General features: G+C 46.4%; 8 protein-coding genes across 25 annotated transcripts in view; 6 read left to right on the top strand and 2 right to left on the bottom strand.

The window, feature by feature from the left end:
• phf21ab (PHD finger protein 21Ab) overlaps positions 1-38289 on the top strand; it is a 53715-nt gene extending 15426 nt beyond the window's left edge. For 6 of the 14 annotated variants that reach the window (XM_054733313.2, XM_054733315.2, XM_054733316.2 and 3 more), the window contains 15 exons: positions 504-536; positions 620-685; positions 1374-1526; positions 1944-2177; positions 2679-2777; positions 12715-13062; positions 13170-13280; positions 13400-13451; positions 13518-13597; positions 13921-13981; positions 24219-24454; positions 26024-26179; positions 26487-26562; positions 26632-26735; positions 33291-38289. In XM_054733313.2, coding sequence (XP_054589288.2) covers positions 504-536; positions 620-685; positions 1374-1526; positions 1944-2177; positions 2679-2777; positions 12715-13062; positions 13170-13280; positions 13400-13451; positions 13518-13597; positions 13921-13981; positions 24219-24454; positions 26024-26179; positions 26487-26562; positions 26632-26735; positions 33291-33956 — 2475 coding nt within the window. In that variant the 3' untranslated portion in view covers positions 33957-38289. Of the gene's footprint in view, positions 1-503; positions 537-619; positions 686-1373; positions 1527-1943; positions 2178-2678; positions 2778-12711; positions 13063-13169; positions 13281-13399; positions 13452-13517; positions 13598-13920; positions 13982-24218; positions 24455-26023; positions 26180-26486; positions 26563-26631; positions 26736-33290 lie in introns of all 14 variants that reach the window. The other 8 variants (XR_011520371.1, XM_054733312.2, XM_054733308.2 and 5 more) reach the window with 8 other exon arrangements.
• A 9752-nt stretch (positions 38290-48041) lies between these two features.
• On the top strand, positions 48042-49308 carry cd59b (CD59 molecule (CD59 blood group) b). Its single transcript, XM_015965065.3, has 3 exons — positions 48042-48360; positions 48706-48807; positions 48993-49308. The coding sequence occupies exons 1-3, from the start codon at positions 48057-48059 to the stop codon at positions 49190-49192; spliced, it is 606 nt and encodes a 201-aa protein (XP_015820551.3). The 5' UTR covers positions 48042-48056; the 3' UTR covers positions 49193-49308.
• A 270-nt stretch (positions 49309-49578) lies between these two features.
• kcnj11l (potassium inwardly rectifying channel subfamily J member 11, like) lies at positions 49579-59351 on the bottom strand. Its single transcript, XM_015965064.3, has 6 exons — positions 59213-59351; positions 55059-55221; positions 51451-51690; positions 51110-51379; positions 50821-51028; positions 49579-50603 (listed from the first exon to the last, which is right to left on the bottom strand). Exons 2-6 carry the CDS (start codon positions 55215-55217, stop codon positions 50182-50184), a joined length of 1299 nt encoding a protein of 432 aa, XP_015820550.1. The 5' UTR covers positions 55218-55221; positions 59213-59351; the 3' UTR covers positions 49579-50181.
• LOC107389112 (uncharacterized) lies at positions 59204-74959 on the top strand. 4 transcript variants are annotated; one of them, XM_015965060.3, is made up of 14 exons: positions 59204-59322; positions 60824-60957; positions 61029-61122; positions 61539-61626; positions 61699-62032; positions 65187-65280; positions 67128-67215; positions 68064-68364; positions 68474-68567; positions 68644-68731; positions 69932-70247; positions 72681-72774; positions 72847-72934; positions 73585-74673. In XM_015965060.3, the coding sequence occupies exons 2-14, from the start codon at positions 60912-60914 to the stop codon at positions 74122-74124; spliced, it is 2265 nt and encodes a 754-aa protein (XP_015820546.3). In that variant the 5' UTR covers positions 59204-59322; positions 60824-60911; the 3' UTR covers positions 74125-74673. The 4 variants fall into 4 exon arrangements, with proteins under 4 accessions (XP_015820546.3, XP_054589294.2, XP_070406575.1 ...); XM_054733319.2 differs by lacking the exon at positions 59204-59322 and adding an exon at positions 59768-59837; XM_070550474.1 differs by lacking the exons at positions 59204-59322; positions 73585-74673 and adding an exon at positions 74717-74959 and having other exon boundaries at positions 60284-60957.
• LOC107389113 (protein FAM3C) lies at positions 74725-86080 on the top strand. Of its 2 annotated transcripts, none has more exons than XM_015965062.3 (11): positions 74725-74810; positions 75138-75265; positions 75438-75476; positions 80290-80373; positions 80531-80581; positions 80649-80757; positions 80876-80934; positions 83462-83512; positions 83584-83668; positions 83749-83875; positions 83949-86080. In XM_015965062.3, the coding sequence occupies exons 2-11, from the start codon at positions 75181-75183 to the stop codon at positions 84036-84038; spliced, it is 780 nt and encodes a 259-aa protein (XP_015820548.3). In that variant the 5' UTR covers positions 74725-74810; positions 75138-75180; the 3' UTR covers positions 84039-86080. The 2 variants fall into 2 exon arrangements, with proteins under 2 accessions (XP_015820548.3, XP_054589297.2); XM_054733322.2 differs by having other exon boundaries at positions 74736-74810; positions 75141-75265.
• Positions 86081-86656: 576 nt separating this feature from the next.
• On the bottom strand, positions 86657-100973 carry LOC107389110 (transcription initiation factor TFIID subunit 4). Its single transcript, XM_015965059.3, has 15 exons — positions 99154-100973; positions 98358-98512; positions 98177-98260; positions 96149-96325; positions 95953-96075; positions 95773-95862; positions 95525-95698; positions 95321-95396; positions 94855-94960; positions 93261-93430; positions 91702-91832; positions 89512-89637; positions 88271-88327; positions 88017-88139; positions 86657-87679 (listed from the first exon to the last, which is right to left on the bottom strand). The coding sequence occupies exons 1-15, from the start codon at positions 100166-100168 to the stop codon at positions 87524-87526; spliced, it is 2763 nt and encodes a 920-aa protein (XP_015820545.3). The 5' UTR covers positions 100169-100973; the 3' UTR covers positions 86657-87523.
• Positions 100974-101691: 718 nt separating this feature from the next.
• Positions 101692-114473, top strand: lsm14aa (LSM14A mRNA processing body assembly factor a). The gene is made up of 10 exons (XM_015965058.3): positions 101692-102059; positions 103274-103437; positions 103536-103692; positions 107872-108057; positions 108158-108238; positions 108426-108596; positions 112403-112559; positions 113364-113402; positions 113516-113753; positions 113855-114473. The coding sequence occupies exons 1-10, from the start codon at positions 101939-101941 to the stop codon at positions 113876-113878; spliced, it is 1338 nt and encodes a 445-aa protein (XP_015820544.3). The 5' UTR covers positions 101692-101938; the 3' UTR covers positions 113879-114473.
• Positions 114474-115586: 1113 nt separating this feature from the next.
• gpia (glucose-6-phosphate isomerase a) lies at positions 115587-129519 on the top strand. The gene is made up of 18 exons (XM_015965057.3): positions 115587-115810; positions 116990-117080; positions 117606-117674; positions 118437-118556; positions 119751-119834; positions 122740-122886; positions 123390-123461; positions 123535-123579; positions 123660-123713; positions 124565-124625; positions 124706-124749; positions 124940-125092; positions 125175-125304; positions 125380-125456; positions 127347-127475; positions 127557-127632; positions 127857-127923; positions 129262-129519. The coding sequence occupies exons 1-18, from the start codon at positions 115692-115694 to the stop codon at positions 129383-129385; spliced, it is 1662 nt and encodes a 553-aa protein (XP_015820543.1). The 5' UTR covers positions 115587-115691; the 3' UTR covers positions 129386-129519.
• The last annotated feature ends 4085 nt before the right edge of the window (positions 129520-133604 follow it).

Raw genomic sequence — 133604 nt, 5'->3', positions numbered from 1 at the left:
GGTAGGTAATCGGAATGACCCGGTGAAGTACCTGAGCAGAACTTTTGGTTGACCCACACTGATTGGTTGTAACTTGGTAGGAAATGACACCAACAGACATCGTCCAAAACAACCGGCGTTCGAAGAGTTGCTGGTAAACCAAAAGAAGACAAGCACAGATTGTGCTGATTTAAAATCTCCGTTGCTAAACTCCCAACGCTGAAAAACATCACGTAATTCCCCCTCGGCGACGTCATTCACAGGGCTTTGTTGTCTCCCTGAGCGCCGTAAAATACAGAGCTTCTTCTGTGATTAACCGCCACATTTTACATCATGCAACTGCTCTAGTCCTCCAAATGGATTCAATCATGCCATGCTTGAACAGAATAAAACTTTTAGTGTTACTGTGGATGCTTTTTGGCGCTGATCGGTACCGTCGCTTACTACTGAAGCAGTCGTAATATACTGACATCTGTGTAAAGTCCTGAAAAGGCTGGATCTGACTCGGTTCTGTTCTTCTGCAGAAACTGGTGGCTCAGATGAAGCAGGATCCTCAGGTAAAGGCAGCAGATAGACCTCACATGGCAGGGTCTCAGTTCTGACCCAGTTCTGCTCACACTAACTGGTTCTATTGTTTTAGAATGCAGATCTGAAGAAGCAGCTCCATGAGCTTCAAGCCAAGATCACAGCGCTCAGCGAGAAGCAGGTATGTCCTGGTTATGCAGCAGCCTAACAAGGAGTGTGGATCCAGAACCACACTTGTTCTGATGCTCTTCAGCTCAAAGCAGCTAGAATCCCATAACCTGGTGAGGTGATTAGTCCATATCAGACCGCATCTGATTCACCTGATCAGCCTGCTGGAGCAGAAACACCTAAAATATGCTGGATGGGGAGCTTGGGCCACTCCCATCTACCTCTGGACCATGGGTCCCATGTACTGCCAAGTACATGAATGGGTTTGTCTTGGAGGATAAAAGATGTTTTCTGTCATGAATTTTAACGACACTAAGAAATCGCTGATTTTCAAACAAAGACAAAAGTTTTTTTAGGTTTTGTGTGAAAACAAGTAATGGACTACAAATGTGCATCACCAAAGTGACATCAAGCCAGACACAGAAGAGGAAAATGTCTTGAGTTTAGCGAGCTTCACATCCTTCTTCCAGGATGACGGAGCGAATGTTAAACGTGGACAAAGACGGCATAAATCTGGTCATCTGATATGTAGCAGCTACTCTGCTGCTTCCTGCTTCACCCTTAAAACTCTACAGTGTTCATAATGTTATGATGCTGCTCAGTGACGTCTGATCTGTCTGCTATCTCATTTTTTTTGCTGCTTTGCAGCACTCCCCAGGTGATGGAGAAGCATAAATCAGGCTTGTTTGTTGTTTCTACAGAAAAAGGTGGTGGAGCAGCTGAGAAAGGAGCTACTAGTGAAGCAGGAGCCAGAGGCCAAACTGCAGCTGCAGGTCCAAACTCCTCCACCAGGGAGCGACATGAAGCCAGTCAACCTATTGCAGAGCCAGCAGATACCTGGAGGACTACAACAGGTGAGTCGGGTCACAGGTCTGCTCCAGAGGGAGTCCAACCTAAGTTCTGAGGTCCGCAGACCAGGTCTAGATCTGGGCGAGGGGGTCTGGACTCCTTCAAAAAATGTCTGGAATCTTCTGATCATTAAAATGATTTTAAAATAAAGCTTTTATCTGTTTGATCATGTTTATGTGCTTGGCAGATGCTTACAAGTGAAACTGGCTAACGACAAACACTAATCAGTCAATCCTAGCTGGGAGTGAGGCAGCATAACGAGTCATAAAGGGTGGACAGCAGGGTGGGGGGGCGGGTGCAGGGAGGCTCCTAGTTTAGAAGATGCTCGTCATGTTTAACTGAGACTGATTAATGAGTTCTGTGTGGGGTGAGGAGCTCCAGATGTTCTCCTCTCAGACTGCCTCCCGTCTCTCCCTGAACAGACGCTGACCGTCACACCAGTCCTCACCACCAAGACCCTACCTCTGGTGTTCAAAGCTGCCACGCCCACCCTGCCCAGCTCCGTCCTGTCACAGCGCCCGGCCGCCGTCACTATGGTAACCACCGCTATCACCAAACCCGACTTGCAGAACATCCCCATCAATCTGCAGGTGGCCAGCAAGCTTACCAATCAGAGCTCGGACCCCGTGCGCTTGGTTTCCAAGAACGCCGTGGTGGTAAGCTCCGCCCCCTGATGGCAGCTGTTTGTGTTGTGATGTGTAGACCTGAGAGAGGAGGAGGAGCCTTGTTTTGTTCTCAGGAAACAGCAGGTGGTCGGTGTTGCTCTGGCTACACCTGGGACCGCTCAGAGTGACTGACTTGTGACCTTTGCCCTCCCCTGAGGTCAGCGTCTGTGCTGTTGGTCCGATCTGAAGAACCAGCAGAACCCTGGAGGTTCCAGGTTCTGTTTTTCTGAGCGGCGCATTGATTCTTATGTTTTATGTTGAGATGTGTTCTGATCAACCCGATGCAGTAGAACCAGAACCAACAGGTCAGACGTGACTCTGCATGCGGACCTTTACAGAACCAGGACCGTCTGTTACCCGACTGACGGATCTGTTGGTGTGAACAAACCGTCCTATAGAAAGTCCAGCTGTAGGCGTGTGGCGTCGGGTTCATCAACACGCAGGTGTGTGCCCACATCCACAGACCCACCATCTGCTGTGGTTTTGTCTCAGGTGCAGGCCACCTCCACCTCTGCCTCCGCCCAGCCAATCAAAGTTCCTCAGTTTGTCCCTCCTCCTAGACTGACGCCTCGGCCCACCTTTCAGCCACAGGTGCGTCCCTGAAGCCCCGCCTCCTCATCTTGACCCTCCTCCCCTCAGATCAGTGTGTATATGAGGGGATGTGCTCACTCTCCAGCAGAGGGCAGCAAAGCAACCAGTCCTGCCTTGCTCCGTGGCACTAAAGCAGTGTTGTCTGTGTACCGCCGCATCTCTGCTCCTCTTGTGCTTCTTTTGAGTTCCTGACTGATCCCAGAACAGGTCATCCTCAGGTCTTCCTGCCGTGTGTGTGTGTGTGTGTGTTCACATTCTTGTGGTGGAGTCTTGTTTTCCTGCAGCTTGGTTGTATTTTTGGTTTCTGGCTGTTGGTGTTTGAACCCTAGAGATGCAGATGTTGATGCTGAGTAACGCCTCTATGAGCCGCCTCCAGAGCTCTGACCTGGAGTCTGGAACGTTGTCCCCAGTCGTCCAGACCAGGGGCCTCATTTATAGAACTAAAACTCTGTTTAAGCTCAACACAACGTATATTCTCACCTATAAAACACTGCGTGTACACATTCCTGCTTTATATATAAATAAGCCGGCTGATCGTTGGCTTTTCACTGGTAACCACGGCAACAAATAGATCTAGAGACTGAAATTGTGGTGTTTGTGGGTGACATAAAGGCACAAAGTAATGCCTTAGAGCAGCGGTGTGTTGCAGCAGTGAGCTGTGGAGCCATCACAGCGGGCATAAACAAAAACATAAAAAAAGTTTACAGGTGGGGGCAAAGAGGAAGATGGCAATAATCATTTTAATGATGCATCCAAAATGGCTGCATGATGGTGCTCAGGGTCTGAGATATTCTAGATCTAAACATCTGTGCCGGTGGCTAATAAGGCTAGCAGTTAGCTTTTTCAGTTCGCTGACTTGTCACTAAAAAAAACAAGAAGAAGAAAAAAGAAGGTTTGCTGTTTTGTTGGCATCATGGCGGAAGTAAAAGTCAGAGAGTAATGTCTGGAGGTGAAGCAGAGCACTAAAGCCAGAGTGAACATCGGCGCAGCCTATGCTACTTCAATCAATCAATCAATCAATCAATCAATCAATCAATCAAACTTTATTAATCCCAGAGGGAAATTAGAGTTTCAGTACACACAATTCAGAGATCAGGCATACATGGGCAAGACACATGACAAGAATTGGTGACTGTGGTCATTCGCAACCCCGAGTCGCGCTACCTTAATAGAGATAAGAGGGTAACATGAGGAATTGATTCGGGAAGAGGGAAAAAAAGGCACTTCATAGCTACTCTCCCACCAGGAGGGCAGCTTTGCTCTGCAAATAAACACCTCAAACAGATAAGCAACGGATAACACAGCACAACATCACACAATAAGGAGGCAGGGGGGGGCTGGGATCCTGTTTCCCCAGCGAGAGCAGCCATCTACGGCACTCAGCCACTAGCCACAGGTGGGAGGGAGATCTTGGAAGGAGCGCAGAGCACACTGACTCCTGCAGGTTGATGACCTCGCCAGGCTGAAGTCCACCAATCCGAAGGCGGCGGTGGGGGGGTGGGGGTGTAGGTCGGGTTTTCACAGCATCTGTCTGCATTCCTTCGTGGGGGTTTGTTGTTGGCATCTCAAGGCTGCCATGGCGTCAGATTCGGATAACACTATACTTATATAGTATATAGATACTTTGCGGAAGCTGAAGGAGGGTATGACATCATAGACTGATGGTGACCTGGCTTTGTTGCTACTGGACTTATAAGTAGTAAATGTTTTTGTTCAACAGTGTGGATCTTTTGGCTTTGTGGTTTATTTAGTATTAGTTGGCTCGTGTTAGTCTTAGCTCATTGTTGGCCGGAACTTGTGAAGACTTCCTTCACTACTTTGTGGACAAGATAGCTATGATTCGGGCTGCTATTTTAGACCATGCTACGGTTCTCGTAGAACCTATACCACCGAGGGTCAACCTGCCAGCCTTTCAGTTTATATCTATAACAGAGTTGGAGGAGCTCGTTACAAAGCAAAAACCTTCCGGTTCCCCCTGTGATCCTCTTCCCCCAGGATGTCTAAGCAGGCTTTTTTCTGTCCTGACCCCATACTTACTGGTTATTTTAAATGCCAGTCTGGGCTCCTGTGTGGTCCCCCTTACCTTTAAGAGGGCTGTTGTGGGACATCTGTTGAAATAGAAGGGGATGGAGGAAAATGTGTTAGCCAGTTACAGACCTATTCCACATCCACCCTTCATATCTACATTGCTTGAGAGGGTTGTATATTCACAGTTGGTTGCATTTTTAGACACTCCTAAACTTTGGGAGATCTTTCAGAGTTTAGAGCAGGTCACAGTACCAAGATTGCGCTTTTAGTGAGAGGGTGCTCGCTGCAGAACTACAAAGGCGGAGCTGCACCAGAGTCAGCCCCGCCCATTCACGCAAACTCAGCCTAGCCCACTGACTTCTTCCGTTTTTGTTTTTCAACTTTATCGCAAACTAACCTGACCCGCATGAATTACTGCTGTTACTAGTTTACAATTGTTAATGCTATGTTCTATGCTCCAATTAAACAAGATAAATATAACTTGCTACATGACAATGCCTGAATATATCCCGAAATGAAAAGGTTTCTTTTAGTAAATATCTGCCCACAGCCGCTCTCACAAAAGCGTCCTATATAGCAGTTAAGGCTTGATGTTGTGTGGGCTCTGGTAGTCCAGTGGCAAGATCGTCTGCCTTAAGCTTTGCTTTCCGCTCAGCTGATGCTGGATCGACTCTCTGTGGGGTCGGCAGCAATCTATTTAGCCAGCTGAAACATTTCATTTGTTTATATTTTAGTTGTAGTGGTTATTTTCAGCAAAATATTTATGTCTCTAAAAGTTCTTTGAATTTGGTCGTTCCTAAACAGCATTTTAGTTGAAACTCTGCTCACAAATGGACTCACACTGGCTAAATAAACAATAAATAAAAAAACAAACACATTAGTCATTATATTGTAAACGGTATACCAATAAATTGTTGAAAACATAGTACTGGCAAGTGTAGCTAGAAAAGATGAAAAAGGGTTATAAACTACCTTTATACTGCCGATGCTGGGAGGTGAACCTGCGCAAAACTGCATGTCAATCTGACTCCATAACCACTTCACCACTACATCTGATAAAAAGCAAGTGGCGTTACATGTAATTGTGCCATCCAGAGTGTCTTTGTAGATGGGATGTATGGTTTTTCCGCCGGTGTCTCAGTAGAAGTCATTTCAGAAATAATTTGTCCAAAAATTCACAGAATACCCAGATTTGAGAACCAAGACCAGACCCGCTTCAGGGGAGGAGACCAAACTGAAGCTGAGATGGGATGAAAATGCATGAATGAGGCCAAAAATGGCTTTGGCGTGTTTCTTATGAGGAAATGACAATATAACATGGTAAAAAGTTCCAAACGTTAGATTTTTTATTATGGAACCTTTACAAAAACTGTTCAATTAACCTCTCAACTCTGTCCTCAATCTTGCATTTTAGATGATATTAGCTATAACACCCTCTTTGGTTCCAGAATGCTATCAAGTCTGACAACTGGAAGGAATTGGACTGACTCTGATGGAATGAGCAGGGGCTGACTCTGGTGCAGCTCCACCTTGTGGTGCAGCTCCACCTTGTGGTGCAGCTCCACCTTGTGGTGCAGCTCCACCTTCTGGTGCAGCTCCGCCTTTGTGGTTCTGCAGCGAGCACCACTTGCTTTTAGTGGTTCTTAACGATGCTTTTTTATCTTGTGTCGGGGAGATGCCGTCATTCTTTTGATGTTGGAGCTGTCAGCAGCCTTTGATACAGTCGATCAGGACATTCTTCTGGATCGTCTACAACTCTGGGTGGGAATTACCGGTGCAGCCCTACAATGGCTACGCTCCTACTTATGTGACAGGAGTTTTTGTGTCACTGTAGGTGAAACCTCCTCAACCTGGGTGGGATACAAGTGTGGTGTGCCTCAGGGGTCTGTACTGGGTCCTCTTCTATTTGCCATCTACCTAATACTGTTGGGGAATCTTCTTCGGTGGTATGGCATGCGTTTTCATTTTTATGCTGACAATTGTCAGATCTACGTCCTCTTTCAGCGCGGGGTCGATGGATCAATATCTTATATTGATCTTATAGATGCCTTAAGCCTGGATCACACTGCGATTTTTGGCCGTCTTTGCCAAATCCCTCGCCCTCAGCATAATTGCGAAAAAAACACCCGTCAACGTCAGGATGATTTGCATATGTGTGCACCATGCTGTGGTCGTCCATTGTGACCAGCTCTGCGACAGCTTTTTAGCCGTCTCACAACCAAATCGGCCTCAAAAATCCTATGACTCTTGTCTGCAACGGACCAATGAAAATGCACCTTTCTGGCACCGCAGCAGCTGGACTCCGCCTCTCTGAGCTTCGGTTTCTTTTTATGTTTAAAATGCAGATTATAAACTAAACAACAGTTTTTATTTCTGTTAACAGCCCAAGTTAAACCAGAGTTATACTAAAATATTTAAACTACCTTTTTCAGACCATCAGATAGTGAAAACTGTGATTCTGTGATCTGTGAGAGCTAAGAGGAGATGAGCTCACGAACATAAAAAATAAACACAAAAACATGAGATCCCTTTGCTGTTGGCAGAAATATCACATATTCAACTGAAAAGGATGGTTCAGTAGCGTTTAGCTGCAGAGGGACAGAGGAAGCTGCGCTCACGCAGTTGCAGAGCAGTGAGACAGAATTCACGGCAAAGGTTTAGATATTGCAGCGATCTGTGACTGATTGTTACTGCTCTGTAGTTTAGTTCTTGTGTATGAAGGAGGAGAAGGATGAACGACCAGCTGACAGATCAGCTGTTTAGCTGGAAGACGGAAAAAGGAGACCCGCAGCCGGAGTGTGACGCCAAAACAAAGCTTCCTCTTTGAGGAAGATGAGTTGGGTCATGAAACTAACAGCTTTATCTTTCCAGCTTTGTTTTGGTTAGCGGTCTGCTTGGTGACGTATGCCTTAGGAGGTGCGCTCATGATGCAGCGTGTCCTGCTGGAGAGAGACGTCGTGCAGTCTGCCTCACCAAAATCATGTGGCGTACATTGTGCCAGCTTTCTGGAGTTCTCAGTGTGACATGAACAATCCTGTACAACGGCCAAAGATCACACAGTGGGATCCGGGCATTAGAGGATGTCTACTCCTAAGTGGCTACAAACTTTTTAACAGTTGAAAGACACTAAGACTGAGTCATTGTACTTAGCCCTGGCATGTCTGCACGCACCAGTGATGCTGTGGACCTAGGCCCTTTAGCGCCTAATGTGAAGACCACCATCTGAAATTTGGGAGTACAATTGGACTCAGCCCTTAGCTCTTTGATGCATAAATTATGAAATCTTCAACCTGGATTTTTATTTTTTTGAATTTTTCATTCATTTTTAGGTGTGAATGAAAGTGTTTTTTTTAACATTTAATAAATTACAAATAATTTATTACATGTCCACCTCAGTGGACAGCGTGCATTCTGAACATGAAATATGTTGGTTTGGCTTACTGAAGTCCAAATGGAGGGGCTCAAATGCAATAGTCTTCAACAGCTGTGCTTAATAGCAAAAAAAAAAAATAAAAAAATTTTTTTGAGTACCTGCCCACTGTAGTTACCATTATGCATCAAAGGGTTAAGTTTGATGCACAAATCAACCAAGTTGTGCGATCGTGCTTTTTTAACTTGTGCCGACCGACCATAATTAAGCCCCAGGGGCCTCATTTATCAAAACGTTCGTACGAACGTTCCTATATTCCTTCCTACAAATGATTTATGAAATGTGCGGTGGCCTCTCGTATGCACGTTCCTCTGCAATCATCTGATGATAAATCCCACCTGTGCTACCCAGGCGCTCATGTTCGTTCTCCCTTGTTTACATACAGAAACGCCCTCATTTAACCATATTTGGTCACGCTACATCCTCAGCACATGAGGGGAATCCCCGTTTCTCCCCCCCCCCCCCCCAAAAAAAAATAAAAATAAACTTTATTGACAGTGAAATGGAAGCACTGGCTGCCGAAGCACAAAAGAAAGTTGTAGAGGTTATAAACGCGGTCGGGACAGAGGAGAGGTTCCCGTTGGGAATAAACAAAAGAATGAATCTGATAAATCGTAGAGTAACGGGTTGTCATAATTACATTTAAGGAGTCATTCTGTTTTCAGACAGTTTTATTGGGAAATGTTGTCCGAGAGTGCAGCATCCCCTGAGCTGTCATTCAGTCTGGTTACCTTGGCAACGTGGTGTGTATGATGGTGGAGCAGAGGAGGTTCTGGAGGGTTCTCTAGTTGTAAAATATGAAGTGGAATCAGATTCTTGAGGTTTGGGTTAGGGTTAGGGTTCAAAACCACGGCAAAGCAGAAGGATTTCCTTTGAGATCAGAGCACTCACGGAGAACTTGCTCCCTTCATAGAGCACGCTCTGTTGAATACTCCAATAACAGATCAGCCATGTTATAATGTCAGATTCCCATCAGGCGCGGGTGTCTTTTATAGGTTTTAGCTCCACTAATGAGACTTAAATCATTATTTATTGGGTAAATATAATATATGGACGAGGAACATGCGTGGATGACTGAGACTTTCAGAGCTGCGGTTCCCCGTTCTACCACTAGAGGCACGTACGCACAGATTCAGATCTTCTTACATTTAGGAACATTCCTACGCGCAGGTACAAATAGGTGAATACCACACTGTGTAAACTCATGCCTACGCACAGATCTGTACGTAAGTACGGTTGATAAATGAGGCCCCTGCTGTCCAGGGTCACATCTAGAGTCCGTCACCCATGCTTTTATTCTATCAAGACTTGATTACTGCAATGGGAGTAATGTATGCCGGCCTGAGTCAGGGCATGGTAGCATGCAGCTAGTACAAAACTCAGCTGCTAGGTTTGTGACAGGGACACGGCACAGGGACCCGATCACCCCTGTGGTGGCATCCCTTTACTGGCTGCCAATGCAATACAGGGCACAATTTAGGGTCTTGGTACTGGCATACAAGCCTTACATTAATGGCTCCAGCATTTCTTGTCAGTCTTTTGCATAGACACGCCCCTTCGCGGGTCCTTCGCTCGGCCGACAGGAGCTGTTGATGGTTCTACGCACCAAGTGCAGGTCACAGGGGGACCAGTTGCCTTTAGTGGTGCGTCAGTCGTCTTCACTGATGGTTTTTAAGACTTGCCTGAAGACCCACTTTTATCTCGAGGCGTTCCAGGATTAGCCTTTTTTTTTACTTGGTTTCGTTGCCCTGGCCTCTTATTGTTTTGCTGTATTTTATTGTCTGTTGTTACTTCTTTCTTTTAATTTTTCCCTGCTGGTTTTTACGATTGTTATGCTTTATTTGATGGTTTTATGTTTTATTTGTGTTGTGTTCAGCACCTTGGACGTCCGCGTAGGTGGCAGAAGGACCTTTATAACAAAAAATTAATTAAATTAATTGTTAGCGCTAGCTACAGCAGGGGTGTTTACGACTGTTGTAATTCCACCTTCAGCCAGTAGGGCGGAGGAGCAGGACTGTTTAGTGTGTCTTTAGTCAGGAGGATGGACATTTTCATCATGTCAAACAAACCTTTAGTTATTATTATTATTATTATTATATTTCATGTACTATAGAGTCTTTTTGATTTCAGCATCAAAAGCTTTCAGACTCTTTCTCAGGTCCTCTGAAGTTAGCACAGCTTAACTCAGGCTCTTTGGACCTTCTACAGGAGCTCTGAGTTACTTCAGCTGCAAGCAGGGTATCCGCGGGTCCTTAAAAAGTCTTAAATTTGCTTTTCCAAATTTAAGGCCTTAAAAATCCTTTAAAATGACATAATCCTTAAATACAGTTTCCAAAGGTCTTAAATGACCAAAGACCCAATAAACAAGATATTTTTATTTCTATAAAATTTTCGTGAATTTCTAGTTAGTGTTCAGCATTTTATGTGTATCATATTTTCATAAGCGGAACTGTACCTACACATTCAGTTGGTTGTGAAAGGGGGCTATTTTTAGATGAGCACATGAGCTGGTTAAGCTAGTGGGAGCTTGCACTATGGGGAAGTGCAAGTTTAATGGTAACTGGATGGCTAATCCCACGTTCGCGACATGGTTACCACCGGTTTCAGGCAACAGCTGGAAATAATAGCTTAAATTAAATTTTAAAAAATAGCTTAAATTTGGTCAAAGTGGCCTTAAAAAAGGTCTTAAAAGTCTTAAATTTGGCTCCCGTAAACCTGCAGATACCCTGTGCAAGGATTTTAATCCATCAACTCATTTTAAAAACGTAGACAGACCCACAAGAACAAGTTTTCATTCAATCTTTGCATGCTTTCTGTAACACAATGATGGTGGAAGTACCAGTAATGATTTTAGATCTACTTGTGTTTATTTGAATTAATTTTCCACTAATATCAACATCCTATTAAAAATAAGTTTCTTCTTCATTTCAGATCTCTTATAGTGGAACTGTAGAGGAGACTGGTTTTAATCTGTGCCTTCTGCCATCAAAACTCTGCGAATAAGTAATTGTGGTTTTTTGTACTTGATCCGGTCCGCGGCTGGCTGCAGCACAGTCAGAACCAGTCCAGTCCAAAACCTTCCTGGCTCTTTCCTCACAGGGGAGACACTCAGAGGTTTTGAACTACTTGAACTGAGGCAGCCCACTGTAGCTTTACCACGGCAATACATCAATAAGAGCCATGATGTTGTCTTGTATTATATATAAAAGCAGAGGAAAAGGTACGAGCACAAAAACAGGAATTCCCAGAGTCCCTCCACATGGGTGACATCCTGTGGGGCTGTTCCTGATTGGGTTAGAAACCAAAAGGCATCACACTGATGCTAAGTGGTGTGGTGTAGGTTATGTGCCTCTCACAGGTCAGTTAATACACAACCTTTCTCAGTGGCCTAGTGGTAGAGTGTCCGCCCTGAGACTGGGAGGTCAGGGGTTCGATTCCTGGTCGGGTCATACCAAAGACTTTGAAAAAATGGGGCCCAATGCCTCCCTGCTTGACACTCAGCATTAAGGGGTTGGATTGGGGGGTTAAACCACCAAATAGTTCCCGAGTGCGGCTTTGTCTGTGGCTCACCGCTGCCCCAGGGGATGGGTCAAATGCGGAGAACAAATTTCGCACACACACCTGTGTGTGTGACACCTAATGGGACTTTAACTTTTTAACTTTAAATAATCAACATAATAAGCTTCCGTTTCATTTAAAAGGGTTTAGGTGGCCTGTGTCTGAAACAGTTGGGTTTTAGCACGAGCCTGTCTAATTACTGGGTAACCGGTTTTGTGTGTCATATCGGACTCGTCGCCGTGACGCATAAAAATGACTCGGTCAGTCTCCCTGAGCAACTTAAACCCACGAGTTGGCGTTCTCTCCACCGCACTCATGTCTCTGTACTCACCCTGTCATTTCCTTTTGTCTTGGTGGTTTGTGTTCCCGCCACGCACTCCGGACCTGCGTTAAAGCCCCGCCTCCTAGTTTGACTGCAATGGACAGCTTTCTGCACAGGTTATGCAACATTTAAACTCAAAACGGGAGACTGTCTGTTACGCGGGACGTGTGAAAAGTTATGAAACTACGGGACGTCTGGTCACCCTAGTCAGCGTTAGGGTGCCACATGTTCCCTTCAACTTATTCTTCACAAATCACAAAGTTTGGGTTGGCAGGCTTGATAACTGAGGCCCCTGCTCCATGGACCAGAGGGGTCACCAGAACCACAGCCTGATGTCACCTGGACGAAGCAGCCAGGTGGCGCTGATGAGCCGGACAGAGTGTAGTAGGAGAAGAAAGTTCTGACTAGTCACTGCACTAGTACCAGTATTAATACTAGTGCTAATGTTGGTACTAGTGTAGTTAGTGGTAGTACTAGTTTTAGTAGCATTAGTGTTGTTTTACCATCAGTCACAGAGGCAGACCTTAGAGGGGGCGTTACCCAGCTGTGTTTGATCTTTTTGAGTTATGTGATCTTGATTGGTCATTTATCGTCAGCAGGTGAGACCAAGGTTGGCCACACCCACAAATGTCCCTATTGCCCCAGCTCCTCCCCCACCCATGATGGCAGCCCCCCAGCTCCTGCAGAGGCCGGTCATGTTGGCCACCAAGCTGTCCACCTCGCTGCCTTCGGCGGCTCCTATCCACCAGGTGCGCATCGTCAACGGGCAGCCATGCAGCAAGACAGGCTCCGCCCCTCTGACCGGCATCGTCATCACAACACCCGTCTCTGCCACCCCCACCCGTCTCGCCAGCCCCGCTCAGGTGCTCAGCAGCCCTTCTCCACTTCCTGCTTTACCTTCTTCTGCCCCACCAATCCAGATCAGCAGCCTGACCCCTGAGCCCAAGGTGAGAGTACCACTTGAGTAGTATTACTGAAGTAATTGAACTGTCGTAGTACTGCATTAGCGTATTTACCCCTCCCTCCTCACCCTGACTCCTCTCTGCCCTTTCAGCAGACTGTTAAACCCGAAGCAGCAGAGCCGAAGGTGGCGATCAGCCTGCCATCCTCCTCCACCCCTCCATTGCCCACCCCCACCCGGCCTAAGAAGACGGAGAACCCAGAGGTGAGACATCTGGAGTGTTTTCATCTGCTTATGAAGATGGTTCTGGTCCAGCTGGACTTCCTGGTTTATTCTACTATGAGAAGAACTTCCATCTGATGATCCAACTCTTGGTTTTTCAGAAACTGGCCTTCATGGTGTCTTTAGGTCTGGTAACCCATGATCACCTGGAAGGTGAGTCATCATCAGGCTGCAGGTCCACCCCACAGTTCTGTCCCTAAACTCTCATTCCCCTCCCAGAGATTCAGAGCAAACGGCAGGAGAGGAAGAGGAGGACAACAGCGAATCCAGTGTACAGCGGTGCCGTGTTTGAGCCTGAGGTACACACACACACACGCACACACACACACACACACACACACCTGTTCCTCCAAACCCTAACCCATCCTGACCCAGGTGAGGGAGCAGCAGGCTCCTCCTCTTGGTAGGAGGCTCTGAACCTGAGTGTCTGAGCTGGTTGTGAACCTGCAACCCTCTAGTTACGGGCGTAAACCAAACTTCTTGGCTGCTGTCGTATGACTGGAGTTCTGAAGGCATTAGCAGGTCCACGAGGATCGTGTCAGTTTACTGAATTGGTTCTGATCCACTTTCAGGTGGTTCTTCCAGGGTTGAATAAAGGAGTTTTCTCTGTTTTTCTGTCCAGAGGAAGAAGAGTGCCGTGAGTTACTTGAACAGCCCTCTGCACCAGGGGACTAGAAAGAGAGGTCTGTATGAAGCTCAGGTCTGGTTCTGCTAGACCCAAACCCAATTAACTGCCTCCTGCTTTCTGTTGCTTCTGTCTCGTTTCAAACTTTTTTCATGTCTTTAACTTATTCTGGGGGGTTGGACCTTAAAGGTGTAATATGTAAGAATGAATCAAGAATGACATCCTGTGGTCAAATGTGGGTACTGCAGGCCAGTTTTCTAAACAAAAAGTCACTTTCTCACTCGTTTTGTGGCGGTTAGGGGTCAGCACCAGAAGATTGTAGATGACAAGTGAAGACGAGTATTACACAGCAAGTTTATTTATTTAAAGAGGAATAGTCTCATGAGATGTACCATCTCGTTTTCATGAAGGTCCTCATATACAGAGCAAAAAAGCAGCAGAATGCAACCAAAAGCATATACAATTAATGAAAAAGAAAAAATATTTTTAAATAATCATAATAATAAACAATCACAAAAAAACTATTACAAACCACCAAACACACACATACACACTCGGACCAGCTCACAATGTTCACCCCACCCCATAAATGTCCAGTAGCACAATACGTTAAAGCAGAAAGTCCCATGTAGGTACTCGGCGTACAGTGAACACCAACAAATGTTCAGTACACGGTTAGCAAACCATAACATTTATTTTGTGTGACAGTAACGAGCACAAAAAATAATAATAAAGATTAAAAGCGTTTACAGAAGCTGATACTCTGAAGGCAAGTTAAAATTACCCTCCGAAAAATGTGAGACCGAACATCTGCATGAAGGCTGTTCCACAAGCCGTTACATTAAAAGCATATTTCCCTACTTCTCTGCTAACTCTAGGAACTGAAAAAAAACAAACAGAAAATCATTATGATGAAGGCTGTAAGATGAACTAAAAGGTACAGAATACAATGGAAAATTATAACGTGTGTGTTTAAAGACTAGCTAGCTGAAAGTGTGAGCCAAGACAGCTGTTCATACATCACATGGTGGTGTGGTGTGTCCTAAATGTGGTAAGTAGATACATGCATTTCACTCTAATATCCAGTTTCCAGAGATTTTTTTTTTAGAACCGACTGTTTACTTCTAATTCAACATTAGCCTCTAGCCTGCTCCACCTTTTATTTCACAGTAAAACAAACCGATGCCGTGGCTTCTTGGAGGAATCAGACAGAACTTCTGGGTCGCTCCTGTTTACTGGCTTTGGTTCTTTAAACAGATCTGCATATTTTTGCCTGTTGGAATCAAATTAGATAGGCAGGCAATTTAACATTAGCTCGGCACAGACTTGGCAACCCTTCAGGTTCACAGATTGTAACTATCTGTAACTACGTCCCTCTTTGGCCTTCTTGAAAGGAGGATAACTGCCAAATCCCCAGCTGTTTCAGTATAATCTAAAGAGACAGACTGGTTAGTAAGTAAGTAACCTTTATTTATGTTTATGTATTTAGCAGACGCTTTTGTCCAAAGCGACTTACAAGTGATAATCGGCATGTTGCCCTTGAGGCTAATAACAACAACAACATTTGTATAGAGCTTCGGACCCCACGTGACTCTCAGTTAGTAGACGCCATATTGGCAGGTAAAAGAAGCTAAACAAACACGGATCTTAACCATGAACGTGAACGGGATCAGCTTGGATTTTACTTCGTCGGAGTTTACTTCACACTTTAAAACCGAAGAAATAGTTTTATATAGTCAGAAATTAAATAGACTAAACATCTCCGACCCTTACCGTGCCCCTGGGATACTTTTTAAAAACGCCAGAAGCTGTCGGAGCAGACTTCTTACCAGACCTAGCCGGGGAACCCCTTGGGATTCCCCCGGAGGAGCTGGCCCAAGTGGCTGGGGAGAGGGAAGTCTGGGCCTCTCGACGCTACTGCCCCCGTAACCCGACTCCGGATAAGCGGATGAAAATGGATGGGTGGATGGACAAATAACAGATTTACACGTAAGTAGTTTAAATAGAGTGCTGTGCTGTTTAAATGTATAAACTGAACACCAAGAGAAATCACTAGTTTGATTTTTTTTTCCGTGAAGAAAATAAATATGTCAGGCAGGAGCGTCTCAGGATCTGTCTGAGATCCCTCTCGGTGAGACAGATAATAGCAATCCAAAGTGCTTTTTATGTGTGATCTGACAATTGATCAACCATTGCTTAAAAATTAAATACAGCTTAGCCGGTTAATTGCTGTGATCATAAAACACGTAAACGGCAGCACGCAGAACTCACGAGGCAACGTTTTACGTGATGTTTACTTGTTGCTGTGAGTAATAAGACAGAAAAAGCCTCGCCAAAATAAGTTTAGGAAGCCCACTAAGAATCGTAATAAAAGCATTTAAAATAAACACCATACACAGTTGAGGAAACGTTGGTTTAAGTACCTGATATGAAGTGGTCGCTGCATAAGCGAAAACCTTTACTCTCTGGATCCCACAGTTTCATTTCAGCCCGGTCACTAGTGCGTTTTATTACAATGATCCAACGTTTGCGGCGCTCCGGATCTTGGGGAATCCTGTAGAAGGCTCATTCCTTATGTCGTCCGTGTCTGTTCTGCATCCTGGGGCACAACAGGAATCTACCATATTTCCTGTCTGATTGAGTTTTCTGACAATAACAAATAGTCCAGCTGCCGGCTTTTACCTGCCAATATGGCGCTGTTTCGATTTGAATTGTTGCATGTCAGGAGAAGTGACGTCAACTCCCGGAGCTCTATAGTGCCTTTCACAGACAAAAACCACAAAGTGCTTAACTTTAAAACAGAATAAAATACAAGAACAGCAGAATAAGATAAGCAATAAAAACCTTCTCAGTGGCCTAGTGATGCAAGTGCCCACCCTGAGACTGGGAGATCCTGGGTTCAAATCTATGGTCGGGTCATACCTCCTTGTGGGACACTCAGCTTTAAGGGGTTGGATGGGGGGTTAAACCAGCAAATAGTTCCCGAGCGCAGCAGCAGCAGCTCATTGCTCCCCACGGGGATGGGTCACATGTGGAGATGTAATGTCACCAGTGTGTGATGACTATGGGACTTAAAAGCAGGTTTAAAAGCTTTTTAACCACCAAAAGGAATCAACACATTGGGTGCTTGACCATGTAAGGCTTTAAAAGTTAAAGATATGATTTTAAAATGAACTCTAAAATTCACAGGAAGCCAGTGAAGTGAGACCAGGACAGGAGTTGTGGGAACGTCGTGCAGCAGAGTTTTGCTGTAGTTGTAAACGTTTTTGCTGCTTGAGGTTTACACCAGCTAAGAGACGGCTACAGTCCAGGCGCGATAACATAAAAGCATGAATGACCATTTTCAGATCGGACTTGGAAATCAAAGGTTTTAATTTAGAGATGTTCGGAGATGAAAGAAGCAGTTTTTAAAGAGTTGGTTACGATACTGTTCAAATGACAGAATCGCATGTGACACCTGGGTTTCGTACAAATGGTTGGACAAAAGAGGACAGCACACCTAAATGCTGCTTCATACCAGGGATTTACTATGAGAACCTCCGTTTTGTCTGCATTCAAACTAAGTGATTATCATTTAATCATTGCTTGATTTCAGACAAACGGGCGATTCGTGCAAATTATGTTTGGAGCTCACTTGAACCTACGGAACTATACAGCTGAATATCATCAGCATAGAAGTGGTAAGATAGATCACTGCACTTACTGAGAATCAGTCTTGAGGGATAGCAAATATGAAAGAAAAGGTATTGGTACCAGAACCAAACCCTGTGGTACCTCACAGGTGGCTGACTTTTGTTCAGACTGCAACTGGTTTAAGGAAACACTAAAACTTCTGCTAGAAAAATGAAAACCAATTTTAAACCACTCCAGAGAGGCTGACATCTTCCAGTAGTCTATCGGAAGGCCCTAATCCACCATATCAAAAGAAACAGAGAGACCCAACAGGCAGATAACCGTAACCTTAGAGTCGGCGGCCATCAGAATGTCCCTGGACACCCTCAGCAGAGCGGTTTCTGTCCACTGATTGTTACAGAATACTGACTAGGGTTGAGTGGCTCTCCAGAAAATCATTAACTGTTCAGCCACAAATTTATCAGAATCAACTTTACTGTCGGTGCTCCAACCTGTCCAAGGTTAGACACACAACCATGTAGAGCAATAACCGATATGGGCAGACACGAGAGCAGCCATCAAGGCGCTCCAAGAGTTCAGAAAAGGCAGCTTGGAGATGGGCTGTGAGGGGTTAAGGTTTAGCTTCTTAAGAATGGGCTCAACTACTTAATGAAGTAGCAACCACACCAGTTTCTGGCGAAGTGTTAAAAATGTTTGTAACACAGGGACCAATAAGGTGGAACTCTTCTTTCAACAAAGATGCAGGTAGAACATCATTTAGAGATTATGTCACTGTAGAATTCTTACATATTGCTCCTTTAAAGCTTCCGGTGATACTTGCTGAGATCCTTCCTTCTCATTGGTGGGTCAGCCTTCAGAAGAGACCAGAACCAAAGTGTTCTGGAGGTTGGAGCCATTTTTCTGGTAGTTTCAGGGAAATGTGCAGAACTTCTTTCATGTTCTGAAGGACCCCATTTGAACTCCAGCTGAAATGTATTGAGGGAGCGTCAGTTCTTCTGGTCCTCAGGTTTGGGTTTGATCTGGAGAATCATGCTGATGTGTACTAACTGTAACCAGACTAACAGGAAGCTGCTCATGTGACATCACACCTCAGAAGTTCAAAGGTCATCTTCTGTTTCTGGAATGTTTAATAACTTGGACTCAGAGTTCAGCACACCTTCAGCTGTCCACCCTGGTTCTGGTAGAACTGGTTTCTGTGGGTCTGTTCAGTATTTGGCAGCCACTGCTAGTGCAGGTCGTCCACCTTAAAAAGACAAGAGGTCTGTCATTTTCATCATGGGTACTCTTCAGCTGAGAGGCAGAAGGTGGAAAACATCACTTAGCCCCCTTCAGACAGGCCATGAAAAACGGAAATGTTCTGGAATCTGTCCGTAAGACCTTTCTGTCTGAATACAAACATCCGGATAACGTGTTCCGGAATTTATCCGGACAAAACCCCTAGTAACAGGTCCGGACTTGTTACAGACAGGGTGGCTGCTTCAGACTGGTGAGGTAAAGTTCCGGACAAGGGGGAGGGGGAGGAGGAGGGGACCGGGGGACGCTGTGCGCACTTATATAACCCGCTTTCTGTAGCATGCGGCGAACCACGGCAGCTCGCCTCCTACGGTACAGCCTAGACGCGCGACGGAGCGCTTCACACCACTTCAGTGATTCCTTTAACCATTGAGCTTCATCATCCAGGTCTCTTATGCGTCTTCATGTGCGCAGAATTATGCTTAAGCATATGATATTTTCTTCTTCTTAACATAAGTCCGATTCTCCCCCAGAGGGGAGAATCCTAGTCAGAGGGGTTACATGCAGAGAATGATGAAAAAATGGTTATCTGGCCAAAAGAAGTAATACAGACCACAGATGTTAAGACGAGGAAGCTCCTAAGCATGCGTCCTGAGAATGTACACTAGCTGTAAGGAAGGAGGCCAAGGACTTGTGAGTGTGAAAGCCACCGTCCAGGATGAAACATCCAAGATCCATAAGTACATCAAGGATAAGGCCCCAACAGATGATATGCTCAGTGAATGCCATGACAATGGCGAGCAGAGAAGGACACGCTGGAGATACCATTGTTGGACGACAAACCCCTACATGGGATGGGACAGACAGATAACTGAAGTGGCTGGTATCTAGAAATCCTACCAATGGTAGGATATCGGTGGTGCCAGTGGTCATCAGGGTACCTGGGCAGTAACCCCCAGACTGGAGGAGTGGCTAAAGCAGATCCCAGAAAAAACATACGATACTACAGAACCCTCAAGCTCCCAGACCTCTTGGAATTTGTGTGTGTGCGTGTGTGTGTGTGTGTGTGTCTCAAAACCCTTGTTTGTATGACAGGGTAAGCGTCCTGTCACTGTGACCCGATTGATCATGCGCCCTAGCTACCTGGCCATGGGGATGTCCCTTTGGCTGACTGGTTAGCGCTCGTGACTCTCGCCCGGGATTCTGGGGATCGGATCTCGCCCGGGCCCTCATTTCTCCACCTTGCCCCATTTGCAAGCACAGAGGTTTCTTGTTAATGTTGACCAAGTTTGCGCACATTTTAGGAGGTAATTTAGTCCACCCCTCTTTGCAGACCATCTCTATATCATTAAGGTTTCCAGGTTGTCTCTGTGCAACTCTGAGCTTCAGCTCCCACCATAGGTTTTCTATTGGAAAATGGTGTGGAGACTGACTTAGCCACTCCATGACCTTAATGTGCTGCTTCTTGAGCCACTTCTTTGTTGCCTTTCCTGTATGCTTTAGGTCATTGTCGTGCTGGAACACCGGTCCAGAACTCATTTTCAGTTTCCTGGCAGAGGGAAGGAGGTTGGACGATACACGGCCCCGTCCATTTTCCTGTTGTTCCAGTGAAGCTGTCCTGTGCCCTTAGCAGAAAAACACGCCCAAAGCAAAATGTTTCCACCTCCGTGCATGGTGGTGGATATGGTGTTTAGGAGGTCATAGGCAGCATTTTTCATCCTCCAAACACGGAGAGTTGCCAAACTTCAGACGGGCTTGCACATGTGCCTTGTTGAGCAGGGGCACCTTGTGAGCACTGCAAGATCCATTGTGGTGTAATGTGTTTCCAATGGTTTTCTTGGTGACTGTGGTCCCAGCTACTTTGAGGTCATTAACTAACTCCTCTCGTGCAGTTTTAGAATGATCTCTCACCTCTCTAGGAATCATTGACAACCCACGAGGGGATATCTTGCAAGGTGCCCCAGACCGAGGTTGATTGGTGGTCATTTTGTGCCCCTTCCATTTCCAAACAGTTGTATCAACAGTTGTCACCTTCTCTCCCAGAGTCTTGCTAATGGTTTTGTAACCCATTCCAGCCTCGTGCAGGTCTACAGTCTTGTCTCCGACATCCTTGGACAGCTCTTTGGTCTTCCCCATGTTGGAGAGTTTGGAGTTTGCTTGATTAAGTGGACAGGTGTCTTTTATACAGGTGACTAGTGAAGACAGGTGTCTTTTGTACAGGTGACTAGTGAAGACAGGTGTCTTTTATACAGGTGACTAGTGAAGACAGGTGTCTTTTGTACAGGTGACTAGTGAAGACAGGTGTCTTTTGTACAGGTGACTAGTGAAGACAGGTGTCTTTTATACAGGTGACTAGTGAAGACAGGTGTCTTATACAGGTGACTAGTGAAGACAGGTGTCTTTTATACAGGTGACTAGTGAAGACAGGTGTCTTTTATACAGGTGACTAGTGAAGACAGGTGTCTTTTATACAGGTGACTAGTGAAGACAGGTGTCTTTTATACAGGTGACTAGTGAAGACAGGTGTCTTTTATACAGGTGACTAGTGAAGACAGGTGTCTTTTGTACAGGTGACTAGTGAAGACAGGTGTCTTTTATACAGGTGACTAGTGAAGACAGGTGTCTTTTATACAGGTGACTAGTGAAGACAGGTGTCTTTTATACAGGTGACTAGTGAAGACAGGTGTCTTTTATACAGGTGACTAGTGAAGACAGGTGTCTTTTATACAGGTGACTAGTGAAGACAGGTGTCTTTTATACAGGTGACTAGTGAAGACAGGTGTCTTTTATACAGGTGACTAGTGAAGACAGGTGTCTTTTGTACAGGTGACTAGTGAAGACAGGTGTCTTTTATACAGGTGACTAGTGAAGACAGGTGTCTTTTATACAGGTGACTAGTGAAGACAGGTGTCTTTTGTACAGGTGACTAGTGAAGACAGGTGTCTTTTGTACAGGTGACTAGTGAAGACAGGTGTCTTTTATACAGGTGACTAGTGAAGACAGGTGTCTTATACAGGTGACTAGTGAAGACAGGTGTCTTTTATACAGGTGACTAGTGAAGACAGGTGTCTTTTATACAGGTGACTAGTGAAGACAGGTGTCTTTTATACAGGTGACTAGTGAAGACAGGTGTCTTTTATACAGGTGACTAGTGAAGACAGGTGTCTTTTATACAGGTGACTAGTGAAGACAGGTGTCTTTTGTACAGGTGACTAGTGAAGACAGGTGTCTTTTATACAGGTGACTAGTGAAGACAGGTGTCTTTTATACAGGTGACTAGTGAAGACAGGTGTCTTTTATACAGGTGACTAGTGAAGACAGGTGTCTTATACAGGTGACTAGTGAAGACAGGTGTCTTTTATACAGGTGACTAGTGAAGACAGGTGTCTTTTATACAGGTGACTAGTGAAGACAGGTGTCTTTTATACAGGTGACTAGTGAAGACAGGTGTCTTTTGTACAGGTGACTAGTGAAGACAGGTGTCTTTTATACAGGTGACTAGTGAAGACAGGTGTCTTTTATACAGGTGACTAGTGAAGACAGGTGTCTTTTGTACAGGTGACTAGTGAAGACAGGTGTCTTTTGTACAGGTGACTAGTGAAGACAGGTGTCTTTTATACAGGTGACTAGTGAAGACAGGTGTCTTATACAGGTGACTAGTGAAGACAGGTGTCTTTTATACAGGTGACTAGTGAAGACAGGTGTCTTTTATACAGGTGACTAGTGAAGACAGGTGTCTTTTATACAGGTGACTAGTGAAGACAGGTGTCTTTTATACAGGTGACTAGTGAAGACAGGTGTCTTTTATACAGGTGACTAGTGAAGACAGGTGTCTTTTGTACAGGTGACTAGTGAAGACAGGTGTCTTTTATACAGGTGACTAGTGAAGACAGGTGTCTTTTATACAGGTGACTAGTGAAGACAGGTGTCTTATACAGGTGACTAGTGAAGACAGGTGTCTTTTGTACAGGTGACTAGTGAAGACAGGTGTCTTTTGTACAGGTGACTAGTGAAGACAGGTGTCTTTTATACAGGTGACTAGTGAAGACAGGTGTCTTTTGTACAGGTGACTAGTGAAGACAGGTGTCTTTTATACAGGTGACTAGTGAAGACAGGTGTCTTTTATACAGGTGACTAGTGAAGACAGGTGTCTTTTATACAGGTGACTAGTGAAGACAGGTGTCTTTTATACAGGTGACTAGTGAAGACAGGTGTCTTATACAGGTGACTAGTGAAGACAGGTGTCTTTTATACAGGTGACTAGTGAAGACAGGTGTCTTTTATACAGGTGACTAGTGAAGACAGGTGTCTTATACAGGTGACTAGTGAAGACAGGTGTCTTTTATACAGGTGACTAGTGAAGACAGGTGTCTTTTATACAGGTGACTAGTGAAGACAGGTGTCTTTTATACAGGTGACTAGTGAAGACAGGTGTCTGGGGCAGCAGTAGCTCAGGAGGTAGAGCGGGTTGTCTCATGATTGGAGGGTCATGGGTTTGATTCCAGCTCCCACCAGGGTATTTTGCTGTTGTGTCCTTGGGCAAGACACGTCACCCAACTTGCCTGTGTTGGTGGTGGTCAGTGGGGCTGACGGCGCCAAATGGCAGCCTTGCCTCTGTGACCGCCCCAGGGTGGCTGTGGCTACAAAGTAGCTTACCATCACTAGCAGTGTGTGAAAGTGTCTTTGAGTGTCCTAAACAAGCGCCATATACAGTAAGTTTGATGTATTATTTTATACAGGTGACTAGTGAAGACGGCAGTCTTTAATGAGGGTAACTAGTGAAAACAGGCGTGTTTTATACAGGTAACAAATTGAGTAGGAGAGTCTAACCACTCTGGGAGCCAGAACTCTCATTGCTTGGTGAGGGTTCAAATGTATTTTTGATTTTTCCTTTTGATGTGCCATCCATCACAGGTAAACGCACCTACCATTAAAATGATAACGTTCTGAGACTTAAGTTCATGACAAACTTACTAAATCAGCGAGGGGTCAAATGGTGATTTCCTCTCCTGTCTCGTTCCTTTTCAAACTAAAGGTGTACGTAACACCTGTCCACACACCACACCCACTGAGGCACGGGATGGAAACATGCTTTGGGGCGACGGGAGAACTGATCCATAGTTCTTCACCATCACACAAATTCATCAGTTCCTGGAGTTATGCTACCTTCTGTCTCCTCTCATGGTGAAGTGATGGGATTTGCAGACCTCTCCTTTTACGTGGGATACCTGCACAGTAGGTGGCTGCCTAATATGGTTTTGCCCCACTGTATGTATAATATGCAGAAATAAAATGGGTCAGACTCAGAACCAGTACTCCAGTAGCATCAGCTGATCAGATACTTGGTGTGTTGACCTCTGACCTCCTGCAGCCTGAGGGTCACTAACGCTGATGTCTGTGCTTCTGACTCCCCCCTTGACTCACGCTAGCCAATGAAGACTCCCTCTCAAAGGTATGTCATACAGATGGTCTGTTCTTGTCTTCTCCCCCTCCATCTTTCTTTCTTTTCTTTTTTTTTTCTTTGTTTTTCCGTCTTTGTCGTCTCTCATTTCACCCAGGTCGCCCACCCAAATACAGCAGCGTGTCGGAGCTGGGCAGCCTCACCCCGACCTCCCCCTCCAGCCCCGCCCGTCCCCTCCCCCTGCCCAGCCCCAGCTCTGGGGATGTAAGTAACGATGGGGGAGACGGGTAGTCCTACTGGCCCTGCAGCGCTGTCACCCATCACACACACGACCATGTTGTGTCCATGTGTTTGTCCTGACCTTACAAAGTGAACAGTGTTCTGTAGAACCGAGCCTCATCAGTAACACACACTCTAACCCACACACACGCCAACACTCACTATGAAGCCTGATTTATACGCCTTCATCAGTAAGTTTGAACTCACACACATCGACAGAGACGTTTTCTCTCCAGACTTCTCCGTTACCTGGGGAATGTTGCATAGCAGTTCCCTGCCAGGACACCAGAGGGCGTAGCACTGTTCTGTGGTATCCTGTAGTGTTAATATTGTTTTAATGTATTTTAACACGGATAAATGTGTCCCCTATTCTCCACCTCTTCGTGCGGTCACCATGCGCTAAAGCCACGTTTTTCTCATTTCTGTCCATGAATAAGACACTTGCTGCATATCTTTGTACTCTTTCAGTCACGGGTGAATAAACGGTCATATTTTCAGACTTTTTCCATGTCTGCCATTGAAATATCTTTGGCGGTGCTGCTGACAACTTTAAAGGAAGCAGAACATGTCTGGCAACAGTCAGAGCAGACTGAGGAACATCTCGCAGTGAAAACCTTTATACACCTGTGACAGGAGGAGTTCAAAACTGCATATTTGCAGTGGCGGTTTGACTATTAGGCATAGGTCAGCGGCCCCCTGGGGCTCCCTTATGTTGGGGGGCCTCCTAGCCCTGACTGCTGGCACCCCTCTGTTAATGCCACAATGGACTATTCCTTTAAGATGCCGATGCACAAACAGGAAGTCATTGGTAGTCATTCCACTGCAATCCAGTTGGTGGCGGCAATGCACCAAATCGTTGTTTGCCAGGTGCCACAAGACCACAAATAAGAAGAAGAGAGGCGGGAGCGTTTGTAAAACTCGAAGCGGTAGTGAAAACATTAAGCATGAAATGGGGCTCCAATAAGAGAAAGAAGCAGCTTGCTTTAAAAAAGCTTTTATCTTCACTTCCAAAAATGGCGTCGTTTTTCTACGTAAACATCAAAAGGAAGCAGAAAGAGAAAGACAGAGAAAAAGAGGAGGACTAATACAAAGTGAAAATAACTCATGTCAGAAGAGGGAAGAGTTTCACAAATCCAGTTAAAGGTAAGATTGTTGAAAATTTAGTGTAAGGGGGCCCCATGTCTGTGTTCGCCTTGGGCCCCCAAATTGCTAAATCCGCCACTGCATATTTGTGTCAGTAGAGTTTAGAGGTGAGATACGTCGAGAGGTGACTGCAATAATAGCAGGACACCCCAGAAAAGTGCTACGCCCTCTGCTGTCCTGGTGCAGAATTGCAACACTGACACCAACGAAGAAGTAAAGAAACGTCTCCGTCAGCATAAGCTAGGCTTAACACTCACTCACTCTTAACACACACACACCTTAGCTTTCTAGACAAAGCCAGCTGTAACTAAACCTGATGACGGTCCTGCCCCGTCCACCTCCGCCCGCCTCATGCAGGGTGGGCGAGGCTCAGGTGGACAGGGAACTGATTGGTCCAATTCTTCCTCGCAGGGAGACATCCACGAGGACTTCTGCACAGTGTGCAGACGCAGTGGCCAGTTGCTCATGTGCGACACGTGTTCTCGTGTTTATCACCTGGACTGCCTGGACCCCCCCCTGAAAACCATTCCTAAAGGCATGTGGATCTGTCCAAAATGTCAAGATCAGGTAACACAGCCACTGAGACTGATCTGGAGTCAGGGGGAAGCTCTGGCTGTTAGTAACTGTAGAAAGTTCTGGTGGCCATGTGCCACTCTGACCCGACTGTTCGGTCTTTGTAAGAACACATCACGCAGGATTGATTTTGTTTTTGTGCTTCTGTCTCACTCATTGTGTCGGTTAAGACTCACATCTCACATCCATCCACCCATCACCTGTCCCCTAGCGGTCCCACCTCAGCGTGGAGACCGGACCAGTCTCTTTTGACCCTTTCTGGGTCTTGGCCCGTGTGACACCTCTGAGCTTCTCTCTTCAGATCCTGAAAAAAGAAGAAGCCATTCCCTGGCCCGGAACGCTGGCTATTGTCCATTCCTACATCGCCTACAAAGAAGGTGAGGCTGTTGTCCTGTCCTGGGTCTGGCACCCGAACCTGCTCACTTTGGTTCGGTTCTGTCTTTCAGCTAAAGAAGAGGAAAAGCAGAAGCTGATGAAGTGGAGCTCTGAGCTGAAGGTGGAGCGCGAGCAGCTGGAGCAAAGAGTCAAACAGCTCAGCAACTCCATCACGGTGAGAACCAGAACCACACACGAGTCAGAACCCAGCAGCGGTCTGCTGAGGCTGGATCACAGTCCCGTTTCAGACATCCTTACACTCTGAAGTAATTTCCCGTTTCAGACATCCTTACACTCTGAAGTAATTTCATTTAGTTTGAACCAAATCACTGCCGAACTGCTGCTCCTCCACGTCAAGAGGAGCCAGTTCAGGTGGCTCGGGCATCTGGTCAGAATGCCTCCTGGCCACTCCCTGGTGAAGTTTTCCGGGCACGTCCAACTGGGAGGAGACCTAAAGGAAGACCCAGGACACGCTGGAGGGACTATGTCTCTCGGCTGTCAAGGTAACGCCTTACGAATCCTCCAGAGGAGCTGGTCCAAGTAGCTGTGGAGAGGGAAGTCTGGGCATCCCGGCTTGGGCTGCTGCCCCCACTACCCGACTCCGGATAAGCGGCTGAAAATGGATGGAAGGACGTAACCAGACTGGGTCGTTTCCAGCTGTAACTTGGTAGATCTCCTTAAGCCTCATTTATACATCTGTGTCGGGATGCACGCAACGCCATTATCTGTCCTTTCGATGGATCTCCAGCAAGCTCACAAGGACGGACAGAGTTGAGCTCTTTTCTAAACATCTGTTCGTCGAGACAGAGAACGCAAGCCTGTGATTGGTCAGGACGCCGCTGTCGTCTACAGCGCTGTCTTTGCGCCTCAAAAACGTAAAGAGAGCTGAGCAGGTGCCACTTTTGTCATACGTTTCTTTTTAAAACATGTTTAGACTGTTCAGAATACAAATCCAGGCTCTGTCACGTTTGATTGTTGTAATTAAACTTTGTAGGTGAGGAAGGTCAGAAATGGATCCGATCATTTTGTTTTTCCCTCATTTACAGTGACGGAGACAACAGTGCAGTGCGCCTGGCTCTGGTGTTAATCAAGTTAAATTATATCTCTTTGCAACAATTTTCACAAGAAAACAGAACAGTTAAAAGCAGGGCTTGTGTTGTGTTGACCGGACAGTTTCCGTATTTGACCGTTTATTTTGACGGAGAAAGAATAGAAAGAATTACCCCGACGCATGCAGACGAACTGACATTTTATTCTACGCACATCGCAGATGTAGCTAAGTCACTCAATAAATGATTCCCATCTGAACATCTGAGCTGGACACTGCTCAGCGCAGCTCACTGTCAGCGTGTACTACATAAGGTCCACAGCGAGCTGAAGATGTGGAGAGAGGCTTGGAGCGCGTCGCAGAACCAGAGCGCATGCAGGAAGATTCCTCCGACTGAAGCGAGACTTGTCACTTAGAAAATGTTCCCTGATTATGAAACTTTGGCTGAATAGCGCTTGTTCCTATCTCCAATGTGGCGACACATCCAGGAGCCTGTCTGAGGAGAGTCCCAGAATCTGACATCCTCGTCAGCTCAGAAAGCGCTTATGATTACGCACAAGCGTGACCCATCAACCCGGTCTCACAGTAAGACCGGGTTGGACCTGTTCAGGTTTACGCAGACAATCTTCACATTTAGAATTGGCATACAGATGTAAAATTAATTCAGTAAAATATAAAGAGTTTTATTTAAATATCCATTCATTATTTTACAAGCACAGAGAGCCGCATCAGATGGATGGAAGAGCTGCATGCGGCTCCAGAGCCGCGGGTTGCCGACCCCCGACATAGACATAGGGAGAAAATCTCATTATATCACGTTGCTGCATTGATGCAGAATCATGCACGGCTGAATCGCGATGCATCTTAGAATCAATCATTTTTCCCACCTCTAAAGAATACCTCGTGGAAAAACTAAAAGTATGAACGTTTAATTCCCCCGTGACCGGAGGAGTGAGAAGATACGCAGCAAGCGTTTTATTCGTGGACAGAAATGACGGGAAGCATGGGTTTAGAGGTGGCGCGTCTTAAATACAAACACAATATGAACACACTATCCTGTACCTAACCCTGTCTCTCCCTGGTGGAGCTGACGGAGAAATTAGGCTTTAGATGTTGTGGTTCTTTTTCCTTATCAAAAACAAGAGAGAGACAGGATTTGTCCAAACTCAGCGCGGGGCATTTATTTACACAACTCTTCCATACATCACCAACACTTCATGGGGACAGCGTCCAGCTTCGATCTTAACACCTCGGCTGGAGATCCTTCTGCAAAGCCCACGTTCTCCTACACCACGCAGCATCATATACTCTTCAACCCCCACCTCTGAGAAATGATGGAGTGCTACTTCCACTTCCTAATATGGTCAAAAGTTGTTGAGACTTTACATAAGCTGGACAGATCAACATGTTTTTGGAGCATGTACTCAGCAGCTGGGCTGCCTGATAAACGGCTGGTCTTGATAAGCGACATGTCAACATGCACGTACACAAAACACTGCTTTTAGCTCCTACAATGTTCTGCTGATCACGGTTCTAACAACAATCTGAAGTGCCTCACTAGCCACGTTTACATGCGCCAAATTTCCTCAGTCCCATTCAAATCCTGATCAGAAATCCCGAACCTCTGTTTACGTGGACCCTAAGTGAAATGATTGATTATGCCGTGAGTTTTTATGCACCAAGTATTAAATCAGACTGAACAGGTTGAGCATGAGAGTTTTCTTTACCAAAAATAAACTTTTAAACAAACGTCATGAAACGAAATGAAAAATGTAAGAAGAGAAGAAATGATTCTTCCTGCTTTCCTGATTCATTTATTCAATTCGTCGTCGTCTTCCTCCGCTTATCCGGGTCCGGGTCGCGGGGGCAGCATCCCAACTAGGGAGCTCCAGACCGTCCTCTCCCCGGCCACCTCCACCAGCTCCTCCGGCAGGACCCCAAGGCGTTCTCGGACCAGATTGGAGATGTAACCTCTCCAACGTGTCCTGGGTCAACCCGGGGGCCTCCTGCCGGCAGGACATGCCCAAAACACCTCCCCAGGGAGGCGTCCAGGAGGCATCCTGACCAGATGCCCAAACCACCTCAACTGACTCCTTTCGATCCGGAGGAGCAGCGGTTCTACTCCGAGTCCCTCCCGAATGTCCGAGCTCCTCACCCTATCTCTAAGGCTGAGCCCGGCCACCCTACGGAGGAAACTCATTTCGGCCGCTTGTATCCGTGATCTCGTTCTTTCGGTCATTACCCAAAGCTCATGACCATAGGTGAGGATTGGGACGTAGATCGACCGGTAAATCGAGAGCCTGGCTTTCTGGCTCAGCTCCCTCTTCACCACGACAGATCGGCTTAGCGTCCACATCACTGCAGACGCCGAACCAATCCACCTGTCAATCTCCCGATCCCTCCTACCCTCACTCGTGAACAAGACCCCGAGATACTTAAACTCCTCCACTTGAGGTAGGACTTCTCCCCCGACCCGGAGTTGGCAAGCCACCCTTTTCCGGTCGAGAACCATGGTCTCAGATTTGGAGGTGCTGATCCTCATCCCAGCCGCTTCACACTCGGCCGCGAACCTACCCAGCAAGAGCTGAAGGTCAGAGCTGGATGAAGCTAGGAGGACCACGTCATCCGTAAACAGCAGAGACAAGATTCTCCTGCCACCAAACTCGACACACTCCACACCACGGCTGCGCCTAGAAATTCTGTCCATAAAGGTAATGAACAGAACCGGTGACAAAGGGCAGCCCTGGCCGAGTCCAATCCTCATCGGGAGCAGGTCCGACTTACTACCGGCTATGCGGACCAAACTCACACTCCTCTGGTAAAGGGCCTGAATGGCCCTTAACTCATTCACTGCCAGCCGTTTCATGATCGCTAACGGCCTTCGCTGCCAGCGTTTCTCACCGTTTTTACTGTTTTTTTAAGAGTCACAGAACGTTGCGCGCTAGCATGATGTCGATGCCAAAACAACCTAAACAAAGAGGAGACTCACCTCTTACATCAGGAAGAAGCCGTGTGTTTCGAGCGTTATCCGTTCTTTCATAATCCGTTGTCGAATTGTGATCGGCAGACACTTTTCTGGTTCGCGCCTCACTTTTTTTACAGGAACGGCCCAAAACGATCTCCAAACACATGGATGGTCTGCTTCCTGATCATGTGATCTGTGACGTATGCGGATGAAGATCGGCTTCAGGGCTGAGATGTTTGTTCTCTCAGCGCGGGGGCTCGTTCCAATGCTCAAACAGTAAAAAAAATGCAAATTGGCAGTGAACGGTTGGATCTAAAATGACGACTTTAGTCGTCAATGGCAGTGAAATAGTTAACAGAAAGCCACCCACCCCATACTCCTGGAGCGTCCCCCACAGGGTGCCCCTGGGGACACGGTCATAAGCCTTCTCCAAATCCACAAAACACATGTGGATTGGTTGGGCAAACTCCCATGCCCCCTCCATCACCCTTGCAAGGGTATAGAGCTGGTCCACAGTTCCACGGCCAGGACGAAAACCACATTGCTCCTCCTCAATCTGAGATTCAACTATCGATCGGACCCTCCTCTCCAGTACCTTGGAGTAGACCTTTCCAGGGAGACTGAGGAGTGTGATCCCCCTATAGTTGGAACACACCCTCAGGTCACCCTTCTTAAAGATGGGGACCACCACCCCGGTCTGCCACTCCACAGGAACTGCCCCCGATGACCATGCAATGTTACAGAGACGCGTCAACCACGACAGCCCTACAACATCCATAGCCTTGAGATACCCAGGACGAATCTCATCCGCCCCCTGGGCTCCGCCGCTGTGTAGTTGTTTGACTACCTCAGCAACTTCTGCCCCCAAGATTGGACAGTCCATCCTCAGGTCTCCCGTCTCTGGTTCCTCCTCGGAATGCGCATTGGTGGGATTGAGGAGCTCCTCAAAATATTCCTTCCACCGTCCGACTATAGCCCCAGTTGACGTCAGCAGCTCCCCATCCCCACTGTAAACAGTGTGAGCGAGTTGCTGCCTTCCTCTCCTGAGGCACTGGACAGTTTGCCAGAACCTCTTTGGAGCCGATCGATAGTCTTTCTCCATGGCCTCACCAAACTCCTCCCATGCCCGAGATTTTGCGTCGGCAGCTGCCACTGCTGCACCCCGCTTGGCTATCCAGTACCTGTCTGCTGCCTTCGGAGACCCACAGACCAGCCACGCCCTGTAGGCCTCCTTCTTCAGCCTGACAGCTCCCTGAACCTCTGGTGTCCACCAGCGGGTACGGGGGTTGCCACCGCAACTGGCAGCGGCCACCTTGCGACCACAGCTAGCAACAGCCACCTCAACAATCGCAGAGTGGAACAAGGCCCACTCGGAGTCAATGTCCCCCACTGCTCTCGGGACGCGGTCAAAGCTCTGCCGGAGGTGGGAGTTGAAGACCGTCTTGACAGGTTCTTCTGCCAGGCGTTGCCAGCAGACCCTCACTATGCGTTTGGGTCTGCCAGGTCTACGCGGCATCTTCCCCTGCCATCTGATCCAACTCACCACCATGTGGTGATCAGTTGACAGCTCCGCTCCTCTCTTCACTCAATTTATTGCAATTTAATGTTTTTATTTTGCTCACAGAAGTTATGTTTTCTTCAGCGAATAACTGCAGGTTTACGCTCCTCTGCTTTTATTGTTGACGATATTAAATTGGGGGGGGGTTCAGACTCGCTTTATCACTGAGCTCTGTTGTGGTTTATTATTAATAAATGTGACAATCAGCTGAAACTGTTGAGAAAACCTGGTTCAAACTAATTAACAGGAGATGTTCATGTGTTCATCATGTGTTCATAAACGAACCGCATCTCATCTGCGTTAACGTGTTTTACACAGATAGTCGCCCAGAATATTTAGCTGAGGATGTTTTTCTACTCATCAGCCTCCTTAAACTCAAACCAGGTGCGTTTAACCGATGTTGACCGTCTTCTTCACGTCTCCGTCCACCCGCTGCTGAAACGGATCTGTGCTGCAAACCCAGCATGAGCCTGCGTGTTTCCGGTACAGACGTGAACACGTTAGTAGAATGATTTGTGCAATAATCAGATTTTTATTTTAGATGGATTAGAAATGACAGAAACGGGGACGACTCGCCATCGTGTGTAAAAGCCGGCGCTCATTAGTCAGGCATCGTTTACAGTCGGGTAGTCTGAATGAGGCGGCGAGGCTCGCTGGCTGCTGCACACATGAGCGGTGGGCGTTGTTTTACTGCAACAATCAGATCGACTGTGTACGCGCACGTCTATCGGAATGATGATAGGACTAAGCCACCTCTCTCTGTCTGATTGAAATTTCATCCCGATCGGACCGACTCGGATCAGAACATTCCGACTGACGTGTTTACATGCAGAATGTTTTATCTGATTGGGCGTTCGATCAGATTAATTGTGTTCATGTAAACGTGACAAGTGTCGTATCTGCCAGAGAACAACAGTTAAACCAAAACCGTTAGCTGAACCCAGCTGAGATTCCTTTAATCTGGAACCGCTCCTGATTCTTGTAAGACCCGGATCCAGACCCGCCGGGTTCACACAGGACCAGTTTGATTCAGAACCAGATTTTTGGATTCACACGAGAGAAATTATGTACTGTTGGTTTGGTGCTGATTATCAAATGATGTAAAGTCTGACTTCAGCTGTTCTGGTTCTCATCTCACTTTGATGTCTTCTTGGATCAGAAATGCATGGAGACCAAGAACACCATCTTGGCTCATCAGAAGGAGATGCAGCTTTCCCTGGACAAAGTCAAACACCTGATTCGCCTCATCCAGGCCTTCAACTTCAACCAGGCTCTGTTAGAGACAGAAGCGAGGGATGTCCGGGTCCAGGACGCCACTCTGACTGCAGTCACCCCTGGATCTGCAGCTTCACCTGGATCCAACCCTGTGGAGAAGCAGAAGCTGGAGAACTCAGTCAGCAGTAAACAGGAGGAGCAGCAAACAGGAGGAGCAGCAGAAGGAGACGACAGTGTTCAGCCCAACAGTACAGTTCTGACAAAATGCCCTGGTGGGGGGGTGGGGGTCATGGGTCAGACAGAGACTGATCTCCATGCGGGGTCCAAGTCTGGGGCAACTCCATTGGTCGATGTTCCTGCTGCCGCCACCAACGGTACATCTGAGCCAGCGGGGCCACAGTTGGTGGGGCCCCAGGCTCCAGGGCTAGAGCGCAGTCCCACAGGAAGCTGTTCATCCAACTCGGAGAACAAAATGGCTGCTCTTAACCCTGCAGAGATGGCAGCAGAGAAGAACCAGAACCAGGAGGAGATCAGCAACAACAGCAAAACCTCAGAACCCTCTCAACATTGTTTGCCAGCTCTTGTCAGCAGTTTGGACCAAAAGAAGTGACGTTGTCATGATTATTAAACGGACTCCTGCTGGCGCCACCCGGCGCCCTCAAGTTGCCAATCTGTATAAATGTTGTTTGTTTGCATCGTATTGTCGGACTGTGTCAGTGGTTGGTGTACAACACGGGTCACCTGACTCTGGGGTGCAGAGACACTCCACCCCGCCCCCTCCATCCCACCCAATGGGCTTCAGGACAGAAAGTGGACCGGGCCAGCATGCCAATTAGTGATAAACACTGAAAGGGAGGTTTCTTCATTATCACACCGGTGTGTGCCTGTTACAGTGGGGGTGGGGGGGTTCTGATGGGTCAAAAATGAGCCCAGAACCAGACGTCTGTCAGGGGTAACTGATTCTAGAAGCAGTGTTGTAATGGTTTGTGTTCCGAAAAAAGAACCTGTTCATCTCCTCGACTCGTTAAACCCAATGGGAACAAGGTTCTGTGTCCCGGTGGTCTGGATCTTCTACACCAGAACTAGTCTTCTAGAGCTGAAGCATTTTCAGTTCAAACATATCAGAACATTTACCAGAGCCTATTCTTAGTCCAAAAATCCAACAGAACCGACTTCTTACAAAGGCTCCAGTTTGCTTCAAACCAGCTTCTGTGACTCAGAACCAAGTCAGACGGACCAGAAGTACAAGAGTGAACAGAATCTTCATGTCAGAACAATAAAAATATGCCTGTGAAGAGTGAAAACAGGAAGAAGTCATTCACACCTAGTAGCAGACCCGACACTTAATCCAACCTCACCTAACCTAACCTCACCCTGCCTAATTTCCCCGATACTCGATCCAACCTCACCTCACCTAGCCTCACCCAACCTCACCCTGCCCAATCTCCTCGATACTCGATCCAACCTCACCTAAACCTTACTCAACCTCACCCTGCCCAATCTCCCTGATACTCGATCCAACCTCACCTCACTCAACCTCACCCTCCCCGATAATCGATCCAATCTCAACTCACCTAGCCTTACCCAACCTCACCCTGCCCAATTTCCATGGTACTCAATCCAACCTCACCCTGCCCGATTTCCCCAATACTCAATCCAACCTCACCCTCCCCGATGATCGATCCAATCTCAACTCACCTAGCCTTACCCAAACTCACCTTGCCCAATTTCCCTGATACTCAATCCAACCTCACCCTACCCAATCTTCCCGATACCCGATCCAACCTCGCCATGCCAAATCTCCCCAATACTCGATCCAACCTCACCTCACCTAACCTTACCCAACCTCACCCTGCCCAATCTCCCCGATACTCGATCCAACCTCGCCTGACAAGATATGTTCGAAATCTGATCCAACCTCACCCAATCTGGCTTGACTTGACCCAAACTCACTAGACCTGGTCTGATCCACCCCAACTTGACTCAACTCATCTTATCTTGTTACTGATTCTTAGAGCTGACCTGAGGTCTTCTGGTTCCTTTCAACTAGAATAATTGTCGGACCCTATCGTGACAGATTTGTCATCTCTGGTCCCCGTTGACCTCTGACCTTGGACGTTGTTCCCAGCTGGTCGGAGGTGGAGGAGGAACAGGAGCCTAACAGATGTGTCCAGTGGTGTCTGTTGTGTTGTGATGGAGATTTCATTTGTCAAGTCACTTGTGAACACTTAAATGTGAAACTGCAATATCACACAGTCAACACACACACTGACACACTCTGACACACACACACACACACACACACACACACTCAGACAAAACACACACATTCTCTCTATCTGGGCTGTTTGTTTTTATTGGAAACGATATTCAGGTCTTCCTTGTTTCAGAATAAGTGCTTTCTGTTCCTGAACCTACTGGACTGGACTCAGACCAGTTCTGTAGAACCCTGAACTGCCAAAATCATGATGAAGTGTCCAAATTCAGCAGGGACTCCTTCATTTCCTGCGTCACAGATCAAACGGGTGGCGAGGAGACCTGTGTCGCGCACTCCTTTTGGAGAACAGTAAGTCCCCAGATTGAGACGATCAAACAGGAAGAGGAACTTTGATGGAGGGTTTGTTGTTGGGACCTTCAGATGGAGCTCCACAACACCACCCTGAGACTAAAGCACAAGCCTGCTGCATCACAAAGAAGTGCTGAAGAGCTTTTTGTATGTTCACTAGGAGTTAACCAGAGTATGCATCTCTCTGTTGTCATGTGACTTATCCCCACATTGCCATTGCTGTCCTCAGAGGGACACCAAGCTTCTGTGAGACTCTGAAGCTAAGGAGTTGGATGCCTTCCTCCTCTCACAGTTGGACCGGAGCAGAGCTGAAAGGTTCTGAGGGCGGTGGTTGGTCTGAGTTTGTAGAACTGAACAGGACTTGTGGCTACGTGTTGGTCCAGGACCAGTACAGACTCTGGTCTGCAGGTCAGTGCTGCCTCTGCTCCGAACTTTGTTTTATTTCTGCTGAAAGTGTTTGGTTTTCCAGCCCTCACCCCTGACCCTCCTCACTCGGCCTAAACTCGGTTTTTCAGGTGTCTCTTATTATTTTATTGTTTCAGGAGGATTCTTGTGAATCAGCATATCTGTCACCTGATCAGCTGTATAAACTGCCTTCATTCAGAAGAACCCAGATCCGTGTTTGTGTCCGGACGGGAGAAGGAAGTGTCTGTAGTGGCCCCGCCTTCTTTTGGGTCTCATTTATTGTGTTTTGTTCTCGGTCCGTCTCCTCTGTGGACGTTCTGTTTTGAGACTTTAGTTTTTCTGTTGGTTCTGATCAGAACTGGAGCCCATGTTCCTGTAGACCGGACCTTCCCCTCTCCACAGTAGGTACCTCGAGTGCCTTTCTTCTTACAGCAGATAATATTTGACTTGCACTGTGACTTGTAGAACCTACCGGACCCTCTGGATGACCTCGTGTCCCCCCCCGGCCCTTTGAATCCACCACATGGTGTTTTGTTGTTTGTTCTAGAAGTTGCCTTAATGTGTTTTTATGTTTAGTGGTGAAACTTTGATATTTTGGACTGAAGCTGGAGGCAGTTAGATGTAGAGGAGGAAATCTCGCTCTGAGCTGTTTGTGATGCACTTTTAGTTTGATCAGTATTATAATCAGAGCAGGAGTTGGTTTTATTTTGAAAGGCTATTTCCTGTCTGTGGTTGTGTGTTTCAGATGAGGGTGAGTTTGTATGTGCTGGAGCACATTACAAATGAACAAACATCAGTGCACTCACCTTCTTATGCAAGTTTTCTACCAGATTTGCTTCTGATTTGTTTTCACGTAAAACTCGAGTCACCTTTTTTCTTTGAACATTCTGGCATCCTGATGCCAAACGTGTGCCGTTTACACTCTGACGTAGCCATCTGAGAGGCCGTTGGGAGCGTTTCATCTGTAAAGTGTGCAGCTTCCGGGTTTGCTGCAGACCGATTTCTGAACAGAACCATTATGATCCAAAAGAACCTGAGGGTTGTGTCTGAGCTGCAGTACCACAGGCCATCACCAGGACAAGCTGGCAGCATTGCCTCCATCTTTAGTTTTTGGTTCCTTTTAGCTTTTAAGTTGACCTCTGCTGCGCTGCGTTTGGGGGGTTGGGGGGGTTGGGGGGGGTTTCGGTTGGTTGCGATCATCTTGTCAAGGTCTGAAAGCGAAGATATCCAAAGAACCCGGTGTTTTGGGAAGTCTTGGAGCTTCATTTTGCGTTTTCTGCATCATCAGCATCCTGGACAATGTGTCTGAGGACCCCCAACAGGCGTTGGAAATGGGGGTGGGGTGGGGTGGGGTGGGGGGTATTGGTGGGCCATCTGCTCTCTATTCTCCAGTTTTAAGCGAGTGAGTCATGATTGTGGCCTTCTAGTGTTCTGTCTACATGACACCGTTTGTTCCTGCTCAGCCTCTGTCCACTTGACCTGTTCGTTCCAACCAGATTCCCGCAGCTTCTTACCTCATCCACAGCTGATTCCACATGGGGGGCAAAATATCTGGAAAAAATAAAAATAAAAAAAAATCCAAAAGAGTAAAAGTCTTTTTCTATCTTCCATTTGGTGAGATGCATTGTAGCGAAACGAATAAAGAAAAAGTTCACCTGGTGTGCTGAATAATGTGTAATTGGTTACTACACAAACTGAATATTTGTATAATTGTTTGTATTTTTTCATAATGATTTTGGAAAGGAATGTGTTTATTTTTTTGACTTCTGTTCCAGATGTGTCTTCTGTTGGCCTGACATTGTGACTGGTCTGGTGGGATTCTTACCTCTGTATTGAGCCTCTTCTGTGATGAATTCTTTGTATGCAGTGTTTAGGAAATACTGTAGGGACATGGGGAGGAGTTATTAGGAGCATTTGATCAATTTGTATTTATTTATTTTATCATTTTGTTAATAAATTGTGAAAATCACAATGTGTTCAGATTTAATTATGACTCATTAGTGTTTAATGTGCTTCTCACCGGACGTACCCTTGAGTAGATCATCTATCAAAGCAGCAATAGTTTAGTTTCCTGCTCCAGATCAAACAGATGTGCGTTAACGCATGAAGGAAAGAAGAGAGCGGAAGCAACTGTTGATGCATGTCAACCAGGGAAGGGTCAAAGGTTGTTAAACTCTGGGCTTCATTCTACAGAGAAATGGAAGTGGGAGCTGAAGTCTGGACCCAGCAGGTTTGCTGACATCACAACTGGGTCCAATATAAATGTTGCGTACACAACACGTCAGTAATCTGCGTAATTTTCTTCGCAAACCTTGAGATTTATAAACACTTGATGGTCAAATGTGATAACTAAAAGCAAGCTGACCCTGGTGTAACCCTCAACAATGCACACACTGGTGCAACACTCAGAGGTTTGGGCAGCCTTGTTGGTCTTCATGATGTTCCTGTTTAAATCATTGGTTGTTGTGATAAATGTCATATAGGAGCCACAAACAAGATAACAAGCCTAAACGCTGCTCAAAATCTCCTTAGGCATTCACGAGGAAAACGAAGAATGTTCTGGAATGGCCACCTCAGTCCCCAGACCTGAATATCATTAAAAAAGTGGTGTGAGTTAGAGAGCTGTCCATGCTGAGAAGCCTTCACGCTGTTAATACAACTATTAACACTTAGTTTTTTCACGTTTTGTGATAATGCAAACAGCCTGGATGATGATGTCTTGGTTTGGAAGCAGTTTAACTGTATTTAGTTGGACTTTGAGCTCAGGTGAGCCCCAGCAAGAATGGTTATATAAAAGCATTTTTCAGAAGATCATCTGCCATAGTTCTGTAAAGCTTTTATAAAAATAAAAAAAAAGGTAAGGGAGACGATAATCAAATAAATCTGATTTGCAATGAAAAAAATATAATTTAACCTGTTCTCTCCTCATGCTGAAATCTTCCTCTCATCATCAACCATCTAAAAGCGCCACCTTCATGGCAGCACCTACCAATGGTTAAATTGAGTGAGATTACATCTCACGTGGTCAGGTTTAAAGTTCAGATATTTGGGATTCTTCAGACCTAATTTAGAGAAGCCACCTTCAAAAGCGTTGTATGATCCCTAACTATATCAGTTTTGCTTATGTGAAAAATATAACTATAGCAGAGGATGGTTTCGATCCATCGACCTCTGGGTTATGGGCCCAGCACGCTTCCGCTGCGCCACTCTGCTGCTGCGTCGACATAGCACAAACATCATATAGAAAAGGTAGACTGCCAACTTGTACGGGTTAGTTCCATTATAGAATTATATATGATAATAGACATGAATACAATATACCATACAGTAGCAGTTTTAGGCACGGGCAGACAGGGCAGTTGCCCGGGGCGGCATTTTTTCATGACACAAAAGGGGCGCACAAGCGCTGAGTAAAAAAAAAAAAAAAAAATGAAATCTGCGCCGCACCGAGGTTTTCTATTATCTGTCTTATGACAGTGTCTGGATTGGAAACAGCAAGTTGGCGCCCCCTGCAGCTGCAGGCGCTGCTGCTGACTGAGAACGTTCACGTGCACCGTGTGTCTATGAAGAACAGGAAGGGGAGGGGTGCGGCGGGGGAATTCACCTCTGCGTCTTTCCCAAATGAAATGAGCGTGCAGGGGCTGAATCAACTGTATTAACGTGGCTAAAGTCAATCACATCTTAACGTTCTTCCATTTTTCATTCATAATATCATAAACACAGGCCTATCATTCTTTCAGGTTTCTCTGAATTGTGTGAAATGGCCGAATAAAAAAAGGAAAAACAAAACGATTTTGTGGTCACCCCCCCATCAAGGTCAAATTGTTTAGTCCTGACTAAAGGAAACTTACTGAGTCAGGAGCCAAACAGAAGAGATGAACATAAAAAGGCTAAAACCACCAGTTGCCCCATTCAGGGGGAAAAAAAAGAAAAAAGAGGAGAAAGATAAAGGTATGTAGCTCTCATGATGCATGTTTTCAATTTTTTGAACCAGTTAACTGGGATTTTAACGGTTAAATGTGGTCAACTAATTGCTAACAGAGCTAATAGGGCTGAAATATTGAAACGAATATTCAAATGGTTCGAAAAAAGTCCTTGAATCGTTTTTTACTCATTCAAACTAGGATTTGTTAAATGCTCGCTGCAGCCTGTGGCCTGCTTGAACAACAACAAACACATGTTGATCATGTTCTCATAATAATAAATAAAACAACTCTACAAGCAGAAGAAAACTCCCCAGTCACATCCTGTTTGTTTATTGCAGATGGCTGCACTGATAATTTTTTACATGATTTGTTCTGTAAAAGTTGGCATTTTTGGTAGTCTACAGTTTTTTATGTCAGTTTAAATTACAATTTCAGAGGCAATTCTGAAATATTATGGATCATGATAAAGATCTATTGGAGATCTACCCCAACTTTTGGACTGCTCTGCCAGTCACTATGGCTCAAGTTGAGAGGAGCTTTTCAAAACTTGATCAAGTCATACCTGAGGTCACCTATGTTTCAGGGGCGGCTCACTAACCTGTCTCTGATTAGTATCAATCACTCAGTAGGGGAGCAGATTTCATATGATGACATTACTGATGACTTTGCATCAAGGTTAGGTTTTAATTTTAGTTTGTGTTTTCTGTTCTAAGTGCAATGCTGTAGTGATTATCTTTAGTTTGTTATGTGTGAAATATTTTTGCTATTTAGAATATTTATTATATATTATGTTCATATATTCTTAATATTTAGTTATTGTTTGTTTTTGTATATTTGATTCTATATATTTTGATAAAGTATATAATGTATATTGCTTTACATTCTGACAACTTCATAGTAATTAATGTAAATATGTGCAACTTAGAAAAATGAATGTTCAATAGTCGTTCTAATAAAACATGCCTGTTTGTAGAAAACATGCGTGTGTTCATGCAGGTGGGGTGGTGTGGTGGTGGTGGTGGGGGGGCGGTTGGGGGTGGGGGGCGCTCAAAGGGGGCCTCGCCCGGGGAGTAATTCGATGTAGAACCGCCACTGATACCATACCATATTTATTTACAAAGCACCATTTCAAAATAGCATGGCAGCTAACCAAAGTGCTGTACATAAAAAAGCCAAATGCTTGAACAAGAAACACAATAAGAACAGGCAAAATACATGAGAACAAAGCATAAATAGACGGAGATAAAAATTCCTACTAAAAACAATAAAATAGGAGAACCGTTAACAGCACTATAAAAAATAAGATAATGCGACGAATGATGAAAACATTTGGAATGGCACAAATAAAACGAAATAAGCTACCAGATGGTGCGAAGTGCCAAAAGTGTGCAACTGAACCATGAAAACGGAATTAAAAAAATTAAATCCGGTGCTACAGTAGGTGTCCCGGAGGGATGTGTTGAAAGTTGGACATCAACTACTCAGGATGATTTTTAATGAATTTTTGAAAATGACATAATTGTATTGACTGTATTGGACTGAATACAAGTTTGCTTTCATATCTGAGGAATTCTACAGTAAATCTGTCTGAAATCTGGCACAGAGGTACAGTAGGTGTCCCAAAGGAGGGATGTGTTGAAAGTTGGACATCAACTACTCAGGATGATTTTTAATGAATTTTTGAATTGGACATAATTGTATTGACTCTATTGGACTGAATACAAGTTATCTGAGGATTTCTACATCAAATCTGTCTGAAATCTGGCGCACAGGTACAGTAGGTGTCCCAGAGTAATAATGTTTAGAAAGTTGGACATCAACTACTCAGGATGATTTTTAATGAATTTTTTAATATGCAACCAGACTGTCACGATGGTGTATTGGGCAGTTCCATTGCAATTTGTGTTGTCGTGTGCACGTGTGAGTGTGACGCGCGCGCGGATCTAGTCTTTCTATCGGGAGATAAAGCGATAATGCGGTACCGTAAAGACTAGTGTAAAAGCGCAAGGAAATTTACGCGGCAGATAAGAAGCGGCTGGCTTGACCGCGGCTCACAAATGACGGCTCATTTGACCGCGGTGTCAGATAGGATGGGGATGGGCAGTACAAAACCTTGTAAACATATAACAAGACCTTGAAGTTAATCCCAAATTTGACTGGGAGCCAGTGTAAATCTGAATACGTAGACGCCCCACTGGGCGCTGGAGAGAATAATAACGCGATGGCGCGAGATTGGATGGGTCACCTCACTCTCCAAAGTCAATACAGAGTAAGCAGCTATGGCCGTTTCTGTGCAGCCTGGCTACAACAACCTGTTTGTGCATAATCTTGTCTATGGTCCATGGGGCGTCAGTCAGATGATGTAGGGGTGCTGTAGCGCGTTGCATGATGGGATAGCTAGGTGTAAGGAAACGTGGGTTGCTAGTGAGCCTATGTGTAGAAAATTGTCTCTCCTGCTGTGTGAAGGGCTGCTGGGCTATCTTCACAAGAAGGCCGGAAAGTTCAATGCAGGCGGGAGTCGCGTTAACCGGATATTTTTTGTTTGTCACCGTTTATTTTGTCACCGTTTATTTTGACGGAGAAATCTCAAGGCTGTTGGTTATTCTGACAGGCTGACCACGACCACAGGTGCGCAGACATTTAAACGTCACGCACAGAGAACATCATGGAGGTAAGAGACCAATCATGAACATCTGAGCATTGTTCCAGACTTGGACACCATGATCATCAGCTCGCCATCATCCGCTGAGGAGAGCCTGTCTGTGGGTCACAGCCCAGCAGCAGAACCAGAACCGGTGAAATGTTCCTACTTTCAGGTAAGTCGTTTAAGCGTAACATTAATATGTTGCTGTCAGCTTGTTTAGACTAAATATTCATGAGAAATGAATGAAAATTAAGTTATGATTTATTATCTGTGAAATGAAAATGACGGGAGGAAACGACCATGACTGTTTTTATTTAGTAGTGTAGCGACCTCTGCATGTAGGAGATGTTTCTGCTTATATTGATAATAACTTGTTTAATCAAGGCCCATCCACAGCGGTGGCTGGTGAATTTTTTTTCGGTGGGGTGCTGGCCTAAAGAGCATGTCCGTTGAGATTTGCATGACCTGTTATGGGAAGGTACATATGAACAGCGATGTTTTTTTTAATAAATTATACTATTAACGTGTTTCTTATCCATTTGCTTCCTATAAAATAATGGTTTATGGGCAGATAAATAAAAGAATTGGTCATGTGTCTGACAAAGACTGGTTAATGTTCCCAGCACATTTATTTCTACTGAAGGAGTTTCAGAATCAGATATTGCCATATGTTACAGCTGTTGCTGTTTACCTCAGAAAACAGACACTGCAGAGGACAATCAGTGCATTGCCTCCTCCTCCTACCTGCACAGCTGCACTCACTTGGGCTGATCACCTCCTGAGCAGCATAAAACGGAGAGCTGCCAAGAGTAAGGGAGAGACTGGATCTGTGCCAGTTCTCTCATGTGCTCCATTTATTGGTGTTTTAATGGCTTTTAAATGGGTTTTAGTTCTTTAAGCTTAGAGGAGCTTAAGAGCTTTTAGAGGTTTTTAACAGACAAGGGACCAGAGTGCTGGTTACCTCTTGGCTCCCAAACTTGTGTTTAAGTCAGTGGACTTTGTTTTGTGAATGTTTGGGAGCATTCGGATGTCTGTTTTAAACGTAAACCCTTGGCCATTTTAACAATGTGTTTAAGTAGATTTAGAACTTTTTGTCATGTTAAAATCCTTTTAATAAAATCAATGTTTACAATTTCCACACCTGAAACGCATGCCTCTGTGTTACTCCCGGTCCTTCTCCATATCCACCAATAGAGGACGTAATACCATATGTGCTAGATGTATGCAAAAATGAGAAATAAGCACAGATTAGAGAAAAAATAAAATATAAATTTGAGAAATGGTGACCATGTATATACAAGTCCGTAGTAACTGTGTGTGTGTGGGGGGGGGGGGGATGCTTTATTAGGGAAACATGTATTTGACCCCCCCCCCCCCCCCCCAATAACGTGGAGGTAAAAAAAATTTGATTTTGACATATTTCACTTGCAAGCTTTTATTTTGAAAGGCACAGCAGTCTTGTCACCGACATAGCCCCTCCCCTCACGCACGCCACTGCTTTTATTTGAGGTTGTTTAGTCCTCTCATAGTGGACAATAAGTCTTGTGGATTTGGAAATAATTGCTCTTGATTTGCCAGATTTGTTAAAGGAAACAGAAGTTCTCACCATTTTTAATCAACTTTTAATCTATTTTACTATATTTGTGTTGTTTTTACATGTTTTAACTGTATAACTGTTTTATGTAACTTTGTGTGATGCATATGCTGCCTATTGTGACAAGGTCTCCCTTGAAAATGAGGTTTTTAATCTGAATGGGATTTTCTTCCTGGTCCACAGTAAGGGTTAGATAAACGGGCTAGGGTCAGGGTTAAATCAGATCCATTTGCAATCATCACGACTCTTTCCACAATAATATTCGCTGATTTGATTCCTTAGGTCGGCATTTAAGGGGGGCCTAAAGCAACACTTGCACCGAGAGCCCAGCTCAGCCTTGCTCCGCCACTGGCTAGAGCCGATACTCCGGACGGATGAATCCCTGTCGTGTCTTACAGATGTTGGATGTTAGTGTCAGTCAACACAAGTACCAATGAAAAAAGGTTTATGAGACAGAAACAAGACCGCCTCCTGGCCTGATGAAGACATTGGTTCCTGATTGATGAGACGATGAAAAAGACTTGTACTCAGACAGTCCTCTGCTATGAAGTCAGACCCAGAACCAGCAGGAACACTGAAGGTTCTGTGACCCAGCCCATGTGCAGCTCATTCCCTGTTCTGGATCTCTTTGCTCTTGTTTCAGAGTCACACACAAGGAACAGTCTTTTAGTGTCCCTTTGGTACCAGTTGTCCCCATCTCCTAGTGTCCCAGTGTCTGGCAGACAGCCAGTGTCAGGGTTCTGGTAGAAAAGACCGTTTCACAGCATTACTGGATCAGCTGTTTGTTTTTTTCCTGACTGTATTCATGAAGTGAAGTGGTTCTGCTCTGTGTTTACAGACTCAATAACTTAACATGTTATTGTAACATATTAATAAGCATGTTATTGTAACATGTTAATAAGCATGTTACAATAACATGCCTTGTGAGAAGCAAGAAGTTACGGTGGCTGAAAGGTTCAAACAGCGCAAGATGTGGTTTTCATTTTTCAAAATAAAATTCACTTATGAAATAAAGTACAAAGTAATATATACGTCCTCCACTTACATCTTGAACTTCATTACCAATTCAACATGGTCTACAGCACGAGTGTCCAACTCAAATTCACACTGGGCTGAATGAAAAACTTCATATTTATTGAAAAAGTGATGACAAATGTGCACATTTTCCTTTACAGATGTGTACGGTTGAACCTTTTCATATGGAAACAAACTTATTGTTCAAAAATAACCTAATTATACATGAGAAAGTACATTTTAAAAAAAGCACACGTCAGTGGTATTCATTACTTATTATGTCTACATTTTTTAGACAGACAGACACACACACACACACACACACACACACCACACGCATACACACACACACATGCACACACGCACACACACACACACATACACACGCACACACACACATGCACACATGCACACACACACACTCTCTCTCACACACACACACACACACACACACACACACACACACACATATACACACACATAAACACACACATATGTACACACACACACACACACACAACCGGACACGCATGCACACACACACACAACCAGACACACGCACACACACTCGCACGCGCGCTTGCACACACACACACACACACACACACATATATACACACGCAGACACACACACACACACACAGGCACACACACACACACACACACACACACAAAACCAGACATGCGCGCATGCATGCACACACACACAACCAGACACACACACACACACTCGCGCACACATATGTACACACGCACGCACACACACACACTCTCTCTCTCACACACGCACACACACACACACACACAGACACGCGCGCATGCATGCACACACACACACACACACACACATATACCAAGTAATGTTTCTATGGTTACATTGTGATTTCTTAGTAAATATTCTATTTGGTGAGAGATAAACGTTATTGTATTTATCCTAGTGAATCTATAATTAAACGGGTAAACTAGTAGTAGCACATTCAATGTCAGAGAGAGTAAAATGTTATTATCAGGAGAGGGAGAATGTTTAAGTGGTTAGCAGTAGTGTGCTAGCCGATGGCCCCCTCCATGAGGGCACCACAGCTCAGCAGAACATCACTGTAGCTTCTTCTGGGGAGAAAAACACTTAGAGAAAAAATAAAGTTAACAGCTGAAATAGCAGGAAATAATGCAGGTAAAGAATGGTTGCGTCTTCTGGTAGGTGGCAGTATCTGCGATAAGGCGTTTCCTGTTTTCAGTGTTGCACTACATGTAGCTATTCGGTGCTAAAATTTATTACATTTCTGTGTACTAGGATATCTCTGACTTATTGTAGCACATAAGCTGCTAAAACACACAAGAAGAAGAAATTGCATTAGGGAGGATGCTAATGATTTTGTTTCTAATAGAATTAATTTTGCTGATGAAAAAGTCCCATAAAGTTGTTGCTGCTGAGGGCTAAGATGGTTCAGAGCTTTGATTCTGTGTAAGTTTGGCAACTGTACTGAAAATAAATTTTGGATTATTCTCATTCTCCTCAATTAGCGATGAAAAATAAGCAGGTCTAGCTTGTCAAAGCTTATTTTTTGAAAGCACAAGACTATTTTTGCAGGATAAGTAGGACTCTTCCTGGCGTGTATAGCGCCATGTTCATGTTTTTCTCCATGACATTAATATTTAGAATCCTGGTCCCAGTCCCACTTCACTCCAAAGGTGGCAGTAATGGACGTGGCACACTAACCACCACAAAACAGCTCAAAGAAGAAAAGAAGGGAGAAAATTGGTCAGGGAACAATATGGAGCTCACAAATGCTGCTTCCGCATCTGGGCCAGCCCAATCCCGCCCAGTTGTGGTGAAAGTGTTCACATCTGGGCTCAACCAGTCGTTTTGTCAGACCTCTTCCCCAGGTGGTCTGTTTCGGGCTGAACTGACCCTACACACCTACTGCCGTCTGATTGGCTGGATCAAATTCATGCCTACCATTAGGAGGGCGTCTGATTGGTGGGTAGAATCAGCCAATGGGGGCCAAACCTGGGCCAGAACCTTACTGAAACCTTCTGCCAAGCTGAACAGAACCAATGTCTGCGTACCTCCATGACCTGAGGTGTTGGACTGACCAGAACTCTTCCAACAACACTGGTGCTGATGAAGGTTCTGTTGGATATTCTACTAGAACTGGATTCAGCTGCTGTAAAGACACAGTGGGAGGTGGAAGGATCGACACAGTGGGAGGTGGAAAGATCTTGGGAAGCCAGAGGTTCTGATCCAAATGCCACCTAACAAAGACTTCTATCCTTCAAAGCATCAAAACACAGTTTCAGAACCGACATGAACACAAGGACGGGTCTGTCTCCAGGGGACAAAACTTTTCATCACAGCCATTTGGACTCTGGTCAGCAGCACCGGAAGAACTGGGACTGTTGCAGAGAATGGGCCAACCACCAGAACCAGTCAGATTAAGATTTTAATATTCAAGTCCCAACAACTGATCTGGAGCTGCCAAGAGTCCAATGGACTCTGACGAGAACCAAAAGTTCTGTTGCATCGGGTCAGCAACCAGAACGTCTCGTGTCTTTGGGTTTTCATGAAAACAGATTTTCCAGAACGTGGTCTCGGACCCTTCAATGTTCTGAACCTGGTTTTGAGTTTAAACCCAGATGTGACGGGTGGGCGGAGACACGTACCCAGAGGAGGAGGAGCAACGGACAGCCAGCCTTTGTGGTCCAAAGGACAAAGAGCTGCTGTAAGTGGACAGTTGTCCCTTTTGGGTCACAGAGGACAGACGGACATTCTGCTGCCTCCTGCTTCCCTCCAGCTGCAAGACAACATGAAGCACTGCCTGGTTCTGGTTCTGGTTCTGCTGCTCTGCTCTGGGATGCTGCCTGAGGGTGAGTGGACCAGAACTTAGGAGACTACAGATTCTCACATGGTTTTAACTGGTTCTGATGTGGACTTAACGGGACCAACTGGACCTTGAAATCAGACACACTGGTGAGAGAGCGAGGGTAAGCTGAGGTCAAAGGTTAGAACAGAACTGTGTTTTGGTTCAACAACCTCTCTGGATTCCACCGCTGAGCAGAACATCTCAGAATCGGGCTGTAGAACCAGGAAATGTTCTGTTCCGTTCTCCAGCGCTAGCTGAACCCTTTGTGTCCAGGTCCAGACAGGTTCTGGGGTTCTCAGGAAGGGATTCTGGACACTCAAACCGGTTCTAAAGGAAATGTGTTCTTCAGGTTCCGGACTTCGCTGCTACAAGTGTTCTGATTACACGGGCCGCTGCGAGAACGTGCAGGAGTGCACGTACGAAGACTCGTGCATCTCTCTGCATGAAAGAGGTCAGTTCCCCAAAAATGGTTTCCATGGCAACGGCCAATGAAGACACCAAAGAAGAATTACTGGGGGGGGATTAAACAGCTGATCAGTTAAAAAAGGACTGTCTCACCTAAGTGTGTGTGTGTGTGTGTGTGTGTGTGTGTGTGTGTGTGTGTGTGTGTGTGTGTGTGTGTGTGTGTGTGTCCAGGTGGGAAGACGGTCCGTCAGTGTACCCGCTACACCGACTGCGACATCTCCCGTCTGACCCAGATGTTCCCGTCCATCTCCAGCTTCACCTACAGATGCTGCAACAGCAACTTGTGCAATTCAGGATCTGGCGTTGCCGTGGCGACACCGGTTGTAGCTCTGATGGGTTCCCTGCTGAGTGCCTGCTGGTCCTGGATGTAGAACCTGCTCTAGGTCGATGTCAGCGTGTTTCTGCTTCTCAGGTCAAACTAAATAAAAAACATTTTAGTTTTTTTCTCATTTTCTGTCAGTTTCCTAATAAAAAGTTCACTTCCGTGTTTTTCTTTCTGGTTGTGGTTTGTGTTTGGACCCCTGTCAAGGTCAGAACTTCTGTCTGATGTTCCTGTAACCCTCTCTGGATATTCCCAACATTTTCATTCATTCATTCATTAAACAGAATCACCAGTTAAAACGTTCACTTTTATGAATCGAGCCATGAAAACATCACAAACGCCCTCTGCTGTCGGACATTAGATCATTCTCCTGACAATAGGAGGAGAACTTTCCAACCCGGGGACAAACTTCCTGTTGCAAGAAGCTAACAAACATTCATAGAGATAATTTATTTTTCTGGACACAAAAATGTTTATGAACAGATCAAAGAGATGAGACATCCACAGGAACCAGGACAACTGAGGTGTTCCTGAGGAAGGACATCAACAAGAGGACCATCTGGGTCCAGGTCCTTCAGCTCCACTGTGACCATATAGAAGTCCTGCTGGGACAATAACCAACTCCCACAAAGACGTTAGGCGTGGTTCCACTACAAGAACTTCAGGGTAGATTTACAGGAACTTCCCCACATCGTCTCCACCTGATCGGGCCGTTTTCAGGAACCGTCTCTGTTAGAAAAATTATTGATCTACTTCTATAAAATAAATGTTATTGTTGTTACTTTGGGCACTTTTTGGGGCTGATCAGTGACATCAGTCACTGCCAAACAGTCGTGATCTGAGAGGGCTGGGTTTGAATGGAGACAACAGCTGAGAGGACTGGGACATCCTGTCTCCTGGTCATGTTCCCCATCCCAGGAACTACCCTGGAATTTTGCTAAAGGAAACATGCCTCATGTGTCCAACATTTAGCTTGGATTTCTGTCCTTAATCTGCTTGATGAGGTCCAGGTGGGTGGGGTGGGGCCTCAGACACACGTCAGTCACTCATGTCTCCGACTTCGTCCTCCTCTACCTGCCGTCCAATCTCCTCCAGCTGAACGGTTTTCTTCTGCCCCTTCTGCTCCATGTTCTGCTGTGATTGGGCGTACCATGGCTGATGGGTGGAGCCATCGCAGGCCCGGCCTCCTCTACGGAACCCACCCCTGCCAGCCCTAACAAGCCCCCACCCCTGCAGCTGGGTCTCCGATGTCCCCTCCTGGACTCCTCGGGTCTGGTCCAGCTCCTTGGCACTGAGTGAGGACATCCGGACTGGAACCGTGTTTCCGAACTTGGAGTAGTCCACGCAATACCTGCCGTCCTCTTCCGTGATGATGGACACAAACCGTCTCCCCCACAGGATCTCTTCAGGGGTGTAGGAGGTCCGAGCCTGCATGCTGATCCCCGTTGTCTCCACCACACCTGGAGGGACACGAAGGATAGTCACAATGAGTCCACCCTGTGTTCGCATGTCCCTCAAGCACCCGCACAGGGATGTACCACTGGGGCCTGACTGTGGGGGTGCACTGGGGAGGGTGGAGCAGCAACAGGAGCGCTTTTTCTCTCTCGCTAGTCTTCAGGGGAAAGACGAGAGATGTGAGGATCACTGGGACAGGTGGAAGCTGTTTTCTACACTGACCTTCCAGGATCACGATGATCTCCAGGTCCTCGGAGGACAGAGACTGGGCAGACAGCTCATACAGAGGACTTCCTCGCTCTATGGTGTGGCTGATGATGAGAGGGGACACCAGGAAAATGCCATTGCTCCTCAGAGGGTTCTCCACCTGGATGTCCAGCTGACACACCGGGATCACCTCACCCTCCGACGTCACGGTGCGACGGATGACCTGAGGACACACAGCTGAGTCACATCAGTGTCTAGGAGGTTTGTGTAGGTGCGGTGGTGTCTCGTGTGTCTGACGGTTGACCTGCAGCTGGACGGTGGCTGAGATGATCATGCTCTTCCGTAGATCCCCTACCCTGAACATAAAGGAGGGTCGGCCGTTTCGGGTGGCGATGACGGCGTTTCTGGAGAAGATGAGTGTCTCTGCTCGCCGGTTAGCCTGTGCTGTCTTCATGAACACGCAGCCGAGCATCACAGCATTGATGATCAGTCCCAGAATGTTCTGGATGATCAGAACAATGATGGCCACTGGGCACTCCTCTGTCACCATCCTGCCTCCAAATCCAATGGTCACCTAGAGAAGACAGCAGAAGATCACCAAACAACCCAGACTCCAGCAGTGAGCTAACAGTCAGACCTTCTCACCTGGACTTCAATGGAGAAGAGGAATGCTGAGGTGAAGGAGTGAATGGCAGTGACACAGGGGATGGGACCTGGCTCGCTGTCTGGGTCACGGGGCTCCAAGTCTCCATGAGCAAAGGCCAGGAGCCACCAAGCCATGGCAAAGAGCATCCAGGAACAGAGGAAGGCGGACGTGAAGATGAGGAGCGAGTGCTGCCACTTAAGGTCCACCATGGTGGTGAAGACATCCTGCAAGAACCGACCCTGAGACAATACAAACCCTCGATTAGCTCATGTTTGCAGCACTAATATCCCTCCTAGGGTGTTCATCTAGGTCATTATGATATTAAAAGCAGGACACACTGTCTGTTTTGTGTTAGTGCCACCTAGTTGTGGAACTGAGTTTCGCGTTTGAGGTGCACATGCACAGCTGGGACAGCAGTAGTTCAGGAGGTACATCGGGTTGTCCATTAATCGGAAGGTTGCAGGTTCAATCCCGGCTCTGACCAGAGATTGCTGCTGTTGTACACACACAGCCCTGCCTTGCCAGTGCGCCCCAGGGCAGCTGTGGCTACATCGTAGCTCATCCCCACCAGCGTGTGAATGTATGTGTGAATGGGTATATGAATGATTGTGTTGTGAAGCGCCTTGGGGGGTTGTAGAACCTTAAGAAGGGGCCATACAAGTACAGAACATTTACCATGCTTTGAATAAATGGTGAGCATCGTGCACAGGCACACAGAGACTGAAAATCAAAACTGTCAAAATGTGAATAAGGACACAAACGAACGCAACACAGATACTCTGTATTAGAAGGGCCAAAGCTGCCTCCACCTCCTAAGGAGGCTGAGGTCCTTCGGATTTAATTCCCATCTGCTAAAATCCTTCTATGACTGTTGTTGGCTCTGTTATCCACTCTTGCTGAGAGCTTTCTTCATGTGTTTCCAACCCTAACCCTTTCTACAGTCTTTGTGGGAATGTCCTCGGCCCGATGGTGTAAAGTCCGGATGACTGACATGTTGTGCTCCAGTGGGTGATGTGAGTGGAAATGCAGATACTGGTCTGTGTGAGTTGGTTTCCTGTAGACTTCAATGCTGAGACTTCCATCTTGTTCAGTTTGCACAGCACAGTCCAAGAAGGGCAGTTGGTGGTTGTGGACATCCTCCCTAGTGAACTTGATGTTCATCATCAATATAAAAACTAAAGCTTTGATGAATTAAATGGGAATAGTGGATGTGTGGAAAGAATGACATCCCACGGTGCAAGATACACCAACCCACAGGGTTTCTACCAGAATCTCCTTACCTACAGAAAGACCTGCATACATTTCTAATATGTGAAATTGGCTCGAGTGTTTGGTCGGACCATTCCCCGCGGTTCTGACAGTAAACCACAGAAACATTAAGTAAATATGGTATTATACATTTGAATTACAATTCATTTTAAAATGATTACAAACATGTTAAATTCTCTTTATAGAACAAAAAACAGACAACAGGTGCGGACCTCTCCTTCTGCACCTTTTATTTATCAGCAACACCTCCTTCTGCAGCTTTAAGACTTCCTTTTTATAATTTGGTATTCTCTATTTCCATTTCAACCTTCTCTAAAATCAGTATTTCCTGGTGTGTCACATGCTGCTCATGCTGCTGCCTGACAAAGAAGAGGACGTGGAAGAGGAAGCAGCACTGTCTTCTTGCGCTCCTCTGGCAGGCATCTCCTGGTCATCCCTAAAGTCAGGACACACACTCACGGCAAGGCGTCCTTCCAGTGTTATGGCCCTCGCCTCTGGAACGAGCTGCCAGAGGACCTCAGGGCCGTAGAGAACGTTCATGTTTTTAAGTCCAGGCTCAAGACCCATCTTTTTTAGGTTCGCTTTTATCTAAATATTTACTACAGTTTTATTTCTCGTTTTACATGATTATATTTTAATGCTTGCTTTGCATGTTTTATATGATTATATTTTAGCATTGTTTTCATTATTTAATATTATTATTTTACTGTCTACATGATTTTATTTATTACTTATTTTCTAATTTTTGTCCCTTATATTAGCTCTTTTATTATATTTTTACTCATTTTAATCCAGTGTTTCCTCTGTAGGGGCCCTCTGCCCCGGGAGCGGTGGTCGACTGCAGCTTCCTGGGTGCTCTATAGGTGGGGGTCTATGCTCCCCCTCCACTGAGCGTCCTGACTTAGTGTGGAAGACCTGATGCTGCCGGGGCAGACGGCTCCTCTGATGGCGTTTCCTTGCCTTACCTTACATGGCTCATCTGGACTCAGCCAAATACAATTTTTACATGTGTGTGTGTGTGTGTGTGTGTGTGTGTGTGTGTGTGTGTGTGCTTGCATATGTCTGTTAATGTTTTTAACCTGTTATGGGAATCTGGGGTGATTTTGTAAAGCAAAGCGCTTTATAAATAAATCTGATTGATTGATTGCTGCATTGGCTCCATTATAAATAATACAATCTCGATCCAAACATAAACCAAAATAGATGAAGTCGTAATAATAGCAGTAGCAGTAGAGCATGATTTTATTTTCACCACCTTCGCTGGATCTGAGGGGACCTGGTCCAGAAGGAAGCAGCTGATCTTCTCCAGCTCATCAGCTTCTCTGGGCAGAGGTCCTTTCTCTGTGTCGAGCGTTTCTTCAAACATCTTCTCTGTCTTTTGTTTTCAACTTTTCCCAGCAGCTTTAGCTGCGTGATGTCTCTTTTTTTCTTTTAGTCCAGTCCACCCGTTAACCTACTAACTAGTCGTTGCCGAGCAGTCCTGACTCCTCACCGTGCCGTCGTCTGGGTTTTATTTGGTCTGTAATTATTTGTTCGTACCGCTCCTTTAATTCGGTCAGCAAGTTCTTCTCAAAAGAAGAGAAGTTCGAGCTTCTCTGGCGAGCCATGGTTGAGCTAACCAGTAGCGCTAATGCTGTTGCTAGTGTTGCAAAAAAAAAACATATGGTAACAGTTTATAATGTTTATAAAGTTTTATTTTAAGGCTACACACTTCCAATGTATAGAGTATAAATATTTAACCTTTTTAATTATTAATTTAATTCAGAAACCCACCTCCTCAGATTTGTATCAGACTCATCACAGTGGTGATCAACTTTAAACCTGGTTTAAGACTAGTTTGACTAATCTCTGATTAGTGCTAGTCCTAGTTTAAATGAAACCTGGTTGGTGTAATCCACGCCCGTGTATGTGCTGCCCTAATGAGTGACTTTCCCGCGGTCTCTTCTGCTCTGGACTACAGGAGCTCACGCTGCAGGCTCGTGTATTCGTCTGACTTTCACTGCTGCTGATCTGAATATCGACTTTATCTTTAAAACAGATTCTTTGGAAAAGGGAAATAAATGACTGTTTTGCTTTAGAGCCACCTGGTAGAAGACAGCTAGCGGCTAATGGCTAACACTTGTGTAGTTATAGGTTCTTACTGCAGGTAACAACAGGTAGGACACCACTGGAAAAGACGAGCACCCCAAAAGCAGCAGGGACTATGGAAGACTGACAAATCGTTGGATATCTACTGGTATGGAAATGGAAACGTGATGGGATGTTTCCAAGTATCAGCCAGCCCTAGGTCGTAGTCTCGGGGCAGCCTACACCAGAGGGAGGGGGGACACCAGTCTACCTGCTCCCGGATGTTCTTGTGAGCCACATTGCAGGACCCAGTCTTGGTGATGAAGCGGGCTCTCTGGGATCTGGAACGGCTGCGGTTTGGCTGGTTCTGGTCCTCTGCCAGCCGGGTCAGCAGGAAGCCATCTGGCAGGAGACCCTTTCTGGCCAGCATGATGCTGCACAAACATAAATATAAGAGCAGATCCACAGTTCAGGGGCATCATTTATAAAACTCTGTACAAGATCCTTACTAAACCCTACTTAAAGAGTAACTCACCCCCCTACCTACCAGAGCACACCTTGAGCTCCTTCAAAGGAATCTCCTACCATCTTTATGCAGATGACATCCAACTGTACATCTCCTTTAAGCCCCATGAGATGTCTAAGCTGCAGCTGTTACACACCTGCTTAGACGCTATCAAAGCCTGGATGGTGGGAGCTTTCTTCAGCTGAATGAAGATAAGACTGAGATCCTCATCTGTGCCCCAGACAAGCTGGTTCCCAAAGTCAGAGACTCTCTTGGTCAGCTTGCTTCTCACACCATACCTTCCGTCAGGAATCTTGGTGTGACCTTTGACCCAGCTCTCACCCTGGATTCTCATGTCAGTTCTCTTGTTGGCTCTTCCTTCTTCCATCTCAGGAACGTTGCTAAGCTGAGTCCCATTCTGTCCCGCTCTGAACTTGAGACAGTTCTCCACACCTTCATCTCCTCACGCTTAGACTACTGTAACTCTCTTTTCACGTGTCTGAGCAGAACCTCCCTGAACCGTCTACAGGTGGTTCAGAACGCCTGTGCTCGGCTTCTGACCAAGTCCTCCAAACACACCCACATCACCCCGCTTCTCCTCTAGCTTCACTGGCTGCCAGTCAACTTCAGGGTTCATTTCAAGATCCTGGTTCTGGTCTACAGGGCCTTACATGGACAAGCACCATCTTACATTGGTGATCTTCTCAGTCCCTACATCCCCAGCAGGTCCCTGAGGTCCAGCGACCAAAGCCTACTGGTTGTGCAGCACCAGGCTGAAGACCAAAGGTGACAGATCATTTGCTGCTGTGGCCCCCAGACTCTGGACCTCTCTCCCCCTGAGCCTGAGATCAGTGGTCTCCTTTAAACTCACCTGTTCAGGTTTGGTTGGACCTTCGTCACTTCCCTCTCCTTGTTCTGCTCTTACTCCACCTTTCCCAGGATCCACTGGTTTCCCTCTTTCCTGTTCATTTTCTCTCTCTTTCCATACATTTTTATTATTTTTTATCTCAATTTTTTTCTCATTTAAACATATTTTTTAATCTTTTTTTTATTATCTTTTTTATGTTTTGTGTTTTGTTTTATTTTAAGCACCTCGTGATTTTCATCTTGACAGGTTCTAGAGAAAAGGTGGATTTGTCTAACCGCGGTCAGGCTGGACTGCGGAGACAAATGTCCGTGCTTCAGGATGCTGGGGCGTTGGCGATAACTGATTCCCTTTCAGCTGATTCGATTGGCTGATCAGTGTAGTATAGAGTTTTTAATCACGAGACAATTACATGTCATGGAGTTGGCCTCAACATTTCTTAGTTTAGATTTAAAAAGGTCAACGACATGAACTCTGCCATTCTCCAGCTGTCCTGCAGTTCGTCCCAAGTGGACGTACCAAGTGCTTAAAGCTCTTTTGCCAAGTTGCAAGGGCTTGTTTAACAGAGCTCAAAATGTAATCAGAGAGGTTTATATATTTGTATTTATTTCATTAGTGAATTTTATCATTTTTTGGTATTTAATTTTGAAAACCAGAAGCCACATCTTGTGCTGTTTGCACCTTTCAGCCACCGTAGCGTCCCATTTCTCATAAGGCAGTCAACTTCCACCTTTGCTCCCTTCAACTGCACGTTGGTTCCCGCCCAGGGGTGCGAGTGCATAAGGTGTCCCAATAGGAAGCTTAAACTCCTCCCGTTCTGGTTGGCTCATGGGTCCCTGAACGGGGGCTAAGAGAGCTTTTTTGTAATCGGCTTTGCCTCAGGCGCTGGATCACACACATCTTCAATTTAAAAGAAAAGTAAGGATGTGTGTTTCAACCAGGTATCAGTTTATCATTTATCAGTTTGTAAACATTCATATTTACTATGACTACCAATCAGACGTTGGTATGCTGCTTCCCCATCCAACCTGCATCTTCTGGTGAGCATACCAGTAAGAGAAGATCCTCACGATGAACCAGGGACGCCAGGGAGCTGGTGTAGACGAGCACATCTCAAATGTTCTGCGCTGATGTGATCCGGAAAACGGGCTTTATTATCAGCTAGTTAGTGAATAGGTTATTGGTTCATCTTGCAGATGACCTTTTAAACTGTTTGACAGTGTATAATAATGTTTTCTCCATAATGCTACCCCTAACCCTGCTAGCGGTGATTTGCTACTATCAAGTGTTTTTACCACTTCCATACATAGCTTCACTGTGTCCTCACGCACAGAGCAGAGTTCACCTTTATGTTCACCATTCCAACAGTCGACATCCTTGCACGGATCGCCTCGTCAGCCACAGAGATGTTGTTTAGATGTTGATCTGTATTATTGCTATAACGCAACATGTCTTTGTCTCTAAATGCTGCCCATTCTAACTTTATCTGTCAGTTCGCCCCAGTGCAGCGGTGGCTACATCATAGCTCATCTCCACCAGCGTGTGAATGGGTGAATGACTGTGTTGTAAAGTGCTTTGGGGGGTTCTAGGACTCTAGACGGCGCTATGTCAAATACAGGCCATTTATCAGAATTATTGACATAAAAAACTCCAATTGTATCAGGCAGTTGTTCCACAATTATAGGGAAAGGTAAAGGTCTGACGCAGCTACCGTACCTAACAGTCATGTGATCCAAGCCCATCAGCTGTATGCCAAGCATCACTGTCTCCTGGCAAAAGGACTTTGCTAGATAAAATAAGATTATTGTCTTCACACAGCTGTGTTAGGTGTTTAGCAAACGGAGCGTTTCTATCTGAGAGGTCAGCATTAACGTCACCCACAACAAATAAACTGAGTACTGTCACTTTGAATAAATGCATTGATAAATGCCAGCCTACTAAGGTATTACCATTCATTTCCAGCAGTTTCATATGGAATCTAAATATTAAGCATAACTAAACTATTGTTATTCTGGATATTTTGTATGCCAGTGCACCAAACTACATGCACTCTAACTGGCTTAATCACAGCATCACTTGTGTTGTCCCAAAGCCCGTCCCTTGACTACAGCTGTTCAGAGGTCAGTCGGGGACCCCCCCCCCCCCCCCCCCACTCCCAAAACATGAGAATTTAGGTTTTATTAGTCCTGTTTAGGCAGGAAGTCTCTTGTAAACATAATATTTTACATTCCTCAAGCAAACTAGGACAATAATAATAATAATAATAACGATTTGGTGACTTTTCTAAACAATTATGAGCAGAAATAAACGTTTATTTTGTAAAAGAGTTAGGGTAGGGGTAGCGCTGGACCTGACTTCCAACTAAATTCAGTGATAGATTGAAAATGTTGTCAGGCTCTAGCATGGATATACATCATATTATGATAAACAAGGCATTCTCAGACTCTTACCAACACACACTTACCACACACACCTACACTTTACTCTCCATCATGGCCACACACGGGGGGGGGGGGGGGAATCTGTCAATCAATCTTTATTGGTAAGGAAGTTCATTCACAACACAAAATATAGAGGATTAAAGTCAACAAACAGAACGATCCTGAATCATGATGTGAAGCTCCGCCCCCTCTGTGCTGTTGCCCTCTGGAGTCACTGCGCTCTGATTGGCTTTCTGATTCCGTTTGTTATGAATGAGTTAATTGGGTTGTTTTTGCTCAGAGATTTTACCTGATGGTTGTTTTACAAATGAATCCTAAATAATCAAACTCGATCTGATCGTTAATCTGAAGATTGATTCCGTCCCGTTATTTGTGACTAGAGAATCACGTGACCAGGTCCAGCGGCTCTGGGCATTTATGCTTTTATTCTGGGACCAGGATACTGCCTGAACCTCCGCTTGGTCTACCGGTCTAAACCGGAAAAGTCCCGGTCAGGATCGCAGATCTCTGACTCCATCACGTCGCATCACCTTCAGCCTGATCATCAAACACCAGCACCGACTCGCACGTCCTAGTGAGCGCGCGCACAGCTGCGTTCTGTCACGTGAGCTCACCTTTAAGGATGTCAGCTGGTCGGATTCAGGTGATTCTGATCCGTTCACCTTCACCGGGTTGCGGTCCGCAGCACGGCTCCATCAGTTCCCCATCACACCGACACGAGAAGGTACAACTAATGACTACACAGCTTCCGGTCCAAACTGTCAAAATAAAACTACATCCGGGTGGATTTCAAAGCTTTGTGAAACTAGAAAAATACAAAACAGCTCAACTTTATGTTCCACAAAAATCAGACGAGGCTCCGTTTAAATATAATCTTAATTTACGTTTCGTATCCATGTTTCCTGTCACAGTTGTGTTTTGGGGCAGATAAACACCTTTCAGACACATAGGTGTGTAGGAGGGCTTTTCTGCTGCCTGGTTTCTGATTATGAGTCACATTCCCGCTGTTTTAACCAACAGCAGTGGTTCTCACTCCTGGTCCTTAAGGGCCAGTTTCCATGTTTTAGTGGTTTCCCTGCTCCACCTGTTTCAGTGGTTGAATCACCTGTACGGAAGCTCATCAGGCTCTGCAAAAGCCTGCTAATCACCTGCTGATTAAAATCAGGTGTGTTGTAACAGAGTTAAAATTAGAACCTTCTGGATACTGGCCCTCCGGGACCAGGATTGGGAACCACACTGGTTTGTTACATCTGTATTTTATGAGCATTTAAAGCTGCTGTGGGTGCAGATGAGACACACATGTGTGTATGTGAGAGAGAGAGTGTGTGAGTGAGATCATCAAGCAGGAAGGGGTTAGCGTTCATACGCTGGACAATGTGAGCCCCCTGGACAGAGCTTGGTGAAAGAATGAGGGTTGCCAACTCTGCATGACTATAAAAATGACTTTATAAAATACAAGCAATGCAAGAAAGGAAATTTTATTAATGTTTGCCAACTGAAAAGTGAGCGTACAAAAAGGGACATAGGTGCAGCTGAAGCCGCTCAGGAGAGCCGAGTCTGGAAAGAGCAGGATCAAACCATTTGGGGGGGGGGGGTATTTTTGTTCTTAAGTATCACGTTTTCTTTTCCACTTCTCCAATTTATTAGTGAAACGGTCCACTCAAAAATGAGAGGAAAATGAGAGGAAAAACAACCTAATCCAAGAGAAGCCTTGAGCTTCGAGCCAACAAACCCAACGCGTTAGTAAACCACACCAGTACAGCCCGCCGTTTAAGATTAGGTCTCAAAACCCAGAAGGAGAAGCGGAATCAGGACCAGAGGGAAAAGGGGCGTTCCCGCTTCTCCGACGAAGGCGACCAGAAAGCCGAGTGTGTCGTCTCTCCCAGTTCCGAGTTTAGACTTCCGAGGTAAATCGAACGCACCGAGGTCCGGACTGTCCCGCCCCTCCTGACGGCCGGCGGCGCTGGTTCGGGTTAACGAGCGTTCTCTCAGCGGGGTTCGTCCAGCAGCTAGCTCCGGTGTCGCTCGGTAGCGGTGTAATTACCCGCTTCGGGAGGGATGGCTTGAAGCCCCAAGAGCAGGGGCTGTCGGAACCAGCCTTGTTCCTTTGATACCGGAGTGTGTCTGCAGAAGGAAGCTCTGTTCGGTGTCGGTTTGAGTCCCGTTAGCCCCCGTAGCTAGCGGGCAGCCCGTTTATTTTAACGTCTCACCGGTACTCCACACAGTGGGACTGACTCCAGTCACTGGGGACGGAACCTGGGCTGCAGGATGACCCGAACCCCAGCTCCCTCTCGGATCCGGGTCTGAGTCTCAATGATCACCATTATGGACCCGCAGCTCCAGGAGAACACCTATAAGAGTGAGTATCTCCGTAAGCGTTGTGGGAAGGAGCCACTCGGTCCCTCTGACCTCTGACCTGTCCACCTGCAGTGACGGAGGAGGACGTGAAGAGGCTGATTGGGTTCCGAGCGTCCAATGAAGTTCTGTTCACAGGGAAGAGGAACTCAGCCAAGATCGCGTGGAGGTGAGGTGATGTCAGACCCGGGCCAGTACCACCCACCAGGACTTAATTGGTGGTCCGGTCCAGAACCCACAAGAGGTGAAATCCAGGTTCCTGTCAGACTTGGTCTAAGAACCTGCCAGCTCTGGGATGTGTGGTTGAACTTATCAAGCTTCCCATTTATTGTGGGAACAGATTCTGGTTCAGCTGGAGTCGGTATTCCTCTCCGTAAACTCGGCTAATAGCTAACAGTAGTTACTTAAATCTGTGGGTTAACTAGTGTACCAGAACCAGAGCAGGAACCTTCTGGGTAACGGTGGACACACCTGGAAATAAAAAGTAAAAGATGGATCTGAATTCATGACTCGTGAACTTCCAAGTGTGAGGCTTTAGTTGGTTTCTGACCTCCCTGTACTTCCTGGTGTCTCTGGTCTTCTCAGCACCATCCTGAGAGGTTTGGGTCTGGAAGGGAAGCGAACAGCAGACCAGATTGCTAAGAAATGGGACAACCTGCGGACGAAGTATAAGGTACTGAAGCGGGTTCATCCCTGGTGCATATGCTGGTCTGAGTCTGCAGGAGTCGCTGTGTTCCTCTTCCAGGACCTGAAGCAGCCCTACGAGGCCCAGGAGCGCATCGGAGCGGTGGTGGAGTCCTGGCCCTGGTTCCAGATCATGGACGAGGCCATGCAAGGTCGCCTCTACAGCAGCGATCTGGTCCTGAGTCCAGACACCCTTGACTGCACTGTTCACCACCCCAGCACCCAGGCCAACCCGAACCAGGAGAACACGGATATTTTGGAGTTCCTCATCAAGACGGAGATGGAAGACACGGTAGCAGCGGAAACGGCAGACAGTGGAACCGTTAACACAGAGGCCCCGCCCACTGGGGGCATCCCCATGGGCTGGAGGAGGATGACGGAGTGCTCGTACAAAAGTACAGTAACTACACACAGGTTACCTACTTGAGTTGACTACCTACATGCTAACTACCTATTTGAGATAACGTAACACTAAACAGTGTCCTCCTGCATTTCCATCCTACTGGCCGGAAGCAGAGGCACAATCTGCTTCAGCTAGCACGAACAACAAGCTAACACTAACATCAGAAGGTCGAATTGGCACACGTGTGAGAAATCACAACGTTAGGAAGTTGCTGCGGTACTTGGTGCAAAAGAAGATAAAAATAATAGATAAGCAAATATAGGAAGTAGTAATATACTCAAGATAAAATAATTCATATAGAGTGGCAGTAATTATAGAAGCGGCTGCTATAAACAGTGTAGGTACCGATCAGAGCGATCAGTTCAGGTACAAACACAACACTGGGTCAGGTGACTAGAGTGGGCGGTCCTAGGGTTTTCATTCATGAGTTCAACTGCAGAGGAGGAGAGGTCCTGGTCCAAATGGATCTGTCTCTCCTGCCAGATGGGAGCGAGTCATAAAGACTGTCCAGGGTGACACGGGTCAGCTGTGATCTGACCTGCATGCCTCAATGACCTGGAGGTGTACAGGTCCTGTATGGAGGAGAGTAATTGGCAGCCAATGACCTTCTCAGCAGAGCGTACAACACGCTGCAGCCTCTTTTGGTCCCTGATGGTAGCTCCAGCGTACCACACGGTGATTGAGGAGGTGAGGATGGACTTGATGACTGCGGTGTAGAAGAGCCAACAAATACTAAAATAAACCACTAATAAAAATATTACAAGGGAGTTTTCCTCACCATTGTCGCTGCATGCTTGCTTAGTATGATGATTGCTTTAAAGACTCTGACACTAGACAGTGACTCGATGCGACCTGCTGGGTTCCTTATATAGGAAACTTTTTACTGATTGGCTTAATGACCTGACCTGTATTGTTTACTGTGTGAAGATCCTTGAGACGACTCTGGTCCTGATTTGTCGCTAGAGAGAAAAGTCCAGTAGCAACAAAGCAAGGTCACCATCAGGCCATGATCTCGTAGCCTCCTTTAGCTTCCTCAAACGAGCGTTGGCCTTAGTGGTGTTCACTAGTTTTAGCCCTTTGGTTCATCTCCAAAGACATCACTCTCTTACCTCCAGGCCCTATAATGCCAACCTAAAAGCTGATTTTTCTTCTTGTACTCGTTGACGGTTGTCGAACTGAAGAAACTCATTGTATATCCGCTACTGGCACTGTGAACAACTAACAGCCAGTAAGCAGCTAGAGATCTCCCGAGGTACATACCCATCCCACAAATCTGTTCAGTGCCGTTTCTGGTCAGCAGAGGGCTGCAGAGTGCCATCCAAGGTAAAGATGGTCAAATTTCTAGACATTCACGGAAATCCTATTAGAGGCATACAATGCAATTTTTTCACATTTTCAAATCATTTTCTTGAGCTACTGTGTGCTAAAATGACCCTTTACAGGGTTAATGAAACGTCATTCAGATCCCACCACCCCTGTGACCAGAATCTTGCACTTGGCACTTCAGAGTGGTGGTCCGGTCCCTGTTGGTCTTAGTAAAGAGGAGCTGACATGCCTGCCCTGCACTGGAGTCTGCTTCCAGCACATCTCCCGCATGTATGAGGTCATGAACACAGCTGATTTGTTTGATTTAGTGATGAATCACTCCTGTAGACACTAATGAAGGCCGGGGACGTTTCAGCTGTTAGGTTAAGGTGTTAAAAAAGACGAATGCACAGCAAGCAAATGGATTTTACTAACGGACATTAAGGGGTGGTTAAAAGCAAGCCAAAACTGCTTAGTACTCCTTTAAATGAATAGCTTAAAGTGTTAAACTATTTGGTGTTTTTAATAATAATAATAATAATAATACATTTTATTTAAAAGCTCCTTTCTGGTCACCCAGATGGTGTTTTTTTCTTTTTGGAACTACGGTAGTTTGTCCTCAAGCTGAAGTGGTAGCAGCTGGATGTTTCTCCTTCTCTGATGTTATTGAGTGGAGAACCTCTCACACCTGTGGTGTTCTGGTGCTGAATGCGTGAGTGTGTGATGGGTGGAGGGCCCAGGGAGGAGCAGCGATTCGGCCAGACCAACAACTGGATGGTCCGATGGTTGGTTTTGGTCTTAAACGTGTTATTGGTGGAGGTTCTTAGACAAATGTGCGAGAACCACTTTATTATATATATTTTTTCAACCTCCACAGAAATTAGACCATGGTCTCAGATTTAGAGACGCTGATTCTCATCCCGGCAGCTTCACACTCTGCTGCGAACCGCTCAAGCAAAAGCTAGAGATCATGACTTCATACAGCTAAAAGGACCACATCATCTGCAAAGAGCAGAGACTTGATCCTCAGGCCACCATAACAGATCATCTCAACACTTTGGCTGCTCCTGGAAATCCTGTCCATAAAGGTTATGAACAGAATCAGTGACAAAGGGCAGCCTTGGTGGAGTCCAACTCTCACTGGAAACAAGCTCGTCTTACTGGTGGCAATGTGGACCAAGCTCTGACACCGGTCATACAGGGACCTTCCAGCCTGAACCAGAGGGTCTGGTACCCCATACTCCCAGAGTACTCTCCCCCCCCCCCCCCCCCCCCCATCTAAAACACATATATACTGGTTGGGTGAACTCCCACGCACCCTGCAGGACCCCCTCAGGGTATAGAGCTGGTCCAGTGTTCCACGACCAGGACCAAAACCACATTGCTCCTCTTGAATCTGAGGTTCAACAATCTGCTGGACCCTCCTCTCCAGAACCCCTGAATAGACCTCACCAGGGAGGCTTGGGAGTGTGATCCCCCTGTAGTTGGAACACACCCTGTTGTTGTCACCATTTTTAAATAGGGGGACCACCACCTCGGTCTGCCAGTCCAGTGGATCTGCATCCGATATCAACACAATTTAGCAGAGCTGCGTGAACCAACACAGCCCTATGACATCCAGTGTTAAATTTGCAAAGTAAAATTGGGGCGCAGTCTGCCACGGGACTGCAGAGATGGGAACCATCCCCGCACCCCCTGAACTGACCCACACCCTAGTGTCCTTTTGATGGAGCAGGAGGATGGAAATGTTTGAGAGGTTTTTACTGACGTGTCTATCGTAGACTTCTCAACTCCTGTGGTTTGTTCGCTAAAATCAGGAAATCTCTGGTTGTTGTTGCCAGTGACCGAAGCAGAGACGGAGAGAATGATCAAACTTCGGGCTGCAAATGAAGCCCTCTTCACTGGGAGAAGACATTCTGCCAAGCCAGCCTGGAGGTGAGACCAGGTGCATCAGATATCTCCATACTGGCCAGATAGATCTGAGCACATCAGCCAACAACCCAACGGCGTTCCGTTGGTAGACGCAACACCTACAGAGTCACACTTTCCCCACCTTTATGTTGCAGCCGTATTCCAAAATGGATCAAATGGGTTTTTTCCTTCAACACTCCAACACAGCAGGAGGCGACGGTGACTCGGGGGTTAGGGGTTTGCCTGGTGATCAGAGGGTTGCAGGTTCAAACCTAGGCTCCCACAGTCAAGGCAGCAATGGCGGCTTGTCCGTAGGGGGCGCTAGGGCGTTTCCCAACCAGTATCACAGGCAGAAGAAAATAAGGATCCAAAAAGAAAAACATGAAATTGAAACTAAATCTGTACATCATACAGACTAAGTGTGGATAAACTGCATTTAAGTGTAGTTTAAAATTGTTATTTCTTACTTTTACCACCACAGATTTGTCTTGGGACGCGTTTCCTGTTCCGTTCGGGCGCAGCATCTCCACCCTAGACTCACGCCGGACCCTCCCCTTTACAAAGAATAGGAGAGCCTTTGGGTGCAGAGGTTTGTGACCGAAATCGGGTGGAATCTCAGCTCAGATCAGGATGTTCACCTGGAGCTGGAAGCTCTCCACAGCTCACCGTTCTGTTTGTTTTAGAGCAGCTGAGCGGAGTTTTTTGTTATGGAGAACCAGAAAAAACAGAGAATTTAGTTTATTTTACTATAAAAAGAATTATTACAACCATAAACCAGCAAAGGTAAGTTTTAGTTTAAATTTTATTAAAAATAAAAACAGAAATCTCGTGTACAAAATAATTCACTTCCTCTGCGCGATACGTCGCTGATGCTACTTTTGGCGCTAATTAGGCCTCAAGTCTTGCTGAGTATGATGTCACTCTTTGCTGCACCTCTCCAGCTCCATCAGGTTGGATGGAATCATTGATGCAGTCATGAAAACATCTCTGCAGATCCAAGTCCGGTACCTGGCTGGGACACTCCAGGACATTCAGCGTTGTCCTGAAGACCATAACCGGCATATCTCTGCATTCTTCTTCCTCTCATGACCCTTCAATCCTTTCTTGCTGAACCCCCCAACATGATGCTGCCACCACCATGTTTCACTAGGGATGGTGATGGGCACTGCCTGGTTTCCTCTAAATATGACTCATGGCATTCACAACAAAGAGTTTTAATTTGCAAAAATCTCCAGAAAACAGTTTTCACGTTGTTGTTACGAGTGTTAGAATTTAGAGGAAAAACGGGAATTTCTTCAATTTTGGAAAAAGGGTGCAACATAACAAAATGTGGGAAAAGTGATGAGCTGTGAAGACTTTGTGGATGCTGTTTTATCACAAACAGCAAGAACTTACCAGAAGATGACTCGTGGACAGGAGATATGTGACATCTAGCCCATACAACATACTAAAGCCGTTACAGAATCATTGTAGTTGTTCCATGAATCGTCTTTGTTCCTGGTTGTATAGGATGAGAGAGCAGCATGAAATGAGGTTGATTGTTGAGTTCATAAACTAATTGGTACATTAAACAAACCTGAGGTTTTTACTAACCAGCAAATCTCAGAAGGTTGGACCAGTTCCTGTGAGTCCTAGGATGACCACATCATGGCACGCTCCATCACATGACCGTGATGTTGGTGGGGTTAAAGACTTGGGTGTATTGGTTGATTTTTAGGTAATTTCTTGCATTTTTAGTATTGATAAATGTAATAGCTGTAAGTAAAGGTCTGATTACTGGCCAGAGCATTCTAAAGGACAAACTGTAGATTATTTAGGATGTCGGTCTAGGTGTGCTCCTGGACCTGCTTTAACCTGGTTTGATCTTGCAGGGCCATTCTGTACGAACTGGGTCTGCAGGGCAAACTGACCACGGATCAGCTGGCAAAGAAGTGGGACAACCTGAAGAGGAGATATAAGGTTAGGTTTACTTTACTAAACCCCTAAGGGGAACCCGAGTTGCCACAAACATGTAAAAACATCCCCAAACAGACACAAGTGTTCACCGGACTCTGCTATACACCTCAACCATAATTCTGCAGCGTTGCAAGAACAGTAGCAACATCAACTCTAGGATCACACATAGTGCTCGTTAAAAACCTGAAAAGAGTTTCTAAGACGTTCTGTTGAACAACTGGAGGTCTCTCCCTGTTAAATGGGAGTTTTCCTCTCCACTGTCGCTGCATGCTTGCTTGTATGAGGATTGCTGTAAAGACTGACACTAGTCAGTGACTCCATGCAACCTGCTGGGTTCCTTATATGGGAAACTTTTTACTGATAGGCTTAATGACCTGACCTGTATTGGAATGTTTACTGTGTGAAGGTCCATGAGACGACTCTGGTCCTGATTTAGCGTTTATAAATAAACTGAATTGAATTGTTTTTTAATGTTTTTAAATTCTGTGAACTGGTGCTACAGAAATAATGCTGCCTTACCTTGCCTTCTCTGGGGTGGCCAGCAATTCTCTAGGGGTAACCCAGGCCACCCTTTGGGGGCGCCACTGACCATGTTGAATAAACAAGATCTCAGTTTAAGTCAAAATAATCGTGACTATAATTTTTACCATAATTGAGCAGCCCTAGGAGATGATGATGAGGGTGGTGATGAAGGTCATAATCATAATGGTGGTGGTGTTGATGGCGATGATGATGAGGGTGGAAGGGTGATGAAAATAATGGTGGTGATGGTGAAAATGAAGGTGATGGTTATGATATTGGTGATTATGATGAAGGTGATGACGATGATCCTTCCTCTGGGACTCCACCAGGAGCTGAAATGTCCTCGCGGCATGGAGACCAACCCAAGCTCCTGGCCCTGGTTCTACCGGATGAACGACGCTATAGAGGGACGATTCGTCAGCTCCGCGCCCATCCTCACCCCCATTGTGGAAGACGAAGATGAGGACTGCGAGTCGCTGTCACCGACACCAAAAAAAGTCCGGCGAAGCAGAGGGAGTATGACTGAGTTCCTGATGGAGTCTGAGATGGACCTGCTGGTTGATAACGAAGAGAAGAATGGATCGTCAGCTCTGGTAGATCTGCCACGGGTCACAGAGGTCACCTACAAATGTAAGAACATCTCGAGCCTGGACATGTATGCTGGTTTTTGTGTAATTGTGAACCAGCTGAAGACTTCCTGTAGCAACTAAAGCAACGTGTGGTCCTCCGTTGTCCATAGTGACTGAAGAAGACACCAGGCGGCTGATTGAGTTACGAGCTGCTAATGAATCTCTGTTTACCGGCAGGAGGAACACGGCTAAACCTGCCTGGAGGTCAGGAACCTTCTTAAGCTGTGGTCTAACAGGGTGTGCCTGGGTCCCAGCTTCCTGTCTCTGTTTTTGGTTTCAGAGGAATAGTGAAGGAGTTGGGGCTGATGGGGAAGATAACACCTGACCAGGTGGCCAAGAAGTGGGACAACCTGAAGACAAAGTTTAAGGTGAAACAGCTGCTAGACTAGTGGACACTCATTTAATCAGTACATTTGCAGTGGTCTCTAGCAGGAATGTCATGTCATTAGTAGGACTTGTACTTCCTGATTCAGGCACATCTAAGGCCTAGTCCACACGTAGCCGGGTTTTTTTTAAAGCGAATATCCGCCCCTTTAAACCTTGCATCCACACCACCTCGTTTAAAAAAAAACTGTCCACACACCCGGATAAATACGTTGTTAAGGACATGCCAGACCTGTAGGCGGTAGTACTTGGAGAAGCCAGGTGCCGGGCAATAGCCGTTCTTAACCTCGTCCTTCGTCTGTGGTCTTCCGCAAGGAGCAGTAATTCCACTTTCAAAAACAAACAAGCAAAAAGCGCTTGGACAATTGATAAAGCGAGCGCAGCTCTGAGGGCATCCATGCTGTCGGCTAGTGTAAACACAGGCCGCACACGTGATGTCAGCATTTTTTGTCGCGGAAAGTGACGTTGCGGACCTTAAAACTCCGGTTTTGTCTGTCCACACACAGACACCCAAAACGGAGAAGACGCAGATCTTCACTTTTTTTAAAGAGATCCGTTTTCGTGTGAAAAAACTCCGTTTTCGTGTGGATGACAGGCCAAAACGTAGAAAAATATCTACGTTTTGGCAGATCCCCGGCTACGTGTGGACAGGGCTTAAGTCAGCTGGAGGAGGTAGTAGCTTCAGATGGCAGGATCTAGAGTCTTACTTCCTGATATGTGGACATCTCTCCTCTGATTGGCTAACAGCAGCACAACTCTACCACTGACTCTTGTTTGCTCTGCAACGTTGATGTTTTATCTCCACCAATAACACAAGCCTGGAGGAGTTCTGCTGTGTGGTGGAGAAGCTAATGCTAATGGTTAGCTTTTATAGCTGCTGTTTTCTGGATGCTAAACCAACAGCAGCCTTACCCGTCGTGAGACCAGATGGGTGAGTCCATGAATGTTGGTGACAGTGTGACGTAGATCTGTCAGGATTTTCTATCCTAGAGTTTCACCATCTGTTTTCTATCAGAAGCTACTGCAGGAGATAGGTGTAGGAGACTATTTTCATGTTCAGCCTGCATGAGACACTCAGAGTGACCCGTTAAGAGTCAGAAATGATCATTAACTGAGAACAAGATGAATCTGTCACAGGTCCAGCTGTTTCAAGATCTGCTTTCAAACCTTCTGTGTGTCTGAAGGACCTGAAGTTTCCTCCTCGAGGGATGGAGGCTCAGACCAGCCCGGCCTCGTGGCCCTGGTTCCAGCTGATGAGTGACGCTTTGGAGGGGCAGCTTGCAGGAAAAGCTCCCAAAGTGACACCCATCTGGACCAATGATGAGGACTGTGTGTTCAGCTCACCCCCCCACCCAGATAGAGATGGTTTGATGGTGGAGAAGGGTGGAGTGCCAGAGGTGGAGAGCATGCTGGGTAGAGATATCAGAGCGGCAGACACAAGCATCACCTTAATCGATGCCAGTGGGGACGAGTGTTCCACACCCTCAGAGTTCTACAAAAGTAAGTCTCATCTCCACGCTGCAGTCAGGTCCATCACAACCTGTACATCTGCAGAATGAAGTTCTCTTCACTTCCTGTATGAAACATGGACGTTTATAAACAACCAGACCAATAGGCTCCGCCCACATATGTTACTGAAAAGTGTAGCCATGAGTGTCTGAGCTGCTGCAGCAGCGGGTCTGAGACCAGGACCGTGACCCTCATTCACCAAACGTTTGTAGAAACTGTCCAACATTCCATCCTATGAGAGACCTTTACAGACCTGCCAACCTGTACGCTTTTTGTGTAGCAAGTACGCAGTTTGGCATCTAATTACGCCGGTACGACTCGCCCCTCTAAAAAAGCTGCAGACACGAGGGTTCTGTAGCAAATTCACATCTGGTACTCATGTCTGACAACACGACTCAGCAGCGTGGTGAAGAAGTTTAAGCCAATCATCGTAGAAAAGCAGAGAAAAACCATTCAGCCTAACCTGTAGCGTAAAACCACGCCCCCTCCTACCTGCTGCCACTCCCTCCATCCTCTGGTTACCTCTCGCTGCTGTTGTGGCATTTAAAAAGTGTGTGTGTGTGCGTGCGTGTGTGTATGTGTGTCTGCTCTGTCTTCTCGATCCCCAGTGAGTCGTGGAGGATGGCTGCTTATACTGAGCCAGGATCCTCTGGAGGTTTCTTCCCGTTAAAAGGGAGTTTTCCTCTCCACTGGCGCTGCATGCTTGCTTAGTATGAGGATTGCTGTAAAGGCTCTGACACTAGTCAGTGACTCGATGCAACCTGCAGGGTGATTGGCCTAATGACCTGACCTGTATTGGAATGTTTACTGTTTGAAGGTCCTTGAGACGACTCTGGTCCTGGTTTAGTGCTTTATAAATAAACTGAATTGAATTGAATTCAGATGGGGGGGGGGGGGGGGGGCTTCTTCCCCCCCACACCTCTCCAGGTCCCACTGTGGTCGCTCACAGGAGCAATAAAGTCAAACAAGGAAGTTAATGGAAGGAACACTCTCCGGCGGCACCCCCCGCCCCCATGGACTCCAAAAAGGGTGGGTAGTCTGTCTGACCTGCAGTGTAGTGCATAAGCACAAACCACAGTGTGGACCTGTTGCCCCACAGTTAGGCGAAGGGCTACCCCCACCTTCACCACGGTTAACCCCAACAAGCATGCACTAAGACGGGGACTACAAGTATGCCCTTACCTGCTTGGCACAACTCGAGCAAGCTGGTTCCAGAGCCAAGCATTGAGGTGAGTCAGACTATATCTAGTTATCCCAAAGGGCTCAGATGGAGGCAGCGGGACTGGTTTGGATTCTTGGAGACGTTTTGCTTCTCTTTCGAGGAGCTTAGTCCATTCAGACTGGAATATGGGAGAGTCGAGCTTATAAGCTGTAGCTGTTTATTGTTGCTTAATGAGCAGAAACTACCTCTGAATACCCCTCCTCTCCTTCCCCTGATGAGTGGTTGTGTTGATTAGATAGATGCAGGAAGGTGTGACCTAGACTGAAGCTGTTTAGGAATGAGATTCAAAGCTGCATTATAGGTACTGGAAAGATGAAATCTAAGCCCCGCCCCTATTTAAAGTGGGTTTTCCACGGTTGACATAGATGGCTTCTTTTACTCCTCTCTCCAACCATCTGTCTTCTCTGTCCAAAAATACCTGAACCAGTGGCTCAAACTGGAGTGGAGTCAAACTTAAAAGCTGTAGCTGTCTAATGTTGTATAACAAGGCACAAAGGAGGTTAACGACTATTAGGGGTACTCAAGAGTAGTTTCTGCTCGTTATACAGCTACAGCTTATAAGCCTGACTCTCCCATACTCCAGTCAGAACTGACAAAGCTCCTCGGATGAGAAGCGAAACGTCTTCAAGAATCCATCTTCATCTGAACCCTTTTGGATTGTTTGGAGTTAGTTTTATTCTGGTTAGTGCAGAGCTGTCAGTTTAGTTACCATGGCAACGCGTGGATGTTCTGGGGGGGGGGTTCTCGTTGGGGATCTCCCAGTCGGTCGTAGGTGTCTTTCTAGGTTCTACCAGCAGTTATGTGTTAAAGCTGTCTCTCCACAGATACCATTACTGATTGGGTCAGATAGTGGATGTTCTGGTCCCCTCGTTCTACCACTAGATGGTGTTCCTACGTGTGGTCACAGCTGGTCTGATGTTCAGGAACATTTTTACGCACGATGCATAAAAGTGTTTCCATGCACGAAATACACACAAATCTGCGTGAGTCTGGTTGATAAACACGGACCCTGGTCTGACCTGGTTTTGGACATCAGATGTTTAGGGTCCAAGCTGGTGACACCTGGTACCTGTGGTCTCCAGCTTAGTCCAGTACCAGAATCGGGACCAAACAGACCAGGAGCAGCTCTGAGGCTTTATTGTTCATTAGCTGCTCCTTCAGATCCGAGCTGTAAACATGTAACGGTACCATTTGTGTCGCAGTGACGGATCAGGACACCAGGAGGATGATTAAACTCCGTGCTGCTAATGAGCTGCTCTTCACTGGGAGGAGGAACGCTGCCAAAGCTGCCTGGAAGTAAGGATCCCTGAATCTGTTTGGTTCCTGTTCTGGTTCCATGTTAACTGGCGTGTTCTGATCCAACACCAGAGCCATCCTAAAGGAGCTCGGCCTGCTGGGGAAAGTCTCCACCTACCAAATGGCCAGGAAGTGGGACAACCTGAAGAGGAGGTACAAGGTAAGGAACAATCCCGGCTCTTTTCCAACGGTTTTCCCCCGGCCTTTAAATTCCTGCCTTGTTGTGGTTCCTAGCGTTCCGACCCGGTCCAAAAACAGTCAGCCACTGATTGGCTAGGGGGTGGAGTCACTGGTTGTTCCAGAGCGTAAACACACACACACGCACGCACGCACGCACGCACACACACACACACCAGGTCCGTCCTCTAAACCCTTCCCAACAAGAACAGGTATTTATAATATGATGACACATATTCTAAACGTCTGCCTTATGTGGGTTTGGGTTGCTTGCTAATGCTGGCGCACCCTGGTGGAGGACTCTGGTACTACATGCAGCGCAGCAGGCATGTGAACAAAGATGCGTCTACGCGAGCTTAAAAAGCCAGTAGAGCCCGGCGCTAACAGAAGACAACCAGTTCTGGCTTTGCTTCCCCTTCCGCTGCCTTGGGCTGAGAAGGTGTGATTTGTGCAGAGGGGGCGGGTGGTCAGAGGAGTGGAATGATGGATGGATCAGGTCTTACCAGGATTGTTCGTTTCAGAGGAGATTAAAACGATTCTTTTTGACTTAACATAAGTTTACCGGTTTCCATCCACATGCACCTCAACCCAAAGTGTGTTTCTGATAAGCGTCTGAACACCCCCTCTGCTCAGGACCTGAAGTATCCTCCTGCTGGGGTGGACCGAGCTGCGGACAGCGCATCCTCCTGGCCGTGGTTCCACCTGATGAATGAAGCCATGGAAGGCCGTCTAGCGAGCAGCGCCCCCCTCCTCATCCCGGTCATTCGGGAGGACGATCAGCATCTTGACCCCGCCCCTCGACACAGGCTCCGTCCTACACCTCCCCCGCCTCCCTGCTCTGACTTTGACGAGGAAGTGTTTGGAGATGAGCGGAGCATGGCGCCGTGCGACAGGCCGCTGGATCAGGAGTGGGAGGTGTTGGGGCGGGATCGGGTGGTGCTGGAGCATGAGCGCAAGGTGGTGGAGCGAGACCGAGTGGCTGTAGAGAGAGAGAGGGCAGCGATGCAGGCAGAGCGGCTCTGGTTGAACCGAGAACGTGCAGCGCTGGAGCGCGACCGAGCCCTGGTGGAGCAGGACAGAGAGGCGCTAGGCCGCGAGAGGGAGGTCTTGGACCAGAGAACCCTGATGCTGAACTCTGTGGTACACTCGGGACACCTCAGCAGCCTGATGTAGGTGAGATGCCAGGACTGTTTATATAGAGCCTTCTGGAGTCCTACAGCCCCCCAAGACACTTTATAACATTCACATCCTGGTGTTGATGAGCTACATCGTAGCCACAGCTGCTCTGGGACACACTGACAGAAGCCACCGCTCCCTCTGACCTCCACCAGCAGGTGGGGATGGGCAGGAGTGTCCAGCGACTGAAGGACCGAGCGGTGCTCAAACCGGCAACCCTCCGTGTGTGTGTGTGTGTGTGCTCTGGTCTTAGCCCTGGTCTTGCTTCCGGTCCCTGTCCTGGTTCCGGTCCCTGTCCTGGTCCTGGTTCCGGTCCAGAGCACCTTTAATGAGCTGCTCAAACACGAAGAGATGAGTGCTAAACCTCTGAACAGCTTCTGGTTCTGATGGGCCGGTGAGGAGGAACCTACTGCTGTGGGCCAGAACATGGAGATGGTTGTTTGGTTCTGACCCGGTCCTGCTGCAGCAGAACCGGGGGTTAGGGTAAAGAGCTTTTATTGTTGAGGGGTTTCTATGAAATAACTAATAAATGATATTATTAATAAACCTTTTGGTTAAAGTCTCACTGCTTTGTTGTTTAACACCTGAGAATCTGCCAGGGGGCGGAGCCAGGAGAACAAACTCCCCACCAGGAAAAACTGGCTCCAGGCTAAGACACGCCCCCCCTGCCCTGAAACTCACAGGTAAGGTGTGAGTCAGATTAGTTTGATTAGGAACTACTTTATTAGTATTATCGTTGCTGTTGGTCAGTACTAGTACTACTAATGATAATAATACTAATACTCAGACTTTTCCAGCAGGAGCATCAACAGTGATTCAGGCTGATAAAGTGGAGGCAGTTAGGAAGAGTAATAATACTCTGATTACATTTATTACCAGTAATAGTAATAATAGATCTTATCAATATTTCAATTCCTATGAAGCTAAAATCAAACATGTTTCAAACATGAAAGACAAAATTTAACCCTTAACTATTATCCACCTGAGCCCCGCCTCCTTCCTCCTCACAGCAGCTGCTGATTGGCTGTCACCTGGCAGGCCAGGTGGAACCGGATGATCCTGTTTGTTTTGGAGTGTCTCAGGTCTCCTCCGAGGGAACGGCAGCCGGACATCAGAACCATGTTCACCATCAGAGTTGGTCAGTGTCTTTATTCTTATGACTTCCTGTTTACCTGTGAGGCAGGACAAGCTTTAGCTGCTGATTGGTTAGTTTTGTTTTGTTTTTGCTGATAGCTGCACTTGTAAAAGCTTCAGGTGTTCTGGTCTTTCACAGGAAGTTCCACCTGAATCCTTCTGTTTTTGCCTTCCAGGTAAAACTCACACAACCAGCAGATGGAACCTTCTCAGATGTGAGTTGTGATTTTGGTTTATTGCTGCGACCAGAGCCAGTGTAGATGGAACAGCTTGATGGTTCTGACCCAAATCAGAAGATCAGCAATGTTTTAAATATCAACTTCAGTCATTTTTATTACATCTGCAGTGGTTTCTAGTAGAAATGAATGCCTTGTAAGTCCTACTCAGGGGAAAAAGCCCAGAAGTGCCTGAACAGGGAGCCCAAGTCCCCTCCCCTCCCGGTCGGCTCATGGGTCTCTGATCGGGGCTAAAAGAGCCATCTCCTAACCCGCTCCGCCCTGGATCAACATGTACGTCTATTTAAATGAAAAGTAATGATGGTGTTTCGACCACGCCTGTCAGGTACTGTGAGATTCATCAGCTTGTAAAAGTTCGTAATTAGCATGACTACACACCAGACGTCGGTATGTCACCACAGAAGCTCCTCCCCCTAGCGTAGCTGCTACTCACCACATGACCAGATGTATGGTGGTTCTTTCCTCCTGAAGAAAGGACTTAAAGTTTGCTGAACTTACAGCCATTTTTCCCAGTTTTCTCCGTGTCTGGTTCGATGACGTCACTTTCATGAAGCACATTTGTAGTCCTGGACTTATTTTCACACAAAACCTAAAATACCGTTCCCCCCGTTAGAAAATAAGTGTGTTCTTGGTATCAAAATGTGTTTAAAATTCACGGACATCATGTGTGAAATCCATGGAACAAAACAAGCGTTTTTAGCCGTGTTGACTTGCATTCATTTTAGTGTTCTTCGAGGGACCCGTGGTCCGGAAGCAGGTGGGCGTGGCTTAAACTCCCTATTCAGCTGGAGCTTCAGACAACAGGATTTAGTCTTACTTCCTGATATGTGGATATCTCTCCTCTGATTGGCTAGCAGCTGTGGTGTAATTGGATATTTATATAAAGACTACAGAGTCGCAGGGGGATGACGTGTGTGTGTGTGTGTGTGTGTGGGGGGGGGGGTCTCTGTTATGCCCATGCTAGAGAGTGTGGACAAAGGGAAGCCATGGTTGACCATGTCAAATGCAGCCGATAAGTCGAGCAGGATAAGCACTGTGGATTTGGCAGTCACTCTAGCTTCTTTTAAGGATTTCGTCACTGCTAACAGAGCAGTTTCAGTGGAGCGGCCCTTTTTGAACCCAGATTGGTACGGGTCAAGCAGACAGTTTTGTGAGAGGTATTCTGTGATCTGCTTGAAAGCCACCCTTTCAATGATTTTGGACAGAAAAGGGAGGAGAGAGATAGGTCGGTAGTTCTCCACATGAGTTCTCATTGGAGGAAGAGATGTTTTTTTTTTTAGCAGCGGTTTAACCTGAGCATGCTTGAGAGAGGACGGAAATGTACCGGATGTCAGTGAAGCGTTGATCACATGTGTGACTGCTGCGGCTACTGTAGGAGCAATAGCTTGGAGCAGCTTAGTCGGAATGGGGTCGAGTGGGCATGTAGTAGGGCGGCTGCACGTGAGAAGCTTGGACACACAGTTCTCAGTGAGAGGAGAAAAGAGGAAAATGAAGCAGTAGGGCTTGAGATGGGTGGGCTAGAAGGAGTTTGTGGTAGTGAATGTTCAGGAGTGGCCAGTTGAGTAAACTGTTTGCTTATAGCTGACACTTTGTCAGTGAAGAAGGAGGCAAAGGTGTCAGCTGATAGATTGTTGGTTGGAGGTGGAGACGGAGGGTTGAGCAGAGTTTTGAATGTTGAAAATAGTTTCTGAGAGTCAGTAGAGCTGAGAATTTTGTCAGTGTAGAAAGCTTTCTTTGCATCAGTGATGCTGGCAGAGAATAAGGACAGTAATTCATGAAATTTCAATTGATCACGACAATCTTTTGTTTTGCGCCATTTCTGTTCCGCAGTTCTAAGATTGGTGCGTAGAGACCGGAGGGTATCATTTAGCCAAGGGTGCGACTGAGAGGATCTAGCAGGTCTAGTGGCTAAAGGGCACAAGTTGTTAAGACAAGAGCAGAGTGTGGAGCAGAGTGACTCGGTGGCATCATTCACTTCATAAGCAGAGAATGTGCTGGGAGATGGAAGAGTGGAGGCAACAAGAGAGGAGAAGTGGTTGGGTGCCAGATTGCGGAGGTTGCGGCGGAATGGGACCACTGGGGAGGAAGCAGTGGACCTCCCTTGTAGAGTTGAGCTGAAATGGATGAAGTAATGATCGGAAAGATGCAGCGGTGTGACAGAGATTGTGTCTATGGCACAGTTTCTGGTGAAAATGAGGTCAAGTGCTTTTCCAGCTTTGTGAGTTGGAGGACTTTGTACTAGTTTTAGATCAAATGATGACATTAGTGACAGGAAGCCTGATGAGCTGGGATTGTCCAGGTGAATATTCATGTCTCCAAGGACCATTGTGGGACAGTCGTGCTCAGGAATGGAGGAGAGCAGGGTGTCGAGTTCATCAAGAAAGTCTACGAGTTGACCTGGTTGACGATATATGACAAACAAAAATAATTTTTTCGGGACAGTTACCTGGATGGCACGGTATTCAAAGGAGTTGTATTTAGTGATGGGTAGCAACTGACTGTATATCCATTTGTTGGACATTAACATGCCCGTTCCACCACCTCGGCCAGATGCACGAGAAGTGTGGGAGAACGTGTGGTTAACTGACAGAGCAGATGGGGTAGCATTGTCACATGGTTTGATCCAGGTCTCGGTGAGAGCCAGTGCATCGAGTTACAGGTGGTTTGCTTATGCAGTAATGAAGTCTGCTTTGTTTACAGCTGATTGGCAGTTCCTACGTCCCATAGACAGGTGGGTGTCTTCGGGGGGAGTTGGTTTTAGCGAGAGGAGGTTTTGAAGGTTGCGAAAGCGATTTGCTGTGTGTGACCTTTCTCTGAAGCCAGTGATCACAGGTATAGGATAATGGCACATTTTGCAAGGTGTCGATGGAGCAGCGTCTGGGTCGAGTTTGTTTGCTCTGTGGACACGCGCAGGTAAATACGTATGTCTTTACCCCGGAGGGGCTGAGACACAAGGGCTGACGCTTCAGTTATGACACCAAAACTTATGCTGTGCTACTATTTGGAAACAGGTGTTCATGCAGCAGCTGATTGCAGTGGTTGAGACCTAGATCACCTGATGAGTGTTTTCGGGGAGGGCAGAAACAGCTCGTTCACAGCCCCTGATTGCACTCATTGTTTTCAGTTGGCCCAAACCGGAGCTACTAGACAACAGGATTACCCACAGATGAGTTTCCTTCTCTTTCTCAATGGAAGATGGTGCAAAGCAAAAGTTTAAAGAGCAAGTCAACCCCTGCCAGATTCTTACTCAACTCCCTCTTCATGTTTGAAAAATGCAACAAATGCTGTTGCCTTGCAGACCGAGAGGGCGGAGCCGCAAACCAATACACACACACACAGGCTCACAACGACATTGTGACATCATAAGGACCAGTTTACATCATAGCATACCTCTTAGCCAATAGCGGTGGCAGATTTAAATTCAAATGCAGTGCAGAGTTTTTACCTGACGACGGCACAACACTGACAGTTTTAGGCAGAATATTTAAATTTTAACTAAGATGCACTGAAGTGCCAAATTATTGACTACACATGTCTGCAGCACGATTAGACACTCGTTTATGTAGTTTATCAGCAAAAACAAGTTGATTTAGGGGTGACTTGCTCTTTAAGAAGACAAAAACAAGCACTAACAGACACTCAAGGCCCTTCGGTGCAGATTCAATCTGATAATAATAATTCAGTTTGTTTATATGGCACTCAAGGTCACCTCACAGTAAGATAAAGAACACATGATGATGAAACAAAGTAAGATCACCTCAATATAGATTAAAAATCAGTAAAACAGATAAATGAGACGGGCGGGTTGAGAATCTCAGGTGGAAGAGAATTCCAGAGGTGAGGAGCAGGGCGACTGAACGCTCTGGACCTCAGAAGACAAATGGGACAGGGGCGCTGAGAGATGGATGGAGGACGGGTGGAGACGTTCACTTGCAACAGTTCACTGAGATATGGAGGGCGAGGTTATGCAAGAAGAAGGATTTTGAAAGTGATCCGAAATTTTACAGGAAGCCGGTGCAGCTCCTTCAAGACGGGGCAATGTGATTGGTGGACGGGGTTTTGGAGACGACACGGGCAGCCGAGTTCTGACACGCAGTAACGGGTTCTCGAGTCGTTCTGGATGGAGTTTGTTTTATTAGGAAACGTCTGAGTGCAGCCTCTGAGCCGTCGTTCGGTCTGGTTACCGTGGCAACGCCTGTGTGATGGGGAGCAGAGGTGGTTCTCTAGTTGTAAAATAGGACTGGAATCGGATCTGTGCGGTTTATCTGTCACTCCACAGCGTCCCAGACCCAGCACAGCTGCAGACAGATCTCCTTCAGGAGATCCGAGCGCTCACAGAGGACTCGTTCCCTCCTGAGAGCATGTGCTGTTGAATCCTCTACGGGTCAGCCATGACGTCAGATTCCCATCAGTCACGAGTCTTTTATTGGTTTTATACGAAAAATCCCCTTTTCCACCGACATAATAGTTTATTGGCTAAAATAATTTTATAGTAAAGTTTCTGGACAAGGAACATCGACGACGGAGACCTTCAGTACTGCGGTTCCACCGTAGCTGTTGTTAAGTTACGCACAAACTGGTGAATACGTGTAAAATCGTTCCTATGCACAGACCTGTTCGTGAGTACGATCAATAACTGAGGGCCCACCTCAGATGGTCCAGACTTATCAGAACTCGCTCCTGGACCTCCGTTTATTGTCATGACAACATCTGGATCTTTGGGTCAAAGCAGAACCAGCCAGGCTGAGGAAACTCCAGCTCCTCAAAATAACCTATCCTGTTCCCCTTTCAGGGTTTCTTCAGGCGGCGCTGGTTCTGATCCTGTTGGTTGTGGTCCTGGTTGTTCTCCTGCAGCTCTACAGCGACCCGTCCAAAGGTACCATTAGATCTCTCTACAGAACCACCAGACCGTCTCCGGTTCTGTTGGATCTACAGGTGTAAGGGTTAAGGTCGATCTATTCACCTGATAAGTTCTGTGAGAGGTTCTTCAGAACCTTCTGGATCCATCTGATGGTTCAATGTTGTTTGTCCAGCTTTAACAAGGGACGGGTCTGTCTCCAGTCAGATGTCCTCCACTCAGTCAGGTGAGTGATGATTGATTTGATCAGAGCCACATGATTGGACCCAGAGCACTGAGTGGTTTCTCTGTAGACGGAACCTGTTTGATGAAGAAGAGCTGCCCGTATGACCACTACAGCTTCTTCCTCCAGAGCGGAGCTGCTAACGTTGTTCCTCCCAAGATCTGCATCAACAACAACCTGTAGGAGCTGCTGCCGGGCCCACTGGGCCTCTTCTGGTCCTCCTGTGGTTCTGTTGGACGCTTTCTGTGTGGTTCTGTTGTGTATGTTGTAGGTCACAGGGTTGTTGTTTGTGTTCAGGATTGTTGGATCGGTTCTGAACAACGCCGGCGTTGGAATCAACATTGTGACTTTAAACGGTGAGCCCCCCTTAAAGCTGCAACAGGAAACGAGCTGAAAGCTAAGCCTAGCCCCTTAAACACGTCTCCTCCACCACAGAAAAGCTGAACTCAGCCAAACAAAAGTTATATGAGTACTTTGTTTCAGGGCTAGAACACGCGCTTTAGTGAGTGGATGGGTCAACGCAGCTGGTTGCAAAATAAACCGCGCTCAAGGGAACGCACATCGACGTAACGATGGCGTCCACAACCACCGGGACCGATCCGTTTTCCACCTACGAAGTGCTGCAAGGCTGCTGTGAGCGAATATTTTAGCCTCCCAAAGCTGCTATAGAAACTCAGAAGATGGTGGTCCTTCTGCAGAGCTGGCAGATTATCACGCAGACAGATTGGCTCCAGCTGAGTCAGATTACGTTAGATTAACAGTAATATTAAAACAATCCAGTGAACATCGGTTCATAATGTGGTGTTCTACATTTCTCTCTGTCTACAACCAGCTGTACGGCAAGCCATTTTAATATTTAATCAACGCTCTGTAATTCCTGTTCTAAATAACAATAATATAATTTATCCTTGTCTAAATAATATTCTTACTGATGAAATTGGAAAAGATACGAACAAGTAGAAATTACATTAAAGTCATCAGTAATGTTCATAACTGCACTAGTAGGAGTCTCCATCCTTCAGCGCTAACCCTAACCCAGCCGTCAACAGTTAAACATTTGTGTTTTTACACAAACTCTAAAAAGGTCTTCAGGCAAATATAATTAAAGGTGTGGATCACTGAAAAACACTGTTTTAATGATTATTTCTGATTCTAACGGGTCACTCTGAGTGTCTCATGCAGGCTAAACATGAAAATGGTCTCCTACACCTATCTCCTACATTAGCTTCTGATAGAAAACAGACGGTGAAACTCTAGGATTAGAAAATCCTGACAGATCTACGTCACAATGTCACTAACTTTCATGGACTCACCCATCTGACTCACGACGGGGAAGGCTGTTGTTGGTTTAGCGTCCAGGAAACGGCAGAGAACGAGAAGCTAACTGTTAGCATTAGCAACTCCACCACACAGCAGAACTCCTCCATGCTTGTTATTGGTGGAGATAAAACACACGTTGCAGATCAGAAGTGGAGTGAATTTTTCTAAGCAAAGATCCCTGAAAATCAACAGATACTTCGGGGGTTCAAAGCCTTTATCGTGGCTTTAATCAGTCATTTATAGGATGTGCGATTCATGTGTTAGTACAGATGGGAAATTAATTATTGTGAAATAATCATGAAACCATGAATATCAGATTATAATCATACCACCAAAATTTATAATCGTCGCAGCCCTAACACTCACTGTGCTGGTGTTACCATAAGCTTCACCAGGTTTGTCTCCATCCATGTTCCATGTCTCACCAACATCTCGCATTGATGACGGTAGTCTGACCGCTGCACAAAGCCTTCTCCAGCACATCCCAAAGATGGGGTTAACGTCTGGACTCTGATGTGAAAATAATGTCTCATGCCCCCTGAACCAGTCTTTGTCTATCTGACCCAATGAATCCTGGCTTTGTCATCTTGGAACATGGCTGTGCCGTCAGGGAAGATGGACTAACCTGGTCATTCTTGGAGCACATCCTGTTGGTGAACCTAGACCTGACCACCTGCAGCAAGCCCAGATCATAGCACTGCCCCCACAGGCTTGTACAGTAGGCACTGGGCATGATGGTGCATCACTTGGTCTGCCTCTCTTCTTACCCTGGTGCACCATCACTCTGCACCAGGGTCCATCTGGACTCCTCAGACCAGCTTTTGTAAAGCGTTGGACAGTTCTGAACCCAGTTTTAGTCGTTTCTGCATCTCCTTAGATGTTTTCTCTGCTCGATGCCGATGACATGACCCTTCTCACACAGACTAACATCTTCACCACCGGATGTGTCTTTCCACCTGGTTGTTTTAAGAAATGAGAAGCAGCTCGTTGCACCATTTGCGTTAAATAACCTGCAGTAATTATCCAATAGGAGGCTCTTACCTGTCTGCTCAGGTAAAGCGTTATTATGCAACTTTTTAATGTTTTTGAATTGTTTTCTTGAGCCAGTTTGTGCTAAAATGAGCCTTTAGAGGGTTAATGAAAGGCCACCCAGCCCCTATCGGCCCCTGTGGCCAGAATATCACACCTGCAACTTCAGACTGTGTTTAGCGCTCTCTCGTTTCTCCTGGAAATGCAGGTTTCTGGTTCTGTTGGACATGGCCCAGTAAGGGGAGGGGTGGGTGATTGCGTTTAAAGCCTAGCTTGTTCTGTAGATTTGCTGCAGTAGGATTGAAGCACTAGTGTGTGCGTTGTAGTTGGGGTTGTGGGGACTAGGGTAGGAGTCCGTGCAGCGCTAAGGAAGCTCATGCTGACCGTAGATTTGATGTCTTTTCTAAATTTGTTTGAAATGAACTAAATATAAAAGCGTCCGTTTTATTTTGTTGTTGGATTTTAGAGTTTTATTGTGAAGTGAGCTGTCGGGTTTGATTCTGCTGCTGAACTCACCGGGATCTTCTCTGACAGGTAAAACAGGAGAGGTTCTGAACACCGATCACTTTGACATGTACGGTGGTGGTAAGTCCCAGCAGGTTCTGATCCGCTTCCTGAGAACTTCACGTGTGACTGATGAGTGTTGTGTGTTACAGATGTGGAAACGCTCATCAAGTTCCTGAAGTCCATTGAGACGGGTTCTGTAGTTCTGATGGCATCCTACGATGAGCCGGCCACAAAGTAAAGGATCTGACAGCCAGAAGAATCCTTCAGACGTCGGCTGGTTCTTCTCTCACCGCCTCTGTTTTGTGTTTGAACAGGTTGAACGACGAAGCCAGAAAGCTGATCGCAGATCTGGGAAGCTCCGCCATCCAGACTTTGGGATTCAGGGACACGTGGGTGTTCGTGGGTGGGAAAGGAACATCTGTGAAGAGCAGCATGGAGAAGGTGAGCCCAGAAAAGAAACCAGACTGAAACAGACTTTGGCCCGGTTCTGATGGACCTTGTGTTTATGTTGCAGCATGTGAAGAACGACCAGGCCTCTAACAAGTACGACCAGTGGCCCGAGCTGGTCCAGCTGGAGGGCTGCATCCCCAAGTACCTGGACTGACCTGCACCTGTGAACCGGGTCCTGGTCCTGTGGGTTTAGATGTTTCCCTGCTTTTTTATGAGCAGGACCTTGATGATGTAATCAGGCCTGCTGAAGCAGGAAAACATCTGGAACCAGGACCAGAGGCCTCACAGCTGTGTTAGGTGTTGAGTAATGTTGGGTCTGAACACCTTTATAAAACTTGTGCAGAGTCCTGACTTAAGTCCTTCTTCAGCTCAGCAGGTGACATCCACACCTGTCCTGCAGATGAGCTCAGGTGTTTATGGATCACATCCCTCCTCCTACACACAACTTGTGTCATAAATGGACGATGCTAACTACGGTATGAATATTGTGCATAGAAATCAACCTGCTTGTCCACGGCATGTAACCATGACAACCAGGATGGGAGTCCTGGCTCTTGGGCGTGACGTAGGCCTTCGAGTGGCTCCGTGCTGCTGTAGGCTGAGCGACTAAGCTATGAAACGATCACAGCCGACGTAACAAATAAGAAACAAACCATGAAACGAGGTGGAGAGATGGGAGCCCAAGATGACAATCATGGATAATATCAATAAAGGTGGCGCTAGAGGCCGGTTCCTCGTGTCAGCCACAACGTGTTTGTTAGGATTTCGTTAAAGATGGTAAGCAATGGGAGAAATGTCTTGTTTACAGTATAATAACGACATTTTACAAGCCAACTGTCAGGTAAACAGCCTGTGACGTACACTCACCTAAAGGATTATCAGGAACACCACACTAATAGTGTTTGACCTCCTTTCACCATCAGAACTGCCTTAATTCTTGATTCAACAAGGTGCTGAAAGCATTCTTTAGAAATGTTGGCCCATATTGATAGGATAGCATCTTGCAGTTGATGGAGATGTGTTGGATGCACATCCCGGGCATGAAGCTCCCGTTCCACCACATCCCAAAGATGCTCTATCTGGTTGAGATCTGGTGGCCGTGGGGGCCGTTGTAGTACGGTGAACTCATTTTCATGTTCAAGAAACCAATTTGAAATGATTGGAGCTTTATGACATGGTGCATTATCCTGCTGGAAGTAGCCATCAGAGGATGGGTACATGGTGGTCATGAAGGGTTGGACGTGGTCAGAAACAATGCTCAGGTAGCCCGTGGCATTTAAACCATGCCCAGCTGGCACTAAGGGGTCTAAAGTGTGCCAAGAAAACGTCCCCCACACCATTACACCACCACCACCAGCCTGCACAGTGGTAACAAGGCATGATGGATCCATGTTCTCATTCTGTTTACGCCAAATTCTGACTCTACCATCTGAATGTCTCAACAGAAATCAAGACTCACCAGACCAGGCAACATTTTTCCAGTCTTCAACTGTCCAGTTTTGGTGAGCTGGTGCAAATTGTAGCCTCTTTTTGCTATTTGTAGTGGAGATGAGTGGTTCCCGGTGGGGCCTTCTGCTGCTGTAGCCCATCCGCCTCAAGGTTGTGCGTGTTGTGGCTTCACAAATGCTTTGCCGCGTTCCTCGGTTGTAACGAGTGGCTATTTCAGTCAAAGTTGCTCCATCAGCTTGAATCAGTCGGCCCATTCTCCTCTGACCTCTACCATCAACAAGGCATTTTCGCCCACAGGACTGTGGCATGTTTTTCCCTTTTCACACCATTCTTTGTAAACCCTAGAAATGGTTGTGGGTGAAAATCCCAGTAACTGAGCAGATTGTGAAATACTCAGACCGGCCCGTCTGGCACCAACAACCATGCCTCGCTCAAAATAGCTTAAATCACCTTTCTTTCTTATTCTGACCTTCAGTTTGGAGTTCAGGAGATTGTCTTGACCAGGACCACACCCCTAAATGCTCTGAAGCAACTGCCTTGTGATTGGTTGATTAGATAACTGGATTAAGGAGAAGTTGAACAGGTGTTCCTAATAATCCTTTAGGTGAGTGTAGTAGTCGGTCTGCGTATTTCCCCGAAGTTGCACACGTGACGAGACGCACGGATAGACGGAACAGTGGCTCCTGTGTTGTGCCATGCGTTTGTTTCAGATTTCTGGTTTAATAAAAAAAAAATCTAAATTTGAAACTTGTGACAAATTCTTCCATCCATCCATCCATTTGTTTATCCAGTTATCTGTCATCATCCATCCTATCTGTTCATCCATCCATTTATCTGACCATCATCCATCCATCCATTTATCTGGCATCATCCTTTCATCTCATCAGCTTTAATGAAGTCGGTTCTGAACGATCTGGTCTCTGTAACAGCTGATCTGATGCGTTTGGGATTTTCTACCTGCTGATGTCATCTGTCACACCTCCAGTATTTCTCCTAGCTGTAGGAGAATGCTTGATTCACACCATCAGCCAATCAGAGTGCAGCTAGGCTTCTCACACTGGTTCTGAACCACGGAAACGCCCTGTGGTCCAACACAAGAACTTTAGGTCTAAATGCTCGGAAGGTGCTTCTGATGGGCTGGGTTCAGAACCAAATATGGTATCATTTGGACATCTCACCTGGCTCTCCTGCTCCAGTAGCATCAAAGCCTCCCGCTCTGCCCATTTAAGCGTTCTGGGTCACGACTCAAACAGGTCTCAGAGCAGGTCTGGACCTGCACCCAGACCCGGTTCTGTTGGCGTGTGTTTAGTGATGAGTTATGAAGCTTCTTCATTACTTTATTAGATTTTGTAGCAAAGGTACAAACAGGTGTAAAACATCTGGAGCTAAACCCAAACATGTTAAAGCCTTAAAAACCTTCTGACTGGATCAGAACCAGACAGTACCACTTCATCTGAGGTCCAGTCCAATGACAACCATGATAAAGAGGAGGACATCCAACCTGAGGGAGTGTCTGTGTCAATGAGTCATGTGACCCTGATGATGTCATCACTGTAGGTCAGATCTGAACCGTTCGGGTCAGAACATTTGTGGGTCATTAGATGCAGAAATGATTCTGATCCACTATGTTCTTGTCTGCTTAGTTCTGCTGACACGGTTCTGCTCCTTCTGTCAGCTGATTGATCAAATGATGCTGATTGGCTGTTGGACTCCCAGCAGGAAGTGGAACTTTGAGGTTTACACACACACACGACTGACACAGCCTCTCTCTCCTGTGTGTGATGAGTTGATCAGAACCAGAACCTCTAAAGATGCAAGCTGGCATTCTGATGAGGGGCGGGGCCACTCAGAAGGCACCTGTTCAGGTACAGCGCTATTGGGCGGTGGGGGGGATGTAGCAGCCAGTCAAAGGTCCACCTCACCTGTACCCTGTTGTAGGTCCAGATGTGGAGCATTCTGGTGTATCAGAACCAAAAGAACCGTCCCTGAGTGTGGAGAGAAAACGGATCATCAGTCATTGGTTCTGATCCAAATGGGTTTGAACAAGGGTTGAAAACGTTTCTGGTTCTGTTTCGATAAAGGTCCTGGTTCAGGATCTTGACTCCAAAGTCCAAACGTGTGTGGTTCTAGTTGGACTAGGGTGTGTTCAGTCTGAAACTGGACCAGAGGCGCTGGAACAGCAGAACCGGGTCACTTCAGCAGGGCCTTGTAGAGCGTCAGAGACCGAGCCGAGCTGCGGTCCTGCTCCAGACAGAAGATGAAATCCCTGAGGTTCACTCTGGTGATCCGCTGACGGAGCTGCTGACGGGGGGACTGGGTCACACAGGAACCAGAACCAGAAGCCACCTGAGGGAGGACAGACTGATCAGAACCCAGATCTGCTGATGACTCTGGACTGGTTCTACCAGGTCCTTTACACCAGCGGTTCTGAATGAAGTTTCTGATCACAGCTTTATAACAATGGGTCAGAATCCAGAACCTGGTGGTTCAGGACCAACTGTTCAAGAACCACCAGGTTGTGACCTCGCAAACAGGAAATGGTTCCGAGGATCTGTATTCTGGTAACCAGAAATCACATCCAGGAAGTCACCTGTCACTTCCTGGATGTGATCAGGAGACAGAACCTGATCCGGACCTCAGTGGGTATCCGACTCTGGGGCGGAGCTACACCAGAGTTTCGTACCTCCCCTCCACCTGTGACGGCATCTCCCGAATCCATCTTGCGTTTCTTTCGAGGTCCAATGGCGGCGAGCGCAGTAAGGTTCGCGTCCCTCTGTCTCATCTGAGCCAGTTCCTGCTGCTGCATCTGGAGACCAGAGACAGGTGAGGATACGTGTGTGTGTGTGTGTGTGTGTGTGTGTGTGTGTGTGTGTGTGTGTGTGTGTGTGCGTGCGTGCGTGCGTGCGTGCGTGCGTGTGTGCGAGTGTGCACCAGTACCTCTTTAGCCTTCTGTTTGAGCCGAACCTGCTCCGGATCTTCCTGTCGGGCCCGGCTCTGGAAGAGGAACAACGGTTTCAGCCAAAGGGAGGTCAACTGCAGTTCCCCTCTCATCCACTAGGGGCTGGCTCCAGAAAGGAGCTCGTTTCCATCGACTCCCATGCAAAAGACATGTTTAAAGCCAGAACAACTCTGAGGGGGTGAATTCTTTACATGTAATTAAATGCTTGAAATTATAAATTACATTTGATTGACGGGTAGCATGAGCTTCAGAGCTATAGCTAGCAGCTAGCTCCAGAGCAGGCCTCAGCCTCGACCTCACGCTAAGAGAGGGATGCTCCCATACTGATCACATGGATGGACATCAGTTTTCTATGTAGTTATAATCAACGCTACAGACTACATGATGTGGGAATAATGGAACACACAGGGTCTGGTGGAACTTGCCAATCAAGTGTTTTTCCACAGAGATCAGACAACTTTGATAAGTGGCCGATCAATCAGAACATCCCTAATCGGGCCATTTTGATTCTCTGAACTTGACCTTCAGTTGTGTCCTCTGTGTGTTCATGCTCGTAACAGGAGGGCTAGCTGTGGTGTTGGCACTAACAAACCATCCAAGAAGTCTCTGCTCCACTTTTAATCGGTAAATAAATTCTGTTTTTGCACCTTCAGTTGCTGGTTGAATGCAGTAGAAGGCTGGGCATTTAACATAACACTGCTCGGTCAAAAATGGGTTGAAATATAACTTGGTGGAAATTTGAGCTACGTGAGCTAATAGAAGCTAATGTAACGTGAACGCATGGCTCCCATGCAAGGCTGTAGCCGTCCTGGCTACCTGTGGAGCTTTCTGAGGGAGACCGCAGGAACTCCTGAACTCGGTGAGTTGATGGGTGCTTCGCTTTAGCTTAACCAGTTTTCTGGCTAAAAGCGCTCACCAAGCTCCCTTTGCTTTGGTTAGCTCAGTTAGCTCGTAGCTGGGGGAGTAATGGCTGACTCGCATCCTCAGAGCCTTGCTCTCAGCTCCATCTTTTTGTGATCAGAACCAACCACTATTCTTATGTAACCTATAGGTGACATGTCCATCATTGGTTTCAGCTCTCAGGACAGGTCCTCTGAGGTGGTACTGGTCCAGTTTAAAGATGATCAGCAGTACCAGGACCACCATGTGTCCTGGGAGAGCTCCTAAAATCTGGTCACTATGGCAACAGAGGCTAGAGGGACAGATGGCTGTGTGGTACCTTAGCAGCCTTCAGCAGAATCTCCCTCTCCTGCTCGTCTTTCCTCTGTTTTTCCATCCGCTCCAGTTGCTCGAAGAACCTCAGCTGGGAACGCACGTCTGACGTCTGCTCGTACCGCTCCTCATCCTGCCGGGAAACGAGGACTTTTACTGGTTAAACTGGGAGAAAACCAATGCAGCTCTGGATTCTAACAGGGCCAGTTCTCTCCTGTTAGCCTGGCCTGCCAGACTGGTCCTCCACACAGAGAACGAGTCTGGTTCCTCACAGGCAGAGAGGCACATGGGGGGGCGGGACTGGCCAGCTCAAAAATAACCAATCAGAAAAAAAGTTAGAAATGCTGACTGAACCGCGCGACACTGTAGTTTTTTAGCTGTAGTCAAAGATGGAGTCTGGCGACGGCGTTAACATCTTTCTTTAGAAGAAAAGCTTTTAGCGCTTCCTGGTTTGGTTTTAAAGACACGTTCAAGTCATTTACAACAGAGGGAAGAGCTGCAGCCAGTGCCACTTCAGATGCCATGTTTATGAGAAAATGAGCGTCACGGTGTGTGACGTACGCTGCTCAGCGCTGATTGGCTCGGTTAGAATTCTCAGGAGGCGGGGTTATTTGGATGGTAGAGTTCCCAGACCCATGCTTCTCTCCAACACTGTGAAAAATATGCTTCCAGATGAAACCTTTACTGGGTTTAGAGTAGAGGTGGGAAAAATGATCGATTCTAAGATGCATCGCGATTCAGCCGTGCATGATTCCGCATCGATGCAGCAACGTGACATAATGAGATTCTCTCCCTGTGTTTATGTCGGGGGTTGGCAATCCGCGGCTCTGGAGCTGCATGTGGCTCATCCATCCATCTGATGCGGCTCTCTGTGCTTGTAAAATAATGAATGGATATTTAAATAAAATGCTTTATATTTTACTGCATTAATTTTACATCTGTATGCCAATTCTAAATGTAAAGATTGTCTGCGTAAACCTGAACAGTTGCAACCTGGTCTTACTGTGAGACCGGGTTGACGCGTCACGCTTGTGCGTAATCATATCGGCGCTTCCTGAGCTGACGAGGATGTGAGATTCTGGGATTCTCCTCAGACGGCTCATGGATGTGTCGCCACATTGGAGACAGGAACAAGCGCTATTCAGCCAAAGTTTCATAATCAGGGAACATTTTCTAAGTGACAAGTCTCGCTTCAGTCGGAGGAATCTTCCTGCATGCGCTCTGGTTCTGCGACGCCCTGCAAGCCCCTCTCCACATCTTCAGCTCACTGTGCGCCATACGTACGCGCTGACAGCGAGCTGTGCTGAGCTCAGTGTCCAGCTCAGATGTTCAGATGGGAATCATTTCTTGAGTGATTTAGCTACATCTGCGATGTGCGAAACGAATAAAGTGTCAGTTCGTCTGCATTCTTTCTCCGTCAAAATAAACAGTTAAATACGGGAACTATCCGGTCAACACAACACAAGCCCTGCTTTTAACTGTTCTGTTTTCTTGTGAAAATTGTTGCAAAGAGATATAATTAAACTTGATTACCACCGGAGCCAGGCGCACTGCGCCGTTATCTCCGTCACTGTAAATGAGGGAAAAACAAAATGATCGGATCCTTTTCTGACCTTCCCCACCTACAAAGTTTAATTACAACAATCAAACGTGACAGAGCCTGGATTTGTATTCTGAACAGTCTAAACATGTTTTAAAAAGAAACGTAGGACAAAAGTGGCACCTGCTCAGTAAAACCACCAACAGGGTGAAAAATATCAAAATATTGTCGGCAGAGACGGGCTACAACTTCTGGATCCACTTTATATACATCATTTTATTGATTATCGCCTTATGAAAGATAACTTTGACTCCCAGTGTTTTGTTTACTGCGGGAAACGGGTAATAATGGCTCTTTGATGGGAACAGGTTGCCGACCCCTGGTCTATGTCTATGCGAGGACAATAAAGTTTTGAGGTTTTATAATTACTTCTGGGGACAGAGTTGCAATGACATGCGCACTGTGTTGCCCTCGCGCCAATTTAGAACAGAAAAGGTGGACAGGGATACAGGGCCAACATTACCAGTAATCAAAGATGTACCCGTTACATTTAAATCGGATGTCCGGGCTAATTTCGGTGTCGGCAATAGAAAGACCAGTATCGGTCGGCCTCTAATCTGATCCACGTTTCTTCCGCTCTGTGTGTCTGGTCCATACCTTTCCTCCGTCTGAGCGGTGCTGGGCGATGATGGAAACCTTTTCTAGCAGCGAGCGCAGTCTGGACTCAGCGGCGTGCGAGACCAGGTTCACCACATCCAGCGGAACCTCAGTGACCCCGAGCCTCTTAGCTGAAGACGAGAAACCAACAGAATCAGAACCAGGATCTCCGGTACTACAAAGACTCAGATGGATGTGAGTGATTGGATGTCTTCATGAGGGCCACTCAGACCTGGACCCATTCATGGTTCTGAAGATGAAAGCTGTAACTTTAGGATAAATTAGTAACTGAGTATTCTATCCAACTGAGTACTTGAGTACTGTGTTGTCCTGAAGCACCTGCTTAACAGCTGGTATTAGCAAAACTTTACTAAAAAATGTGCTAACGTGGTCTTAGTACTGCGGTACTGGTTACACGGTACTGCGGTATTAGTACCGCGGTACTGGGTATACGGTACTGCGGTATTAGTACTGCGGTACTGGTTACACGGTACTGCGTATTAGTACTGCGGTACTGGTTATACGGTACTGTGGTACTAGTACAGTGGTACTGGTTACACGGTACTGCGTATTAGTACCACGGTACTGGTTATACGGTACTGCGGTATTAGTACTGCGGTACTGGGTATACGGTACTGCGGTATTAGTACTGCGGTACTGGTTATACGGTACTGTGGTACTAGTACAGCGGTACTGGTTACACGGTATTGTGGTGTTAGTACCACGGTACTGCATATTAGTACCGCGGTACTGGTTACATGGTACTGCGTATTAGTACCACGGTACTGGTTACACGGTACTGCGTATTAGTACCGCGGTACTGGTTACACGGTACTGTGTATTAGTACCACGGTACTGCGTATTAGTACTGCGGTACTAGTCACACGGTACTGGTTACACGGTACTGTGGTACTAGTACCGCGGTACTGTTTACACGGTACTTTGGTGTTAGTACCGTGGTAATGGTTACACGGTGCTGGTTACACAGTACTGTGGTATTAGTACTGCGGTAATGGTTACACGGTACTGCGTATTTGTACCGCAGTACTGGTTACATGGTACTGTGGTATTAGTACTGCAGTAATGGTTACACGGTACTGTGGTATTAGTACCGCAGTAATGGTTACACGGTACTGGTTACACAGTACTATGGTATTAGTACTGCGGTAATGGTTACACGGTACTGCGTATTAGTACCGCAGTACTGGTTACATGGTACTGTGGTATTAGTACCGCAGTAATGGTTACACGTTACTGTGGTATTAGTACCGCAGTAATGGTTACACGGTACTGGTTACACAGTACTGTGGTATTAGTACTGCGGTAATGATTACACGGTACTGCGTATTAGTACCGCAGTACTGGTTACATGGTACTGTGGTATTAGTACCGCAGTACTGGTTACACGGTACTGCGTATTAGTACCGCAGTACTGGTTACATGGTACTGCGGTATTCGTACACTAAACACAGTTTTTTTGCTAATAAAAGATAGAAACAGTCTCAGGATGAGACTAAAGGTAAACGGTGACATCAGAACAACCCGAGGGACAGACTGACCCGTGTCCAGAATGCGGCGGTGCAGGAGGACTGGGGGCAGGAAGTATTCATCTTTACAGGATTGTATCTTGGTTCCGACAAGCTCGGAGCTGGTTGCTAAGATACGAGCATTCTCCTCATTCAGGTTAACGCCAGCCATGGACGCCACGTCGTTGATGTCATCATCATCTCTGTAAATGAAGGAAACCTCAGACATGAGCAGACCTGTGACCAGCTGGATTCCTGCTACCTGAAGCAGCTTGTGTTGAGTCCCAACCAGAAAGTGCTGAGCTGGTCTGCGGTAAGTGAGATGGGCGTTACGTTACCATGGTAACTTGTGGAACTCACCTGGTGCCCACTCGGCTGTATACAGGGTCAGTTTAAGGGGTTACCTGTAGTTATCTCAATCTGAACATTTCCTGTGAGGAATCAGCTGACCAAACCGTGTGGACTCAGCAGGTGTTCCATGTCAGTGCGGTCAGAGGAAGCCCAGGACCTCAGCAGAACCTCCTCAGCTGATGGATCAGACTCATTCACCCTTATATGTCCTAAGTGCATTTTTTTGTGCAGACAGGTGGATTTTTGTGGTTAATTTTGGCTATGCTACTGCAGTGTATCTTTTTTGGGGGAGAATGGGTATTTTTGGGGGAAATAAAAAAATCATTTTAAAAATTCCCCTACTGAAATTAACACTGAAATTATTTTATAGCGTTACCGCCCGTAGTGCATTTTTGTGCGCCATTGACTCCCATGTAAAACATTTTTCTATTAAGCCTAAACATTAGCGCGCGCATATATATATATATATATATATATATATATATATATTTTTTTTTTTTTTATTCTGTCTGGGTTCTCAGGGCAGTTATAGAATAGAATTCAACTTTATTGTCATTGCACATGTACAGGTACAGGGCAACGAAAAGCAGTTTGCATCCATCCAGAAGTGCTTTAGCCGTGATATAGATGTATTACAATATATATTAGCAATAATATAGATGTGTAAGTATATTACAGAAATGAATCTATTACGTATGTTATAATGTACACGGTATGAAGTATGTTATGAATATTCTATGATATTATAGACTCAATTTTGAGTTTTTTATGTTTTCCACTAGACTGCACATTTTTATTATGTATACCGGGGAAATAACTAACGCGGTCTTCAAATAAAAAAATTCAATGAAAATATTTTTCATGAACATTTATGACACTCCAATGTGTTGAAAATTCGCCAACCAAAACAAATCATCTCGACATAACACACAAAAAATGTGTGTTTTTTCATTTGTTTACATTTCTGGTTATGATCATGCACCTGCCATTAAAGGGGGAAATAAATGGGTTAAATCTCAGGAACGCACAAATATTTTATTATATTTTGTTAGCGCTAAAGCCAAGGATGAAATTCATGTAACAAAATTGGGAGTTATGAAATACTACACAATATTTCTATAGGAAGTTTTGTATGTGCATTTTTTTGTGCTCAAACACCACAAACGTTAGAAAATTAAAAGGTAATAAGGGTTAAGCTAAAGATCCATCAGCACTTCTCTGGTTCTGACAGAGAAAAGCACGTGAACCCGTACTTCTCAGATCTTGTCAGACTCACCTAAAGGTCCCGCCCCCAGGGTCGTTGAGTTTTTTCTGATTGGCCTGAGCAGCCAGGTGGGCAGAACTCTTGCCAGCTATAGCGGCTGGTCCTCGTAGGAGTGAAGCTGCAGGAGAAAGCACACCTGAATGTATGGATACACAATGTGGACATGTGTAATACACACGTGCACACACACCAGACCAGTGCCACCACAGTCACACTGATCTGAGCGTACGTATCTAAGCAACAGTCGTTTGAAGCACGTGTGTTTAAATCTCAACATGATGACATCACAGTTGTTTTTGTTGTCCAGTCAAAGTGTGACAGCCAATCAGAACTCTAATTCTCGCATTGAGAGGACAGTGATACTAGTGAAATGCACGAGAGGAAATAGGAAAGTAAATGTTTTTTGTTCTGTTGCCTGAGAATATTTCAGAAGCACAAACTCAAGCAGGTGTGTTCTGGTCGGTCCATCCAGGCTCACCTTGATGTCTGAACGGCTGACTGATGACGACAGGCGAGTGAGTCTGAATCGGTTGGACTCCTGGTCTGCCAGCAACCTGGAGAGAAGACACCATCACCATCATCATCATCATCATCATGTTCTGAACCGTGACTCTTCTCTGATCTGTCAGGGGTCCACCCTAACTGCTTGTATGTGTGCAGCAGGTAATGCTGCTGATCCTACCACAGCTGCTGCGTTTGTGATGGGCGGAGCCAGGCGGACGGCGCTGCCAGGCAGCTGTGGCCTGATGATGGTGGTGGTGGTGGTGGCTGCAGGGGTAGCTGAGGTGATGGGAGGAGCGGTGGCCGAAGACTGTTGGCTGTTGAGCAGAGTCTGGCGCAGCGCAGGGAGGCTTTTCTAGGGAAAGGATGAAAAGGTCAACATCAGCTCAGCAGCAGATGTGAGGAGGAGAGGAGGACGTGTAACCATACCTTCAAGAAGGGGACGAGGCAGGGCTGTGGGGAGGACTTCAGCTCAGCCTGCAGCCGAGACGTGAACTCCTCAGGCTCAATCTTTGCATCCTGAACACAACAACAAACCAACAGCTGAGATCTGGAGGACACGAGGACTAAAGACGGGATCAGGACACGTGCAGCTGGAGAGCTCCTTACAAGCAGGTCCTGGACCAGGGCCTTCACATTCTTGGATGTTTCCGGGGAGGTGGAATTTTGGGGTGTCAGCTTGATGAGCGTGGCCAGGAAGTTCTTACACTTTTTCACGTTTTCCTGCATTTCCTGTCAGACACAAAGATCTGTGTGAAAACTCAGCAGAGGCCATCAAAACCTGTCAGAACCAACAGAAGTTGACCTGCGACACCACAGTGACTCTGGTGATGGGCGTGGCTGCAGGAGGGGGTGCGGCAGTGTTGGCCAAGGGGGTGGGCTTTGTGACAGGTGACCCCCCCGCTGTTATCACTGTGGACGTCTTCTGAGGAGTCCCCATCTTCACAGACATGGTTCCAGTGGTTGAGGGAACCGTCAGCGCCTTCCAAAACAACAAACACCATCATCAGCATCTGTCCATCAGAATCAGAAACTGGATCAGCTGAGTGACCCAGAACTTTCTGGCCCTGAACATCCTGATCCAGGACCGTGGACATCTGGGAGGAGCTGGTCCAAAGCTTCGGAAAAAAGAACATTCTAAATTCTACAGGCGACCCTTCAGAGCAGCGGTCTCATTTATAAAACATTGCGTAGAATCTAGGGAAGGACAATATATCGGCATCAATATCGGTATCGGCCCATGTTAGTCATTTTTTACACATCAGTGTCGGTTCGATAAATAAAACTGGGCCGATATTAACAACTGATATTTTTTCCATCTCGTCTCCATTTGTTTGCCTGTTTCGGGGGGGGGGGGGGGGGGGTGTTATGTGTATTTGTTTAGTCATGTGACAGTGAATGAAATCATCTCAGAAGCGTTAAGTGTGTGCATGTGTGTGTGTGTGTGTGTGTGTGTGTGTGTGTGTGTGTGCGTGTGTGTGTGTGCATACATAATGATGTAAATTCAGCTTTAATAAGTTTCATTCTATATAAAATCTGCTGATTTTAGAAGCATCAATGTCAGTATATCGGTATCGGCAAATATCGGTTATCGGCCATAATGGGCTCGACACACGGGAGGCGACAAACGACCGCGATCAGCGAAATTTGTCGCTATCGCTTTTATTACCTGACACACGGGAGGCGACAAACGACCGCGATCAGCGAAATTTGTCGCTATCGCTTTTATTACCTGACACACGGGAGGCGACAAACGACCGCGATCAGCGAAATTTGTCGCTATCGCTTTTATTACCTGACACACGGGAGGCAACCCGCGGCAGCAGCAAAGCCGTCTACGCGTCCTGTTCCATGGCGAAATCGAAACTTCCGTTGTTTTGCTTGGCTGTGTCAGGTTGGAGGAAATTAAGGTTATTTAAGCGGTTCAGAGTTTAAAAAGTGGTAGATATGATGTTTCACAAGGTGCTGCTAGAGTTATGTGAAATCTTACTTCTGATTTTACTATATAAAACATAATAATAATCAACTTCTCCATGTTTGCTCGGAGATGTGCGGAGCATCCTGTCCGCTCATTGGTTAGTGAATGAAACCTCCGTTGATTGGTCCTCGTTCGAGCGACAGCGATGAAAAGTTGAAAATGTTTCAACTTTCTGGGATGGCGTCGCTGGGTCGTCCGTGCACGACACGTGCACGAGCGCAAAATTTCACACACACGTTTTTCTCGTTTCGCTTGGTAGGAGGGAGACCCGCGATTATCGCTTTGTCGCGCATGTCTCATTGAAAATGAATGGAGGAGAGGCGATGTCGCCTCCCGTGTGTCGAGCCCATAACAGTGATCTTAATATCGGTATCAGCCCAAAAAATGTCATATTGGTGCATCACTAGTAGAATCCTTACAAGTGATAATGCTGCTGGGATTCATACTCGCATCCTTCTCAGCAGCAGCACTGCAGGTGCTCTCCATGTCCAAAATGTGCGTAAGCCAGGGTCCTTAGTAAACTTAAAGTTGCGCACATTTTCCCGCTACGTTTTCTTCTATAAATCCCAAAGTTTACGTGGAAAGTTACTCACGCAGTTTTCCGACCCCGTTGTGTGCGTAAGCAGGCTTTATAAATGAGGCCCCAGGTCTGGATGCTCCACCCATCCATCGTTTATTTACAGAGCACGTTTTAAAACGCAGCGTTACAGCGGCACATACAAAGGTCAAAGGTCACAAATGCAGAAGGCAAAGCTAGGCTAGTGCAAACAACAGCCTAAGGGTAGGGAAGGCTACGGTAACAGGGAACAGAACCAGAACTGATGGACAGGTCAGTAAAACAACACTTAGACCCACCTGGACCGGGGGGGTGGAGGGAGACTGAACCATTCGTGTTGGGGGGGGGGACGCCAGACGGACAGTTGGAGGGGTTCCAGGCGCCTGCAGACGACAGAGAGGGCAAAAAAAAAAAAAAAAAGAGCTTTAAAGATCCGGCTGGACTAAGGTTCTGCAGACAGTTGTGACTGTACCAACTCACCGTGGTCGCCGTGCTGACACGGATGGTGGGCGCGGCCATTGATGCAGCTGGTCTTTGAGTGACAGCAGTTTGGCCCTGCTGCATCTTGGCCTGAGCCAGTAACTGCTGTGGGAGCACTAACAGCTGACCCGTCTCTGTCCGGAATAGAACCGTACCTGCAGTAAGCAGAGGACGAGCGCCAGTGACATCACATTCATGAAGGTCAAAACAGAGCCCTGAAATAGGTCTGGGGTGCCACGGATCCCAACACAGGTCCCGCTTTAAGATGGAGAGGTCACCTGAGGATGCTAATGAAACCAAGGCTGATGCACCAGGGTAAGACTGTGTGTGTGTGTGTGTGGACAGAGAGGGAGGCAGCTCGTTAAATGCAGCGCTACCCCAGATTTATTTAGAGGATTAAAACGTTTGAGATGTTCCATCTGGTTTTTGAGCGGGTCCTCTTACCTACAACAAACAGAACAGCGTTAATAAGAAAGAACGTTAACCACAAACCTCGCCATGGTGCATCCTAAACATATCTAGGCAAAAAATCCAAAGCGTTCCTCAAAATCAATAAAAAGCACAGAAGGATGTATATAGAGAGAAAGTGGGTGAAACAGTAACTAGCTGTGAAAAGATGTGAGGCTTAGTGATCAGTTGTGAGTAGACCATAGCAGCAAAGAGGTTAAATAAGATGGGAAAATAAAATGAACAGCAACCAGTGAAACTTCTACTAGCTCCAATCTGGTTCTGAAACATATACTCAGCTTGACCTGCAGGTTGACCCCAGGTGACCCCACAGAAGGTGTCTGCTCACCTGGAGGCAGCTGGATGGTGGCCTGCTGCTGAGGCCGGACCGCCAGCCCGGGCTGGGGGGCGGTTGCTCGGGTCGCACTGGCCACCAGTCCTGGTCTCTGCTGCTGGATGGAGGCAGCTCCCTCCACAGGGACCAGGGGCGATCTCACCACAGCCACAGCAGGCTGCACCACCCCGTTGATAGCAGGCTTGACTCCAGCTGGAGGTGTGCTGGTCCCAGTCTGGACCTGAATGATGGGAGACTGGGATGGAGCAGGAGGGGGTGTGCTGGTCAGGATCACAGAGCTCCCGGAGGGGGGCTGGCCGGCCACCAGCCCCTTAGTGTGCATCAGAGGGTTGCTGTGGTTCAGGACCTGAGAGGCAGACGGGCAGGGTGCAGCTTTGGGCTCTAGCCCGTTCTGAGCCGCTGTAGTCACCGGGGACTGGGGCGCAGGAACACCAGGTTGTGTGACTATGGACCCGATGACAGCGGCGCTCCCCGCGCTGACCCCACCGGGTGAGCTCGCTAACTTTCCAGCTCCGGTGCTGCCGTTCAAGCCCTGTAATCCGGGGGACGAGGTACGGATCGTCTCCGCGACGCTGGGAGCCGCGCTTGGACCCAGAACAGGAGTCCGGTGGAAGCTAGCGGTGGCGGGGAGCTGTGGGCTTAAAGTTACGGGTCCAGGTCTGAGCGGAACGCCCGCCGCCGGTAAGATGGTTCCCAATGCGTTAACGGCACCGGCGAGCCCCGGAGATGAGGATGGAGGGAGAGCTTGGCCAGGAACGGGCTCCCGGGTCGACCCCGCGTTCGGATGCCCTTGTTGCGGCTGCTCCGCGGACCCCACTTGGTCGAAGACTTTCCCTGAGAAATGTTCGGCAGCGGCCGCTGCTGCGTCTCGGTTCTCGTCCGTGTAAGAACCGGCGGGAGTTTTTCTGTCGCCCAACTGCGACTCCAGAGACCCGACGAGGTCGCTGACCGCCTTCTGGTCCACCTCGTCTGAGAGCACGTCCTCCAGCGGGTCGGAGGCTCCCGCCATCTTTACTGTTACGCCGTTGTGCAAATCGCTTTCTGGAATCTACGCATGCGCGACCGATCAGGCTGCATTTGAAGCATAGATGTAGAAACATAGACAATATATGACATAAGTCTACAGTTCGGTCTTCTCTTTTCATTTCCAAATGTATTTTTCTAAAGTGTAAACTTCAGTTTCAAAACTTCTGCGATGAACTGAAACTCTTCTCCTCACTCTCGTTAACGGAGAGAAGCTTTTAAAGCTTTAAAGGATTGAATGTGAACTTTTTAGCTCTTACTTTTGGTTTTTCTCTTACAAAATAAATTTATTCTCATTTCATCTTTCATTCATGTCTGATTAAGGTGTTTGATTTTATTGAAAGTGACATGTTTGTGTATTGTTGATCTGTGCTTTATTAATCATAAATGTAAAAAGTTTAGCTGTGTCCGCAGGTAAAACTAGAAAGGTTAAGAGATAGCAGCCAGGAGCCAGTCTGCGTCACGAGAATGTAAGATTTGTACGTAACAAAACAAGACGTGTGATAATTAGAAGATGTCAACGTTTTCTCCTCGATGAGCAACATTGGAATTCGCCCACATCAGTTTCTTCCTTTAGGGATGCTCTTCCTACGCCTGTGTGCATGTTTCTGTTTTCTGTCCCTGTTGACGGAATGCTCACCTGTTGGTGTGTAACCTGCAGTTAGACGCTCAGTAAACATCAGTGGAAGCTTATTGAATTGAATTAAATGACTGCATCCAACAAGTCGCTAAACCATGTTTGTAAAATAATGTCACAATCTGTTATTTTTCATTACACGTGTTAATCATGAGAAATAGAATATCTACTAAAAAAATCACAATGTAGTAATAAAAACACTATTTGGTATAAATGTTGTGTGTGTGTGTGTGTGTGCGTGTGTGCGCGCGTGCATGCTCTGTCTTCATCCCCAGTGTGTCATGGTGGATGGCTGCTTATACTGAGCAAGGATCCTCTGTCTAGAGGTTTCTTCCTGTTAAAAGGGAGTTTTCCTCTCCACTGTTGCTGCATGCTTGCTTAGCATGAGGATTGCTGTCAAGACTGACACAAGTCAGTGACTCGATGCAACCTGCTGGTTTCCTTATATAGGAAACTTACTGATTGGCTTAATGACCTGACCTGTATTAGAATGTTTACTGTGTGAAGGTCCTTGAGACGACTCTGGTCCTGATTTGGCGCTTTAGAAATAAACTGATTTGATTTGAAAGTGGATCTGTTCTTGATTTTCTTAGATGTAAAAACAGCCAAAATATCCTCCTTTAAACTATTTCATCATTGCCACACAAAGAGTAAAATCACAAGAGCTTAAAATAAAACTAATTCCCATTGTTGACTTTTATTGCCCTGTGTGTGAGTGTGTGTGCGCGCGCATGTTGCGAGTTAAGTTTTATTTACTTTCATAATGCAGTAAGTAAAATAAAAGGGCATCACAAGACAAACGAAATTTCTACACGTCATTTCTATTCCTCACATGTCTAGAGTCACAATGAATTCGCGCGATACTTCAATGTCTCGTTTGCCGCTGTGCACAGAAACATCGAATGGAGGGAGAGGAGGCGGCGGCCATGTTGTAGCCGCTGAGCGTCGAAGCAGTAAAATTGACAGAAACGGTTCAGATCGGCTCCACTGACCATACGACTTGGAAAGACCAACCTAAGCACCCCGGGACAAGTAGGGATAAGTCGGCGTTGCTGTCCGCACGGCTCGGGCTGTTCCTCCTGTTTTCTGCTCTAAGCTAGGAGCTGCGGGAGAGGAACCATGAGCGGCGGGACTCCTTATCTTGGCAGCAAAATCAGCCTGATCTCTAAGGCCGAGATCCGTTATGAAGGGATCTTGTACACGATTGACACCGAGAACTCCACGGTGGCTCTGGCTAAAGGTGAGGGCTAGCGGCCTGGGTTCGTTTACAGTAACGGCTCCAGTGGGCGCCCGGCGGCTCAGCAGGTAACAGCCTGAAGATGACCTGCGGTTCAAACTCAAAGGAACGTGATATTCATTTAAGCTACTTGCTTGTTTTCTATTAACAAGTAAAAAGTAAATGTGTGTTTTTGGGAATCCCGATAGAATTTTTTTTCAGGGTTTTGAGGAAATCTGTAGGGTCACCGTGTGTGTTCCCTTGGTGCCAATAAAGCTTTGATGTTAAACAGCTTTACGGCTGATCTAGTGTTGTGCTACGGCGTTAGCTCGGAAGCTAACCCTGAACGTTAACTCAACAGTCTTCTGTACTTTTTAGTCCGCTAGCGTTGCTCAGTTAGTTTTTACTTGTTTCTCATTTATCTCATCTTGGTGCTTTCACTTGTTTTATGGTTAACTTTTATTGTAATTTTATGCCTTGTGCTGCTTTTGTGTGTTTTATGTTTTTAGCGTTATATTTTACTCCTATGCTGTCTTTGTTGTTGTGTTTGAGTCTTTGGTTCTCCTGCACTTTGGTTAGCTGCCATGCTATTTTTAAATGTACTTTATAAGTTTTTTTCTTTAAAAGTAAACTGGAATTGTATGGTAAGTGTGACGTCATCGAACGTTTCCGTTCACCTACAGATGAAAGTCAATAACATTTGTTTGTTTCGCACCTGGCCCTGACCTGGTTGGTGCCCCAGGATTCGGGTCTCGGGACTTGGTTCAGTCTGTTTAAAACGTGAATTCTGGCAGTTAAGGCTCGTGGTTGAGTTTTCTGGAGCTTGACTTGTGTCCATGAAGGTAACGTTGAGGTAGCTGTCCACTGAGGTGTGGACATGTCAGTAGTAGCGACGGTGGCGGCGGAGGAGTTAAGGGCTCGCCCCATAATCTGAAGGTTGCAGGTGTGAGCCCCGCTCAGTCTGTCGCTGTTGTTGTGTCCTTGCCAAGGACTCCTTGCGCAAGACACTTAACCCACCCTCTGTCAGTGTGCCCCAGGGCACTTGTGTAGCCCATGTGTGACGGCTCACATCCTGTTGTCATGGTGATGCGTTTATGTTGATCAGAACAGCATCAGTTAAAGGTTTGGGTTTCTGAGCTGGAACAGGTGTGTTCTTCACTCCCTCCAGGAAGTGTGCAGCACACCTGAATCAATAGCTTTACAGTTATTCTAATGAGCATTTCCTGGTTCCTCCTCAGTCCGCTCCTTCGGCACAGAGGATCGTCCCACGGACCGGCCCATCCCACCACGAGACGACACCTTTGAATACATCATCTTTAGAGGAAGCGACATCAAAGATCTGACAGTGTGTGAGCCACCCAAACCAACATGCTCCCTGCCCCAGGACCCAGCCATAGTCCAGGTATCCCTCAGGCTGATGTAATGATGGAATCATGCCAGTGATTGGTTGTGACTCGTGTCGGTCCCACAGTAGAACATTATTTCTTCTTTTTTTTCCAGTCTTCCATCAGCTCCAGCTCATCATCGACTGCCTCAGCTCCAACTCCGTTTCAGTCCGCCACCTCCTACGGCCTTTTCAGCCGAGCTCAGGCTCCCTCCTACAACCAGTTCAGCACCAGCCCACTGGTCTCGCCCCAGTTTGGAGCCGTCGGTGTGAGTAAGTAACTTTGTGTGAGAGTAGTGGTCCTTTTTGCATGATATCCAAGGGTTCAGGGCCTTTGTGGCACTGGACTACAAACATCATGCTACAGGAAGTGAGGAGGTGTCGGGTTGTGGTTTCAGTGAGAAGCCTTTGATGTCTCCCCAACATGTCCTGGTCTGTGCTGATCCTCCAGAACCTCTAGCCTGGAGAAACTTTGTGATGTAAATGGGAAAGTGACAAAAATTGCAAGTTCCCATTGATTCCCATGTTAAAAGTACCAGCTTCACAGCAGAAATGTTTACAGCCTGGTTCAAAAAACATTTTAGGCGAAAACCTGCAACTTAAGAACAAAAAATCTTAAGAAATAAAAAATAAATCGCTGTGTGGTTTTATCACCAGCTAAAACCTGTGTTATAGCCTGTCCTTGTTCAAACAGGCGCTGGATCATTCTCTGCTTTGAATCCCAACAAGTAGTTTGTGTTCTGGTGGGCCCAGTTCCCTTTGGGCAGCCTGCAGAGCTCACGGAGGCTTTCAGCTGTGGCCAGAGGCGCCAACAATCATCTTTCCCACTCCCAACTGCTCGATCAGTCCTTGGGTCCTTCACACTTCTTTCTAAAAAAGACAAATTGAAAAGGAAGCAGTTCATTACTCAACACCAATATTAATGCAGTGGGAATGTGTGACATTTAAGTTCCTGTTCATTTTTAAAGACATCTAAATGTTGATACAAAACAGTATTACTACTATCATTTTAACCAGTGCAAGAAATGCTTACTCTGACGTTATAATTAACTTTCCTATTAGGGATGTAAGAAAATGTCAATTACGGCAATATTTCGTGATATTTTCCCCAGCGATATTATATCGATATTCAAAAGCTGTGCATCAAAAATATCGATATCGCAATATATCGTGATATTTTTCTTGCAAAAATGTATCGATATTCAAAAGTTGTGTATCTAATTTTTGGAAGAATTTACATGGAAACATTTGTGTATTTTCTTTTCTTGTGGTGCAATTCAAACGCTGACCACTAGTTGGCAGCAGTGTGTAATGGGTTTTCTACCATTGAAATGTAAATCCCTCTGTTACGGGTTAAACATGTTAAGTATCAGTTTGGACTGTTTATTGAATTTTCCTATAATAAATTTAGTCTAAAAAATCGCCAATATTGTCTGACTGAATGTATCGCAATATATCGTGATATATTGTATCGTCTCCCCTGTATCGTAATACGTATCGTATCGCCAGAATTTCACCAATACACATCCCTATTCCCTATGGTAATGTGCAGGTGATGTCCCAAGCCTGAAAGCCTCGTACAGTTGTTGAGTGCGACAGCTTTCACCGTCTGTCGTCACACAAACTTGTTTCAAGGCTCTTGTTTTGTAGCTTCCAGTCTCTGTCCACGTAGTGTATCGTGAGGCTCATGTAGGCGTCTGATGTTCGGCTTGACCACATGTCCGTGGTGGACGCAAAAAACTCCAGCGAGGATAATGCATGTCATGTGACTCCTCAGTACAAACCTTGGTATAAAGAAGGCAAAGCGACTTTAGAGAAGTATTTCTTGGTGGGCAGTTTGTAGCGTGAATTATACGTTTAAAGCATCTTTGTGAAACCTATTTCCACACTCTGAATGGGCATCATATCCCTGGTTAAACAATGCGTCACTGCATTAGTTAGTTCTGCCCAGCGTTTGCTACTTTTGTCATACACGCACACACTCACACCTAAGGACAATTTAGACAGTCCAGTTAACCTAACAGTCATGTTTTTGGACTGTGGGAGGAAGCCGGAGTACCCGGAGAGATCCCACGCATGCACAGGGAGAACATGCAAACTCCATGCAGAAAGATCCCAGGCCGGGAAGCGAACCCAGGACCATCTTGCTGCAAGGCAACAGCTCTAACCACTGCGCCACTGCGCAGCCCACCATATACACACTTCGTGTTAATTCAGACAGTCAGTATGTAGTTTATAAAATGAATTTAATTATTTTCCTAAACTATTGATTATACATGACAAGATATGAATGAGACGTGGTGTAATGGATATGAAGTGATTTAATGTGATGTGTGAGGTGGTGTGATGGCAGCTAGATGTTGTAGCACAACCCTTCTTTGTTTCTGAGAGAAATTGTGAAGTCTGGGTTATAAAAGTGAATTGGCTGTTTATTTAGTAAACTACAGATTTATTTATTTAAAAAGCTCATCAGACTTTAGTATGCAGGCTTACGATACCCTTGCATGAGTTGCTCCCGGCGGCCGGAGGTTTGCGGTCAGAGTGGTGAGGTCACTGGACGTCGAAACCACGATACTCAGAGACTAGTAGCTTCCTCTGAGTTGAGCTTCCCCGGCCATGAGAGGCAACCCCGGGTCTGCGGGTTGGATGTCTCAGGTGTGAAGTAGCTCTGAAAAGCTGTTGTGTTTGTAATCACTTGCAGCGTTGCAGAGAGGCTTTTGACTTGAGGTCAAAGGAGATGGTTTCAAAAGAGGCTTCTTTCCCAGTTTGGCCGAATCGGGAGTCAGATGGAAATTGAATTAATCTGGAAGTAATTCTCGTTCATTTTAATAAACCACAATGTTATGATTTCTGAATTTGACATGTTTTTGAGTATTTACCAAAATCCATCAGAAAGCCACGCCTTCTTCAGATACAAGAGGTTTTTTAACACTTTGTGAATGAGAATGTTCAAAACTCTTATGTGAGGTGAATATTAACCTTTATTCAATTCAAGTTTATTTATAAAGCGCCAAATCAGGACCAGAGTCGTCTCAAGGACCTTGATACACAGTAAACATTCCAATACAGGTCAGGTCATTTAAGCTTGCTTTATGCTTGACGCATTTACTTTCTGCTTGGTGATGCGGCTCGCGGATGAAACGCACTTCACAACTCGCAGCGTTTATGGTCATGCGGCTTGTCTCTGCGGTGAGCCAATATTCTCCCAAACTGAATGGGGCAGCATGGAGCTGTACGGCATGCATCCAACACTACACAATAGTAGAAGAAAAAATTACTGTTGTTTACAACATGGCATTCCAGCATTTTTTAACAGCGTCCTCGTCTTTTCCGACAGTGCGAGCTATTTCTCTCCGAGAATTATTAACATGTTGATCACGGTGATCTCTGAGAGCTGAATCATACAAATGTCTGTATTTACGAACCTCTGCCATACTAGTTCTTGCCAGTCTGCCATGTTTTTCCGCGTCCGACCGTCCGCGTGGTTAGAAAATTTCCTAGGTGCACGGTGCGGAAAATTTGGGCCGTGCGGAGGCGCGGTGGAGGGGCGTGGTTGTTAAAACGACGCAATTTTGCCGCGCGAACCTCGCGGACACGTCAAGCATAAACCAAGCTTAAGCCAATCAGTAACACTATATAAGGAACCCAGCAGGTTGCATTGAGTCACTGACTAGTGTCAGTGACTTTACAGCAATCCTCATACTAAGCAAGCATATAGCGACAGTGGAAAGGAAAACTCCCTTTTAACAGGAAGAAACCTCCAGAGGATCCTGGCTCATCATAAGCAGCCATCCTCCACGACTCACTGGGGATGGAGAAGACAGAGCAGACGCAGACACACACACACACACACGCACACACACACACGCACGCACACACGCACGCACACACACCAATAACTTAATACATATATTATTGTAATGTGTATGAGTGTAAACAATGATTAACTTGTTATATCGACACATAATGATTTGTGATATAAATGGATCATTGTAAGAACAATATTCATTTTAAATTCATTGATGTAAGCACAGATTATTCAAACATTTGATTTAAACATTTTGTTCATTCATCACATATGATTATGTAAGCTTATGAGTTGTAAAAGTCATGTAGGCTTCGAGTAGATGGTCAGGAATGCAGCAGGCTGGCTTTTACGCAGTGTGCAGGACCTTGGATGAGAATGTTTGTCTGCTTTGAGGAACAATAAGTGAGCAAAGCGTTGTTTTGGGAGTCCTGATGGTGTTGCCATGAAAGGTTATATTATGTCATTTAGATGGTGAAAAATGGACCCTTTTGTATGTTACAATGGTGTTGAAAATTTAGTAACCGTCCGCTATAAGGTAATTACGTTGTTTGGGTTGTTTAGCACCTTCTGGTATTGGAAACAAGTCTTGGCTGGTATGTGGGTGGTCCGCTCCTAACCTTACACTCTGTTCTGCTTCGGTCCAGCCTGCAGCAGCCCAAACGTAGACCCTTTAGGGAAGACCTCCATCCTGGACCAGGCAACCCAGAGCGGCCCATCTACCTCAGGGCCATCTGCAACACCGTCAACTCCCGGAGTGGGCTGCACAGCGCCTCCAGGTCCAGGTCAGAACCAGAAGGTTCAGCAGCAGGACAGATTGGATGAGAAGAGAGGTGAGAATCAATCAGCAATGCTGTAGAATATGGTGTGCACTAGCAGAAGTTGCTGCTGTTCTTTCCTGAACGCAACTAAAACTATAACCTGCTGTTCCAGGAGCAGAAGTCCAGAACCCCCACAGAACCGAAGGAGAGCAGGCTCGAGGAGAAGGCAGGGATCCCACTAAATGTCCAACAGGTTAACGTCCACTTATCTGAAGACGTGTTGCATGCTGTCCTCTTCCAGTGAGACGGCAAACAGCAGCTCCACCTCGATTCACGCCAGAGACCAGGAGGGTGGAGCCACTGCTCTTCATCTGGCTTTGTTTGTTTGGCTTTGAGATATAAGCTGATGATTTAACACCACCTTCTGTTCTGTAACTCAGCTGTTGGAGCTCAACGCCGCGGCCGAGGGGGAGGACACCGTGGCCGGGGGCGCTTCAACCTTCGCAGAGATGGACCTATGAAGTTTGATAAAGACTTTGACTTTGAGAGCGCCAACGCCCAGTTCAACAAGGAGATTGACCAGGAGTTTCAGAGCAAACTGAAGCTGAAAGGTTGGTGCTGCTTGTGGAGGCTTAGTCCTCAGAGTGAGAAGTTAACCCCGCAGAGGAGGAGGTCCATGTCTGAGCTCCTAGTTCAGTGGGAGAAGATGTTTTTACTGTTATTGCTAGAAAATGCTCTATTGAAGAGTTTGTAAGGCGTGTGTTACGGCAACATTAGCCCGAAATAGACACCCGTAAAATTGCAACCAGGGAGTCTGAGTCATTACAATATAATCGCTGATATACTGTTAGATTACAGCCATGTTAGTATATGTAGCACACAGTCGTATATGTAGCGTACAGTAGCATACAGTAGCTTATGTAGCGTACGGTAGCTTATGTAGCGCACAGTAAAAGTTAAAGTTAAAGTTAAAGTCCCATTAGGTGTCACACACAGTGATGTGTGTGCGAAATTTGTTCTCCGCATTTGATCCATCCCCTGGGGGAGCGGTGAGCTGCAGACACAGCCGCGCTCGGGAACCATTTGGTGGTTTAACCCCCCAATCCAACCCCTTAATGCTGAGTGTCAAGCAGGGAGGCATTGGGTCCCATTTCTTCAAAGTCTTTGGTATGACCCGACCAGGAATCGAACCCCTGATCTCCCAGTCTCGGGGCGGACACTCTACCACTAGGTCACTGAGCTGGTTGTGTAGCGCACAGTAGCATGTGTAGCGCACAGTAGCATGTGTAGCGCACGGTAGCAAGTGTAGCGCGGTAGCACGTGTAGGGCACAGTAGCACATGTAGCACCTAGTAGCACGTGTAGGGCGCAGTAGCACGTGTAGGGCGCGGTAGCACGTGTAGGGCGCGGTAGCACGTGTAGGGCGCGGTAGCACGTGTAGGGCGCGGTAGCACATGTAGCACGCAGTAGCACGTGTAGGGCGCGGTGGCACGTGTAGGGCGCGGTAGCACGCGGTAGCACATGTAGCACGCAGTAGCATGTGTTGGATGCGGTGGCACATGTAGCACGCAGTAGCACGTGTAGGGCGCGGTAGCACGTGTAGGGCGCGGTAGCACATGTAGGGCGCGGTAGCACGTGTAGGGCGCGGTAGCACGTGTAGGGCGCGGTAGCACGTGTAGCACGCAGTAGCACGTGTAGGGCGCGGTAGCACGTGTAGGGCGCGGTAGCACGTGTAGGGCACGGTAGCACATGTAGCACACGGTAGCACATGTAGCACGCAGTAGCACGTGTTGGACGCGGTGGCACATGTAGCACGCAGTAGCACGTGTAGGGCGCGGTAGCACATGTAGCACGCGGTAGCACATGTAGCACGCAGTAGCACGTGTAGGGCGCGGTAGCACGTGTAGGGCGCGGTAGCACATGTAGCACGCGGTAGCACATGTAGCACGCAGTAGCACGTGTTGGACGCGGTGGCACATGTAGCACGCAGTAGCACGTGTAGGGCGCGGTAGCACGTGTAGGGCGCGGTAGCACATGTAGCACGCGGTAGCACATGTAGCACGCAGTAGCACGTGTAGGGCGCGGTAGCACGTGTAGCACGCAGTAGCACGTGTAGGGCGCGGTAGCACGTGTAGGGCGCGGTAGCACATGTAGCACGCAGTAGCACGTGTAGGGCGCGGTAGCACGTGTAGGGCGCGGTAGCACATGTAGCACGCGGTAGCACATGTAGCACGCAGTAGCACGTGTTGGACGCGGTGGCACATGTAGCACGCAGTAGCACGTGTTGGACGCGGTGGCACATGTAGCACGCAGTAGCACGTGTAGGGCGCGGTAGCACATGTAGCACGCAGTAGCACGTGTAGGGCGCGGTAGCACATGTAGCACGCAGTAGCACGTGTAGGGCGCGGTAGCACATGTAGCACGCAGTAGCACGTGTTGGACGCGGTGGCACATGTAGCACGCAGTAGCACGTGTAGGGCGCGGTAGCACGTGTAGGGCGCGGTAGCACATGTAGCACGCAGTAGCACGTGTAGGGCACGGTAGCACATGTAGCACGCAGTAGCACGTGTTGGACGCGGTAGCACGCAGTAGCACGTGTAGGGCGCGGTAGCACGTGTAGCACGCAGTAGCACGTGTAGGGCGCGGTAGCACATGTAGCACGCAGTAGCACGTGTAGGGCGCGGTAGCACATGTAGCACGCAGTAGCACGTGTAGGGCACGGTAGCACATGTAGCACGCAGTAGCACGTGTTGGACGCGGTAGCACGCAGTAGCACGTGTAGGGCGCGGTAGCACATGTAGCACGCAGTAGCACGTGTAGGGCACGGTGGCACATGTAGCAGAGAAAGAAAGACAAGAGAAAAAAAGTGAAACAATGTTTTGGGATCTGTTTAATTTGACAAACACAGAAAACACTGTTTCTTGACAACCCTTGTCATAATGTGTGGAGAAAAGTGTAAAAAAAGAAAAAAAAAGAAACGTGTGTTGACATGAAAATGGGTGAGCCATGTTGACACATGCTGTGTGGGCGGTTCTAGTACTTTTGGGTCCGAGCGCGGCTTCAACAGTTGGATAACCTCATAGGGGACGAGCAAAATATCAATCATCCACGGGGATTGGTGCTAGGTCCCCTGTTCTCCATTTATTTACTGTCCTAGGGATCGCTCCTATGTAATTATGGAATAGGGTTTCATTTATATGCTGACCATTGTCAGCTGTTTCTCCCAATCCAACAGGGGACAGGAGGTGTAACATTTAGACTCTGAAGCATTGTCTAGCCCAGATGCAATTGTGGATGGTGGCTAACGACCTCAGTTGGAATGAGAGAAAAAAGAGGTGGTCGTGTTCACCCCCCTGTGACCGTCACCACCAAGGTGTGGACTTTTCATCCTTGGCCCTACTTGAAAAGACAGATCTGGGTGTAAAACTGGATTCTGCACTATTAATAATAATTAATGTAAAACTATGTAAATTTCATCTAGAGGTGGCCATATCGTTTTTCTTGTCCAGAGAAAAAAAATCTATCATGTTAAGCTAAATAAATGATGATTTAATTGCATCTACTGAAGGTCAAATGAGTCGCGCACCGTGGAGTTATTAGTTATCAGGGCAAACATGGCTGGAATCTAACAGTATTGGCTCATATCAGCGATTATACTGTAATGACTCAGAGTCTCTGGTTGCTCTTTATGAGTATTATTTTCATGCTACTGTCGCCGTAGCCCACGCCTTACAAACTCTTAACTTCTTCAACAGAATCGCTCGTAACGGAGCATTTACTAGCATAGCATGAGCTCGCCTTCAAAATAAAATGGTAACCCTATAGTTTACTATTCAAACCCTTATAATACGTTGGAGGTAATTTGGCCACTCCTGCTATCCATAGATGTTTCCTGATTACACAGGGGAGGGAGGGGTTTGGCTCGTCGGTCCGCACAAGCAGGATGGACAAGCAGAACTCCGTTGGTGTTGAACGTCCCCAAATGATTAAAAACCAGAACGCCAAGTGCCAAGTTTAGAGCAGCACATTTACCCAGAGGCTCTCAGATTGAGCAGACTTGTGAGAATACACGTAATAACCGCTTAGAGACGGAGCAACATGTTGCTAGCATAGCGGCTTATCGCTAGCATAGCAGTTTGACCAGTTATATCGATATGAAGATATAAAGTCAGTCATCTTGTATCTTGTTTAAAAATGATATTGATGTTTTAAAAATATCATATCGCCCAGCCCTACTTCATCTTTAAGTCTCTGTCCGGCTCGACACCTGGTTACATCCATCCCTGGTATCTAAATACACTCCAGCCAGAACCCTTCTGTCTTCAGAACATGACCTTCTGGTGGTGCACCAGTTGAATCAGGGTCCCACCCTGACCCGGCTGCCCCTTGACTCACGGTTGTCCTCTGTCCTCGAACAGATGAGAAGACTCTGAACGGAGAGGACAAAGTTCACTCTGGACAGGAAACCCACAACAGTGAGGGCAACGCCGGCAATGAGGCTGACCCGCTTGGACCCAACTGCTACTATGACAAGTCCAAGTCATTCTTCGACAACATCTCCTGTGTTGACACCAGGTATGGTCTTCAGGTTAAACGGGTTAGAGAGCGAGCACCTCCACCAACACTAACCCCAAAATTCCACTATCTCCGCTCCGCTCCGGCACGAACTCCGCAGCAAAAACGGTCCCGTTGTAGTCAATCAGAGCTGTTCCACTACTGCGGCCGTGCAGCGCAGTGCGCCGCCCGCTGTTCCGCCATCCGGCAAAAATGGGATCGATCCTATTTTTGCCGGACGCCGGAGCACCTCCGCAGTCAATGGACGGAAATCACAACCGCCCAACAGGAAAAGGAGCGAGCACAACTTCCGTTATTTCACAATAAATCGATAAACAAAAAGCGTTTTTTGTTTCATATGCACAGGTTTAACAACTTTTAACAACTATCAATGGCGGTTGAACTTTAAATGCACAAAAATAAGCCATAAATACAGTTTCCACTATCAAAGTAGTCACCCTCTGTTGATTCAAACACTGCTGATCTCTCAACACAAATGATGGGCAGATTAAACAGTTCATTTCGATGCTTCTCCCACACAACGGGTGTTTGGATCTAACTTCTGCATTTATTGCTCGGGCTGTATCGCAAGATCTCGAAAATCCCGCGCATGCTTGTTTGCGCACCTCAGGTCTCCGCACCGGAGCGGAGCCGTTGTAGAGCGGGTACAGTATAATTTGAGTTCAGAAGCGAGTGGCAGTGGAAAGCGGGGGCGGAGCGGAGATGGTGGAATTTTGGGGTAAAGGTCCCCCGCTCCTGCTGCAGGGGGGTGGGTAGAAACAAGCTCATCAATGTGATGATCACTCATTCGCTGTTGTCTTTCAGGAAAGCCAATGAGAAGTCCGGTGGTTCCGCGTTTCCCCGGTGAGTGTCACATGACTCAGTCAGCTGTTTGTAAGAGAGTCCAGCCTGGCTCAGTAGATTCCCTTAGCACCACCTGTTTGGATCTGGATTTGTGCTCCTTCTTTCTGCTGCAGGGAGCGGAGGCAGACCTGGGCCGAGGAGAGGAGGATGAACGCTGAGACTTTCGGCATTCCTCTGCGGCAGGGCCGAGGCCGTGGGGGGTATCGAGGACGCGGGCTTCTTGGCTTTCGTGGGGCCCGGGGGCACCCTGGTGGGCGAGGGTCCTTTGGGTCCCTGCAGGGCAGTGGTGGCTTCAGGGGAGGTTACCGTGGAAACCAGGCTGGCCAGGAGTTTGCCAACTTACCGTACAGGGTGAGACAGAACTGGGTTTCTAGCAGAAATTAATTTTGTTCTGGTCTTTCATGTGTGTGTGTGTGTGTGTGTGTGTGTGTGTGTCTTTGTCTTTCTTGCAGAAGGACAACAAAGTGGCTGCGTAGTTGCACAAGGAGGGAGATGCTTCTTGAGCTCTGGAAGAAAACGAACCTCTTGAGTTTATTTTGTCCCCTAAAGGACGAAGCCTGTCCCAGAGTTTGTCACCAGCACTAGAGTTGACGTCATGGATGCAGCTTAACGTTTCATCTCCATCAGTGGCTCCAGAAATTTCCTTAGAAAAGGCGTAGTTTGTGTTGTTGGCTGTGGAGGATTGTCCTGGAGCTCTGCTGGCTCACTCCAATGCTTCCTGTCATGGCCGGGTCTTCTCCATCTCACTGCTCCTTGTTCCCATCCCACTACATTACTGGTTTCTGTGGTCTTTTCTGGCTCCCGGTTCTGGATGATTTTAGATCTTGTGTTAATGAGCTGCTGAGATGATCAAGAACATCTGAATCGGCCCGTTTCAGCAGAATGACTGAGTTTTGAACTCATGGTGACGATTAAACGTTAAAGGATTAAATCCTGTTGGCTTCCTCTTTAGTTTGAGTTTGTTTCTCATCTCCTGAAATTCAGTTTTGTCATGTGTCTCTCTCCCACACACACACACACACACACACACACACACACACACACACACACACACACACACACACACACACACTGAACAAAACGGAATAAGTCTTCTAACAAATCAGTCAGCTTGTCCAGGAGGTTAGAGTTCAGCACTGAATCTGGATGAGATGAACATGACGATGCTGCTGAAGATGGGATTCAGCTAATGGGAAGTCAAACAGATCTGCAAACTAAAAGCACAGAGGAGCAACACCCAATTCAGCCCAGACAGATTCTGCTGCTGACTTGGGTCCAACCCAATTTGGTCCACAGCACAGAAGTTCTGATGATCCAAACCACTCACTGGTGCAGAAGGGTGGAACTGTCCTGATGGAGGTTCTGAGAGGGACCCTGATCCAAACAGGAAACGTCTGTAAACACGAGCTTTTAAATGAGAATCAATAAAAGAACTAAATTTGCAGAAATATTATCTTGTTTCTCAATTTTGATGTTTTTAGTTTCAGCTGGGTTCTCAGCGTGCGAGTTCTAAATGAATCATTCAGTATTGGAGAATTGCTTTACTAACTTGTGAATCACGATTCAATATACCAACGGACTCACCTGTTACTGTTAGCAAACTAATCTTATCTAGCTTGTCATGAGAATGATGAGTTAGTTTGTTAAAATCCTTTTCTTACCTTCTCTGGGCTGGAAGCAAAGCTGAGTCACTCCTGCCCGGCACTCAGCGGCAGAATCACCTGAGCTGAACCCTGATAGTATGACGTCACCGTCTAAGGTACGCAAACAAAAGAAAAAAAATACTTAAGTGTAAAAAAAATTGATAAGATTTTTTCCCCAGTCAGATTCCAGCCTTCATTTAAACTCTGTGGATTAGGATTTAAGTGATAAATGAAGCATATCAAGTTTGATTAAAAACGCAATTTTTTTCGCGCTCCGAGTACCTGACTGACTCAAAAACACGATTCATTTTGGTGAGTGAATCATTAAACTCGATTCAGTCAAAAGAATCGAGCATACTTTAATTAGTGCGTGCGCGCTGATTGGTTGACGGATAAATCACGTTCGGTTCTCACTGATTCGAGATTGGACTTGGATGAAGAGAAACGACTGATTGGACTCTTTGGGAAGCAGCCAACCACCGCAGAGCTCTGTTTGAAGGTGTGGCTATAGCTGTGTGGTGATTGGTGCAGCTCCCCTCGGGCCTGCCCCCTGCTCCAGTTCCGCTTCAGTCCAGCACCTTGCGCGGACGGTAAACACGTACCGGAGGTAGCAGCCGTTTCTCAGCATCGTCACGCCACCAGCATCATGGCTTTGACCGCAGACCCGAACTTCCAGAAGCTGGAGCAGTGGTACCGTTCTAACGGCGGTAGTCTGAATATGAGGGCGATGTTTGACAGCGACCCGGAGCGGTTCCGGAAGTTCAGGTGAGACCAGGTCCCGGGGACAGACAGGTGGGCAAAAAGTGGCCAGGATTCTGCTGAAGCCGTCCGGCCTCCGGCGGACGGTTTCTTCACAGTGACACGGAGTTTGAACGAAATGTTCACGGCTAGGTATTCTCAGTGGCTACTGGTGTTACGTTGATATGTGTTCCCCCTCGGGATCTGTTTCTTTTGCACCCAGCTGCGAGTTTGAACCACCCACTCGCAAAAAAATGTGTGTACCCTTACCCTAACCGCAACTCTTACCCTAACCATAACCTTGAAACATACATAAAAATTGTGCTACACATAATATTTTCAAAAATTGTATCTATGCAAAACATAATTTTTGGGTGCCAGCAGGGTGGTTATGGTTAGGGTTATTTCTCCGTGCCCCCATCCCCGTTGGCCGCAAGGTCATTTCTCTTCAGCGTCGTTATAAGCTTCCCCGCTGGAACCCTTCACCGGGCTTTACTTGTCTGCAGCCAACCGTTCTCTTCCCAGCCATGACTCGGTTAACCCGGGCGGCGGGCTCCGCTATCTAAGGGGTTCCGTTGCAGCGCTAGCATTAGCCCGCGTGCTAAAGTCACTGCGCCCATTATCGGACAAGAGCGTTTTCTAGCATCTGGCTTCAGTCTGAATGAAAGTTCGGGTGTTTGAACTACGGTCATGTGGACCGGAACCTCATCCTATCGGAGTTGTGTCTGATAACCCGGACCATTAGCAAACGTAACGTAGCCACCAGTTTCTGGTTTCGTTGTAGTTGGCCTTTAATTTAACGGTCCTGTTTTGACCCCACCCGAGACCCGGTCCAGGTCAGACCTCCAGCCGGGGCAGCGGACGTGACTGAGCACTGCCTGGTAATGAAGGCGATGACGTGCTACCGCTCACAGCTCATGATCCTGGCTGCTGGTCCAGAACTCTCGGTCCGGTCCTGCAGCCAGAACGTCTGTGATCCAGTCTCCTTACCAGATCGGCACCAGAACATTTTTTGAAGATATATTTTTTGACTGACTCATTAAGACAGATAAGACTTAACTCGAGGATGAACTGGATTTGGGTCAGTGGCATAGGTCAGTGGTTGTGATTCGGGTTGAGGTTCTGTATGGATGAATGCTGTTCTTGTTTGTCTCTAACCGTTTGTACAAATAAAGTTTTATTTAACACTGGTGCTCTGGTTGACAGCACCACCCTGAACACGGAGGACGGAGACATTCTGCTGGACTTTTCCAAGAACCTCATCAACCAGGATGTGATGTCCATGCTGCTGGCCTTGGTGAGAGCATCCCATAGCCGGTTAGGCCCGGTCAGGCCGGCTGCAGCTAGAACCGGTCCAAATGCTTTAGATACGTGGGGTATCTACTCGGGTTGAGAAGCTGAACAAACGGGAAACAGGAAAGTTACAACACACCAGGTTTACACACACGTTGAGCCACACTGAGGTTCTGAAACGTGTGTGAATGAGGAAACTCTGCTGATACCGACCCGGTTCCCCACACAGGAGGTGATGCAGAACTGGCTTTCTTCATCATCCTGTGCAGAGTAAATAATTGTGAAAGCTTCTACAGGAGGTTCATTTTAAAATGTGGTCTCCATCAGAACCAACCCAAGCTGCTTTTGTTTGGTTTTTCATCTCAGTTTTTATCAGAGGCCAGGTTCTGGGTTCTGCAGCAGCTCTTGAACCCATAGATCAGAACCAGCTGTTATGGTTTTTCTTGACTCAGAAGTTCATCCTAAACCATCTACTGCTGTGGGTTCTGGTTCTGATGTCATCTGACTGTGGTTTTGTTTCTCTGTTCAGGCCAAGTCCAGAGGGGTGGAGCAGGCCAGAGAGAAGATGTTCTCTGGGGAGAAGATCAACTTCACTGAGGTGCGGAGCTTTACTCACCTGGAGCGGAGTGCACCAGCTGGTCGTACGCTCCGGTGTAACGTTGAGTCCGACGTAGATTTCAAAGTTGGGTCCAGCTCAATAAGACGAGTGCACCACTGAGGTGTCGGCCCTTCTGTCGTTAGACCCAGGTGTACCGTTTACACCTAGTGTAGACCAGGTGTAAGTTGGAAGATCTCGCCTAGTTATTTATGAACGCATAAATAAGCAGCTGCCTACATGTGGAGACCGAGAAGCTAACCCGACTCGGAGGCTGTAGCTGATTAATTGGTTCTGTGTGTAAAACGTTGATAAAAGATGGAATACCTCCATTATTTAAGCACTCTTTTATTCATTAGATGGCAGTTCTGATAATCAGAATGTCATCTCTGGCTTTCTCTGGAGCGGTTCGCAGCTCCTCTTAACTCTGAGACCCTGGTCCAGAGTCAGAAAAGAGTAGATGTCTTCTCCAGGTCAGGATGAGGTCCTGCCCCAAGTGGGGGGGTTAAGCATCTCCGGGTCTTGTTCACGAGTGAGGGAAGGAACTGTGTGTCACAGGTATGTTAGTGGTGTGTGTCACAGGTATGTTATACACACACTATCAAATGCAGTAAAGCATAAACTGTCACTTGTTTTGTTGGGAGCAGTGGTGGTTGAAGAGTTACAAATGTCATCACCACCTCAATCATTACACACACACACACACACACACGTTCTGTATTACATATGTGTTTTTGACCAGATCTGTCCCGTGGGTTTATCCAGAACCGATCTGTGCTTCATGTGGCTTTGAGGAACCGATCAAACTCACCCATCCTTGTTGATGGAAAAGACGTGATGCCAGATGTCAACGGAGTTTTGGACAAAATGAAGGCCTTCTGTCAGGTGTGTGTCTGTGTGTGCGTGTGTGTCTGTGTGTGTGTGCGGGTGTGTCTGTAGTTAGGGTTGTCACTGTGTGAAAATTTAACCTCACGGTTATTGTGACCAAAATTACCACGGTTTTCGGTATTATCGTGGTATTTTTTTAAACGTGTTACATTTTCAGACAACTAAATAAACCCTGTATATCTGGAAAATATTGTCCTCAGTTTGTGTCTAAATTTAGCCTAAAATGTGTTATTTTGTAATTATGTTGTTTATTTGTTTACATTTTTCCCCTTTAGTATTTAAAATACCAATATTTGCCTATAGCTTATTTTATGTCTGTTTGATGTCATCATTTTAAAAAATATTAGATCAGATGATACTCAGTCCTCAAGTAGTCTTCTGATCAGATACTTTTTTACCCTTACTTGAGTAATAAACCCTATATCAGGAAAATATTGTCCTCGGTTTGTGTCCTTCCAGTGAGCTTTGCAGATGTGGGAAAATGTCATCAGGCAGTAATCATTGTTAAATTCATAATTATTCTCAGAGAGAGACCAACTCTTATCTGCCCCTGGGAGCCCCGTAATGCATAGCGTCATTTCAACATGGGGGGTGTCCGCGACACGGTTTATATGCAGGTAGCGGCGCTGCGGCTGCTTTATAGAGCGACTCGTTGCATTCTCCCTCAACCTAAATCCTCGGATCACGCATTTTAGCTAAAACGCTAACGTTAGCTTGCCTTGCGTTGACTGTAGAGTTGTGGGTGATGGTCACGCAGATGTGTAATGAGATTTGAAGCATTGCTGCCTTTCACAGACACTTTTTCTGCACGTGCTGCAAACAGGATAGCCGCCTTCTATAAACTGTCCCTCGGCATTCTTCAAATATCCAAAAAATGCACTTACTTCCCACTTTGTCTTCTTTGAGGGATAATAAATGTCCTGAGCTAAGTTTTGGTTGTAAACAACAAAGTGCGCATGTGACGCAGGCAACTTCAGCAGATGATACGGTGGCTGGTAAGGGTCACCGCGCCTACACCGCAGCCACGGTAATCCACCGAGATAATATAGTTTTTAAAAAACAAGACGGTTATTATTATTGTCAACTTTTTTACCGGGGTTTACCGCTACACCGGTTACCGTGACAACCCTAGTGTGTGCGTGTGTGCGTGTGTGTGTGTGTGTCACATGTACATTCTGATGCTCTTTACAGAAAGTGCGCAGTGGTGAATGGAAAGGGTTCAGTGGAAAGAGCATCATGGACGTGGTGAACATCGGCATTGGAGGCTCTGACCTGGTGAACACACACACACACACACACACACACACACACACACACTGAGCAGTCTCTCATGAAAATTATCCTAACCATGATTTTTCCTAAAGTTGGGAAAACATGCTTCGTATCTGTTGCTGGTACGATCCAGTTGCCGCTTGGCTCTGGGTTTGTGTGCTGATTGAAAACTTCAGAGTTCACAGATTTGTAAGCAGGTGGTAAAACCAGTACAGGTGTGGCACACAGCCTGATTCTTCATTTTAATTTGCCATCTTTACTGTGCTGACCTGCTCAGGACTCAGGTCGGTCTAGCCTTTACATCCTGGCACGCTCCCAAAGCAGACCAGAGTCCAGGGGCCTCATTCATCAAATGTTCATAGAAATATTCCTAAATTCGTTCCTATGAACAAAATCTGGAATGTTTGTAAGAACAGTAAAAGTCCTGATCTATGAAACGTGCGGTGGCCTCTCATACTCACGTTCCTCCGCACTCGTCTGATGATAAATCCCACCTGTGCTACCTAGGTGCTCGTGTCCGTTCTCAGTCATTTACACACAGAAACGCCCTCTTTAACCATATTTGGTCATGCTACGTCCTCAGCTCGTGAGGGCATTCCTACGTTCTACCCAGAGAGAAGAAGGAATGTTGTGAGATGGAGACCCTTTCTGCTGAAGTGCAAAAGAACCAAACACGTTAGGTTAGGAGGTTGGGACAGAGGAGAGGTTCCCTCAGGGATAAATAAACACTTTAGTCTGATAAACCGTAGAGTAACGGGTTCTCATTTACATTTAAGGAGTCGTTCTGGATCGACTTAGTTTTGCTAGGGAATGTCTGAGTGCAGCCTCGCAGCTGTCATTCAGTCTGGTTACCATGGCAACGCCTGTGTGATGGGGAGGGAGGAGGTTCTCGTATAAGATAGAACATAGACTGGAATTGGATATGTGCGGTTTATCTGTCGCTCCACAAAGGATCCCAAATCCCAGCATCGCTCCAGACGGATCTGCTGTCAGCGCTCACGGAGACGCGTTTCCTCCAGAGGAACTCTGACAGATCCTTCATAATAATATAGAAACGTTCTTTTATCGAAGGCGTCTGAAGCAGCATCACGAGGAGTTTCACAAAAACACAAATATAATAGAATTCAATAAAACTTAATTAATACTAATTATTAAAACAAATAAAACATCATAAAACAGGAAGAGTAACAAAAACACCACATCCGTTCTATAAAGTCAGATTCCCGTCAGGTGTTTCGGCACCAGTCGTGACTCAGCACCAGTCGTGACTCAGCACCAGTCGTGACTCAGCTGTTTTTCACTGAAATATAAAATAATGAGTGGATGACTGAGACCTTCGATGGTGCGGTTCCCCGTTCTACCACTAGATGCTGTTCCTACACGTGGTCTGAGGTTTTCTGGTGTTAAGGAACATTTCCACACACAGGTACAACATGATGACTACCACACAGTGTGTAGTTAGTTCCTACACACAGGTGTGTGAGTACGGCTGGTGCGTGAGGCTGTTCTGCAAAACCAGTTCAGAAAACAGACTCTTTAGAAAAAGCCTCGCTTGAAACAGCGTACCAGTTCACTCCGGTCTCATTATTGGAGCTAAAACCTATAAAAGACACCCGTGCCCAACGGGAATCTAACATTATATCATGGCTGATCTGTTATTGGAGGATTTAACAGATGGCGCTCTCTGGAGGGAACGTGTAAGCAGTGGGTAAATGCTCCGACAGATGGGTAGATCCGTGGAGATGAGACCAATGGAAATATGGATCGTGAGCAAACACAAGAAATAAAACGTCAGAAGAGGAGTGGGCTTCACTTGAAAGTTGGCATGATGCTGAAAAACACAACGGCTGCTGCTCATGAGACAGAAGTGATGATTCTGACTGGAGATCAGATTTTACAGCAGCACTGATGCTCATTAGTGTTACATGCATAAACCTTCACCTCTGGCTTTTACTGTGTCTGGTTCTTAGCCTTTAATCCGTAGTGTCATTGTTGGTGTATAAATAAATAAAATGAGGAAAGCATCCTGGCCTGAGAGAGGTTATATATACACAACGTGTTATAAACATATCATTAGTATTCACAATAATTTCATTTAGACCAAAACAAGATGCTCACAAAGCAGAGTAGCCTCTCAACCAGCCAATCAGAGCCTGTCCATGAAAACGGCTTATTGAGCTGCTTTCTGCTGCTTAGCAACCGGTCACCGTCCTCTGGCTGCAAAAGTGATTCTTAGTTGTCATGATGTCACGGTTAGTCCCGTTCCTACGTGAACGACGACTACTCACTGGACAGTTTTCATTGCGTTGTCTGTACTGTACTACCTGGCTGCACTGGACTCCACCTCCACCTGGCTCAGCCACTCGCCTGCCGATGTGAAACATTACGGCTCGGAGCCGCTCGCCTCCTCTCTTCCTGGTAGTGATCAAGGTGGAGAGAAAACCCTCCAGTCTGCTGCTCGTGTGCACACCCTTGTTAAGTCTGTGCCGCTGTCTCGGTCCGCCAGGCGACGCCTCCTTTAGGAGCGTGTTTGTAACGGGAACTGTGGGGAAGTAAGTCTCCACCCAGGTGTGACTCGTAATTTAGCTACCAAAGGTAAAGCTGCAGCTGCTGCTACCGCTGTAGGCCAGTGGTGGCGCTAATGCACCACACCGACGTGCATCACAGAAGAAAAGGAGGCGTACTTGCTGCTAGCCAGCAGGTTTGTCTTTCAGCATGTTCCCATGGTGAAGGGGAGGGGCTTCAGGCTAGCCTCGTTCCTGGAACCCAGTGTGAGAATTTTCAGAGAGAGCTTGGCTCTTGGGATTGTTTTTTTTTTTTGTTTACATCGTTGTAACCTTCTGAAGGTTAGACACCTGCTGGTCTCACCTGGAGCTCACTGATGCGTGTGATGTCATGGTGCATTCAGGGACCTCTGATGGTGACTGAAGCTCTGAAGCCCTACTCAGCTGGTGGTCCAAACGTCTGGTTCGTCTCCAACATTGATGGGACTCACCTAGCTAAGACTCTGGCCCGGCTCAACCCGGAGACCACGCTGTTCATCGTTGCTTCTAAGGTACACACACACACACACCACACACACTCCTGCAGCTTGTGGCTCGGGTTCTTGGTGGTTCTGTGTTACTGTTCTCTTATAGAACCAGCAGAGTTCTAGAGAACTCCTGATGGTCCACCAGAACCTTTAGTGTGTTAGTCTGCAGAACCAAACCTAGGTAAGAGGGGAAGTATTCACTTCAGTCTAACTTTTATTGTAAGAAGAAAACCCAACCAGTTCTGGTCATGTGATGTGTGACATGGCGGCTTCTGATCGGAACTGTTGTCTACTGGAACCAGATGGAACAAGTCTTTAGTCCCTCATTGATTGCCTCCAGGGGTGGGTGGAGTTAATTCACTTTGCGGGGGGGGGGGGGGGGGGGGGGGATTCTGACAGGTGTTCTTGATTCTCCGGCCCTCCAGAACCGGGTCTTCCTGCACATGCTTGACCTTAGCTAGGGGGTGCTGTTCTTCAGCAGGGATTATACAGGATACAGAGTAAAAGTGTGTTGGGATCCGTTGCAGACGTTCACCACCCAGGAGACCATCACCAACGCCGAGTCGGCTAAGGACTGGTTCCTGCAGACGGCAGCTGATGTGAGTCTGAACACGAACGCAACGGCGTGACACCTTAGCGTGTTCTTAACGTGTTCTGTCCACTCTTCCTCAGAAATCTGCAGTGGCCAAACACTTTGTGGCTCTCTCCACCAACGCTGTAAGATGTGACTCGTTTATCTGTGATTTAATTATCTCGTCTGATTCCAACATGTCTGATTGTCCGTTTTTCATCTTTAGGACAAAGTGAAGGACTTTGGAATCGACACGGCCAACATGTTTGAGTTCTGGGATGTAAGTAGAGCCTGGACCTCTGGACCCGCCCCGGGATCTGGTTCAGCTGTGCTCTGATTGGTGGAATGATTGTGATTAGGGATGCACGATACATCGGCATCAACATCGGTGTCGGCCGATGTTAGTCGTTTTTTAACATATCGGAATCGGGCTGATTTTAACTCATTCACTGCCGGCATTTCTCACCGTTTTTACTGTTTTTTTTAAGAGTCACAGAACGTTGTGCGCTAGGATGATGTTGATGCCAAAACAACCAAATCAAAGCGGAGACTCACCTCTTACATCAGGAAGAATCCGCGCGTTCCGCGCGTTATCCGTTCTTTCGTAATCCGTTGTTGAATTGTGATCGTCAGAAGCTTTTCCGATTCGCGCCTCACTTTTTTGTACAGCAGCGGCCCAAAACGATCTCCTAACACATGAATTTTCTGCTTTTTTTCTGGTCATGTGACTTGTGACATATACGGATGAAGATAGGCTTTAGAGCTGAGATGATTGTCCTCATGGTGCAGGGGCTCGTTCCGATGCCCACACAGTAAAAAGATGCCAATGACGACTTGGCAGTGAATGAGTTAACAACAAATACTTTTTCCATCTCGTTTCCTTTTGTTTATCAGCTTCAGAGGGTGGGGGTGGGGTGTGGGGGGTAATGTGTATGTGTGTAGCCATGTTAATCATCTCAGTAGTGTAAATGAGTGCGGTGTGTGTGTGCTTGAAGTAAATTCAGCTTCAATCATTTTCATTCTATACAAAATCTGCTACTTTAGAAGCATTAATGTCAGATTATTGGTATCGGCCCAAATATTTCATATCGGTGCATCACTATTTATGATGTCATGTTTTCTGGTCCTCAGTGGGTCGGAGGTCGTTACTCTCTGTGGTCCGCCATCGGTCTGTCCATCGCTCTGCATGTGGGTAGGTCTCCATGTTCGGGAGGAGCCGGACCTTCTGAGGGTGGTTGACCAGAACCAAAACCACTTCTGTTTGTGTTTCAGGGTTCGAGAACTTTGAGCAGCTTCTGGAAGGAGCTCACTGGATGGTAGGAGACCAGAACCCAAACACACCTTTGATATTCAGTCCAGTTGCCCCAAAGACCAGGATCCAAGGGGGTGTTCCTAGATTGGGACTAGAACCAGGGGAGGGACAGGGATTACACCAGTTTGTATCATCTAAGGTCTGCTGGACCTGTGTTCTGTCAAACCCAAACCGGTTTTTCTTCTCATCCTAAGGACAACCACTTCCGCAGCGCCCCTCTGGATCAAAATGTTCCGGTTCTGCTGGCGATTCTGGGGCTCTGGTACGTGAACTTTTTCCAGGCTGAGACTCATGCCATGCTGCCGTATGACCAGTACATGCATCGATTTGCCGCCTACTTCCAGCAGGTCAGTGGGTCCGGTTCTGGTTCTGATCCAAACCCTCTGATCAAATGGAAGTGAAGTCAACTTGTGTGTGTGTGTCTCCCAGGGGGACATGGAGTCTAATGGGAAGTCCATCACCAGAGACGGCACCCGTGTGAACTACCACACAGGTCCGATTGTTTGGGGAGAACCTGGAACCAATGGGCAGCATGCCTTCTACCAGCTCATTCACCAAGGTGACCACTGGTTCTGCAGGGTTTTACTGGTTCTGACTGGGCTCTACTGGTTCTGACTGAGCTCTATATCCACAGGCACTCGGATGATTCCTGCAGATTTTCTGATTCCTGCTCAGTCTCAACATCCAATCAGAGACAACCTGCACCACAAGGTAACAACCCTGTGGTAAAGACACTTCCTGCTCACCTGGATGAGAACCGGGGTGTTTCTCTGTGGTTACGAGTACATTGTCCTTCCTGGGTCAAAGAAAATGGTTAAGGTTGCTTTATGCTTGCCGTGCGGAAAAGTTGTGTCATTTTAACAACCACGCCCCTCCACCGTGCCTCCGCACGGCCCAAAATTTCCGCAACACGCACCTAGGAAAATTTCTAACCACGCGGACGCGGAAAAACATGGCGGACTGGGCCCCCCTAGAGTAGTTTAATACTCATCATCTTTGTCATGTCTGCTCTTTAGTTATGGGGCACACCTTGTGGTAGAATGACAACTGGATGGAGATTATAGTAATGTAAGAAAATATCAATATAGCAATATATCGTGATATTTTTTCCTGCGATATTATATCGATGTTCAAAAGCTGTGTATCGATTTTTATTTTTATTTTTTTTTTTGAAGAATTTACGTGCAAACATTTGTGTATTTTCTTTTCTTATGGTGCAAATCAAATGCCGTCCGCTAGTCAGCAGTAGTGTGCAATGGAGTTTGTTTCCACCATTGAAATGTAAATCCCTCTTATGGTTCAGATACCTCATGTTAATCATGTTAAGTATCAGTTTGGTCCGTTTATTGAATTTTCCTACAATAATTCTAGTTTTAAAAAAAAATCGCTAATATCGTCCAACTGAATGCATCGCAATATATCGTATCGTCTCCCCTGTATCGTGATAAGTATCGTATTGCCAGAATTTCACCAATACACATCCCTAATATATATATATATATATATATATATATATATATATATATATATATATATATATATATATATATATATATATATATATATATATATATATATATATATATATATATATATATATATATATATATATATATATATACACATACACACACACAGTTTCCCCCAGAAAATGAGTTAAGCCTGGTGGCTTTTGGGTGTGTGTGTGTGTGTGTGTGGGGGGGGGGGGGGGGGGGGGTGAGAGCAGGGGTGAATGGGGTTGCACATATTTCACTGCTGTTTCTCACCAATATCAACTGATGGAGGGTGGGCCGCCAGGCTTATAAAGTGCTGGGGAAAACCCTGATATATATGTATATAGATGAGTTTTATTTAAAATTCCATATTTACCTGTGTGTGTGTGTGTGTGTGTGTGTGTGTGTGTGGCTTCTCATATGTTACTACACAATTTTCAAGCTTACATCATGTGCAACAAAGACAACATTTTGGCAAATAATGACCTCCATACCTCAGTTTTGTTGTGGTTGAAACTCAGGACATTGGACGCTAACCACACGTGTACTCCTGTCTGATTAACAACTGAGTCTTGCCCTCAGACCCCTGCTGGACAGCCAAATTAATTTGACAATTATTAGTAAAAAGATCAGAATATTGTGCATTTGGAGAAACATCCGAACAGCAGGAGATGCAGGAAACTAAAGGCCCAGTACTGACCCCTGAGGAACTCCTCGCTTCAGCATACAAACAGTAAGTCATGTCCTTAACTCGGGGTGGTTCTGCCCCAGGCAACCCCACCCGCTACCTTGAGACCTGATGTTCGACCACATCTAAGGCTGCTGTTGGGTCCACCAACAAGAGCAGCACCCTGTCCCCAGCCTCCATAACTACACGTGCATCATGAGACCTTTAAAAAAACACGGAAGTGTCTCTAAAGTCTGATGCACAGTTAGAAAGGAGATCAGCTGCTAGTACACAGTAATCGAGTCTTTGCACAGAAAGGAAGATTGGAAATGGCCCAAAGCCTAATTAAACCATACCAAAGGGTGCTGTCCAGCCTTTTCAGCAGCATGTTAAAAATCCTTCCAGCGGTTTATAAATGTAAGCAATAAACATTTGTTTCAGATCCTCATGGCAAACTTCCTGGCTCAGACGGAAGCTCTGATGAAAGGGAAAACTGCAGAAGAAGCTCGAAAAGAGCTGGAGGCCAGCGGGAAGACGGGAGAGGCTCTGGAAAAGCTGCTGCCACACAAGGTAACTCACCTCCCCACCTGTCTGTCATCCCTCCCCACCTTTCATTCTGATTAATAACCAGAATTTTTTATTCATTTAAAGGTTTTTGAAGGAAACAAGCCAAGCAACTCAGTTGTTTTCAGAAAGTTGACTCCGTTCATACTGGGAGCTCTGATTGGTGAGTACTGGGAGCTCTGGGTGGTGAGGACTGGAAAAGTTCCAGCCTCTGAGTGATGAAGCTCCACATGGCTCTAGAAAGTGACTGAAACCTTAAAAATAGCATGCGATTGCCTGAAACATCCAGAGCATCAGCCTATCAGCTCACAGCACCACAAAAGTGTAGTCAGTCGCTGAACTAAGGTCTGAAGCTTGTATTCTTAAGCAGCATGTTTTGTTTTTCAGCCATGTATGAGCACAAGATCTTCGTCCAAGGAGTCATGTGGAACATCAACAGCTATGATCAGTGGGGGTGAGTAACCAGGAGGGCTAAATAAAAGGCCCATGGGCCAACCCCGGCCCACTAGAGCTCAAAGTAACCCGCTGGATGAAATTTGAAAGTAAAATAAATGCTTTAAATATTTTCAGTATGATCATGTATGGAGGGTGACAGGTGCTAGCCTGACCAGCCAGCCTCATGCGGGATAACTCCACCCCCTGAGATTTCTAACTGAGCCAATCAGCGCTGAGCAGCGTACGCCACACCACAACGCTCATTTTCTCATAAACATGGCATCTGAAGCGGAGGTGTCTGCGGCTCTTTCCTCTGTTCTAAATGACTTGAACGTGTCTTTAAAACCACGAGAAGATAAAAGCTTTTCTTCTGAAGAAACGTGTTTGTTCCGTCGACAGACTCCATCTTTGACTACAGCTAAAAAAAAACTACAGTTGGTATTTCTGTCTTTTTCAGAGTAGTTTTTCTGTGTAGAGGATGAGTCTGGCAGGCCAGGCTAGACACGTGGCAAATAAATAAATATTGAACGCGTGGGGGCTTACCACTCGTAGGAGGGGCCAAAGATGTTGGGTGGTGGCTGAAGGCGGAGCTCTGATCCTTGGCTAAAAAAAGCTAGCTCTCGGTTAGGTCTGGGTGATGTGGACTAGGCTTGGGCGATATCCAAATTGTAATACCATCTGGCTTCCTTCATATTTTACCAAGGTGTGCGGTTTTACTGGGACTAATTTAAAACCGATGACGTAAACTTCAAGTGGCATTACTAAGCTGTTTGTTTGGACCTTCACCATTCAGAAACACTTTCCCAACGTGTATGGCAATATTCACTTTGGGAAAGACACCCTTGGAAGGGAACATGAGGAAATAGAGCTGGGCAATAAATGGAAAATATATCGTTATCAAAATTTCGGACACCTACATCGGTATCTGACGATGTTGGTCATTTTTGAACGTATCGGGCCGATAAATGAAACTACTAATAACTAATATTTTTTCCCATCTTGTTTCCATTTGTTCATCTGCTTCAGAGGGTGAGGGGGGTGGTGTGTTTTTCTTTAGTCATGTGACCATGATTGTAATCCTCTCAGAAGCGTAAATGTGTGTACATAATAATGTAAATTCAGCTTAAATAATTTTCAATCTATGCAAAATATGCAGATTTTAGAATCATTAATGTCAGTATATCGGTATTGGCAAATACCGCTAATTGGTCATAACAGTGATATTAATATTGGTATTGGCCCAAAAATGTCATATCGGTACATCACTAGTACAGAGCCATCTTTATTAACAGCTGCATTGATGTTTTATGTCATGTCATGGTTTATTGGACCTGATGTTTTGATTTGGCCCTCTCAGGGTGGAACTCGGGAAGCAGCTTGCCAAGAAAATCGAGCCGGAGCTGCAAGACTCGGCTGAGGTTTCATCCCACGACTCGTCCACCAATGGACTCATCAACTTCCTGAAGAAGAACTTTGCCTAAGCTCTTTCTCCTTTCCGATTGGCTGAATGTTGTCTGCTCCGTGTGAACTAGCATTTCCTGTATGTCTTGATATTGTGTTGATCAAATATGCACCTGTAGCTGTGACTTTCCACAATAAAAGCCCTGTCTGTCCACATCCTGCCCTTTCATTTTTGCGTTGCAGGTTCAACGTGAGCGTGCTCCACGCTCTCCGAATCTGTGTTTAAGTCCCGCCTCCTGCTTTATCCAGTTTATACAAATGTTGAACTCAAAACAGGAGACTGTCAATAAGGCGGGACACAGACTTTTCTCCTCTACTTCGGACTGTCTCTTATGTGCACCACACCGATGCACCACAGCTAGACAGGAAGAAGCAAGTGGCTTTTCAAAATAAAGTAAAACATTTAAACGTTTAAGGATATTCAAATTCATTTCAAACTATGATTATGGTTAGTATAAGTGTGCAAATATTGGTTATATATCTTATGATTTACATTGTTTTACCATAGTGTAACGGGTTACAATTCATTAGGGTTGGACTTTTATGTTGAAGGGGATGTTCTTGGCCGGTTGTGTGGAGAGTTATGGTTCAGTTATTTAGAAAAAGAAAAACTAGTTTAAACTGAGATTAACCCTATTTTTCCTAGAGTTAAAGAGCAAGTCACCACCAAATCAACTTTTTGCTGATTAAACTACGAGCATCTAATCTTGCTGTAGACACATGTAGTCAATAATTTGGCACTTTTGTGCATCTTATTTAAAATGAAATATTATGCCTAAAACTGTCACTGTTGCGCTGTCAGGTAAAAACTGCACTACACACTGAATTTAAATCTGCCAACGCGGTTGGCTAAAAGGTACACAATGATGTTGGCTGGTACATTATGTCACAATGCTGTTGTGAACCTGTTTGTGTGTATATATTAGCGGCTCTACCCTCTCGGTCTGCCAGGCAACAGCATTTGTTGCGTTTTTCAAACATGAAGTGGGAGGAGTATGTTTCTTTTAGGGGTGACAGAACTGTTTCTCAATATGCATACTTGTCCAAACCTGTGTACAGGGAGCCTAAATCATGCCCATCTACCTCTGGACCACAGGTCCCCAGAAGAACGAAAAAATGAATGCAAGTCAGTGGGGGTGAAAACACAATTTTCTAATTCTGCTTGTTCTGCTCCATGGATTTCACATATGTCTGTGAATTTTAAGACACGTTTTGATAACAACGCGCCTATTTTCGAATGAGGGGAAACTAACCCTAACCTAAAATTTAGGTTTAATGTGAAAATAAGTCCAGGACTACAAATGCGCATCACTAAAGTAACATCATCCAACGAGACACGGAGAAAACTGAGCGAAAATGGCACTAAGTTTAGCAAACTTCAAATCCTTCCACTAGGAAAGAACAAGAACCACCAAAAATCGGGTCGTGGTAAATAGCTACGCTAGGGGGAGGAGATTTGGTGGTGACGTCACATCTGCAGCGTGTCAATTTCTGGTTTGTAGTCATGCTAACTACCAAGTTTTAAAAGCTGATAAATCTCAAAATACGTGACTGGCGTGGTCGAAACACAAATCCTTACTTTTGACTTAAAATGGAGTACAACATATGTGTGATTCAGGGCATAAGGCAAAGAGGATTAGAAAAGTTCTTTTAGCCTGGCTGACATGCATTCATTTATTTATTTTTTTGTTCTTCCAGGGACTCACGAGCCAACCGGAAAGGGATGAGACTTGCAAGGCGATGTCTTGCGAGGCCAGGCGCCTTGCTTAGGAGGACACTGTCTTCCTTGGTCAAAGAAAACCATTAAATGGAACAGACTTGCATCACATGACCGCAGCTTCCACGGCGGTCACGTAACTTCACGTGACACGGGAGAAAACGTTACATTTTATACGTATACATTCCGATATACATATATAAAGAGCCTTTTACTTGTGTATGTGTAGGGCTTGTGATCGTGATGTCATCACCGACATGTCCGCCCTGTTGGAGTAGTTACTTGTTGCTTGTTACTACTGTAAACAGCGCTTAGTCTCGTACAAGAACGTTCTTGTGGCTTAAATTAACCTATTATTAATGTGATGGTGTCACAAACAGAACTCAGAAGACCTGTGAAGACGCCAAACACAGTAAAAATAGATTTAAAAAATCTTATTTTCAGTGAAGTTACCCGAGGTAGGAGAGGTTGGAGACAGGCGAAGGTCGTAATGGCAGGCAGAATACAAGGCAGGTGTCAGGAGCGAAAAACGAGGTCCGGAGGCTGAGGTCAGGCAGGGTGGATGGCTGGAAGATTTACTTGCAAAGGCTTTCAATAATCTGGCAGAGAACTGGTGGCTGACTGGTTCTTATGTAGTAGGGGGAGCAGGTGTGTGAGATGAGCTGAGGAGTAGGAGCAGGTGAAGTGGATGAAGCTGATGACAGGAACAGGTGAGATGAATGGAGTTGATTATGGTTGCCAGGGGAAACAGGGCTTGTGAGGGGATTAGGTGAGCTGAACGAAGGCTGAAAGATGGGAGTCATGACAGAACTCGATAACAGATGCCCCCAGGAAACCAGAGCAGGGCGGGAGGAGGGGGACCAGGAAGGAGGGCCAGAGGAGTCTGGGGGACTTTGAGAAGCAAACAGTTCCACCAGTCGAGTGACCCAAGGAGACATCTCAGGACCGATATGGTCGTGCTAGAGGTTTTTCTACCAACCTCGTGCCTGGAGGAAACCCATCTCCACCTGGACACTTTGGATCCAAAAAGGGGGTCTTCTGATTGGGTGAGGTAGACTTCGACAGAATGTGTTTGATGCTGTTTTCTCTAAAAACTCAGTTAGCTGCAAAACATCATTTCCATCCAGAACGCTTTTTCTCTCTCTGATAGAAATCTTCTGAGAATTCCATTCACGCATCCAAACTCTTAATTCCCAATTTAGCTTCCATCCAGCCACAGGTTTGTCCTTTTAAAACAAATTTAATATCAAAGCTGTTAAAATTTGTCATTAAATTGTCATCCATGAATTGTCGTTCAAATCTTTAAGTTTAAAATTGTTAGTAATAAAATTTCTTCATTTTTAAACTTGCCTCATTATTGAAACGAAACACAGAAAGGGGTAATCGTTTCTGGTTAGTGAAAGCAAAGATCCCTAGCTTCTGATTCAAAATAAACTTTTGCTATTAAATTTAATTATCTAAATTAAACATTAATCTTTGGATTAAAATTAGACCAAACAGGTTGGTGTATGAACTTAGATCGATTATATAAGTATCCGGGATATTTATACATGATCTAAGCCTCATAGGTTAATCTGATTTGTTATTTTCAGAATCTCCAGCTGAATAGCAACAGTGTTGATTCTAGTGTGTAGATTAATCGCTACAACTGTAATATTATCTCCCCATCCGAGATGGACAGTGCAGAGCGTTTGATTATTCGCACAGTGCAAAAAGAATGTTACCATCAGGAAGTGGCAGCCATGAAGAAGAATGAACGTCTGGCAAAGAACAGCAACATTCTCAAGCTCAATCCGTTCTTGGACAGTGAGAGCATACTAAGAGTTGGAGGCCGTCTATGTCAGTCTCAGCTCCAGAACAATGAAACAAACCCTGTTATAATCCCCAATAAACATCATTTGGCAACTCTGCTTGTGCGCCATCATCAGAAGGTGCGGCTGGTGGCTTGTTGCAGGCAGACGACTGATCAGTAGTGTCAGTCACAAATGCGTTCACTGTAGTAAGCCACGTGGATCGTGTGAACAGCAACTAACATCCGGTTTACCAGAAGAAAGGCTCAAAATGGATCCCCCCAGCCGATGGGCTGTGTTGTTCACTTGTATGTTCACTCGAGCCATTCACATTGAGATGGTGGAGACCATACGCTTCCAGCTTCATCAATGCTCTCCAGAGATTCTTTTCCATCCGTGGACCTGCAAAACAAAAAAAGTCTGACAGAGGGGCCAACTTTGTCGGCGCCTGTGGTGAGCTGAAGCTGTCACCAAAAGATAATGATCCAACAATCAAGGATTATCTAACTGAACAGAAGTGTATCTGGGAGTTTAACTCACCCCATGCCTGTCACATGGGTGGCCCATGGGGGCGCATGGTTGGAGTTTCTCGTTGTATTTTAGATGCCTTACACCAAGATGGGAAGCACTCCCAACTCACTCACGAAGTCTTTTATGGCTGAAGTCACTGCTATAGTCAATGCCAGACCCCTTGTACTGGTCTCCACTCACCCAGAAGCTCCTTTGGTCTTA

The sequence above is a fragment of the Nothobranchius furzeri genome, chromosome 4 (genome assembly GCF_043380555.1).
Source record: "Nothobranchius furzeri strain GRZ-AD chromosome 4, NfurGRZ-RIMD1, whole genome shotgun sequence".
In the NCBI taxonomy this organism is placed as follows: domain Eukaryota; kingdom Metazoa; phylum Chordata; class Actinopteri; order Cyprinodontiformes; family Nothobranchiidae; genus Nothobranchius; species Nothobranchius furzeri.
This window is presented reverse-complemented; position numbering and strand designations above follow the sequence as displayed.

What these genes read in the sequence shown, in the direction of transcription:
- cd59b (XM_015965065.3), top strand. Translation starts at nt 48,057, where the DNA reads ATGAAAACAGATTTTCCAGAACGTGGTCTCGGACCCTTCAATGTTCTG. An exon ending in CTCTGGGATGCTGCCTGAGG is followed by an intron (nt 48,361 to 48,705) that starts GTGAGTGGACCA and finishes TGTGTTCTTCAG; the next exon opens with GTTCCGGACTTCGCTGCTAC. An exon ending in CATCTCTCTGCATGAAAGAG is followed by an intron (nt 48,808 to 48,992) that starts GTCAGTTCCCCA and finishes GTGTGTGTCCAG; the next exon opens with GTGGGAAGACGGTCCGTCAG.
- kcnj11l (XM_015965064.3), bottom strand. Translation starts at nt 55,217, where the DNA reads ATGCTGGCCAGAAAGGGTCTCCTGCCAGATGGCTTCCTGCTGACCCGG. An exon ending in ACAAGAACATCCGGGAGCAG is followed by an intron (nt 51,691 to 55,058) that starts GTAGACTGGTGT and finishes GTATTGTCTCAG; the next exon opens with GGTCGGTTCTTGCAGGATGT. An exon ending in CAGCCACCGTCCAGCTGCAG is followed by an intron (nt 51,029 to 51,109) that starts GTCAACCGTCAG and finishes GTGTGTCCTCAG; the next exon opens with GTCATCCGTCGCACCGTGAC.
- LOC107389112 (XM_015965060.3), top strand. Translation starts at nt 60,912, where the DNA reads ATGATCACCATTATGGACCCGCAGCTCCAGGAGAACACCTATAAGA. An exon ending in GCTGCCAAAGCTGCCTGGAA is followed by an intron (nt 72,775 to 72,846) that starts GTAAGGATCCCT and finishes ATCCAACACCAG; the next exon opens with AGCCATCCTAAAGGAGCTCG. An exon ending in ACCTGAAGAGGAGGTACAAG is followed by an intron (nt 72,935 to 73,584) that starts GTAAGGAACAAT and finishes CCCTCTGCTCAG; the next exon opens with GACCTGAAGTATCCTCCTGC.
- LOC107389113 (XM_015965062.3), top strand. Translation starts at nt 75,181, where the DNA reads ATGATCCTGTTTGTTTTGGAGTGTCTCAGGTCTCCTCCGAGGGAACGG. An exon ending in CAGATGGAACCTTCTCAGAT is followed by an intron (nt 75,477 to 80,289) that starts GTGAGTTGTGAT and finishes TTCCCCTTTCAG; the next exon opens with GGTTTCTTCAGGCGGCGCTG. An exon ending in CTACAGCGACCCGTCCAAAG is followed by an intron (nt 80,374 to 80,530) that starts GTACCATTAGAT and finishes TTGTTTGTCCAG; the next exon opens with CTTTAACAAGGGACGGGTCT.
- LOC107389110 (XM_015965059.3), bottom strand. Translation starts at nt 100,168, where the DNA reads ATGGCGGGAGCCTCCGACCCGCTGGAGGACGTGCTCTCAGACGAGGTG. An exon ending in CACCATCCAGCTGCCTCCAG is followed by an intron (nt 98,513 to 99,153) that starts GTGAGCAGACAC and finishes TGCTTACTGCAG; the next exon opens with GTACGGTTCTATTCCGGACA. An exon ending in GTGTCAGCACGGCGACCACG is followed by an intron (nt 98,261 to 98,357) that starts GTGAGTTGGTAC and finishes TGTCGTCTGCAG; the next exon opens with GCGCCTGGAACCCCTCCAAC.
- lsm14aa (XM_015965058.3), top strand. Translation starts at nt 101,939, where the DNA reads ATGAGCGGCGGGACTCCTTATCTTGGCAGCAAAATCAGCCTGATCTCT. An exon ending in AGGACCCAGCCATAGTCCAG is followed by an intron (nt 103,438 to 103,535) that starts GTATCCCTCAGG and finishes TTTTTTTTCCAG; the next exon opens with TCTTCCATCAGCTCCAGCTC. An exon ending in GGTGGTTCCGCGTTTCCCCG is followed by an intron (nt 113,403 to 113,515) that starts GTGAGTGTCACA and finishes TTTCTGCTGCAG; the next exon opens with GGAGCGGAGGCAGACCTGGG.
- gpia (XM_015965057.3), top strand. Translation starts at nt 115,692, where the DNA reads ATGGCTTTGACCGCAGACCCGAACTTCCAGAAGCTGGAGCAGTGGTAC. An exon ending in TGTCCATGCTGCTGGCCTTG is followed by an intron (nt 117,081 to 117,605) that starts GTGAGAGCATCC and finishes TTCTCTGTTCAG; the next exon opens with GCCAAGTCCAGAGGGGTGGA. An exon ending in CATACTGGGAGCTCTGATTG is followed by an intron (nt 127,633 to 127,856) that starts GTGAGTACTGGG and finishes TTTGTTTTTCAG; the next exon opens with CCATGTATGAGCACAAGATC.